The following is a 144,179-nucleotide window of genomic DNA, read 5'->3' as shown; positions in this document are numbered from 1 at the left end:
TCCATTCCGGTGAAGTACACACAACAGTTGATTCTTTACTTCTCTACTCTGGTGAAGTACACACAACAGTTGATTCTTTACTTCTCTACTCCGGTGAAGTACACACAACAGCTGATTCTTTACTTCTCCACTCCAGTTAACTACACACAACAGTTGATTCTTTACTTCTCTACTCCGGTGAAGTACTCACAACAGTTGCTTCTTTACTTCTCCACTCCAGTGAAGTACTCACAACAGTTGATTCTTTACTTCTCTACTCCGGTGAAGTACACACAACAGTTGATTCTTTACTTCTCCACTCCGGTGAAGTACACACAACAGTTGATTCTTTACTTCTCTACTCTGGTGAAGTACCCACAACACTTGATTATTTACTTCTTCTCTCCAGTCAAGTACACACAACAGTTGATTCTTTACTTCTCTACTCCGGTGAAGTACACACAACAGTTCTATCTTTACTTCTCTACTCCGGTGAAGTACACACAACAGTTGATTCTTTACTTCTCCACTCTGGTGAAGTACACACAACAGTTGATTCTTTACTTCTCCACTCCAGTGAAGTACACACAACAGTTGATTCTTTACTTCTCCACTCCAGTGAAGTACACACAACAGTTGATTCTTTATTTCTCTACTCTGGTGAAGTACACACAACAGTAGATTCTTTACTTCTCTACTCTGGTGAAGTACACAAAACAGTTGATTATTTACTTCTCTACTCTGGTGAAGTACACACAACAGTTGATTCTTTACTTCTCTACTCTGGTGAAGTACACAAAATAGTTGATTCTTTACTTATCCACTCAGGTGAAGTACACACAACAGTTGATTCTTTACTTCTCTACTCTGGTGAAGTACACACAACAGTTGATTCTTTACTCCTCGACTCTGGTGAAGTACACACAACAGTTGATTCTTTACTTCTCCACTCCAGTGAAATACACACAACAGTTGATTCTTTACTTCTCTACTCCGGTGAAGTACACACAACAGTTGATTCTTTACTTCTCCACTCCAGTGAAGTGCACACAACAGTTGATTCTTTACTTCTCTACTCTGGTGAAGTACACACAACACTTGATTCTTTACTTCTTCTCTCCAGTAAAGTCCACACAACAGTTTATTCTTTGCTTCTCAGCCCTGGTGAAGTACACACAACAGTTGTTTTTTTACTTATCCACTCGTGTGAAGTGCACACAACAGTTGATTCTTTATTTATCCACTCTGGTGAAGTACACACAACAGTTGATTCTTTACTTCTCTACTCTGGTGAAGTACACACAACAGTTGATTCTTTACTTCTCTACTCTGGTGAAGTACACACAACAGTTGATTCTTTACTCCTCTACTCTGGTGAAGTACACACAACAGTTGATTCTTTACTTCTCTATTCCGGTGAAGTACACACAACAGTTGATTCTTTACTTCTCAACTCTGGTGAAGTACACACAACAGTTGATTCTTTACTTCTCCACTCCAGTGAAATACACACAACAGTTGATTCTTTATTTATCCCCTCTGGTGAAGTACACACAATAGTTGATTCTTTACTTATCCACTATGGTGAAGTACACACAACAGTTTATTCTTTACTTCTCTACTCTGGTAAAGTACACACAACAGTCGATTCTTTACTTCTCTACTCCAGTGAAGTACACACAACACTTGATTCTTTACTTCTCTACTCTGGTGAAGTACACAAACAGTTGATTCTTTACTTCTCCACTCCAGTGAAGTACACACAACAGTTGATTCTTTATTTACCCTCTCTGGTGAAGTACATACAACAGTTGATTCTTTACTTCTCTACTCTGGAGAAGTACACACAACAGTTGATTCTTTACTTCTCCACTCCAGTCAAGTACACACAAAAGTTGATTCTTTACTTCTCCACTCTGGTGAAGTACACAAACAGTTGATTCTTTACTTCTCCACTCTGGTGAAGTACACACAACAGTTGATTCTTTACTTCTCCACTCCAGTGAAGTACACACAACAGCTGATTCTTTACTTCTCTACTCCGGTGAAGTACACACAACAGTTGATTCTTTACTTTTCCACTCTGGTGAAGTACACACAACAGTTGATTCTTTATTTATCCCCTCTGATGAAGTACACACAATAGTTGATTCTTTACTTATCCACTCTGGTGAAGTACACACAAGAGTTGATTCTTTACTTCTCTACTCTGGTAAAGTACACACAACAGTTGATTCTTTACTTCTCTACTCTGGTGAAGTACACACAATAGTTTATTCTTTACTTATCCACTCCGGTTAAGTACACACAACAGATGATTCTTTACTCCTCTACTCTGGTGAAGTACACACAACAGTTGATTCTTTACTCCTCTACTCTGGTGAAGTACACACAACAGTTGATTCTTTATTTATCCCCTCTGGTGAAGTACACACAACAGTTGATTCTTTACTTCTCTACTCTGGTGAAGTACACACAACAGTTGATTCTTTACTTCTCTACTCAAGTGAAGTACACACAGCACTTGATTCTTTACATCTCCACTCCAGTCAAGTACACACAACAGTTGATTCTTTACTTCTCCACTCCAGTTAAGTACACACAACAGTTGATTCTTTATTTACCCTCTCTGGTGAAGTACACACAACAGTTGATTATTTACTTCTCTACTCTGGAGAAGTACACACAACAGTTGATTCTTTACTTCTCCACTCCAGTCAAGTACACACAAAAGTTGATTCTTTACTTCTCCACTCTGGTGAAGTACACAAACAGTTGATTCTTTACTTCTCCACTCTGGTGAAGTACACACAACAATTGATTCTTTACTTCTCCACTCCAGTGAAGTACACACAACAGCTGATTCTTTACTTCTCTACTCCGGTGAAGTACACACAACAGTTGATTCTTTACTTATCCACTCTGGTGAAGTACACACAACAGTTGATTCTTTATTTATCCCCTCTGGTGAAGTACACACAATAGTTGATTCTTTACTTATCCACTCTGGTGAAGTACACACAAGAGTTGATTCTTTACTTCTCTACTCTGGTAAAGTACACACAACAGTTGATTCTTTACTTCTCTACTCTGGTGAAGTACACACAATAGTTTATTCTTTACTTATCCACTCCGGTTAAGTACACACAACAGATGATTCTTTACTCCTCTACTCTGGTGAAGTACACACAACAGTTGATTCTTTACTTATCCACTCTGGTGAAGTACACACAAGAGTTGATTCTTAATTCTCTACTCTGGTAAAGTACACACAACAGTTGATTCTTTACTTCTCTACTCTGGTGAAGTACACACAATAGTTTATTCTTTACTTATCCACTCCGGTTAAGTACACACAACAGTTGATTCTTTACTCCTCTACTCTGGTGAAGTACACACAACAGTTGATTCTTTACTCCTCTACTCTGGTGAAGTACACACAACAGTTGATTCTTTATTTATCCCCTCTGGTGAAGTACACACAACAGTTGATTCTTTACTTCTCTACTCTGGTGAAGTACACACAACAGTTGATTCTTTACTTCTCTACTCAAGTGAAGTACACACAGCACTTGATTCTTTACATCTCCACTCCAGTCAAGTACACACAACAGTTGATTCTTTACTTCTCCACTCCAGTTAAGTACACACAACAGTTGATTCTTTATTTACCCTCTCTGGTGAAGTACACACAACAGTTGATTATTTACTTCTCTACTCTGGAGAAGTACACACAACAGTTGATTCTTTACTTCTCCACTCCAGTCAAGTACACACAAAAGTTGATTCTTTACTTCTCCACTCTGGTGAAGTACACAAACAGTTGATTCTTTACTTCTCCACTCTGGTGAAGTACACACAACAATTGATTCTTTACTTCTCCACTCCAGTGAAGTACACACAACAGCTGATTCTTTACTTCTCTACTCCGGTGAAGTACACACAACAGTTGATTCTTTACTTATCCACTCTGGTGAAGTACACACAACAGTTGATTCTTTATTTATCCCCTCTGGTGAAGTACACACAATAGTTGATTCTTTACTTATCCACTCTGGTGAAGTACACACAAGAGTTGATTCTTTACTTCTCTACTCTGGTAAAGTACACACAACAGTTGATTCTTTACTTCTCTACTCTGGTGAAGTACACACAATAGTTTATTCTTTACTTATCCACTCCGGTTAAGTACACACAACAGATGATTCTTTACTCCTCTACTCTGGTGAAGTACACACAACAGTTGATTCTTTACTCCTCTACTCTGGTGAAGTACACACAACAGTTGATTCTTTATTCATCCCCTCTGGTGAAGTACACACAACAGTTGATTCTTTACTCCTCTACTCTGGTGAAGTACACACAACAGATGATTCTTTACTCCTCTACTCTGGTGAAGTACACACAACAGTTGATTCTTTACTCCTCTACTCTGGTGAAGTACACACAACAGTTGATTCTTTACTTCTCTACTCTGGTGAAGTACACACAACAGTTGATTCTTTACTTCTCTACTCCGGTGAAGTACACACAACAGTTGATTCTTTACTTATCCACTCTGGTGAAGTACACACAACAGTTGATTCTTTACTTCTCTACTCTGGTAAAGTACACACAACAGTTGATTCTTTACTTCTCTACTATGGTGAAGTACACACAATAGTTTATTCTTTACTTATCCACTCCGGTTAAGTACACACAACAGATGATTCTTTACTCCTCTACTCTGGTGAAGTACACACAACAGTTGATTCTTTACTCCTCTACTCTGGTGAAGTACACACAACAGTTGATTCTTTATTTATCCCCTCTGGTGAAGTACACACAACAGTTGATTCTTTACTTCTCTACTCTGGTGAAGTACACACAACAGTTGATTCTTTACTTCTCAACTCTGGTGAAGTACACACAACAGTTGATTCTTTACTTCTCTACTCTGGTGAAGTACACACAACAGTTGATTCTTTACTCCTCGACTCTGGTGAAGTACACACAACAGTTGATTCTTTACTTCTCCACTCCAGTGAAATACACACAACAGTTGATTCTTTACTTCTCTACTCCGGTGAAGTACACACAACAGTTGATTCTTTACTTCTCCACTCCAGTGAAGTGCACACAACAGTTGATTCTTTACTTCTCTACTCTGGTGAAGTACACACAACAGTTTATTCTTTACTTCTTCTCTCCAGTAAAGTCCACACAACAGTTGTTTTTTTACTTATCCACTCGTGTGAAGTGCACACAACAGTTGATTCTTTATTTATCCACTCTGGTGAAGTACACACAACAGTTGATTCTTTACTTCTCTACTCTGGTGATGTACACACAACAGTTGATTCTTTACTTCTCTACTCTGGTGAAGTACACACAACAGTTGATTCTTTACTCCTCTACTCTGGTGAAGTACACACAACAGTTGATTCTTTACTTCTCTATTCCGGTGAAGTACACACAACAGTTGATTCTTTACTTCTCAACTCTGGTGAAGTACACACAACAGTTGATTCTTTACTTCTCCACTCTGGTGAAGTACACAAACAGTTGATTCTTTACTTCTCCACTCTGGTGAAGTACACACAACAATTGATTCTTTACTTCTCCACTCCAGTGAAGTACACACAACAGCTGATTCTTTACTTCTCTACTCCGGTGAAGTACACACAACAGTTGATTCTTTACTTATCCACTCTGGTGAAGTACACACAACAGTTGATTCTTTATTTATCCCCTCTGGTGAAGTACACACAATAGTTGATTCTTTACTTATCCACTCTGGTGAAGTACACACAAGAGTTGATTCTTTACTTCTCTACTCTGGTAAAGTACACACAACAGTTGATTCTTTACTTCTCTACTCTGGTGAAGTACACACAATAGTTTATTCTTTACTTATCCACTCCGGTTAAGTACACACAACAGATGATTCTTTACTCCTCTACTCTGGTGAAGTACACACAACAGTTGATTCTTTACTCCTCTACTCTGGTGAAGTACACACAACAGTTGATTCTTTATTCATCCCCTCTGGTGAAGCACACACAACAGTTGATTCTTTACTTCTCTACTCTGGTGAAGTACACACAACAGTTGATTCTTTACTTCTCTACTCCGGTGAAGTACACACAACAGTTGATTCTTTACTTATCCACTCTGGTGAAGTACACACAACAGTTGATTCTTTACTTCTCTACTCTGGTAAAGTACACACAACAGTTGATTCTTTACTTCTCTACTATGGTGAAGTACACACAATAGTTTATTCTTTACTTATCCACTCCGGTTAAGTACACACAACAGATGATTCTTTACTCCTCTACTCTGGTGAAGTACACACAACAGTTGATTCTTTACTCCTCTACTCTGGTGAAGTACACACAACAGTTGATTCTTTATTTATCCCCTCTGGTGAAGTACACACAACAGTTGATTCTTTACTTCTCTACTCTGGTGAAGTACACACAACAGTTGATTCTTTACTTCTCAACTCTGGTGAAGTACACACAACAGTTGATTCTTTACTTCTCTACTCTGGTGAAGTACACACAACAGTTGATTCTTTACTCCTCGACTCTGGTGAAGTACACACAACAGTTGATTCTTTACTTCTCCACTCCAGTGAAATACACACAACAGTTGATTCTTTACTTCTCTACTCCGGTGAAGTACACACAACAGTTGATTCTTTACTTCTCCACTCCAGTGAAGTGCACACAACAGTTGATTCTTTACTTCTCTACTCTGGTGAAGTACACACAACACTTGATTCTTTACTTCTTCTCTCCAGTAAAGTCCACACAACAGTTTATTCTTTACTTCTTCTCTCCAGTAAAGTCCACACAACAGTTGTTTTTTTACTTATCCACTCGTGTGAAGTGCACACAACAGTTGATTCTTTATTTATACACTCTGGTGAAGTACACACAACAGTTGATTCTTTACTTCTCTACTCTGGTGAAGTACACACAACAGTTGATTCTTTACTTCTCTACTCTGGTGAAGTACACACAACAGTTGATTCTTTACTCCTCTACTCTGGTGAAGTACACACAACAGTTGATTCTTTACTTCTCTATTCCGGTGAAGTACACACAACAGTTGATTCTTTACTTCTCAACTCTGGTGAAGTACACACAACAGTTGATTCTTTACTTCTCCACTCCAGTGAAATACACACAACAGTTGATTTTTTATTTATCCCCTCTGGTGAAGTACACACAATAGTTGATTCTTTACTTATCCACTATGGTGAAGTACACACAACAGTTTATTCTTTACTTCTCTACTCTGGTAAAGTACACACAACAGTCGATTCTTTACTTCTCTACTCCAGTGAAGTACACACAACAGTTGATTCTTTACTTCTCTACTCTGGTGAAGTACACAAACAGTTGATTCTTTACTTCTCCACTCCAGTGAAGTACATACAACAGTTGATTCTTTACTTCTCTACTCAAGTGAAGTACACACAGCACTTGATTCTTTACTTCTCCACTCCAGTCAAGTACACACAACAGTTGATTCTTTACTTCTCCACTCCAGTTAAGTACACACAACAGTTGATTCTTTATTTACCCTCTCTGGTGAAGTACACACAACAGTTGATTCTTTACTTCTCTACTCTGGAGAAGTACACACAACAGTTGATTCTTTACTTCTCCACTCCAGTCAAGTACACACAAAAGTTGATTCTTTACTTCTCCACTCTGGTGAAGTACACAAACAGTTGATTCTTTACTTCTCCACTCTGGTGAAGTACACACAACAGTTGATTCTTTACTTCTCCACTCCAGTGAAGTACACACAACAGCTGATTCTTTACTTCTCTACTCCGGTGAAGTACACACAACAGTTGATTCTTTACTTATCCACTCTGGTGAAGTACACACAACAGTTGATTCTTTATTTATCCCCTCTGATGAAGTACACACAATAGTTGATTCTTTACTTATCCACTCTGGTGAAGTACACACAAGAGTTGATTCTTTACTTCTCTACTCTGGTAAAGTACACACAACAGTTGATTCTTTACTTCTCTACTCTGGTGAAGTACACACAACAGTTGATTCTTTACTCCTCGACTCTGGTGAAGTACACACAACAGTTGATTCTTTACTTCTCTACTCTGGTGAAGTACACACAACAGTTGATTCTTTACTTCTCTACTCCGGTGAAGTACACACAACAGTTGATTCTTTACTTATCCACTCTGGTGAAGTACACACAACAGTTGATTCTTTACTTCTCTACTCTGGTAAAGTACACACAACAGTTGATTCTTTACTTCTCTACTATGGTGAAGTACACACAATAGTTTATTCTTTACTTATCCACTCCGGTTAAGTACACACAACAGATGATTCTTTACTCCTCTACTCTGGTGAAGTACACACAACAGTTGATTCTTTACTCCTCTACTCTGGTGAAGTACACACAACAGTTGATTCTTTATTTATCCCCTCTGGTGAAGTACACACAACAGTTGATTCTTTACTTCTCTACTCTGGTGAAGTACACACAACAGTTGATTCTTTACTTCTCAACTCTGGTGAAGTACACACAACAGTTGATTCTTTACTTCTCTACTCTGGTGAAGTACACACAACAGTTGATTCTTTACTCCTCGACTCTGGTGAAGTACACACAACAGTTGATTCTTTACTTCTCCACTCCAGTGAAATACACACAACAGTTGATTCTTTACTTCTCTACTCCGGTGAAGTACACACAACAGTTGATTCTTTACTTCTCCACTCCAGTGAAGTGCACACAACAGTTGATTCTTTACTTCTCTACTCTGGTGAAGTACACACAACACTTGATTCTTTACTTCTTCTCTCCAGTAAAGTCCACACAACAGTTTATTCTTTACTTCTTCTCTCCAGTAAAGTCCACACAACAGTTGTTTTTTTACTTATCCACTCGTGTGAAGTGCACACAACAGTTGATTCTTTATTTATACACTCTGGTGAAGTACACACAACAGTTGATTCTTTACTTCTCTACTCTGGTGAAGTACACACAACAGTTGATTCTTTACTTCTCTACTCTGGTGAAGTACACACAACAGTTGATTCTTTACTCCTCTACTCTGGTGAAGTACACACAACAGTTGATTCTTTACTTCTCTATTCCGGTGAAGTACACACAACAGTTGATTCTTTACTTCTCAACTCTGGTGAAGTACACACAACAGTTGATTCTTTACTTCTCCACTCCAGTGAAATACACACAACAGTTGATTTTTTATTTATCCCCTCTGGTGAAGTACACACAATAGTTGATTCTTTACTTATCCACTATGGTGAAGTACACACAACAGTTTATTCTTTACTTCTCTACTCTGGTAAAGTACACACAACAGTCGATTCTTTACTTCTCTACTCCAGTGAAGTACACACAACAGTTGATTCTTTACTTCTCTACTCTGGTGAAGTACACAAACAGTTGATTCTTTACTTCTCCACTCCAGTGAAGTACATACAACAGTTGATTCTTTACTTCTCTACTCAAGTGAAGTACACACAGCACTTGATTCTTTACTTCTCCACTCCAGTCAAGTACACACAACAGTTGATTCTTTACTTCTCCACTCCAGTTAAGTACACACAACAGTTGATTCTTTATTTACCCTCTCTGGTGAAGTACACACAACAGTTGATTCTTTACTTCTCTACTCTGGAGAAGTACACACAACAGTTGATTCTTTACTTCTCCACTCCAGTCAAGTACACACAAAAGTTGATTCTTTACTTCTCCACTCTGGTGAAGTACACAAACAGTTGATTCTTTACTTCTCCACTCTGGTGAAGTACACACAACAGTTGATTCTTTACTTCTCCACTCCAGTGAAGTACACACAACAGCTGATTCTTTACTTCTCTACTCCGGTGAAGTACACACAACAGTTGATTCTTTACTTATCCACTCTGGTGAAGTACACACAACAGTTGATTCTTTATTTATCCCCTCTGATGAAGTACACACAATAGTTGATTCTTTACTTATCCACTCTGGTGAAGTACACACAAGAGTTGATTCTTTACTTCTCTACTCTGGTAAAGTACACACAACAGTTGATTCTTTACTTCTCTACTCTGGTGAAGTACACACAACAGTTGATTCTTTACTCCTCGACTCTGGTGAAGTACACACAACAGTTGATTCTTTACTTCTCCACTCCAGTGAAATACACACAACAGTTGATTCTTTACTTCTCTACTCCGGTGAAGTACACACAACAGTTGATTCTTTACTTCTCCACTCCAGTGAAGTGCACACAACAGTTGATTCTTTACTTCTCTACTCTGGTGAAGTACACACAACACTTGATTCTTTACTTCTTCTCTCCAGTAAAGTCCACACAACAGTTTATTCTTTACTTCTCAGCCCTGGTGAAGTACACACAACAGTTGTTTTTTTACTTATCCACTCGTGTGAAGTGCACACAACAGTTGATTCTTTATTTATCCACTCTGGTGAAGTACACACAACAGTTGATTCTTTACTTCTCTACTCTGGTAAAGTACACACAACAGTTGATTCTTTACTTCTCTACTCTGGTGAAGTACACACAACAGTTGATTCTTTACTCCTCGACTCTGGTGAAGTACACACAACAGTTGATTCTTTACTTCTCCACTCCAGTGAAGTGCACACAACAGTTGATTCTTTACTTCTCTACTCTGGTGAAGTACACACAACACTTGATTCTTTACTTCTTCTCTCCAGTAAAGTCCACACAACAGTTTATTCTTTACTTCTCAGCCCTGGTGAAGTACACACAACAGTTGTTTTTTTACTTATCCACTCGTGTGAAGTGCACACAACAGTTGATTCTTTATTTATCCACTCTGGTGAAGTACACACAACAGTTGATTCTTTACTTCTCTACTCTGGTGAAGTACACACAACAGTTGATTCTTTACTTCTCTACTCTGGTGAAGTACACACAACAGTTGATTCTTTACTCCTCTACTCTGGTGAAGTACACACAACAGTTGATTCTTTACTTCTCTATTCCGGTGAAGTACACACAACAGTTTATTCTTTACTTCTCAACTCTGGTGAAGTACACACAACAGTTGATTCTTTACTTCTCCACTCCAGTGAAATACACACAACAGTTGATTCTTTATTTATCCCCTCTGGTGAAGTGCACACAATAGTTGATTCTTTACTTATCCACTATGGTGAAGTACACACAACAGTTTATTCTTTACTTCTCTACTCTGGTAAAGTACACACATCAGTTGATTCTTTACTTCTCTACTCTGGTGAAGTACACACAACACTTGATTCTTTACTTCTTCTCTCCACTCAAGTACAAACAACAGTTGATTCTTTACTTCTCTACTCTGGTGAAGTACACACAATAGTTGATTCTTTACTTATCCATTCCGGTGAAGTACACACAACAGTTGATTCTTTACTTCTCTACTCTGGTGAAGTACACACAACAGTTGATTCTTTACTTCTCTACTCCGGTGAAGTACACACAACAGCTGATTCTTTACTTCTCCACTCCAGTTAACTACACACAACAGTTGATTCTTTACTTCTCTACTCCGGTGAAGTACTCACAACAGTTGCTTCTTTACTTCTCCACTCCAGTGAAGTACTCACAACAGTTGATTCTTTACTTCTCTACTCCGGTGAAGTACACACAACAGTTGATTCTTTACTTCTCCACTCCGGTGAAGTACACACAACAGTTGATTCTTTACTTCTCTACTCTGGTGAAGTACCCACAACACTTGATTATTTACTTCTTCTCTCCAGTCAAGTACACACAACAGTTGATTCTTTACTTCTCTACTCCGGTGAAGTACACACAACAGTTCATTCTTTACTTCTCTACTCCGGTGAAGTACACACAACAGTTGATTCTTTACTTCTCCACTCTGGTGAAGTACACACAACAGTTGATTCTTTACTTCTCCACTCCAGTGAAGTACACACAACAGTTGATTCTTTACTTCTCCACTCCAGTGAAGTACACACAACAGTTGATTCTTTATTTCTCTACTCTGGTGAAGTACACAAAACAGTTGATTATTTACCTCTCTACTCTGGTGAAGTACACACAACAGTTGATTCTTTACTTCTCTACTCTGGTGAAGTACACAAAATAGTTGATTCTTTACTTATCCACTCAGGTGAAGTACACACAACAGTTGATTCTTTACTTCTCTACTCTGGTGAAGTACACACAACAGTTGATTCTTTACTCCTCGACTCTGGTGAAGTACACACAACAGTTGATTCTTTACTTCTCCACTCCAGTGAAATACACACAACAGTTGATTCTTTACTTCTCTACTCCGGTGAAGTACACACAACAGTTGATTCTTTACTTCTCCACTCCAGTGAAGTGCACACAACAGTTGATTCTTTACTTCTCTACTCTGGTGAAGTACACACAACACTTGATTCTTTACTTCTTCTCTCCAGTAAAGTCCACACAACAGTTTATTCTTTGCTTCTCAGCCCTGGTGAAGTACACACAACAGTTGTTTTTTTACTTATCCACTCGTGTGAAGTGCACACAACAGTTGATTCTTTATTTATCCACTCTGGTGAAGTACACACAACAGTTGATTATTTACTTCTCTACTCTGGTGAAGTACACACAACAGTTGATTCTTTACTTCTCTACTCTGGTGAGGTACACACAACAGTTGATTCTTTACTCCTCTACTCTGGTGAAGTACACACAACAGTTGATTCTTTACTTCTCTATTCCGGTGAAGTACACACAACAGTTGATTCTTTACTTCTCAACTCTGGTGAAGTACACACAACAGTTGATTCTTTACTTCTCCACTCCAGTGAAATACACACAACAGTTGATTCTTTATTTATCCCCTCTGGTGAAGTACACACAATAGTTGATTCTTTACTTATCCACTATGGTGAAGTACACACAACAGTTTATTCTTTACTTCTCTACTCTGGTAAAGTACACACAACAGTCGATTCTTTACTTCTCTACTCCAGTGAAGTACACACAACACTTGATTCTTTACTTCTCTACTCTGGTGAAGTACACAAACAGTTGATTCTTTACTTCTCCACTCCAGTGAAGTACACACAACAGTTGATTCTTTATTTACCCTCTCTGGTGAAGTACATACAACAGTTGATTCTTTACTTCTCTACTCTGGAGAAGTACACACAACAGTTGATTCTTTACTTCTAAACTCCAGTCAAGTACACACAAAAGTTGATTCTTTACTTCTCCACTCTGGTGAAGTACACAAACAGTTGATTCTTTACTTCTCCACTCTGGTGAAGTACACACAACAGTTGATTCTTTACTTCTCCACTCCAGTGAAGTACACACAACAGCTGATTCTTTACTTCTCTACTCCGGTGAAGTACACACAACAGTTGATTCTTTACTTTTCCACTCTGGTGAAGTACACACAACAGTTGATTATTTATTTATCCCCTCTGATGAAGTACACACAATAGTTGATTCTTTACTTATCCACTCTGGTGAAGTACACACAAGAGTTGATTCTTTACTTCTCTACTATGGTGAAGTACACACAATAGTTTATTCTTTACTTATCCACTCCGGTTAAGTACACACAACAGATGATTCTTTACTCCTCTACTCTGGTGAAGTACACACAACAGTTGATTCTTTACTCCTCTACTCTGGTGAAGTACACACAACAGTTGATTCTTTATTTATCCCCTCTGGTGAAGTACACACAACAGTTGATTCTTTACTTCTCTACTCTGGTGAAGTACACACAACAGTTGATTCTTTACTTCTCAACTCTGGTGAAGTACACACAACAGTTGATTCTTTACTTCTCTACTCTGGTGAAGTACACACAACAGTTGATTCTTTACTCCTCGACTCTGGTGAAGTACACACAACAGTTGATTCTTTACTTCTCCACTCCAGTGAAATACACACAACAGTTGATTCTTTACTTCTCTACTCCGGTGAAGTACACACAACAGTTGATTCTTTACTTCTCCACTCCAGTGAAGTGCACACAACAGTTGATTCTTTACTTCTCTACTCTGGTGAAGTACACACAACACTTGATTCTTTACTTCTTCTCTCCAGTAAAGTCCACACAACAGTTTATTCTTTACTTCTTCTCTCCAGTAAAGTCCACACAACAGTTGTTTTTTTACTTATCCACTCGTGTGAAGTGCACACAACAGTTGATTCTTTATTTATACACTCTGGTGAAGTACACACAACAGTTGATTCTTTACTTCTCTACTCTGGTGAAGTACACACAACAGTTGATTCTTTACTTCTCTACTCTGGTGAAGTACACACAACAGTTGATTCTTTACTCCTCTACTCTGGTGAAGTACACACAACAGTTGATTCTTTACTTCTCTATTCCGGTGAAGTACACACAACAGTTGATTCTTTACTTCTCAACTCTGGTGAAGTACACACAACAGTTGATTCTTTACTTCTCCACTCCAGTGAAATACACACAACAGTTGATTTTTTATTTATCCCCTCTGGTGAAGTACACACAATAGTTGATTCTTTACTTATCCACTATGGTGAAGTACACACAACAGTTTATTCTTTACTTCTCTACTCTGGTAAAGTACACACAACAGTCGATTCTTTACTTCTCTACTCCAGTGAAGTACACACAACAGTTGATTCTTTACTTCTCTACTCTGGTGAAGTACACAAACAGTTGATTCTTTACTTCTCCACTCCAGTGAAGTACATACAACAGTTGATTCTTTACTTCTCTACTCAAGTGAAGTACACACAGCACTTGATTCTTTACTTCTCCACTCCAGTCAAGTACACACAACAGTTGATTCTTTACTTCTCCACTCCAGTTAAGTACACACAACAGTTGATTCTTTATTTACCCTCTCTGGTGAAGTACACACAACAGTTGATTCTTTACTTCTCTACTCTGGAGAAGTACACACAACAGTTGATTCTTTACTTCTCCACTCCAGTCAAGTACACACAAAAGTTGATTCTTTACTTCTCCACTCTGGTGAAGTACACAAACAGTTGATTCTTTACTTCTCCACTCTGGTGAAGTACACACAACAGTTGATTCTTTACTTCTCCACTCCAGTGAAGTACACACAACAGCTGATTCTTTACTTCTCTACTCCGGTGAAGTACACACAACAGTTGATTCTTTACTTATCCACTCTGGTGAAGTACACACAACAGTTGATTCTTTATTTATCCCCTCTGATGAAGTACACACAATAGTTGATTCTTTACTTATCCACTCTGGTGAAGTACACACAAGAGTTGATTCTTTACTTCTCTACTCTGGTAAAGTACACACAACAGTTGATTCTTTACTTCTCTACTCTGGTGAAGTACACACAACAGTTGATTCTTTACTCCTCGACTCTGGTGAAGTACACACAACAGTTGATTCTTTACTTCTCCACTCCAGTGAAATACACACAACAGTTGATTCTTTACTTCTCTACTCCGGTGAAGTACACACAACAGTTGATTCTTTACTTCTCCACTCCAGTGAAGTGCACACAACAGTTGATTCTTTACTTCTCTACTCTGGTGAAGTACACACAACACTTGATTCTTTACTTCTTCTCTCCAGTAAAGTCCACACAACAGTTTATTCTTTACTTCTCAGCCCTGGTGAAGTACACACAACAGTTGTTTTTTTACTTATCCACTCGTGTGAAGTGCACACAACAGTTGATTCTTTATTTATCCACTCTGGTGAAGTACACACAACAGTTGATTCTTTACTTCTCTACTCTGGTAAAGTACACACAACAGTTGATTCTTTACTTCTCTACTCTGGTGAAGTACACACAACAGTTGATTCTTTACTCCTCGACTCTGGTGAAGTACACACAACAGTTGATTCTTTACTTCTCCACTCCAGTGAAGTGCACACAACAGTTGATTCTTTACTTCTCTACTCTGGTGAAGTACACACAACACTTGATTCTTTACTTCTTCTCTCCAGTAAAGTCCACACAACAGTTTATTCTTTACTTCTCAGCCCTGGTGAAGTACACACAACAGTTGTTTTTTTACTTATCCACTCGTGTGAAGTGCACACAACAGTTGATTCTTTATTTATCCACTCTGGTGAAGTACACACAACAGTTGATTCTTTACTTCTCTACTCTGGTGAAGTACACACAACAGTTGATTCTTTACTTCTCTACTCTGGTGAAGTACACACAACAGTTGATTCTTTACTCCTCTACTCTGGTGAAGTACACACAACAGTTGATTCTTTACTTCTCTATTCCGGTGAAGTACACACAACAGTTTATTCTTTACTTCTCAACTCTGGTGAAGTACACACAACAGTTGATTCTTTACTTCTCCACTCCAGTGAAATACACACAACAGTTGATTCTTTATTTATCCCCTCTGGTGAAGTGCACACAATAGTTGATTCTTTACTTATCCACTATGGTGAAGTACACACAACAGTTTATTCTTTACTTCTCTACTCTGGTAAAGTACACACATCAGTTGATTCTTTACTTCTCTACTCTGGTGAAGTACACACAACACTTGATTCTTTACTTCTTCTCTCCACTCAAGTACAAACAACAGTTGATTCTTTACTTCTCTACTCTGGTGAAGTACACACAATAGTTGATTCTTTACTTATCCATTCCGGTGAAGTACACACAACAGTTGATTCTTTACTTCTCTACTCTGGTGAAGTACACACAACAGTTGATTCTTTACTTCTCTACTCCGGTGAAGTACACACAACAGCTGATTCTTTACTTCTCCACTCCAGTTAACTACACACAACAGTTGATTCTTTACTTCTCTACTCCGGTGAAGTACTCACAACAGTTGCTTCTTTACTTCTCCACTCCAGTGAAGTACTCACAACAGTTGATTCTTTACTTCTCTACTCCGGTGAAGTACACACAACAGTTGATTCTTTACTTCTCCACTCCGGTGAAGTACACACAACAGTTGATTCTTTACTTCTCTACTCTGGTGAAGTACCCACAACACTTGATTATTTACTTCTTCTCTCCAGTCAAGTACACACAACAGTTGATTCTTTACTTCTCTACTCCGGTGAAGTACACACAACAGTTCATTCTTTACTTCTCTACTCCGGTGAAGTACACACAACAGTTGATTCTTTACTTCTCCACTCTGGTGAAGTACACACAACAGTTGATTCTTTACTTCTCCACTCCAGTGAAGTACACACAACAGTTGATTCTTTACTTCTCCACTCCAGTGAAGTACACACAACAGTTGATTCTTTATTTCTCTACTCTGGTGAAGTACACAAAACAGTTGATTATTTACCTCTCTACTCTGGTGAAGTACACACAACAGTTGATTCTTTACTTCTCTGCTCTGGTGAAGTACACAAAATAGTTGATTCTTTACTTATCCACTCAGGTGAAGTACACACAACAGTTGATTCTTTACTTCTCTACTCTGGTGAAGTACACACAACAGTTGATTCTTTACTCCTCGACTCTGGTGAAGTACACACAACAGTTGATTCTTTACTTCTCCACTCCAGTGAAATACACACAACAGTTGATTCTTTACTTCTCTACTCCGGTGAAGTACACACAACAGTTGATTCTTTACTTCTCCACTCCAGTGAAGTGCACACAACAGTTGATTCTTTACTTCTCTACTCTGGTGAAGTACACACAACACTTGATTCTTTACTTCTTCTCTCCAGTAAAGTCCACACAACAGTTTATTCTTTGCTTCTCAGCCCTGGTGAAGTACACACAACAGTTGTTTTTTTACTTATCCACTCGTGTGAAGTGCACACAACAGTTGATTCTTTATTTATCCACTCTGGTGAAGTACACACAACAGTTGATTATTTACTTCTCTACTCTGGTGAAGTACACACAACAGTTGATTCTTTACTTCTCTACTCTGGTGAGGTACACACAACAGTTGATTCTTTACTCCTCTACTCTGGTGAAGTACACACAACAGTTGATTCTTTACTTCTCTATTCCGGTGAAGTACACACAACAGTTGATTCTTTACTTCTCAACTCTGGTGAAGTACACACAACAGTTGATTCTTTACTTCTCCACTCCAGTGAAATACACACAACAGTTGATTCTTTATTTATCCCCTCTGGTGAAGTACACACAATAGTTGATTCTTTACTTATCCACTATGGTGAAGTACACACAACAGTTTATTCTTTACTTCTCTACTCTGGTAAAGTACACACAACAGTCGATTCTTTACTTCTCTACTCCAGTGAAGTACACACAACACTTGATTCTTTACTTCTCTACTCTGGTGAAGTACACAAACAGTTGATTCTTTACTTCTCCACTCCAGTGAAGTACACACAACAGTTGATTCTTTATTTACCCTCTCTGGTGAAGTACATACAACAGTTGATTCTTTACTTCTCTACTCTGGAGAAGTACACACAACAGTTGATTCTTTACTTCTAAACTCCAGTCAAGTACACACAAAAGTTGATTCTTTACTTCTCCACTCTGGTGAAGTACACAAACAGTTGATTCTTTACTTCTCCACTCTGGTGAAGTACACACAACAGTTGATTCTTTACTTCTCCACTCCAGTGAAGTACACACAACAGCTGATTCTTTACTTCTCTACTCCGGTGAAGTACACACAACAGTTGATTCTTTACTTTTCCACTCTGGTGAAGTACACACAACAGTTGATTATTTATTTATCCCCTCTGATGAAGTACACACAATAGTTGATTCTTTACTTATCCACTCTGGTGAAGTACACACAAGAGTTGATTCTTTACTTCTCTACTCTGGTAAAGTACACACAACAGTTGATTCTTTACTTCTCTACTCTGGTGAAGTACACACAATAGTTTATTCTTTACTTATCCACTCCGGTTAAGTACACACAACAGATGATTCTTTACTCCTCTACTCTGGTGAAGTACACACAACAGTTGATTCTTTACTCCTCTACTCTGGTGAAGTACACACAACAGTTGATTCTTTATTTATCCCCTCTGGTGAAGTACACACAACAGTTGATTCTTTACTTCTCTACTCTGGTGAAGTACACACAACAGTTGATTCTTTACTTCTCTACTCAAGTGAAGTACACACAGCACTTGATTCTTTACATCTCCACTCCAGTCAAGTACACACAACAGTTGATTCTTTACTTCTCCACTCCAGTTAAGTACACACAACAGTTGATTCTTTATTTACCCTCTCTGGTGAAGTACACACAACAGTTGATTATTTACTTCTCTACTCTGGAGAAGTACACACAACAGTTGATTCATTACTTCTCCACTCCAGTCAAGTACACACAAAAGTTGATTCTTTACTTCTCCACTCTGGTGAAGTACACAAACAGTTGATTCTTTACTTCTCCACTCTGGTGAAGTACACACAACAATTGATTCTTTACTTCTCCACTCCGGTGAAGTACACACAACAGTTGATTCTTTACTTATCCACTCTGGTGAAGTACACACAACAGTTGATTCTTTATTTATCCCCTCTGGTGAAGTACACACAATAGTTGATTCTTTACTTATCCACTCTGGTGAAGTACACACAAGAGTTGATTCTTTACTTCTCTACTCTGGTAAAGTACACACAACAGTTGATTCTTTACTTCTCTACTCTGGTGAAGTACACACAATAGTTTATTCTTTACTTATCCACTCCGGTTAAGTACACACAACAGATGATTCTTTACTCCTCTACTCTGGTGAAGTACACACAACAGTTGATTCTTTACTCCTCTACTCTGGTGAAGTACACACAACAGTTGATTCTTTATTCATCCCCTCTGGTGAAGCACACACAACAGTTGATTCTTTACTTCTCTACTCTGGTGAAGTACACACAACAGTTGATTCTTTACTTCTCTACTCTGGTGAAGTACACACAACAGTTGATTCTTTACTCCTCTACTCTGGTGAAGTACACACAACAGTTGATTCTTTACTTCTCTATTCCGGTGAAGTACACACAACAGTTGATTCTTTACTTCTCAACTCTGGTGAAGTACACACAACAGTTGATTCTTTACTTCTCCACTCCAGTGAAATACACACAACAGTTGATTTTTTATTTATCCCCTCTGGTGAAGTACACACAATAGTTGATTCTTTACTTATCCACTATGGTGAAGTACACACAACAGTTTATTCTTTACTTCTCTACTCTGGTAAAGTACACACAACAGTCGATTCTTTACTTCTCTACTCCAGTGAAGTACACACAACACTTGATTCTTTACTTCTCTACTCTGGTGAAGTACACAAACAGTTGATTCTTTACTTCTCCACTCCAGTGAAGTACACACAACAGTTGATTCTTTACTTCTCTACTCAAGTGAAGTACACACAGCACTTGATTCTTTACTTCTCTACTCTGGTGAAGTACACACAACAGTTGATTCTTTACTTCTCCACTCCAGTTAAGTACACACAACAGTTGATTCTTTATTTACCCTCTCTGGTGAAGTACACAACAGTTGATTCTTTACTTCTCTACTCTGGAGAAGTACACACAACAGTTGATTCTTTACTTCTCCACTCCAGTCAAGTACACACAAAAGTTGATTCTTTACTTCTCCACTCTGGTGAAGTACACAAACAGTTGATTCTTTACTTCTCCACTCTGGTGAAGTACACACAACAGTTGATTCTTTACTTCTCCACTCCAGTGAAGTACACACAACAGCTGATTCTTTACTTCTCTACTCCGGTGAAGTACACACAACAGTTGATTCTTTACTTATCCACTCTGGTGAAGTACACACAACAGTTGATTCTTTACTTCTCTACTCCGGTGAAGTACACACAACAGCTGATTCTTTACTTCTCCACTCCAGTTAACTACACACAACAGTTGATTCTTTACTTCTCTACTCCGGTGAAGTACTCACAACAGTTGCTTCTTTACTTCTCCACTCCAGTGAAGTACTCACAACAGTTGATTCTTTACTTCTCTACTCCGGTGAAGTACACACAACAGTTGATTCTTTACTTCTCCACTCCGGTGAAGTACACACAACAGTTGATTCTTTACTTCTCTACTCTGGTGAAGTACCCACAACACTTGATTATTTACTTCTTCTCTCCAGTCAAGTACACACAACAGTTGATTCTTTACTTCTCTACTCCGGTGAAGTACACACAACAGTTCATTCTTTACTTCTCTACTCCGGTGAAGTACACACAACAGTTGATTCTTTACTTCTCCACTCTGGTGAAGTACACACAACAGTTGATTCTTTACTTCTCCACTCCAGTGAAGTACACACAACAGTTGATTCTTTACTTCTCCACTCCAGTGAAGTACACACAACAGTTGATTCTTTATTTCTCTACTCTGGTGAAGTACACACAACAGTAGATTCTTTACTTCTCTACTCTGGTGAAGTACACAAAACAGTTGATTATTTACTTCTCTACTCTGGTGAAGTACACACAACAGTTGATTCTTTACTTCTCTACTCTGGTGAAGTACACAAAATAGTTGATTCTTTACTTATCCACTCAGGTGAAGTACACACAACAGTTGATTCTTTACTTCTCTACTCTGGTGAAGTACACACAACAGTTGATTCTTTACTCCTCGACTCTGGTGAAGTACACACAACAGTTGATTCTTTACTTCTCCACTCCAGTGAAATACACACAACAGTTGATTCTTTACTTCTCTACTCCGGTGAAGTACACACAACAGTTGATTCTTTACTTCTCCACTCCAGTGAAGTGCACACAACAGTTGATTCTTTACTTCTCTACTCTGGTGAAGTACACACAACACTTGATTCTTTACTTCTTCTCTCCAGTAAAGTCCACACAACAGTTTATTCTTTGCTTCTCAGCCCTGGTGAAGTACACACAACAGTTGTTTTTTTACTTATCCACTCGTGTGAAGTGCACACAACAGTTGATTCTTTATTTATCCACTCTGGTGAAGTACACACAACAGTTGATTCTTTACTTCTCTACTCTGGTGAAGTACACACAACAGTTGATTCTTTACTTCTCTACTCTGGTGAAGTACACACAACAGTTGATTCTTTACTCCTCTACTCTGGTGAAGTACACACAACAGTTGATTCTTTACTTCTCTATTCCGGTGAAGTACACACAACAGTTGATTCTTTACTTCTCAACTCTGGTGAAGTACACACAACAGTTGATTCTTTACTTCTCCACTCCAGTGAAATACACACAACAGTTGATTCTTTATTTATCCCCTCTGGTGAAGTACACACAATAGTTGATTCTTTACTTATCCACTATGGTGAAGTACACACAACAGTTTATTCTTTACTTCTCTACTCTGGTAAAGTACACACAACAGTCGATTCTTTACTTCTCTACTCCAGTGAAGTACACACAACACTTGATTCTTTACTTCTCTACTCTGGTGAAGTACACAAACAGTTGATTCTTTACTTCTCCACTCCAGTGAAGTACACACAACAGTTGATTCTTTATTTACCCTCTCTGGTGAAGTACATACAACAGTTGATTCTTTACTTCTCTACTCTGGAGAAGTACACACAACAGTTGATTCTTTACTTCTCCACTCCAGTCAAGTACACACAAAAGTTGATTCTTTACTTCTCCACTCTGGTGAAGTACACAAACAGTTGATTCTTTACTTCTCCACTCTGGTGAAGTACACACAACAGTTGATTCTTTACTTCTCCACTCCAGTGAAGTACACACAACAGCTGATTCTTTACTTCTCTACTCCGGTGAAGTACACACAACAGTTGATTCTTTACTTTTCCACTCTGGTGAAGTACACACAACAGTTGATTCTTTATTTATCCCCTCTGATGAAGTACACACAATAGTTGATTCTTTACTTCTCTACTCTGGTAAAGTACACACAACAGTTGATTCTTTACTTCTCTACTCTGGTGAAGTACACACAATAGTTTATTCTTTACTTATCCACTCCGGTTAAGTACACACAACAGATGATTCTTTACTCCTCTACTCTGGTGAAGTACACACAACAGTTGATTCTTTACTCCTCTACTCTGGTGAAGTACACACAACAGTTGATTCTTTATTTATCCCCTCTGGTGAAGTACACACAACAGTTGATTCTTTACTTCTCTACTCTGGTGAAGTACACACAACAGTTGATTCTTTACTTCTCTACTCAAGTGAAGTACACACAGCACTTGATTCTTTACATCTCCACTCCAGTCAAGTACACACAACAGTTGATTCTTTACTTCTCCACTCCAGTTAAGTACACACAACAGTTGATTCTTTATTTACCCTCTCTGGTGAAGTACACACAACAGTTGATTATTTACTTCTCTACTCTGGAGAAGTACACACAACAGTTGATTCTTTACTTCTCCACTCCAGTCAAGTACACACAAAAGTTGATTCTTTACTTCTCCACTCTGGTGAAGTACACAAACAGTTGATTCTTTACTTCTCCACTCTGGTGAAGTACACACAACAATTGATTCTTTACTTCTCCACTCCAGTGAAGTACACACAACAGCTGATTCTTTACTTCTCTACTCCGGTGAAGTACACACAACAGTTGATTCTTTACTTATCCACTCTGGTGAAGTACACACAACAGTTGATTCTTTATTTATCCCCTCTGGTGAAGTACACACAATAGTTGATTCTTTACTTATCCACTCTGGTGAAGTACACACAAGAGTTGATTCTTTACTTCTCCACTCTGGTAAAGTACACACAACAGTTGATTCTTTACTTCTCTACTCTGGTGAAGTACACACAATAGTTTATTCTTTACTTATCCACTCCGGTTAAGTACACACAACAGATGATTCTTTACTCCTCTACTCTGGTGAAGTACACACAACAGTTGATTCTTTACTCCTCTACTCTGGTGAAGTACACACAACAGTTGATTCTTTATTCATCCCCTCTGGTGAAGCACACACAACAGTTGATTCTTTACTTCTCTACTCTGGTGAAGTACACACAACAGTTGATTCTTTACTTCTCTACTCTGGTGAAGTACACACAACAGTTGATTCTTTACTCCTCTACTCTGGTGAAGTACACACAACAGTTGATTCTTTACTTCTCTATTCCGGTGAAGTACACACAACAGTTGATTCTTTACTTCTCAACTCTGGTGAAGTACACACAACAGTTGATTCTTTACTTCTCCACTCCAGTGAAATACACACAACAGTTGATTTTTTATTTATCCCCTCTGGTGAAGTACACACAATAGTTGATTCTTTACTTATCCACTATGGTGAAGTACACACAACAGTTTATTCTTTACTTCTCTACTCTGGTAAAGTACACACAACAGTCGATTCTTTACTTCTCTACTCCAGTGAAGTACACACAACACTTGATTCTTTACTTCTCTACTCTGGTGAAGTACACAAACAGTTGATTCTTTACTTCTCCACTCCAGTGAAGTACACACAACAGTTGATTCTTTACTTCTCTACTCAAGTGAAGTACACACAGCACTTGATTCTTTACTTCTCCACTCCAGTCAAGTACACACAACAGTTGATTCTTTACTTCTCCACTCCAGTTAAGTACACACAACAGTTGATTCTTTATTTACCCTCTCTGGTGAAGTACACACAACAGTTGATTCTTTACTTCTCTACTCTGGAGAAGTACACACAACAGTTGATTCTTTACTTCTCCACTCCAGTCAAGTACACACAAAAGTTGATTCTTTACTTCTCCACTCTGGTGAAGTACACAAACAGTTGATTCTTTACTTCTCCACTCTGGTGAAGTACACACAACAGTTGATTCTTTACTTCTCCACTCCAGTGAAGTACACACAACAGCTGATTCTTTACTTCTCTACTCCGGTGAAGTACACACAACAGTTGATTCTTTACTTATCCACTCTGGTGAAGTACACACAACAGTTGATTCTTTATTTATCCCCTCTGATGAAGTACACACAATAGTTGATTCTTTACTTATCCACTCTGGTGAAGTACACACAAGAGTTGATTCTTTACTTCTCTACTCTGGTAAAGTACACACAACAGTTGATTCTTTACTTCTCTACTCTGGTGAAGTACACACAATATTTTATTCTTTACTTATCCACTCCGGTTAAGTACACACAACAGATGATTCTTTACTCCTCTACTCTGGTGAAGTACAAACAACAGTTGATTCTTTACTCCTCTACTCTGGTGAAGTACACACAACAGTTGATTCTTTATTTATCCCCTCTGGTTAAGTACACACAACAGTTGATTCTTTACTTCTCTACTCTGGTGAAGTACACACAACAGTTGATTCTTTACTTCTCTACTCAAGTGAAGTACACACAGCACTTGATTCTTTACTTCTCCACTCCAGTCAAGTACACACAACAGTTGATTCTTTACTTCTCCACTCCAGTTAAGTACACACAACAGTTGATTCTTTATTTACCCTCTCTGGTGAAGTACACACAACAGTTGATTCTTTACTTCTCTACTCTGGAGAAGTACACACAACAGTTGATTCTTTACTTCTCCACTCCAGTCAAGTACACACAAAAGTTGATTCTTTACTTCTCCACTCTGGTGAAGTACACAAACAGTTGATTCTTTACTTCTCCACTCTGGTGAAGTACACACAACAGTTGATTCTTTACTTCTCCAATCCAGTGAAGTACACACAACAGCTGATTCTTTACTTCTCTACTCCGGTGAAGTACACACAACAGTTGATTCTTTACTTATCCACTCTGGTGAAGTACACACAACAGTTGATTCTTTATTTATCCCCTCTGGTGAAGTACACACAATAGTTGATTCTTTACTCCTCTACTCTGGTGAAGTACACACAACAGTTGATTCTTTACTCCTCTACTCTGGTGAAGTACACACAACAGTTGATTCTTTATTTATCCCCTCTGGTGAAGCACACACAACAGTTGATTCTTTACTTCTCTACTCTGGTGAAGTACACACAACAGTTGATTCTTTACTTCTCTGCTCCGGTGAAGTACACAAAACAGTTGATTCTTTACTTATCCACTCTGGTGAAGTACACACAAGAGTTGATTCTTTACTTCTCTACTCTGGTAAAGTACACACAACAGTTGATTCTTTACTTCTCTACTATGGTGAAGTACACACAATAGTTTATTCTTTACTTATCCACTCCGGTTAAGTACACACAACAGATGATTCTTTACTCCTCTACTCTGGTGAAGTACACACAACAGTTGATTCTTTACTCCTCTACTCTGGTGAAGTACACACAACAGTTGATTCTTTATTTATCCCCTCTGGTGAAGTACACACAACAGTTGATTCTTTACTTCTCTACTCTGGTGAAGTACACACAACAGTTGATTATTTACTCCTCTACTCTGGTGAAGTACACACAACAGTTGATTCTTTACTTCTCTATTCCGGTGAAGTACACACAACAGTTGATTCTTTACTTCTCAACTCTGGTGAAGTACACACAACAGTTGATTCTTTACTTCTCCACTCCAGTGAAATACACACAACAGTTGATTCTTTATTTATCCCCTCTGGTGAAGTACACACAATAGTTGATTCTTTACTTATCCACTATGGTGAAGTACACACAACAGTTTATTCTTTACTTCTTTACTCTGGTGAAGCACACACAACAGTCGATTCTTTACTTCTCTACTCCAGTGAAGTACACACAACACTTGATTCTTTACTTCTCTACTCTGGTGAAGTACACAAACAGTTGATTCTTTACTTCTCAACTCTGGTGAAGTACACACAACAGTTGATTCTTTACTTCTCCACTCCAGTGAAATACACACAACAGTTGATTCTTTATTTATCCCCTCTGGTGAAGTGCACACAATAGCTGATTCTTTACTTATCCACTATGGTGAAGTACACACAACAGTTTATTCTTTACTTCTCTACTCTGGTAAAGTACACACAACAGTTGATTCTTTACTTCTCTACTCTGGTGAAGTACACACAACACTTGATTCTTTACTTCTTCTCTCCACTCAAGTACAAACAACAGTTGATTCTTTACTTCTCTACTCTGGTGAAGTACACACAATAGTTGATTCTTTACTTATCCACTCCGGTGAAGTACACACAACAGTTGATTCTTTACTTCTCTACTCTGGTGAAGTACACACAACAGTTGATTCTTTACTTCTCCACTCCAGTGAAGTACACACAACAGTTGATTCTTTACTTCTCCACTCCAGTTAAGTACACACAACAGTTGATTCTTTATTTACCCTCTCTGGTGAAGTACACACAACAGTTGATTCTTTACTTCTCTACTCTGGAGAAGTACACACAACAGTTGATTCTTTACTTCTCCACCCCAGTCAAGTACACACAAAAGTTGATTCTTTACTTCTCCACTCTGGTGAAGTACACAAACAGTTGATACTTTACTTCTCCACTCCAGTCAAGTACACACAACAGTTGATTCTTTACTTCTCCACTCCAGTGAAGTACACACAACAGCTGATTCTTTACTTCTCTACTCCGGTGAAGTACACACAACAGTTGATTCTTTACTTATCCACTCTGGTGAAGTACACACAACAGTTGATTCTTTATTTATCCCCTCTGGTGAAGTACACACAATAGTTGATTCTTTACTTATCCACTCTGGTGAAGTACACACAAGAGTTGATTCTTTACTTCTCTACTCTGGTAAAGTACACACAACAGTTGATTCTTTACTTCTCTACTCTGGTGAAGTACACACAACAGTTGATTCTTTACTTATCCACTCCGGTTAAGTACACACAACAGATGATTCTTTACTCCTCTACTCTGGTGAAGTACACACAACAGTTGATTCTTTACTCCTCTACTCTGTTGAAGTACACACAACAGTTGATTCTTTATTTATCCCCTCTGGTGAAGTACACACAACAGTTGATTCTTTACTTCTCTACTCTGGTGAAGTACACACAACAGTTGATTCTTTACTTCTCAACTCTGGTGAAGTACACACAACAGTTGATTCTTTACTTCTCCACTCCAGTGAAATACACACAACAGTTGATTCTTTATTTATCCCCTCTGGTGAAGTACACACAACAGTTGATTCTTTACTTCTCTACTCTGGTGAAGTACACACAACAGTTGATTCTTTGCTTCTCAACTCTGGTGAAGTACACACAACAGTTGATTCTTTACTTCTCCACTCCAGTGAAATACACACAACAGTTGATTCTTTATTTATCCCCTCTGGTGAAGTGCACACAATAGTTGATTCTTTACTTATCCACTATGGTGAAGTACACACAACAGTTTATTCTTTACTTCTCTACTCTGGTAAAGTACACACAACAGTTGATTCTTTAATTCTCTACTCTGGTGAAGTACACACAACACTTGATTCTTTACTTCTTCTATCCAGTCAAGTACAAACAACAGTTGATTCTTTACTTCTCTACTCTGGTGAAGTACACACAATAGTTGATTCTTTACTTATCCATTCCGGTGAAGTACACACAACAGTTGATTCTTTACTTCTCTACTCTGGTGAAGCACACACAACAGTTGATTCTTTACTTCTCTACTCCGGTGAAGTACACACAACAGTTGATTCTTTACTTCTCTACTCTGGTGAAGTACACACAACAGTTGATTCTTTACTTCTCTACTCAAGTGAAGTACACACAGCACTTGATTCTTTACTTCTCCACTCCAGTCAAGTACACACAACAGTTGATTCTTTACTTCTCCACTCCATTGAAGTACACACAACAGTTGATTCTTTACTTATCCTCTCTGGTGAAGTACACACAACAGTTGATTCTTTATTTATCCCCTCTGGTGAAGAACACACAACAGTTGATTCTTTACTTCTCCACTCCGGTGAAGTACACACAACAGTTGATTCTTTACTTCTCTACTCTGGTGAAGTACCCACAACACTTGATTATTTACTTCTTCTCTCCAGTCAAGTACACACAACAGTTGATTCTTTACTTCTCTACTCTGGTGAAGTACACACAACAGTTGATTCTTTACTTCTCTACTCTGGTGAAGTACACACAACAGTTGATTCTTTACTCCTCTACTCTGGTGAAGTACACACAACAGTTGATTATTTACTTCTCTACTATGGTGAAGTACACACAATAGTTTATTCTTTACTTATCCACTCCGGTTAAGTACACACAACAGATGATTCTTTACTCCTCTACTCTGGTGAAGTACACACAACAGTTGATTCTTTACTCCTCTACTCTGGTGAAGTACACACAACAGTTGATTCTTTATTTATCCCCTCTGGTGAAGTACACACAACAGTTGATTCTTTACTTCTCTACTCTGGTGAAGTACACACAACAGTTGATTATTTACTTCTCTACTATGGTGAAGTACACACAATAGTTTATTCTTTACTTATCCACTCCGGTTAAGTACACACAACAGATGATTCTTTACTCCTCTACTCTGGTGAAGTACTCACAACAGTTGATTCTTTACTTCTCCACTCCGGTGAAGTACACACAACAGTTGATTCTTTACTTCTCTACTCTGGTGAAGTACCCACAACACTTGATTATTTACTTCTTCTCTCCAGTCAAGTACACACAACAGTTGATTCTTTACTTCTCTACTCTGGTGAAGTACACACAACAGTTGATTCTTTACTTCTCTACTCTGGTGAAGTACACACAACAGTTGATTCTTTACTCCTCTACTCTGGTGAAGTACACACAACAGTTGATTATTTACTTCTCTACTATGGTGAAGTACACACAATAGTTTATTCTTTACTTATCCACTCCGGTTAAGTACACACAACAGATGATTCTTTACTCCTCTACTCTGGTGAAGTACACACAACAGTTGATTCTTTACTCCTCTACTTTGGTGAAGTACACACAACAGTTGATTCTTTATTTATCCCCTCTGGTGAAGTACACACAACAGTTGATTCTTTACTTCTCTACTCTGGTGAAGTACACACAACAGTTGATTCTTTACTTCTCAACTCTGGTGAAGTACACACAACAGTTGATTCTTTACTTCTCTACTCTGGTGAAGTACACACAACAGTTGATTCTTTACTCCTCGACTCTGGTGAAGTACACACAACAGTTGATTCTTTACTTCTTCACTCCAGTGAAATACACACAACAGTTGATTCTTTACTTCTCCACTCCAGTCAAGTACACACAAAAGTTGATTCTTTACTTCTCCACTCCAGTGAAATACACACAACAGTTGATTCTTTATTTATCCCCTCTGGTGAAGTACACACAATAGTTGATTCTTTACTTATCCACTATGGTGAAGTACACACAACAGTTTATTCTTTACTTCTCTACTCTGGTAAAGTACACACAACAGTCGATTCTTTACTTCTCTACTCCAGTGAAGTACACACAACACTTGATTCTTTACTTCTCTACTCTGGTGAAGTACACAAACAGTTGATTCTTTACTTCTCCACTCCAGTGAAGTACACACAACAGTTGATTCTTTACTTCTCTACTCAAGTGAAGTACACACAGCACTTGATTCTTTACTTCTCCACTCCAGTCAAGTACACACAACAGTTGATTCTTTACTTCTCCACTCCAGTTAAGTACACACAACAGTTGATTCTTTATTTACCCTCTCTGGTGAAGTACACACAACAGTTGATTCTTTACTTCTCTACTCTGGAGAAGTACACACAACAGTTGATTCTTTACTTCTCCACTCCAGTCAAGTACACACAAAAGTTGATTCTTTACTTCTCCACTCTGGTGAAGTACACAAACAGTTGATTCTTTACTTCTCCACTCCAGTGAAGTACACACAACAGTTGATTCTTTACTTCTCCACTCCAGTGAAGTACACACAACAGCTGATTCTTTACTTCTCTACTCCGGTGAAGTACACACAACAGTTGATTCTTTATTTATCCCCTCTGGTGAAGTACACACAATAGTTGATTCTTTACTTCTCTACTCTGGTAAAGTACACACAACCGTTGATTCTTTACTTCTCTACTATGGTGAAGTACACACAATAGTTTATTCTTTACTTATCCACTCCGGTTAAGTACACACAACAGATGATTCTTTACTCCTCTACTCTGGTGAAGTACACACAACAGTTGATTCTTTACTCCTCTACTCTGGTGAAGTACACACAACAGTTGATTCTTTATTTATCCCCTCTGGTGAAGTACACACAACAGTTGATTCTTTACTTCTCTACTCTGGTGAAGTACACACAACAGTTGATTCTTTACTTCTCAACTCTGGTGAAGTACACACAACAGTTGATTCTTTACTTCTCCACTCCAGTGAAGTACACACAACAGTTGATTCTTTATTTATCCCCTCTGGTGAAGTGCACACAATAGTTGATTCTTTACTTATCCACTATAGTGAAGTACACACAACAGTTTATTCTTTACTTCTCTACTCTGGTAAAGTACACACAACAGTTGATTCTTTACTTCTCTACTCTGGTGAAGTACACACAACACTTGATTCTTTACTTCTTCTCTCCACTCAAGTACAAACAACAGTTGATTCTTTACTTCTCTACTCTGGTGAAGTACACACAATAGTTGATTCTTTACTTATCCATTCCGGTGAAGTACACACAACAGTTGATTCTTTACTTCTCTACTCTGGTGAAGTACACACAACAGTTGATTCTTTACTTCTCTACTCCGGTGAAGTACACACAACAGTTGATTCTTTACTTCTCTACTCTGGTGAAGTACACACAACAGTTGATTCTTTACTTCTCCACTCCATTGAAGTACACACAACAGTTGATTCTTTACTTATCCTCTCTGGTGAAGTACACACAACAGTTGATTCTTTATTTATCCCCTCTGGCGAAGAACACACAACAGTTGATTATTTGCTTCTCTACTCTGGTGAAGTACACACAGCACTTGATTCTTTACTTCTCCACTCCAGTCAAGTACACACAACAGTTGATTCTTTACTTCTCCACTCCGGTGAAGTACTCACAACAGTTGCTTCTTTACTTCTCCACTCCAGTGAAGTACTCACAACAGTTGATTCTTTACTTCTCTACTCCGGTGAAGTACACACAACAGTTGATTCTTTACTTCTCCACTCCAGTGAAGTACACACAACAGTTGATTCTTTACTTCTCTACTCTGGTGAAGTACCCACAACACTTGATTATTTACTTCTTCTCTCCAGTCAAGTACACACAACAGTTGATTCTTTACTTCTCTACTCCGGTGAAGTACACACAACAATTGATTCTTTACTTCTCCACTCCAGTGAAGTACACACAACAATTGATTCTTTACTTCTCCACTCCAGTGAAGTACACACAACAGTTGATTCTTTATTTCTCAACTCTGGTGAAGTACACACAACAGTAGATTCTTTACTTCTCTACTCTGGTGAAGTACACAAAATAGTTGATTCTTTACTTATCCACTCAGGTGAAGTACACACAACAGTTGATTCTTTACTTCTCTACTCTGGTGAAGTACACACAACAGTTGACCCTTTACTCCTCGACTCTGGTGAAGTACACACAACAGTTGTTTTTTTACTTATCCACTCGTGTGAAGTGCACACAACAGTTGATTCTTTACTTATCCACTCTGGTGAAGTACACACAACAGTTGATTCTTTACTTCTCTACTCTGGTGAAGTACACACAACAGTTGATTCTTTACTTCTCTACTCTGGTGAAGTACACACAACAGTTGATTCTTTACTCCTCTACTCTGGGAAAGTACACACAACAGTTGATTCTTTACTTCTCTATTCCGGTGAAGTACACACAACAGTTGATTCTTTACTTCTCAACTCAGGTGAAGTACACACAACAGTTGATTCTTTACTTCTCCACTCCAGTGAAATACACACAACAGTTGATTCTTTATTTATCCCCTCTGTTGAAGTACACACAATAGTTGATTCTTTACTTATCCACTATGGTGAAGTACACACAACAGTTTATTCTTTACTTCTCTACTCTGGTAAAGTACACACAACAGTCGATTCTTTACTTCTCTACTCCAGTGAAGTACACACAACACTTGATTCTTTACTTCTCTACTCTGGTGAAGTACACAAACAGTTGATTCTTCACTTCTCCACTCCAGTGAAGTACATACAACAGTTGATTCTTTACTTCTCTACTCAAGTGAAGTACACAAAGCACTTGATTCTTTACTTCTCCACTCCAGTCAAGTACACACAACAGTTGATTCTTTACTTCTCCACTCCGGTTAAGTACACACAACAGTTGATTCTTTATTTACCCTCTCTGGTGAAGTACACACAACAGTTGATTCTTTACTTCTCTACTCTGGAGAAGTACACACAACAGTTGATTCTTTACTTCTCCACTCCAGTCAAGTACACACAAAAGTTGATTCTTTACTTCTCCACTCTGGTGAAGTACACAAACAGTTGATTCTTTACTTCTCCACTCTGGTGAAGTACACACAACAGTTGATTCTTTACTTCTCCACTCCAGTGAAGTACACACAACAGCTTATTCTTTGCTTCTCTACTCCGGTGAAGTACACACAACAGTTGATTCTTTACTTATCCACTCTGGTGAAGTACACACAACAGTTGATTCTTTATTTATCCCCTCTGGTGAAGTACACACAATAGTTGATTCTTTACTTATCCACTCTGGTGAAGTACACACAAGAGGTGATTCTTTACTTCTCTACTCTGGTAAAGTACACACAACAGTTGATTTTTTACTTCTCTACTCTGGTGAAGTACACACAATAGTTTATTCTTTACTTATCCACTCCGGTTAAGTACACACAACAGATGATTCTTTACTCCTCTACTCTGGTGAAGTACACACAACAGTTGATTCTTTACTCCTCTACTCTGGTGAAGTACACACAACAGTTGATTCTTTATTTATCCCCTCTGGTGAAGTACACACAACAGTTGATTCTTTACTTCTCTACTCTGGTGAAGTACACACAACAGTTCATTCTTTACTTCTCCACTCCAGTGAAATACACACAACAGTTGATTCTTTATTTATCCCCTCTGGTGAAGTGCACACAATAGTTGATTCTTTACTTATCCACTATGGTGAAGTACACACAACAGTTTATTCTTTACTTCTTCTCTCCACTCAAGTACAAACAACAGTTGATTCTTTACTTCTCTACTCTGGTGAAGTACACACAATAGTTGATTCTTTACTTCTCTACTCCGGTGAAGTACACACAACAGTTGATTCTTTACTTCTCTACTCTGGTGAAGTACACACAACAGTTGATTCTTTACTTCTCTACTCAAGTGAAGTACACACAGCACTTGATTCTTTACTTCTCCACTCCAGTCAAGTACACACAACAGTTGATTCTTTACTTCTCCACTCCAGTCAAGTACACACAACAGTTGATTCTTTACTTCTCAGCCCCGGTGAAGTACACACAACAGTTGATTCTTTACTTTTCCTCTCTGGTGAAGTACACACAACAGTTGATTCTTTATTTATCCCCTCTGGTGAAGAACACACAACAGTTGATTCTTTGCTTCTCTACTCTGGTAAAGTACACACAGCACTTGATTCTTTACTTCTCCACTCCAGTCAAGTACACACAACAGTTGATTCTTTACCTCTCCACTCCAGTTAAGTACACACAACAGTTGATTCTTTACTTCTCTACTCCAGTGAAGTACTCACAACAGTTGCTTCTTTACTTCTCCACTCCAGTGAAGTACTCACAACAGTTGATTCTTTACTTCTCCACTCCGGTGAAGTACACACAACAGTTGATTCTTTACTTCTCTACTCTGGTGAAGTACCCACAACACTTGATTATTTACTTCTTCTCTCCAGTCAAGTACACACAACAGTTGATTCTTTACTTCTCTACTCTGGTGAAGTACACACAACAGTTGATTCTTTACTTCTCTACTCTGGTGAAGTACACACAACAGTTGATTCTTTACTCCTCTACTCTGGTGAAGTACACACAACAGTTGATTATTTACTTCTCTACTATGGTGAAGTACACACAATAGTTTATTCTTTACTTATCCACTCCGGTTAAGTACACACAACAGATGATTCTTTACTCCTCTACTCTGGTGAAGTACACACAACAGTTGATTCTTTACTCCTCTACTCTGGTGAAGTACACACAACAGTTGATTCTTTATTTATCCCCTCTGGTGAAGTACACACAACAGTTGATTCTTTACTTCTCTACTCTGGTGAAGTACACACAACAGTTGATTCTTTACTTCTCAACTCTGGTGAAGTACACACAACAGTTGATTCTTTACTTCTCTACTCTGGTGAAGTACACACAACAGTTGATTCTTTACTCCTCGACTCTGGTGAAGTACACACAACAGTTGATTCTTTACTTCTTCACTCCAGTGAAATACACACAACAGTTGATTCTTTACTTCTCCACTCCAGTCAAGTACACACAAAAGTTGATTCTTTACTTCTCCACTCCAGTGAAATACACACAACAGTTGATTCTTTATTTATCCCCTCTGGTGAAGTACACACAATAGTTGATTCTTTACTTATCCACTATGGTGAAGTACACACAACAGTTTATTCTTTACTTCTCTACTCTGGTAAAGTACACACAACAGTCGATTCTTTACTTCTCTACTCCAGTGAAGTACACACAACACTTGATTCTTTACTTCTCTACTCTGGTGAAGTACACAAACAGTTGATTCTTTACTTCTCCACTCCAGTGAAGTACACACAACAGTTGATTCTTTACTTCTCTACTCAAGTGAAGTACACACAGCACTTGATTCTTTACTTCTCCACTCCAGTCAAGTACACACAACAGTTGATTCTTTACTTCTCCACTCCAGTTAAGTACACACAACAGTTGATTCTTTATTTACCCTCTCTGGTGAAGTACACACAACAGTTGATTCTTTACTTCTCTACTCTGGAGAAGTACACACAACAGTTGATTCTTTACTTCTCCACTCCAGTCAAGTACACACAAAAGTTGATTCTTTACTTCTCCACTCTGGTGAAGTACACAAACAGTTGATTCTTTACTTCTCCACTCCAGTGAAGTACACACAACAGTTGATTCTTTACTTCTCCACTCCAGTGAAGTACACACAACAGCTGATTCTTTACTTCTCTACTCCGGTGAAGTACACACAACAGTTGATTCTTTATTTATCCCCTCTGGTGAAGTACACACAATAGTTGATTCTTTACTTCTCTACTCTGGTAAAGTACACACAACCGTTGATTCTTTACTTCTCTACTATGGTGAAGTACACACAATAGTTTATTCTTTACTTATCCACTCCGGTTAAGTACACACAACAGATGATTCTTTACTCCTCTACTCTGGTGAAGTACACACAACAGTTTATTCTTTACTCCTCTACTCTGGTGAAGTACACACAACAGTTGATTCTTTATTTATCCCCTCTGGTGAAGTACACACAACAGTTGATTCTTTACTTCTCTACTCTGGTGAAGTACACACAACAGTTGATTCTTTACTTCTCAACTCTGGTGAAGTACACACAACAGTTGATTCTTTACTTCTCCACTCCAGTGAAGTACACACAACAGTTGATTCTTTATTTATCCCCTCTGGTGAAGTGCACACAATAGTTGATTCTTTACTTATCCACTATAGTGAAGTACACACAACAGTTTATTCTTTACTTCTCTACTCTGGTAAAGTACACACAACAGTTGATTCTTTACTTCTCTACTCTGGTGAAGTACACACAACACTTGATTCTTTACTTCTTCTCTCCACTCAAGTACAAACAACAGTTGATTCTTTACTTCTCTACTCTGGTGAAGTACACACAATAGTTGATTCTTTACTTATCCATTCCGGTGAAGTACACACAACAGTTGATTCTTTACTTCTCTACTCTGGTGAAGTACACACAACAGTTGATTCTTTACTTCTCTACTCCGGTGAAGTACACACAACAGTTGATTCTTTACTTCTCTACTCTGGTGAAGTACACACAACAGTTGATTCTTTACTTCTCCACTCCATTGAAGTACACACAACAGTTGATTCTTTACTTATCCTCTCTGGTGAAGTACACACAACAGTTGATTCTTTATTTATCCCCTCTGGCGAAGAACACACAACAGTTGATTATTTGCTTCTCTACTCTGGTGAAGTACACACAGCACTTGATTCTTTACTTCTCCACTCCAGTCAAGTACACACAACAGTTGATTCTTTACTTCTCCACTCCGGTGAAGTACTCACAACAGTTGCTTCTTTACTTCTCCACTCCAGTGAAGTACTCACAACAGTTGATTCTTTACTTCTCTACTCCGGTGAAGTACACACAACAGTTGATTCTTTACTTCTCCACTCCAGTGAAGTACACACAACAGTTGATTCTTTACTTCTCTACTCTGGTGAAGTACCCACAACACTTGATTATTTACTTCTTCTCTCCAGTCAAGTACACACAACAGTTGATTCTTTACTTCTCTACTCCGGTGAAGTACACACAACAATTGATTCTTTACTTCTCCACTCCAGTGAAGTACACACAACAATTGATTCTTTACTTCTCCACTCCAGTGAAGTACACACAACAGTTGATTCTTTATTTCTCTACTCTGGTGAAGTACACACAACAGTAGATTCTTTACTTCTCTACTCTGGTGAAGTACACAAAATAGTTGATTCTTTACTTATCCACTCAGGTGAAGTACACACAACAGTTGATTCTTTACTTCTCTACTCTGGTGAAGTACACACAACAGTTGACCCTTTACTCCTCGACTCTGGTGAAGTACACACAACAGTTGTTTTTTTACTTATCCACTCGTGTGAAGTGCACACAACAGTTGATTCTTTACTTATCCACTCTGGTGAAGTACACACAACAGTTGATTCTTTACTTCTCTACTCTGGTGAAGTACACACAACAGTTGATTCTTTACTTCTCTACTCTGGTGAAGTACACACAACAGTTGATTCTTTACTCCTCTACTCTGGGAAAGTACACACAACAGTTGATTCTTTACTTCTCTATTCCGGTGAAGTACACACAACAGTTGATTCTTTACTTCTCAACTCAGGTGAAGTACACACAACAGTTGATTCTTTACTTCTCCACTCCAGTGAAATACACACAACAGTTGATTCTTTATTTATCCCCTCTGTTGAAGTACACACAATAGTTGATTCTTTACTTATCCACTATGGTGAAGTACACACAACAGTTTATTCTTTACTTCTCTACTCTGGTAAAGTACACACAACAGTCGATTCTTTACTTCTCTACTCCAGTGAAGTACACACAACACTTGATTCTTTACTTCTCTACTCTGGTGAAGTACACAAACAGTTGATTCTTCACTTCTCCACTCCAGTGAAGTACATACAACAGTTGATTCTTTACTTCTCTACTCAAGTGAAGTACACAAAGCACTTGATTCTTTACTTCTCCACTCCAGTCAAGTACACACAACAGTTGATTCTTTACTTCTCCACTCCGGTTAAGTACACACAACAGTTGATTCTTTATTTACCCTCTCTGGTGAAGTACACACAACAGTTGATTCTTTACTTCTCTACTCTGGAGAAGTACACACAACAGTTGATTCTTTACTTCTCCACTCCAGTCAAGTACACACAAAAGTTGATTCTTTACTTCTCCACTCTGGTGAAGTACACAAACAGTTGATTCTTTACTTCTCCACTCTGGTGAAGTACACACAACAGTTGATTCTTTACTTCTCCACTCCAGTGAAGTACACACAACAGCTTATTCTTTGCTTCTCTACTCCGGTGAAGTACACACAACAGTTGATTCTTTACTTATCCACTCTGGTGAAGTACACACAACAGTTGATTCTTTATTTATCCCCTCTGGTGAAGTACACACAATAGTTGATTCTTTACTTATCCACTCTGGTGAAGTACACACAAGAGGTGATTCTTTACTTCTCTACTCTGGTAAAGTACACACAACAGTTGATTTTTTACTTCTCTACTCTGGTGAAGTACACACAATAGTTTATTCTTTACTTATCCACTCCGGTTAAGTACACACAACAGATGATTCTTTACTCCTCTACTCTGGTGAAGTACACACAACAGTTGATTCTTTACTCCTCTACTCTGGTGAAGTACACACAACAGTTGATTCTTTATTTATCCCCTCTGGTGAAGTACACACAACAGTTGATTCTTTACTTCTCTACTCTGGTGAAGTACACACAACAGTTCATTCTTTACTTCTCCACTCCAGTGAAATACACACAACAGTTGATTCTTTATTTATCCCCTCTGGTGAAGTGCACACAATAGTTGATTCTTTACTTATCCACTATGGTGAAGTACACACAACAGTTTATTCTTTACTTCTTCTCTCCACTCAAGTACAAACAACAGTTGATTCTTTACTTCTCTACTCTGGTGAAGTACACACAATAGTTGATTCTTTACTTCTCTACTCCGGTGAAGTACACACAACAGTTGATTCTTTACTTCTCTACTCTGGTGAAGTACACACAACAGTTGATTCTTTACTTCTCTACTCAAGTGAAGTACACACAGCACTTGATTCTTTACTTCTCCACTCCAGTCAAGTACACACAACAGTTGATTCTTTACTTCTCCACTCCAGTCAAGTACACACAACAGTTGATTCTTTACTTCTCAGCCCCGGTGAAGTACACACAACAGTTGATTCTTTACTTATCCTCTCTGGTGAAGTACACACAACAGTTGATTCTTTATTTATCCCCTCTGGTGAAGAACACACAACAGTTGATTCTTTGCTTCTCTACTCTGGTAAAGTACACACAGCACTTGATTCTTTACTTCTCCACTCCAGTCAAGTACACACAACAGTTGATTCTTTACCTCTCCACTCCAGTTAAGTACACACAACAGTTGATTCTTTACTTCTCTACTCCAGTGAAGTACTCACAACAGTTGCTTCTTTACTTCTCCACTCCAGTGAAGTACACACAACAGTTGATTCTTTACTTCTCTACTCTGGTGAAGTACACACAACACTTGATTATTTACTTCTGCTCTCCAGTCAAGTACACACGACAGTTGATTCTTTACTTCTCTACTCCGGTGAAGTACACACAACAGTTGATTCTTTACTTCTCTACTCCGGTGAAGTACACACAACAGTTGATTCTTTACTTCTCCACTCTGGTGAAGTACACACAACAGTTGATTCTTTACTTCTCCACTCCAGTGAAGTACACACAACAGTTGATTATTTACTTCTCCACTCCGGTGAAGTAAACAAAACAGTTGATTCTTTACTTCTCTACTCTGGTGAAGTACACACAACAGTTGATGCTTTTCTTCTCTACTCTGGTGAAGTACACACAACAGTTGATTCTTTACTTATCCACTCAGGTGAAGTAAACACAACAGTTGATTCTTTACTTATCTACTCTGGTGAAGTACACACAACACTTGATTCTTTACTTCTTCTCTCCACTCAAGTACAAACAACAGTTGATTCTTTACTTCTCTACTCTGGTGAAGTACACACAATAGTTGATTCTTTACTTATCCATTCCGGTGAAGTACACACAACAGTTGATTCTTTACTTCTCTACTCTGGTGAAGTACACACAACAGTTGATTCTTTACTTCTCTACTCCGGTGAAGTACACACAACAGTTGATTCTTTACTTCTCTACTCTGGTGAAGTACACACAACAGTTGATTCTTTACTTCTCCACTCCATTGAAGTACACACAACAGTTGATTCTTTACTTATCCTCTCTGGTGAAGTACACACAACAGTTGATTCTTTATTTATCCCCTCTGGCGAAGAACACACAACAGTTGATTCTTTGCTTCTCTACTCTGGTGAAGTACACACAGCACTTGATTCTTTACTTCTCCACTCCAGTCAAGTACACACAACAGTTGATTCTTTACTTCTCCACTCCGGTGAAGTACTCACAACAGTTGCTTCTTTACTTCTCCACTCCAGTGAAGTACTCACAACAGTTGATTCTTTACTTCTCTACTCCGGTGAAGTACACACAACAGTTGATTCTTTACTTCTCCACTCCAGTGAAGTACACACAACAGTTGATTCTTTACTTCTCTACTCTGGTGAAGTACCCACAACACTTGATTATTTACTTCTTCTCTCCAGTCAAGTACACACAACAGTTGATTCTTTACTTCTCTACTCCGGTGAAGTACACACAACAATTGATTCTTTACTTCTCCACTCCAGTGAAGTACACACAACAATTGATTCTTTACTTCTCCACTCCAGTGAAGTACACACAACAGTTGATTCTTTATTTCTCTACTCTGGTGAAGTACACACAACAGTAGATTCTTTACTTCTCTACTCTGGTGAAGTACACAAAATAGTTGATTCTTTACTTATCCACTCAGGTGAAGTACACACAACAGTTGATTCTTTACTTCTCTACTCTGGTGAAGTACACACAACAGTTGACCCTTTACTCCTCGACTCTGGTGAAGTACACACAACAGTTGTTTTTTTACTTATCCACTCGTGTGAAGTGCACACAACAGTTGATTCTTTACTTATCCACTCTGGTGAAGTACACACAACAGTTGATTCTTTACTTCTCTACTCTGGTGAAGTACACACAACAGTTGATTCTTTACTTCTCTACTCTGGTGAAGTACACACAACAGTTGATTCTTTACTCCTCTACTCTGGGAAAGTACACACAACAGTTGATTCTTTACTTCTCTATTCCGGTGAAGTACACACAACAGTTGATTCTTTACTTCTCAACTCAGGTGAAGTACACACAACAGTTGATTCTTTACTTCTCCACTCCAGTGAAATACACACAACAGTTGATTCTTTATTTATCCCCTCTGTTGAAGTACACACAATAGTTGATTCTTTACTTATCCACTATGGTGAAGTACACACAACAGTTTATTCTTTACTTCTCTACTCTGGTAAAGTACACACAACAGTCGATTCTTTACTTCTCTACTCCAGTGAAGTACACACAACACTTGATTCTTTACTTCTCTACTCTGGTGAAGTACACAAACAGTTGATTCTTCACTTCTCCACTCCAGTGAAGTACATACAACAGTTGATTCTTTACTTCTCTACTCAAGTGAAGTACACAAAGCACTTGATTCTTTACTTCTCCACTCCAGTCAAGTACACACAACAGTTGATTCTTTACTTCTCCACTCCGGTTAAGTACACACAACAGTTGATTCTTTATTTACCCTCTCTGGTGAAGTACACACAACAGTTGATTCTTTACTTCTCTACTCTGGAGAAGTACACACAACAGTTGATTCTTTACTTCTCCACTCCAGTCAAGTACACACAAAAGTTGATTCTTTACTTCTCCACTCTGGTGAAGTACACAAACAGTTGATTCTTTACTTCTCCACTCTGGTGAAGTACACACAACAGTTGATTCTTTACTTCTCCACTCCAGTGAAGTACACACAACAGCTTATTCTTTGCTTCTCTACTCCGGTGAAGTACACACAACAGTTGATTCTTTACTTATCCACTCTGGTGAAGTACACACAACAGTTGATTCTTTATTTATCCCCTCTGGTGAAGTACACACAATAGTTGATTCTTTACTTATCCACTCTGGTGAAGTACACACAAGAGTTGATTCTTTACTTCTCTACTCTGGTAAAGTACACACAACAGTTGATTTTTTACTTCTCTACTCTGGTGAAGTACACACAATAGTTTATTCTTTACTTATCCACTCCGGTTAAGTACACACAACAGATGATTCTTTACTCCTCTACTCTGGTGAAGTACACACAACAGTTGATTCTTTACTCCTCTACTCTGGTGAAGTACACACAACAGTTGATTCTTTATTTATCCCCTCTGGTGAAGTACACACAACAGTTGATTCTTTACTTCTCTACTCTGGTGAAGTACACACAACAGTTCATTCTTTACTTCTCCACTCCAGTGAAATACACACAACAGTTGATTCTTTATTTATCCCCTCTGGTGAAGTGCACACAATAGTTGATTCTTTACTTATCCACTATGGTGAAGTACACACAACAGTTTATTCTTTACTTCTTCTCTCCACTCAAGTACAAACAACAGTTGATTCTTTACTTCTCTACTCTGGTGAAGTACACACAATAGTTGATTCTTTACTTATCCATTCCGGTTAAGTACACACAACAGTTGATTCTTTACTTCTCTACTCTGGTGAAGTACACACAACAGTTGATTCTTTACTTCTCTACTCCGGTGAAGTACACACAACAGTTGATTCTTTACTTCTCTACTCTGGTGAAGTACACACAACAGTTGATTCTTTACTTCTCTACTCAAGTGAAGTACACACAGCACTTGATTCTTTACTTCTCCACTCCAGTCAAGTACACACAACAGTTGATTCTTTACTTCTCCACTCCAGTCAAGTACACACAACAGTTGATTCTTTACTTCTCAGCCCCGGTGAAGTACACACAACAGTTGATTCTTTACTTATCCTCTCTGGTGAAGTACACACAACAGTTGATTCTTTATTTATCCCCTCTGGTGAAGAACACACAACAGTTGATTCTTTGCTTCTCTACTCTGGTAAAGTACACACAGCACTTGATTCTTTACTTCTCCACTCCAGTCAAGTACACACAACAGTTGATTCTTTACCTCTCCACTCCAGTTAAGTACACACAACAGTTGATTCTTTACTTCTCTACTCCAGTGAAGTACTCACAACAGTTGCTTCTTTACTTCTCCACTCGAGTGAAGTACACACAACAGTTGATTCTTTACTTCTCTACTCTGGTGAAGTACACACAACACTTGATTATTTACTTCTGCTCTCCAGTCAAGTACACACGACAGTTGATTCTTTACTTCTCTACTCCGGTGAAGTACACACAACAGTTGATTCTTTACTTCTCTACTCCGGTGAAGTACACACAACAGTTGATTCTTTACTTCTCCACTCTGGTGAAGTACACACAACAGTTGATTCTTTACTTCTCCACTCCAGTGAAGTACACACAACAGTTGATTATTTACTTCTCCACTCCGGTGAAGTAAACAAAACAGTTGATTCTTTACTTCTCTACTCTGGTGAAGTACACACAACAGTTGATTCTTTTCTTCTCTACTCTGGTGAAGTACACACAACAGTTGATTCTTTACTTATCCACTCAGGTGAAGTAAACACAACAGTTGATTCTTTACTTATCTACTCTGGTGAAGTACACACAACAGTTGATTCTTTACTCCTCTACTCTGGTGAAGTACATACAACAGTTGATTCTTTACTTCTCTATTCCGGTGAAGTACACACAACAGTTGATTCTTTACTTCTCTACTCTGGTGAAGTACACACAACAGTTGATTCTTTACTTCTCAACTCTGGTGAAGTACACACAACAGTTGATTCTTTACTTCTCCACTCCAGTGAAATACACACAACAGTTGATTCTTTATTTATCCCCTCTGGTGAAGTACACACAATAGCTGATTCTTTACTTATCCACTATGGTGAAGTACACACAACAGTTGATTCTTTACTTCTCAGTCCCGGTGAAGTACACACAACAGTTGATTCTTTACTTATCCTCTCTGGTGAAGTACACACAACAGTTGAGTCTTTATTTATCCCCTCTGGTGAAGAACACACAACAGTTGATTCTTTGCTTCTCTACTCTGGTGAAGTACACACAGCAGTTGATTCTTTACTTCTCCACTCCAGTGAGGTACACACAACAGTTGATTCTTTACTTCTCCACTCCAGTGAAATACACACAACAGTTGATTCTTTACTTCTCTACTCCGGTGAAGTACACACAACAGTTGATTATTTACTTCTTCTCTCCAGTCAAGCACACAAAACAGTTGATTCTTTACTTCTCTACTCCGGTGAAGTACACACAACAGTTCATTCTTTACTTCTCTACTCCGGTGAAGTACACACAACAGTTGATTCTTTACTTCTCCACTCTGGTGAAGTACACACAACAGTTCATTCTTTACTTCTCCACTCCAGTGAAGTACACACAACAGTTGATTCTTTACTTCTCCACTCCAGTGAAGTACACACAACAGTTGATTCTTTATTTCTCTACTCTGGTGAAGTACACACAACAGTAGATTATTTACTTCTTTACTCTGGTGAAGTACACAAAACAGTTGATTCTTTACTTCTCTACTCTGGTGAAGTACACACAACAGTTGATTTTTTACTTCTCTACTCTGGTGAAGTACACAAAATAGTTGATTCTTTACTTATCCACTCAGGTGAAGTACACACAACAGTTGATTCTTTACTTCTCTACTCTGGTGAAGTACACACAACAGTTGATTCTTTACTTCTCTATTCCGGTGAAGTACACACAACAGTTGATTCTTTACTTCTCTACTCTGGTGAAGTACACACAACAGTTGATTCTTTACTTCTCAACTCTGGTGAAGTACACACAACAGTTGGTTCTTTACTTCTCCACTCCAGCGAAATACACACAACAGTTGATTCTTTATTTATCCCCTCTGGTGAAGTACACACAATAGCTGATTCTTTACTTAACCACTCTGGTGAAGTACACACAACAGTTTATTCTTTACTTCTCTACTCTGGTAAAGTACACACAACACTTGATTCTTCACTTCTCTACTCTGGTGAAGTACACACAACAGTTGATTCTTTACTTCTCCACTCCAGTGAAGTACACACAACAGTTGATTCTTTACTTCTCCACTCCAGTGAAGTACACACAACAGTTGATTCTTTATTTCTCTACTCTGGTGAAGTACACACAACAGTTGACTCTTTATTTCTCTACTCTGGTGAAGTACACACAACAGTTGATTCTTTACTTCTCTACTCTGGTGAAGTACACACAACAGTTGATTCTTTACTTCTCAACTCTGGGGAAGTACACACAACAGTTGATTCTTTACTTCTCCACTCCAGTGAAATACACACAACAGTTGATTCTTTATTTATCCCCTCTGGTGAAGTACACACAATAGCTGATTCTTTACTTAACCACTATGGTGAAGTACACACAACAGTTTATTCTTTACTTCTCTACTCTGGTAAAGTACACACAACAGTCGATTCTTTACCTCTCCACTCCAGTTAAGTACACACAACAGTTGATTCTTTACTTCTCTACTCCAGTGAAGTACTCACAACAGTTGCTTCTTTACTTCTCCACTCCAGTGAAGTACACACAACAGTTGATTCTTTACTTCTCTACTCTGGTGAAGTACACACAACACTTGATTATTTACTTCTGCTCTCCAGTCAAGTACACACGACAGTTGATTCTTTACTTCTCTACTCCGGTGAAGTACACACAACAGTTGATTCTTTACTTCTCTACTCCGGTGAAGTACACACAACAGTTGATTCTTTACTTCTCCACTCTGGTGAAGTACACACAACAGTTGATTCTTTACTTCTCCACTCCAGTGAAGTACACACAACAGTTGATTATTTACTTCTCCACTCCGGTGAAGTAAACAAAACAGTTGATTCTTTACTTCTCTACTCTGGTGAAGTACACACAACAGTTGATTCTTTTCTTCTCTACTCTGGTGAAGTACACACAACAGTTGATTCTTTACTTATCCACTCAGGTGAAGTAAACACAACAGTTGATTCTTTACTTATCTACTCTGGTGAAGTACACACAACAGTTGATTCTTTACTCCTCTACTCTGGTGAAGTACATACAACAGTTGATTCTTTACTTCTCTATTCCGGTGAAGTACACACAACAGTTGATTCTTTACTTCTCTACTCTGGTGAAGTACACACAACAGTTGATTCTTTACTTCTCAACTCTGGTGAAGTACACACAACAGTTGATTCTTTACTTCTCCACTCCAGTGAAATACACACAACAGTTGATTCTTTATTTATCCCCTCTGGTGAAGTACACACAATAGCTGATTCTTTACTTATCCACTATGGTGAAGTACACACAACAGTTGATTCTTTACTTCTCAGCCCCGGTGAAGTACACACAACAGTTGATTCTTTACTTATCCTCTCTGGTGAAGTACACACAACAGTTGAGTCTTTATTTATCCCCTCTGGTGAAGAACACACAACAGTTGAATCTTTGCTTCTCTACTCTGGTGAAGTACACACAGCAGTTGATTCTTTACTTCTCCACTCCAGTGAGGTACACACAACAGTTGATTCTTTACTTCTCCAATCCAGTGAAATACACACAACAGTTGATTCTTTACTTCTCTACTCCGGTGAAGTACACACAACAGTTGATTATTTACTTCTTCTCTCCAGTCAAGCACACAAAACAGTTGATTCTTTACTTCTCTACTCCGGTGAAGTACACACAACAGTTCATTCTTTACTTCTCTACTGCGGTGAAGTACACACAACAGTTGATTCTTTTCTTCTCTACTCTGGTGAAGTACACACAACAGTTGATTCTTTACTTATCCACTCAGGTGAAGTAAACACAACAGTTGATTCTTTACTTATCTACTCTGGTGAAGTACACACAACAGTTGATTCTTTACTCCTCTACTCTGGTGAAGTACATACAACAGTTGATTCTTTACTTCTCTATTCCGGTGAAGTACACACAACAGTTGATTCTTTACTTCTCTACTCTGGTGAAGTACACACAACAGTTGATTCTTTACTTCTCAACTCTGGTGAAGTACACACAACAGTTGATTCTTTACTTCTCCACTCCAGTGAAATACACACAACAGTTGATTCTTTATTTATCCCCTCTGGTGAAGTACACACAATAGCTGATTCTTTACTTATCCACTATGGTGAAGTACACACAACAGTTGATTCTTTACTTCTCAGTCCCGGTGAAGTACACACAACAGTTGATTCTTTACTTATCCTCTCTGGTGAAGTACACACAACAGTTGAGTCTTTATTTATCCCCTCTGGTGAAGAACACACAACAGTTGATTCTTTGCTTCTCTACTCTGGTGAAGTACACACAGCAGTTGATTCTTTACTTCTCCACTCCAGTGAGGTACACACAACAGTTGATTCTTTACTTCTCCACTCCAGTGAAATACACACAACAGTTGATTCTTTACTTCTCTACTCCGGTGAAGTACACACAACAGTTGATTATTTACTTCTTCTCTCCAGTCAAGCACACAAAACAGTTGATTCTTTACTTCTCTACTCCGGTGAAGTACACACAACAGTTCATTCTTTACTTCTCTACTCCGGTGAAGTACACACAACAGTTGATTCTTTACTTCTCCACTCTGGTGAAGTACACACAACAGTTCATTCTTTACTTCTCCACTCCAGTGAAGTACACACAACAGTTGATTCTTTACTTCTCCACTCCAGTGAAGTACACACAACAGTTGATTCTTTATTTCTCTACTCTGGTGAAGTACACACAACAGTAGATTATTTACTTCTCTACTCTGGTGAAGTACACAAAACAGTTGATTCTTTACTTCTCTACTCTGGTGAAGTACACACAACAGTTGATTTTTTACTTCTCTACTCTGGTGAAGTACACAAAATAGTTGATTCTTTACTTATCCACTCAGGTGAAGTACACACAACAGTTGATTCTTTACTTCTCTACTCTGGTGAAGTACACACAACAGTTGATTCTTTACTTCTCTATTCCGGTGAAGTACACACAACAGTTGATTCTTTACTTCTCTACTCTGGTGAAGTACACACAACAGTTGATTCTTTACTTCTCAACTCTGGTGAAGTACACACAACAGTTGATTCTTTACTTCTCCACTCCAGCGAAATACACACAACAGTTGATTCTTTATTTATCCCCTCTGGTGAAGTACACACAATAGCTGATTCTTTACTTAACCACTCTGGTGAAGTACACACAACAGTTTATTCTTTACTTCTCTACTCTGGTAAAGTACACACAACACTTGATTCTTCACTTCTCTACTCTGGTGAAGTACACACAACAGTTGATTCTTTACTTCTCCACTCCAGTGAAGTACACACAACAGTTGATTCTTTACTTCTCCACTCCAGTGAAGTACACACAACAGTTGATTCTTTATTTCTCTACTCTGGTGAAGTACACACAACAGTAGATTATTTACTTCTCTACTCTGGTGAAGTACACAAAACAGTTGATTCTTTACTTCTCTACTCTGGTGAAGTACACACAACAGTTGATTCTTTACTTCTCTACTCTGGTGAAGTACACAAAATAGTTGATTCTTTACTTATCCACCCAGGTGAAGTACACACAACAGTTGATTCTTTACTTCTCTACTCTGGTGAAGTACACACAACAGTTGATTCTTTACTTCTCTATTCCGGTGAAGTACACACAACAGTTGATTCTTTACTTCTCTACTCTGGTGAAGTACACACAACAGTTGATTCTTTACTTCTCAACTCTGGGGAAGTACACACAACAGTTGATTCTTTACTTCTCCACTCCAGTGAAATACACACAACAGTTGATTCTTTATTTATCCCCTCTGGTGAAGTACACACAATAGCTGATTCTTTACTTAACCACTATGGTGAAGTACACACAACAGTTTATTCTTTACTTCTCTACTCTGGTAAAGTACACACAACAGTCGATTCTTTACCTCTCCACTCCAGTTAAGTACACACAACAGTTGATTCTTTACTTCTCTACTCCAGTGAAGTACTCACAACAGTTGCTTCTTTACTTCTCCACTCCAGTGAAGTACACACAACAGTTGATTCTTTACTTCTCTACTCTGGTGAAGTACACACAACACTTGATTATTTACTTCTGCTCTCCAGTCAAGTACACACGACAGTTGATTCTTTACTTCTCTACTCCGGTGAACTACACACAACAGTTGATTCTTTACTTCTCTACTCCGGTGAAGTACACACAACAGTTGATTCTTTACTTCTCCACTCTGGTGAAGTACACACAACAGTTGATTCTTTACTTCTCCACTCCAGTGAAGTACACACAACAGTTGATTATTTACTTCTCCAATCCGGTGAAGTAAACAAAACAGTTGATTCTTTACTTCTCTACTCTGGTGAAGTACACACAACAGTTGATTCTTTTCTTCTCTACTCTGGTGAAGTACACACAACAGTTGATTCTTTACTTATCCACTCCAGTGAAATACACACAACAGTTGATTCTTTATTTATCCCCTCTGGTGAAGTACACACAATAGCTGATTCTTTACTTATCCACTATGGTGAAGTACACACAACAGTTGATTCTTTACTTCTCAGCCCCGGTGAAGTACACACAACAGTTGATTCTTTACTTATCCTCTCTGGTGAAGTACACACAACAGTTGAGTCTTTATTTATCCCCTCTGGTGAAGAACACACAACAGTTGAATCTTTGCTTCTCTACTCTGGTGAAGTACACACAGCAGTTGATTCTTTACTTCTCCACTCCAGTGAGGTACACACAACAGTTGATTCTTTACTTCTCTACTCCGGTGAAGTACACACAACAGTTCATTCTTTACTTCTCTACTGCGGTGAAGTACACACAACAGTTGATTCTTTACTTCTCCACTCTGGTGAAGTACACACAACAGTTCATTCTTTACTTCTCCACTCCAGTGAAGTACACAAAACAGTTGATTCTTTACTTCTCAGCCCCGGTGAAGTACACACAACAGTTGATTCTTTACTTATCCTCTCTGGTGAAGTACACACAACAGTTGAGTCTTTATTTATCCCCTCTGGTGAAGAACACACAACAGTTGATTCTTTGCTTCTCTACTCTGGTGAAGTACACACAGCAGTTGATTCTTTACTTCTCCACTCCAGTGAGGTAAACACAACAGTTGATTCTTTACTACTCCACTCCAGTGAAATACACACAACAGTTGATTCTTTACTTCTCTACTCCGGTGAAGTACACACAACAGTTGATTATTTACTGCTTTTCTCCAGTCAAGCACACAAAACAGTTGATTCTTTACTTCTCTACTCCGGTGAAGTACACACAACAGTTCATTCTTTACTTCTCTACTCCGGTGAAGTACACACAACAGTTGATTCTTTACTTCTCCACTCTGGTGAAGTACACACAACAGTTCATTCTTTACTTCTCCACTCCAGTGAAGTACACACAACAGTTGATTCTTTACTTCTCCACTCCAGTGAAGTACACACAACAGTTGATTCTTTATTTCTCTACTCTGGTGAAGTACACACAACAGTAGATTATTTACTTCTCTACTCTGGTGAAGTACACAAAACAGTTGATTCTTTACTTCTCTACTCTGGTGAAGTACACACAACAGTTGATTTTTTACTTCTCTACTCTGGTGAAGTACACAAAATAGTTGATTCTTTACTTATCCACTCAGGTGAAGTACACACAACAGTTGATTCTTTACTTCTCTACTCTGGTGAAGTACACACAACAGTTGATTCTTTACTTCTCAACTCTGGGGAAGTACACACAACAGTTGATTCTTTACTTCTCCACTCCAGTGAAATACACACAACAGTTGATTCTTTATTTATCCCCTCTGGTGAAGTATACACAATAGTTGATTCTTTACTTATCCACTATGGTGAAGTACACACAACAGTTTATTCTTTACTTCTCTACTCTGGTAAAGTACACACAACAGTCGATTCTTTACTTCTCTACTCCAGTGAAGTACACACAACACTTGATTCTTTACTTCTCTACTCTGGTGAAGTACACAAACAGTTGATTCTTCACTTCTCCACTCCAGTGAAGTACATACAACAGTTGATTCTTTACTTCTCTACTCAAGTGAAGTACACAAAGCACTTGATTCTTTACTTCTCCACTCCAGTCAAGTACACACAACAGTTGATTCTTTACTTCTCCACTCCGGTTAAGTACACACAACAGTTGATCCTTTATTTACCCTCTCTGGTGAAGTACACACAACAGTTGATTCTTTACTTCTCTACTCTGGAGAAGTACACACAACAGTTGATTCTTTACTTCTCCACTCCAGTCAAGTACACACAAAAGTTGATTCTTTACTTCTCCACTCTGGTGAAGTACACAAACAGTTGATTCTTTACTTCTCCACTCTGGTGAAGTACACACAACAGTTGATTCTTTACTTCTCCACTCCAGTGAAGTACACACAACAGCTGATTCTTTGCTTCTCTACTCCGGTGAAGTACACACAACAGTTGATTCTTTACTTATCCACTCAGGTGAAGTACACACAACAGTTGATTCTTTACTTCTCTACTCTGGTGAAGTACACACAACAGTTGATTCTTTACTTCTCTATTCCGGTGAAGTACACACAACAGCTTATTCTTTACTTCTCTACTCTGGTGAAGTACACACAACAGTTGATTCTTTACTTCTCAACTCTGGTGAAGTACACACAACAGTTGATTCTTTACTTCTCCACTCCAGCGAAATACACACAACAGTTGATTCTTTATTTATCCCCTCTGGTGAAGTACACACAATAGCTGATTCTTTACTTAACCACTCTGGTGAAGTACACACAACAGTTTATTCTTTACTTCTCTACTCTGGTAAAGTACACACAACACTTGATTCTTCACTTCTCTACTCTGGTGAAGTACACACAACAGTTGATTCTTTACTTCTCCACTCCAGTGAAGTAGACACAACAGTTGATTCTTTACTTCTCCACTCCAGTGAAGTACACACAACAGTTGATTCTTTATTTCTCTACTCTGGTGAAGTACACACACCAGTGGATTATTTACTTCTCTACTCTGGTGAAGTTCACAAAACAGTTGAATCTTTACTTCTCTACTCTGGTGAAGTACACACAACAGTTGATTCTTTACTTCTCTACTCTGGTGAAGTACACAAAATAGTTGATTCTTTACTTATCCACTCAGGTGAAGTACACACAACAGTTGATTCTTTACTTCTCTACTCTGGTGAAGTACACACAACAGTTGATTCTTTACTTCTCTATTCCGGTGAAGTACACACAACAGTTGATTCTTTACTTCTCTACTCTGGTGAAGTACACACAACAGTTGATTCTTTACTTCTCAACTCTGGGGAAGTACACACAACAGTTGATTCTTTACTTCTCCACTCCAGTGAAATACACACAACAGTTGATTCTTTATTTATCCCCTCTGGTGAAGTACACACAATAGCTGATTCCTTACTTAACCACTATGGTGAAGTACACACAACAGTTTATTCTTTACTTCTCTACTCTGGTAAAGTACACACAACAGTCGATTCTTTACCTCTCCACTCCAGTTAAGTACACACAACAGTTGATTCTTTACTTCTCTACTCCAGTGAAGTACTCACAACAGTTGCTTCTTTACTTCTCCACTCCAGTGAAGTACACACAACAGTTGATTCTTTACTTCTCTACTCTGGTGAAGTACACACAACACTTGATTATTTACTTCTGCTCTCCAGTCAAGTACACACGACAGTTGATTCTTTACTTCTCTACTCCGGTGAAGTACACACAACAGTTGATTCTTTACTTCTCTACTCCGGTGAAGTACACACAACAGTTGATTCTTTACTTCTCCACTCTGGTGAAGTACACACAACAGTTGCTTCTTTACTTCTCCACTCCAGTGAAGTACACACAACAGTTGATTATTTACTTCTCCACTCCGGTGAAGTAAACAAAACAGTTGATTCTTTACTTCTCTACTCCGGTGAAGTACACACAACAGTTGATTCTTTACTTCTCTACTCCGGTGAAGTACACACAACAGTTGATTCTTTACTTCTCCACTCTGGTGAAGTACACACAACAGTTGCTTCTTTACTTCTCCACTCCAGTGAAGTACACACAACAGTTGATTATTTACTTCTCTACTCCGGTGAAGTACACACAACAGTTGATTCTTTTCTTCTCTACTCTGGTGAAGTACACACAACAGTTGATTCTTTACTTATCCACTCAGGTGAAGTAAACACAACAGTTGATTCTTTACTTATCTACTCTGGTGAAGTACAGACAACAGTTGATTCTTTACTCCTCTACTCTGGTGAAGTACATACAACAGTTGATTCTTTACTTCTCTATTCCGGTGAAGTACACACAACAGTTGATTCTTTACTTCTCTACTCTGGTGAAGTACACACAACAGTTGATTCTTTACTTCTCAACTCTGGTGAAGTACACACAACAGTTGATTCTTTACTTCTCCACTCCAGTGAAATACACACAACAGTTGATTCTTTATTTATCCCCTCTGGTGAAGTACACACAATAGCTGATTCTTTACTTATCCACTATGGTGAAGTACACACAACAGTTGATTCTTTACTTCTCAGCCCCGGTGAAGTACACACAACAGTTGATTCTTTACTTATCCTCTCTGGTGAAGTACACACAACAGTTGAGTCTTTATTTATCCCCTCTGGTGAAGAACACACAACAGTTGAATCTTTGCTTCTCTACTCTGGTGAAGTACACACAGCAGTTGATTCTTTACTTCTCCACTCCAGTGAGGTACACACAACAGTTGATTCTTTACTTCTCCACTCCAGTGAAATACACACAACAGTTGATTCTTTACTTCTCTACTCCGGTGAAGTAAACACAACAGTTGATTATTTACTTCTCTACTCCGGTGAAGTACACACAACAGTTGATTCTTTACTTCTCCACTCTGGTGAAGTACACACAACAGTTCATTCTTTACTTCTCCACTCCAGTGAAGTACACACAACAGTTGATTCTTTACTTCTCAGCCCCGGTGAAGTACACACAACAGTTGATTCTTTACTTATCCTCTCTGGTGAAGTACACACAACAGTTGAGTCTTTATTTATCCCCTCTGGTGAAGAACACACAACAGTTGATTCTTTGCTTCTCTACTCTGGTGAAGTACACACAGCAGTTGATTCTTTACTTCTCCACTCCAGTGAGGTAAACACAACAGTTGATTCTTTACTACTCCACTCCAGTGAAATACACACAACAGTTGATTCTTTACTTCTCTACTCCGGTGAAGTACACACAACAGTTGATTCTTTACTTCTTCTCTCCAGTCAAGCACACAAAACAGTTGATTCTTTACTTCTCTACTCCGGTGAAGTACACACAACAGTTCATTCTTTACTTCTCTACTCCGGTGAAGTACACACAACAGTTGATTCTTTACTTCTCCACTCTGGTGAAGTACACACAACAGTTCATTCTTTACTTCTCCACTCCAGTGAAGTACACACAACAGTGGATTCTTTACTTCTCCACTCCAGTGAAGTACACACAACAGTTGATTCTTTATTTCTCTACTCTGGTGAAGTACACACAACAGTAGATTATTTACTTCTCTACTCTGGTGAAGTACACAAAACAGTTGATTCTTTACTTCTCTACTCTGGTGAAGTACACACAACAGTTGATTTTTTACTTCTCTACTCTGGTGAAGTACACAAAATAGTTGATTCTTTACTTATCCACTCAGGTGAAGTACACACAACAGTTGATTCTTTACTTCTCTACTCTGGTGAAGTACACACAACAGTTGATTCTTTACTTCTCTATTCCGGTGAAGTACACACAACAGTTGATTCTTTACTTCTCTACTCTGGTGAAGTACACACAACAGTTGATTCTTTACTTCTCAACTCTGGTGAAGTACACACAACAGTTGATTCTTTACTTCTCCACTCCAGCGAAATACACACAACAGTTGATTCTTTATTTATCCCCTCTGGTGAAGTACACACAATAGCTGATTCTTTACTTAACCACTCTGGTGAAGTACACACAACAGTTTATTCTTTACTTCTCTACTCTGGTAAAGTACACACAACACTTGATTCTTCACTTCTCTACTCTGGTGAAGTACACACAACAGTTGATTCTTTACTTCTCCACTCCAGTGAAGTACACACAACAGTTGATTCTTTACTTCTCCACTCCAGTGAAGTACACACAACAGTTGATTCTTTATTTCTCTACTCTGGTGAAGTACACACACCAGTAGATTATTTACTTCTCTACTCTGGTGAAGTACACAAAACAGTTGAATCTTTACTTCTCTACTCTGGTGAAGTACACACAACAGTTGATTCTTTACTTCTCTACTCTGGTGAAGTACACAAAATAGTTGATTCTTTACTTATCCACTCAGGTGAAGTACACACAACAGTTGATTCTTTACTTCTCTACTCTGGTGAAGTACACACAACAGTTGATTCTTTACTTCTCTATTCCGGTGAAGTACACACAACAGTTGATTCTTTACTTCTCTACTCTGGTGAAGTACACACAACAGTTGATTCTTTACTTCTCAACTCTGGGGAAGTACACACAACAGTTGATTCTTTACTTCTCCACTCCAGTGAAATACACACAACAGTTGATTCTTTATTTATCCCCTCTGGTGAAGTACACACAATAGCTGATTCCTTACTTAACCACTATGGTGAAGTACACACAACAGTTTATTCTTTACTTCTCTACTCTGGTAAAGTACACACAACAGTCGATTCTTTACCTCTCCACTCCAGTTAAGTACACACAACAGTTGATTCTTTACTTCTCTACTCCAGTGAAGTACTCACAACAGTTGCTTCTTTACTTCTCCACTCCAGTGAAGTACACACAACAGTTGATTCTTTACTTCTCTACTCTGGTGAAGTACACACAACACTTGATTATTTACTTCTGCTCTCCAGTCAAGTACACACGACAGTTGATTCTTTACTTCTCTACTCCGGTGAAGTACACACAACAGTTGATTCTTTACTTCTCTACTCCGGTGAAGTACACACAACAGTTGATTCTTTACTTCTCCACTCTGGTGAAGTACACACAACAGTTGATTCTTTACTTCTCCACTCCAGTGAAGTACACACAACAGTTGATTATTTACTTCTCCACTCCGGTGAAGTAAACAAAACAGTTGATTCTTTACTTCTCTACTCTGGTGAAGTACACACAACAGTTGATTCTTTTCTTCTCTACTCTGGTGAAGTACACACAACAGTTGATTCTTTACTTATCCACTCAGGTGAAGTAAACACAACAGTTGATTCTTTACTTAGCTACTCTGGTGAAGTACACACAACAGTTGATTCTTTACTCCTCTACTCTGGTGAAGTACATACAACAGTTGATTCTTTACTTCTCTATTCCGGTGAAGTACACACAACAGTTGATTCTTTACTTCTCTACTCTGGTGAAGTACACACAACAGTTGATTCTTTACTTCTCAACTCTGGTGAAGTACACACAACAGTTGATTCTTTACTTCTCCACTCCAGTGAAATACACACAACAGTTGATTCTTTATTTATCCCCTCTGGTGAAGTACACACAATAGCTGATTCTTTACTTATCCACTATGGTGAAGTACACACAACAGTTGATTCTTTACTTCTCAGCCCCGGTGAAGTACACACAACAGTTGATTCTTTACTTATCCTCTCTGGTGAAGTACACACAACAGTTGAGTCTTTATTTATCCCCTCTGGTGAAGAACACACAACAGTTGAATCTTTGCTTCTCTACTCTGGTGAAGTACACACAGCAGTTGATTCTTTACTTCTCCACTCCAGTGAGGTACACACAACAGTTGATTCTTTACTTCTCCACTCCAGTGAAATACACACAACAGTTGATTCTTTACTTCTCTACTCCGGTGAAATACACACAACAGTTGATTATTTACTTCTTCTCTCCAGTCAAGCACACAAAACAGTTGATTCTTTACTTCTCTACTCCGGTGAAGTACACACAACAGTTCATTCTTTACTTCTCTACTCCGGTGAAGTACACACAACAGTTGATTCTTTACTTCTCCACTCTGGTGAAGTACACACAACAGTTCATTCTTTACTTCTCCACTCCAGTGAAGTACACACAACAGTTGATTCTTTACTTCTCCACTCCAGTGAAGTACACACAACAGTTGATTCTTTATTTCTCTACTCTGGTGAAGTACACACAACAGTAGATTATTTACTTCTCTACTCTGGTGAAGTACACACAACAGTTGATTCTTTACTTCTCCACTCCAGTGAAATACACACAACAGTTGATTCTTTATTTATCCCCTCTGGTGAAGTACACACAATAGCTGATTCTTTACTTATCCACTATGGTGAAGTACACACAACAGTTGATTCTTTACTTCTCAGCCCCGGTGAAGTACACACAACAGTTGATTCTTTACTTATCCTCTCTGGTGAAGTACACACAACAGTTGAGTCTTTATTTATCCCCTTTGGTGAAGAACACACAACAGTTGAATCTTTGCTTCTCTACTCTGGTGAAGTACACACAGCAGTTGATTCTTTACTTCTCCACTCCAGTGAGGTACACACAACAGTTGATTCTTTACTTCTCCACTCCAGTGAAATACACACAACAGTTGATTCTTTACTTCTCTACTCCGGTGAAATACACACAACAGTTGATTATTTACTTCTTCTCTCCAGTCAAGCACACAAAACAGTTGATTCTTTACTTCTCTACTCCGGTGAAGTACACACAACAGTTCATTCTTTACTTCTCTACTCCGGTGAAGTACACACAACAGTTGATTCTTTACTTCTCCACTCTGGTGAAGTACACACAACAGTTCATTCTTTACTTCTCCACTCCAGTGAAGTACACACAACAGTTGATTCTTTACTTCTCCACTCCAGTGAAGTACACACAACAGTTGATTCTTTATTTCTCTACTCTGGTGAAGTACACACAACAGTAGATTATTTACTTCTCTACTCTGGTGAAGTACACAAAACAGTTGATTCTTTACTTCTCTACTCTGGTGAAGTACACACAACAGTTGATTTTTTACTTCTCTACTCTGGTGAAGTACACAAAATAGTTGATTCTTTACTTATCCACTCAGGTGAAGTACACACAACAGTTGATTCTTTACTTCTCTACTCTGGTGAAGTACACACAAAAGTTGATTCTTTACTTCTCTATTCCGGTGAAGTACACACAACAGTTGATTCTTTACTTCTCTACTCTGGTGAAGTACACACAACAGTTGATTCTTTACTTCTCAACTCTGGTGAAGTACACACAACAGTTGATTCTTTACTTCTCCACTCCAGCGAAATACACACAACAGTTGATTCTTTATTTATCCCCTCTGGTGAAGTACACACAATAGCTGATTCTTTACTTAACCACTATGGTGAAGTACACACAACAGTTTATTCTTTACTTCTCTACTCTGGTAAAGTACACACAACACTTGATTCTTCACTTCTCTACTCTGGTGAAGTACACACAACAGTTGATTCTTTACTTCTCCACTCCAGTGAAGTACACACAACAGTTGATTCTTTACTTCTCCACTCCAGTGAAGTACACACAACAGTTGATTCTTTATTTCTCTACTCTGGTGAAGTACACACAACAGTAGATTATTTACTTCTCTACTCTGGTGAAGCACACAAAACAGTTGATTCTTTACTTCTCTACTCTGGTGAAGTACACACAACAGTTGATTCTTTACTTCTCTACTCTGGTGAAGTACACAAAATAGTTGATTCTTTACTTATCCACTCAAGTGAAGTACACACAACAGTTGATTCTTTACTTCTCTACTCTGGTGAAGTACACACAACAGTTGATTCTTTACTTCTCTATTCCGGTGAAGTACACACAACAGTTGATTCTTTACTTCTCTACTCTGGTGAAGTACACACAACAGTTGATTCTTTACTTCTCAACTCTGGGGAAGTACACACAACAGTTGATTCTTTACTTCTCCACTCCAGTGAAATACACACAACAGTTGATTCTTTATTTATCCCCTCTGGTGAAGTACACACAATAGCTGATTCTTTACTTAACCACTATGGTGAAGTACACACAACAGTTTATTCTTTACTTCTCTACTCTGGTAAAGTACACACAACAGTCGATTCTTTACCTCTCCACTCCAGTTAAGTACACACAACAGTTGATTCTTTACTTCTCTACTCCAGTGAAGTACTCACACACAACAGTTGCTTCTTTACGTCTCCACTCCAGTTAAGTACACACAACAGTTGATTCTTTACTTCTCTACTCTGGTGAAGTACACACAACACTTGATTATTTACTTCTGCTCTCCAGTCAAGTACACACGACAGTTGATTCTTTACTTCTCTACTCCGGTGAAGTACACACAACAGTTGATTCTTTACTTCTCTACTCCGGTGAAGTACACACAACAGTTGATTCTTTGCTTCTCCACTCTGGTGAAGTACACACAACAGTTGATTCTTTACTTCTCCACTCCAGTGAAGTACACACAACAGTTGATTATTTACTTCTCCACTCCGGTGAAGTAAACAAAACAGTTGATTCTTTACTTCTTTACTCTGGTGAAGTACACACAACAGTTGATTCTTTTCTTCTCTACTCTGGTGAAGTACACACAACAGTTGATTCTTTACTTATCCACTCAGGTGAAGTAAACACAACAGTTGATTCTTTACTTATCTACTCTGGTGAAGTACACACAACAGTTGATTCTTTACTCCTCTACTCTGGTGAAGTACATACAACAGTTGATTCTTTACTTCTCTATTCCGGTGAAGTACACACAACAGTTGATTCTTTACTTCTCAACTCTGGTGAAGTACACACAACAGTTGATTCTTTACTTCTCCACTCCAGTGAAATACACACAACAGTTGATTCTTTATTTATCCCCTCTGGTGAAGTACACACAATAGCTGATTCTTTACTTATCCACTATGGTGAAGTACACACAACAGTTGAGTCTTTACTTATCCTCTCTGGTGAAGTACACACAACAGTTGAGTCTTTATTTATCCCCTCTGGTGAAGAACACACAACAGTTGATTCTTTGCTTCTCTACTCTGGTGAAGTACACACAGCAGTTGATTCTTTACTTCTCCACTCCAGTGAGGTACACACAACAGTTGATTCTTTACTTATCCACTCCAGTGAAATACACACAACAGTTGATTCTTTACTTCTCTACTCCGGTGAAGTACACACAACAGTTGATTATTTACTTCTTCTCTCCAGTCAAGCACACAAAACAGTTGATTCTTTACTTCTCTACTCCGGTGAAGTACACACAACAGTTCATTCTTTACTTCTCTACTCCGGTGAAGTACACACAACAGTTGATTCTTTACTTCTCCACTCTGGTGAAGTACACACAACAGTTCATTCTTTACTTCTCCACTCCAGTGAAGTACACACAACAGTTGATTCTTTACTTCTCCACTCCAGTGAAGTACACACAACAGTTGATTCTTTATTTCTCTACTCTGGTGAAGTACACACAACAGTAGATTATTTACTTCTCTACTCTGGTGAAGTACACAAAACAGTTGATTCTTTACTTCTCTACTCTGGTGAAGTACACACAACAGTTGATTTTTTACTTCTCTACTCTGGTGAAGTACACAAAATAGTTGATTCTTTACTTATCCACTCAGGTGAAGTACACACAACAGTTGATTCTTTACTTCTCTACTCTGGTAAAGTACACACAACAGTTGATTCTTTACTTCTCTATTCCGGTGAAGTACACACAACAGTTGATTCTTTACTTCTCTACTCTGGTGAAGTACACACAACAGTTGATTCTTTACTTCTCCACTCCAGCGAAATACACACAACAGTTGATTCTTTATTTATCCCCTCTGGTGAAGTACACACAATAGCTGATTCTTTACTTAACCACTATGGTGAAGTACACACAACAGTTTATTCTTTACTTCTCTACTCTGGTAAAGTACACACAACAGTCGATTCTTTACTTCTCTACTCCGGTGAAGTACACACAACACTTGATTCTTTACTTCTCTACTCTGGTGAAGTACACACAACAGTTGATTCTTTACTTCTCCACTCCAGTGAAGTACACACAACAGTTGATTCTTTACTTCTCCACTCCAGTGAAGTACACAAAATAGTTGATTCTTTACTTATCCACTCAGGTGAAGTACACACAACAGTTGATTCTTTACTTCTCTACTCTGGTGAAGTACACACAACAGTTAATTCTTTACTTCTCTATTCCGGTGAAGTACACACAACAGTTGATTCTTTACTTCTCTACTCTGGTGAAGTACACACAACAGTTGATTCTTTACTTCTCAACTCTGGGGAAGTACACACAACAGTTGATTCTTTACTTCTCCACTCCAGTGAAATACACACAACAGTTGATTCTTTATTTATCCCCTCTGGTGAAGTACACACAATAGCTGATTCTTTACTTAACCACTATGGTGAAGTACACACAACAGTTTATTCTTTACTTCTCTACTCTGGTAAAGTACACACAACAGTCGATTCTTTACTTCTCTACTCTGGTGAAGTACACAAAATAGTTGATTCTTTATTTCTCTACTCTGGTGAAGTACACACAACAGTTGATTCTTTACTTCTCAACTCTGGTGAAGTACACACAACAGTTGATTCTTTACTTCTCCACTCCAGTGAAATACACACAACAGTTGATTCTTTATTTATCCCCTCTGGTGAAGTACACACAATAGCTGATTCTTTACTTATCCACTATGGTGAAGTACACACAACAGTTGATTATTTATTTCTCTACTCTGGTGAAGTACACACAACAGTTGATTCTTTACTTCTCTACTCTGGTGAAGTACACAAAATAGTTGATTCTTTACTTATCCACTCAGGTGAAGTACACACAACAGTTGATTCTTTACTTCTCTACTCTGGTGAAGTACACACAACAGTTAATTCTTTACTTCTCTATTCCGGTGAAGTACACACAACAGTTGATTCTTTACTTCTCTACTCTGGTGAAGTACACACAACAGTTGATTCTTTACTTCTCAACTCTGGGGAAGTACACACAACAGTTGATTCTTTACTTCTCCACTCCAGTGAAATACACACAACAGTTGATTCTTTATTTATCCCCTCTGGTGAAGTACACACAATAGCTGATTCTTTACTTAACCACTATGGTGAAGTACACACAACAGTTTATTCTTTACTTCTCTACTCTGGTAAAGTACACACAACAGTCGATTCTTTACTTCTCTACTCCGGTGAAGTACACACAACACTGGATTCTTTACTTCTCTACTCTGGTGAAGTACACACAACAGTTGATTCTTTACTTCTCCACTCCAGTGAAGTACACACAACAGTTGATTCTTTACTTCTCCACTCCAGTGAAGTACACACAACAGTTGATTCTTTACTTCTCTACTCCGGTGAAGTACACACAACAGTTGATTCTTTACTTCTCTACTCCGGTGAAATACACACAACAGTTGATTCTTTACTTCTCTACTCCGGTGAAGTACACACAACAGTTGATTATTTACTTCTTCTCTCCAGTCAAGTACACAAAACAGTTGATTCTTTACTTCTCTACTCCGGTGAAGTACACACAACAGTTCATTCTTTACTTCTCTACTCCGGTGAAGTACACACAACAGTTGATTCTTTACTTCTCCACTCTGGTGAAGTACACACAACAGTTGATTCTTTACTTCTCCACTCCAGTGAAGTACACACAACAGCGGATTCTTTACTTCTCCACTCCAGTGAAGTACACACAACAGTTGATTCTTTATTTCTCTACTCTGGTGAAGTACACACAACAGTAGATTATTTACTTCTCTACTCTGGTGAAGTACACAAAACAGTTGATTCTTTACTTCTCTACTCTGGTGAAGTACACACAACAGTTGATTTTTTACTTCTCTACTCTGGTGAAGTACACAAAATAGTTGATTCTTTACTTATCCACTCAGGTGAAGTACACACAACAGTTGATTCTTTACTTCTCTACTCTGGTGAAGTACACACAACAGTTGATTATTTACTTCTCTATTCCGGTGAAGTACACACAACAGTTGATTCTTTACTTCTCTACTCTGGTGAAGTACACACAACAGTTGATTCTTTACTTCTCAACTCTGGTGAAGTACACACAACAGTTGATTCTTTACTTCTCCACTCCAGCGAAATACACACAACAGTTGATTCTTTATTTATCCCCTCTGGTGAAGTACACACAATAGCTGATTCTTTACTTAACCACTATGGTGAAGTACACACAACAGTTTATTCTTTACTTCTCTACTCTGGTAAAGTACACACAACAGTCGATTCTTTACTTCTCTACTCCGGTGAAGTACACACAACATTTGATTCTTCACTTCTCTACTCTGTAGAAGTACACACAACAGTTGATTCTTTACTTCTCCACTCCAGTGAAGTACACACAACAGTTGATTCTTTACTTCTCCACTCCAGTGAAGTACACACAACAGTTGATTCTTTATTTCTCTACTCCGGTGAAGTACACACAACAGTTGATTCTTTACTTCTCTATTCCGGTGAAGTACACACAACAGTTGATTCTTTACTTCTCTACTCTGGTGAAGTACACACAACAGTTGATTCTTTACTTCTCTACTCTGGTGAAGTACACAAAATAGTTGATTCTTTACTTATCCACTCAGGTGAAGTACACACAACAGTTGATTCTTTACTTCTCCACTCTGGTGAAGTACACACAACAGTTGATTCTTTACTCCTCGACTCTGGTGAAGTACACACAACAGTTGATTCTTTACTTCACTCCAGTGAAATACACACAACAGTTGATTCTTTATTTATCCCCTCTGGTGAAGTACACACAATAGCTGATTCTTTACTTAACCACTATGGTGAAGTACACACAACAGTTTATTCTTTACTTCTCTACTCTGGTAAAGTACACACAACAGTCGATTCTTTACTTCTCTACTCCGGTGAAGTACACACAACACTTGATTCTTTACTTCTCTACTCTGGTGAAGTACACACAACAGTTGATTCTTTACTTCTCCACTCCAGTGAAGTACACACAACAGTTGATTCTTTACTTCTCCACTCCAGTGAAGTACACACAACAGTTGATTCTTTACTTCTCTACTCCGGTGAAGTACACACAACAGTTGATTCTTTACTTCTCTACTCCGGTGAAGTACACACAACAGTTGATTCTTTACTTCTCCACTCTGGTGAAGTACACACAACAGTTGATTCTTTACTTCTCCACTCCAGTGAAGTACACACAACAGTTGATTCTTTACTTTTCCACTCCGGTGAAGTACACACAGCAGTTGATTCTTTACTTCTCCACTCCAGTGAGGTACACACAACAGTTGATTCTTTACTTCTCCACTCCAGTGAAATACACACAACAGTTGATTCTTTACTTCTCTACTCCGGTGAAGTACACACAACAGTTGATTATTTACTTCTTCTCTCCAGTCAAGTACACAAAACAGTTGATTCTTTACTTCTCTACTCCGGTGAAGTACACACAACAGTTCATTCTTTACTTCTCTACTCCGGTGAAGTACACACAACAGTTGATTCTTTACTTCTCCACTCTGGTGAAGTACACACAACAGTTGATTCTTTACTTCTCCACTCCAGTGAAGTACACACAACAGCGGATTCTTTACTTCTCCACTCCAGTGAAGTACACACAACAGTTGATTCTTTATTTCTCTACTCTGGTGAAGTACACACAACAGTAGATTATTTACTTCTCTACTCTGGTGAAGTACACAAAACAGTTGATTCTTTACTTCTCTACTCTGGTGAAGTACACACAACAGTTGATTTTTTACTTCTCTACTCTGGTGAAGTACACAAAATAGTTGATTCTTTACTTATCCACTCAGGTGAAGTACACACAACAGTTGATTCTTTACTTCTCTACTCTGGTGAAGTACACACAACAGTTGATTATTTACTTCTCTATTCCGGTGAAGTACACACAACAGTTGATTCTTTACTTCTCTACTCTGGTGAAGTACACACAACAGTTGATTCTTTACTTCTCAACTCTGGTGAAGTACACACAACAGTTGATTCTTTACTTCTCCACTCCAGCGAAATACACACAACAGTTGATTCTTTATTTATCCCCTCTGGTGAAGTACACACAATAGCTGATTCTTTACTTAACCACTATGGTGAAGTACACACAACAGTTTATTCTTTACTTCTCTACTCTGGTAAAGTACACACAACAGTCGATTCTTTACTTCTCTACTCCGGTGAAGTACACACAACATTTGATTCTTCACTTCTCTACTCTGTAGAAGTACACACAACAGTTGATTCTTTACTTCTCCACTCCAGTGAAGTACACACAACAGTTGATTCTTTACTTCTCCACTCCAGTGAAGTACACACAACAGTTGATTCTTTATTTCTCTACTCCGGTGAAGTACACACAACAGTTGATTCTTTACTTCTCTATTCCGGTGAAGTACACACAACAGTTGATTCTTTACTTCTCTACTCTGGTGAAGTACACACAACAGTTGATTCTTTACTTCTCTACTCTGGTGAAGTACACAAAATAGTTGATTCTTTACTTATCCACTCAGGTGAAGTACACACAACAGTTGATTCTTTACTTCTCCACTCTGGTGAAGTACACACAACAGTTGATTCTTTACTCCTCGACTCTGGTGAAGTACACACAACAGTTGATTCTTTACTTCACTCCAGTGAAATACACACAACAGTTGATTCTTTATTTATCCCCTCTGGTGAAGTACACACAATAGCTGATTCTTTACTTAACCACTATGGTGAAGTACACACAACAGTTTATTCTTTACTTCTCTACTCTGGTAAAGTACACACAACAGTCGATTCTTTACTTCTCTACTCCGGTGAAGTACACACAACACTTGATTCTTTACTTCTCTACTCTGGTGAAGTACACACAACAGTTGATTCTTTACTTCTCCACTCCAGTGAAGTACACACAACAGTTGATTCTTTACTTCTCCACTCCAGTGAAGTACACACAACAGTTGATTCTTTGCTTCTCTACTCCGGTGAAGTACACACAACAGTTGATTCTTTACTTCTCTACTCCGGTGAAGTACACACAACAGTTGATTCTTTACTTCTCCACTCTGGTGAAGTACACACAACAGTTGATTCTTTACTTCTCCACTCCAGTGAAGTACACACAACAGTTGATTCTTTACTTTTCCACTCCGGTGAAGTAAACAAAACAGTTGATTCTTTACTTCTCTACTCTGGTGAAGTACACACAACAGTTGATTCTTTACTTCTCTACTCCGGTGAAGTACACACAACAGTTGATTCTTTACTTCTCTACTCCGGTGAAGTACACACAACAGTTGATTCTTTACTTCTCCACTCTGGTGAAGTACACACAACAGTTGATTCTTTACTTCTCCACTCCAGTGAAGTACACACAACAGTTGATTCTTTACTTCTCCACTCCGGTGAAGTAAACAAAACAGTTGATTCTTTACTTCTCTACTCCGGTGAAGTACACACAACAGTTGATTCTTTACTTCTCAACTCTGGTGAAGTACACACAACAGTTGATTCTTTACTTCTCTACTCCGGTGAAGTACACACAACAGTTGATTCTTTACTTCTCTACTCCGGTGAAGTACACACAACAGTTGATTCTTTACTTCTCCACTCTGGTGAAGTACAAACAACAGTTGATTCTTTACTTCTCCACTCCAGTGAAGTACACACAACAGTTGATTCTTTACTTCTCCACTCCGGTGAAGTAAACAAAACAGTTGATTCTTTACTTCTCTACTCTGGTGAAGTACACACAACAGTTGATTCTTTACTTCTCCACTCCAGTGAAATACACACAACAGTTGATTCTTTATTTATCCCCTCTGGTGAAGTACACACAACAGTAGATTATTTACTTCTCTACTCTGGTGAAGTACACACAACAGTAGATTATTTACTTCTCTATTCCGGTGAAGTACACACAACAGTTGATTCTTTACTTCTCTACTCTGGTGAAGTACACACAACAGTTGATTCTTTACTTCTCAACTCTGGTGAAGTACACACAACAATTGATTCTTTACTTCTCTACTCCAGCGAAATACACACAACAGTTGATTCTTTATTTATCCCCTCTGGTGAAGTACACACAATAGCTGATTCTTTACTTAACCACTATGGTGAAGTACACACAACAGTTTATTCTTTACTTCTCTACTCTGGTAAAGTACACACAACAGTCGATTCTTTACTTCTCTACTCCGGTGAAGTACACACAACATTTGATTCTTCACTTCTCTACTCTGGTGAAGTACACACAACAGTTGATTCTTTACTTCTCCACTCCAGTGAAGTACACACAACAGTTGATTCTTTACTTCTCCACTCCAGTGAAGTACACACAACAGTTGATTCTTTATTTCTCTACTCTGGTGAAGTACACACAACAGTAGATTATTTACTTCTCTACTCTGGTGAAGTACACAAAACAGTTGATTCTTTACTTCTCTACTCTGGTGAAGTACACACAACAGTTGATTCTTTACTTCTCTACTCTGGTGAAGTACACAAAATAGTTTATTCTTTACTTATCCACTCAGGTGAAGTACACACAACAGTTGATTCTTTACTTCTCTACTCTGGTGAAGTACACACAACAGTTGATTCTTTACTTCTCTATTCCGGTGAAGTACACACAACAGTTGATTCTTTACTTCTCTACTCTGGTGAAGTACACACAACAGTTGATTCTTTACTTCTCTACTCTGGTGAAGTACACAAAATAGTTGATTCTTTACTTATCCACTCAGGTGAAGTACACACAACAGTTGATTCTTTACTTCTCCACTCTGGTGAAGTACACACAACAGTTGATTCTTTACTCCTCGACTCTGGTGAAGTACACACAACAGTTGATTCTTTACTTCACTCCAGTGAAATACACACAACAGTTGATTCTTTATTTATCCCCTCTGGTGAAGTACACACAATAGCTGATTCTTTACTTAACCACTATGGTGAAGTACACAACAGTTTATTCTTTACTTCTCTACTCTGGTAAAGTACACACAACAGTCGATTCTTTACTCCTCGACTCTGGTGAAGTACACACAACAGTTGATTCTTTACTTCACTCCAGTGAAATACACACAACAGTTGATTCTTTATTTATCCCCTCTGGTGAAGTACACACAATAGCTGATTCTTTACTTATCCACTATGGTGAAGTACACACAACAGTTGATTTTTACTTCTCAGCCCCGGTGAAGTACACACAACAGTTGATTCTTTACTTATCCTCTCTGGTGAAGTACACACAACAGTTGAGTCTTTATTTATCCCCTCTGGTGAAGAACACACAACAGTTGATTCTTTACTTCTCCAATCCAGTGAGGTACACACAACAGTTGATTCTTTACTTCTCCACTCCAGTGAAATACACACAACAGTTGATTCTTTACTTCTCTACTCCGGTGAAGTACACACAACAGTTGATTATTTACTTCTTCTCTCCAGTCAAGTACACAAAACAGTTGATTCTTTACTTCTCCACTCTGGTGAAGTACACACAACAGTTGATTCTTTACTCCTCGACTCTGGTGAAGTACACACAACAGTTGATTCTTTACTTCACTCCAGTGAAATACACACAACAGTTGATTCTTTATTTATCCCCTCTGGTGAAGTACACACAATAGCTGATTCTTTACTTAACCACTATGGTGAAGTACACACAACAGTTTATTCTTTACTTCTCTACTCTGGTAAAGTACACACAACAGTCGATTCTTTACTTCTCTACTCCGGTGAAGTACACACAACACTTGATTCTTTACTTCTCTACTCTGGTGAAGTACACACAACAGTTGATTCTTTACTTCTCCACTCCAGTGAAGTACACACAACAGTTGATTCTTTACTTCTCCACTCCAGTGAAGTACACACAACAGTTGATTCTTTACTTCTCTACTCCGGTGAAGTACACACAACAGTTGATTCTTTACTTCTCTACTCCGGTGAAGTACACACAACAGTTGATTCTTTACTTCTCCACTCTGGTGAAGTACACACAACAGTTGATTCTTTACTTCTCCACTCCAGTGAAGTACACACAACAGTTGATTCTTTACTTCTCCACTCCGGTGAAGTAAACAAAACAGTTGATTCTTTACTTCTCTACTCTGGTGAAGTACACGCAACAGTTGATTCTTTACTTCTCAACTCTGGTGAAGTACACACAACAGTTGATTCTTTACTTCTCTACTCCGGTGAAGTACACACAACAGTTGATTCTTTACTTCTCTACTCCGGTGAAGTACACACAACAGTTGATTCTTTACTTCTCCACTCTGGTGAAGTACACACAACAGTTGATTCTTTACTTCTCCACTCCAGTGAAGTACACACAACAGTTGATTCTTTACTTCTCCACTCCGGTGAAGTAAACAAAACAGTTGATTCTTTACTTCTCTACTCTGGTGAAGTACACACAACAGTTGATTCTTTACTTCTCAACTCTGGTGAAGTACACACAACAGTTGATTCTTTACTTCTCCACTCCAGTGAAATACACACAACAGTTGATTCTTTATTTATCCCCTCTGGTGAAGTACACAAAACAGTAGATTATTTACTTCTCTACTCTGGTGAAGTACACACAACAGTAGATTATTTACTTCTCTATTCCGGTGAAGTACACACAACAGTTGATTCTTTACTTCTCTACTCTGGTGAAGTACACACAACAGTTGATTCTTTACTTCTCAACTCTGGTGAAGTACACACAACAATTGATTCTTTACTTCTCTACTCCAGCGAAATACACACAACAGTTGATTCTTTATTTATCCCCTCTGGTGAAGTACACACAATAGCTGATTCTTTACTTAACCACTATGGTGAAGTACACACAACAGTTTATTCTTTACTTCTCTACTCTGGTAAAGTACACACAACAGTCGATTCTTTACTTCTCTACTCCGGTGAAGTACACACAACATTTGATTCTTCACTTCTCTACTCTGGTGAAGTACACACAACAGTTGATTCTTTACTTCTCCACTCCAGTGAAGTACACACAACAGTTGATTCTTTACTTCTCCACTCCAGTGAAGTACACACAACAGTTGATTCTTTATTTCTCTACTCTGGTGAAGTACACACAACAGTAGATTATTTACTTCTCTACTCTGGTGAAGTACACAAAACAGTTGATTCTTTACTTCTCTACTCTGGTGAAGTACACACAACAGTTGATTCTTTACTTCTCTACTCTGGTGAAGTACACAAAATAGTTGATTCTTTACTTATCCACTCAGGTGAAGTACACACAACAGTTGATTCTTTACTTCTCTACTCTGGTGAAGTACACACAACAGTTGATTCTTTACTTCTCTATTCCGGTGAAGTACACACAACAGTTGATTCTTTACTTCTCTACTCTGGTGAAGTACACACAACAGTTGATTCTTTACTTCTCTACTCTGGTGAAGTACACAAAATAGTTGATTCTTTACTTATCCACTCAGGTGAAGTACACACAACAGTTGATTCTTTACTTCTCCACTCTGGTGAAGTACACACAACAGTTGATTCTTTACTCCTCGACTCTGGTGAAGTACACACAACAGTTGTTTCTTTACTTCACTCCAGTGAAATACACACAACAGTTGATTCTTTATTTATCCCCTCTGGTGAAGTACACACAATAGCTGATTCTTTACTTAACCACTATGGTGAAGTACACACAACAGTTTACTCTTTACTTCTCTACTCTGGTAAAGTACACACAACAGTCGATTCTTTACTTCTCTACTCCGGTGAAGTACACACAACACTTGATTCTTTACTTCTCTACTCTGGTGAAGTACACACAACAGTTGATTCTTTACTTCTCCACTCCAGTGAAGTACACACAACAGTTGATTCTTTACTTCTCCACTCCAGTGAAGTACACACAACAGTTGATTCTTTACTTCTCTACTCCGGTGAAGTACACACAACAGTTGATTCTTTACTTCTCTACTCCGGTGAAGTACACACAACAGTTGATTCTTTACTTCTCCACTCTGGTGAAGTACACACAACAGTTGATTCTTTACTTCTCCACTCCAGTGAAGTACACACAACAGTTGATTCTTTACTTCTCCACTCCGGTGAAGTAAACAAAACAGTTGATTCTTTACTTCTCTACTCTGGTGAAGTACACACAACAGTTGATTCTTTACTTCTCAACTCTGGTGAAGTACACACAACAGTTGATTCTTTACTTCTCCACTCCAGTGAAATACACACAACAGTTGATTCTTTATTTATCCCCTCTGGTGAAGTACACACAATAGCTGATTCTTTACTTATCCACTATGGTGAAGTACACACAACAGTTGATTTTTACTTCTCAGCCCCGGTGAAGTACACACAACAGTTGATTCTTTACTTATCCTCTCTGGTGAAGTACACACAACAGTTGAGTCTTTATTTATCCCCTCTGGTGAAGAACACACAACAGTTGATTCTTTACTTCTCCACTCCAGTGAGGTACACACAACAGTTGATTCTTTACTTCTCCACTCCAGTGAAATACACACAACAGTTGATTCTTTACTTCTCTACTCCGGTGAAGTACACACAACAGTTGATTATTTACTTCTTCTCTCCAGTCAAGTACACAAAACAGTTGATTCTTTACTTCTCTACTCCGGTGAAGTACACACAACAGTTCATTCTTTACTTCTCTACTCCAGCGAAATACACACAACAGTTGATTCTTTATTTATCCCCTCTGGTGAAGTACACACAATAGCTGATTCTTTACTTAACCACTATGGTGAAGTACACACAACAGTTTATTCTTTACTTCTCTACTCTGGCAAAGTACACACAACAGTCGATTCTTTACTTCTCTACTCCGGTGAAGTACACACAACATTTGATTCTTCACTTCTCTACTCTGGTGAAGTACACACAACAGTTGATTCTTTACTTCTCCACTCCAGTGAAGTACACACAACAGTTGATTCTTTACTTCTCCACTCCAGTGAAGTACACACAACAGTTGATTCTTTATTTCTCTACTCTGGTGAAGTACACACAACAGTAGATTATTTACTTCTCTACTCTGGTGAAGTACACAAAACAGTTGATTCTTTACTTCTCTACTCTGGTGAAGTACACACAAAAGTTGATTCTTTACTTCTCTACTCTGGTGAAGTACACAAAATAGTTGATTCTTTACTTATCCACTCAGGTGAAGTACACACAACAGTTGATTCTTTACTTCTCTACTCTGGTGAAGTACACACAACAGTTGATTCTTTACTTCTCTATTCCAGTGAAGTACACACAACAGTTGATTCTTTACTTCTCTACTCTGGTGAAGTACACACAACAGTTGATTCTTTACTTCTCTACTCTGGTGAAGTACACAAAATAGTTGATTCTTTACTTATCCACTCAGGTGAAGTACACACAACAGTTGATTCTTTACTTCTCCACTCTGGTGAAGTACACTCAACAGTTGATTCTTTACTCCTCGACTCTGGTGAAGTACACACAACAGTTGTTTCTTTACTTCACTCCAGTGAAATACACACAACAGTTGATTCTTTATTTATCCCCTCTGGTGAAGTACACACAATAGCTGATTCTTTACTTAACCACTATGGTGAAGTACACACAACAGTTTATTCTTTACTTCTCTACTCTGGTAAAGTACACACAACAGTCGATTCTTTACTTCTCTACTCCGGTGAAGTACACACAACACTTGATTCTTTACTTCTCTACTCTGGTGAAGTACACACAACAGTTGATTCTTTACTTCTCCACTCCAGTGAAGTACACACAACAGTTGATTCTTTACTTCTCCACTCCAGTGAAGTACACACAACAGTTGATTCTTTACTTCTCTACTCCGGTGAAGTACACACAACAGTTGATTCTTTACTTCTCTACTCCGGTGAAGTACACACAACAGTTGATTATTTACTTCTCCACTCTGGTGAAGTACACACAACAGTTGATTCTTTACTTCTCCACTCCAGTGAAGTACACACAACAGTTGATTCTTTACTTCTCCACTCCGGTGAAGTAAACAAAACAGTTGATTCTTTACTTCTCTACTCTGGTGAAGTACACACAACAGTTGATTCTTTACTTCTCAACTCTGGTGAAGTACACACAACAGTTGATTCTTTACTTCTCCACTCCAGTGAAATACACACAACAGTTGATTCTTTATTTATCCCCTCTGGTGAAGTACACACAATAGCTGATTCTTTACTTATCCACTATGGTGAAGTACACACAACAGTTGATTTTTACTTCTCAGCCCCGGTGAAGTACACACAACAGTTGATTCTTTACTTATCCTCTCTGGTGAAGTACACACAACAGTTGAGTCTTTATTTATCCCCTCTGGTGAAGAACACATAACAGTTGATTCTTTACTTCTCCACTCCAGTGAAATACACACAACAGTTGATTCTTTACTTCTCTACTCCGGTGAAGTACACACAACAGTTGATTATTTACTTCTTCTCTCCAGTCAAGTACACAAAACAGTTGATTCTTTACTTCTCTACTCCGGTAAAGTACACACAACAGTTCATTCTTTACTTCTCTACTCCGGTGAAGTACACACAACAGTTGATTCTTTACTTCTCCACTCTGGTGACGTACACACAACAGTTGATTCTTTACTTCTCCACTCCAGTGAAGTACACACAACAGTTGATTCTTTACTTCTCCACTCCAGTGAAGTACACACAACAGTTGATTCTTTATTTCTCTACTCTGGTGAAGTACACACAACAGTAGATTATTTACTTCTCTACTCTGGTGAAGTACACAAAACAGTTGATTCTTTACTTCTCTACTCTGGTGAAGTACACACAACAGTTGATTTTTTACTTCTCTACTCTGGTGAAGTACACAAAATTGTTGATTCTTTACTTATCCACTCAGGTGAAGTACACACAACAGTTGATTCTTTACTTCTCTACTCTGGTGAAGTACACACAACAGTTGATTCTTTACTTCTCTATTCCGGTGAAGTACACACAACAGTTGATTCTTTACTTCTCTACTCTGGTGAAGTACACACAACAGTTGATTCTTTACTTCTCTACTCTGGTGAAGCACACAAAATAGTTGATTCTTTACTTATCCACTCAGGTGAAGTACACACAACAGTTGATTCTTTACTTCTCCACTCTGGTGAAGTACACACAACAGTTGATTCTTTACTCCTCGACTCTGGTGAAGTACACACAACAGTTGATTCTTTACTTCACTCCAGTGAAATACACACAACAGTTGATTCTTTACTTCTCTACTCCGGTGAAGTACACACAACAGTTGATTCTTTACTTCTCCACTCCAGTCAAGTACACACAACAGTTGATTCTTTACTTCTCAGCCCTGGTGAAGTACACACAACAGTTGTTTTTTTACTTATCCACTCGTGTGAAGTGCACACAACAGTTGATTCTTTACTTCTCCACTCCAGTGAAGTACACACAACAGTTGATTCTTTACTTCTCTACCCTGGTGAAGTACCCACAACACTTGATTATTTACTTCTTCTCTCCAGTCAAGTACACACAACAGTTGATTCTTTACTTCTCTACTCCGGTGAAGTACACACAACAGTTGATTCTTTACTTCTCCACTCCAGTGAAGTACACACAACAGTTGATTCTTTACTTCTCCACTCCAGTGAAGTACACACAACAGTTGATTCTTTACTTCTCCACTCTGGTGAAGTACACACAACAGTTGAATCTTTACTTCTCTACTCTGGTGAAGTACACAAAACAGTAGATTCTTTACTTCTCTACTCTGGTGAAGTACACAAAACAGTTGATTCTTTACTTCTCTACTCTGGTGAAGTACACACAACAGTTGTTTTTTTACTTCTCTACTCTGGTGAAGTACACAAAATAGTTGATTCTTTACTTATCCACTCAGGTGAAGTACACACAACAGTTGATTCTTTACTTCTCCACTCTGGTGAAGTACACACAACAGTTGATTCTTTACTTCTCCACTCCAGTGAAGTACACACAACAGTTGATTCTTTACTTCTCCACTCTGGTGAAGTACACACAACAGTTGATTCTTTACTTCGCTACTCCGGTGAAGTACACACAACAGTTGATTCTTTACTTCTCCACTCCAGTGAAGTGCACACAACAGTTGATTCTTTACTTCTCTACTCTGGTGAAGTACACACAACACTTGATTCTTTACTTCTTCTCTCCAGTAAAGTCCACACAACAGTTGATTCTTTACTTCTCAGCCCTGGTGAAGTACACACAACAGTTGTTTTTTTACTTATCCACTCGTGTGAAGTGCACACAACAGTTGATTCTTTACTTATCCACTCTGGTAAAGTACACACAACAGTTGATTCTTTACTTCTCTACTCTGGTGAAGTACACACAACAGTTGATTCTTTACTTCTCTATTCCGGTGAAGTACACACAACAGTTGATTCTTTACTTCTCAACTCTGGTGAAGTACACACAACAGTTGATTCTTTACTTCTCCACTCCAGTGAAATACACACAACAGTTGATTCTTTATTTATCCCCTCTGGTGAAGTACACACAATAGTTGATTCTGTACTTATCCACTATGGTGAAGTACACACAACAGTTTATTCTTTACTTCTCTACTCTGGTGAAGTACACACAACACTTGATTCTTTACTTCTTCTCTCCAGTAAAGTCCACACAACAGTTGATTCTTTACTTCTCAGCCCTGGTGAAGTACACACAACAGTTGATTCTTTACTTCTCCACTCCAGTTAAGTACACACAACAGTTGATTCTTTACTTCTCAGCCCCGGTGAAGAACACACTACAGTTGATTCTTTGCTTCTCTACTCTGCTGAAGTACACACAGCAGTTGATTCTTTATTTATCCCCTCTGGTGAAGTACACACAATAGTTGATTCTGTACTTATCCACTATGGTGAAGTACACACAACAGTTTATTCTTTACTTCTCTACTCTGGTGAAGAACACACAACACTTGATTCTTTACTTCTTCTCTCCAGTAAAGTCCACACAACAGTTGATTCTTTACTTCTCAGCCCTGGTGAAGTACACACAACAGTTGTTTTTTTACTTATCCACTCGTGTGAAGTGCACACAACAGTTGATTCTTTACTTATCCACTCTGGTAAAGTACACACAACAGTTGATTCTTTACTTCTCTACTCTGGTGAAGTACACACAACAGTTGATTCTTTACTTCTCTACTCTGGTGAAGTACACACAACAGTTGATTCTTTACTCCTCTACTCTGGTGAAGTACACACAACAGTTGATTCTTTACTTCTCTATTCCGGTGAAGTACACACAACAGTTGATTCTTTACTTCTCAACTCTGGTGAAGTACACACAACAGTTGATTCTTTACTTCTCCACTCCAGTGAAATACACACAACAGTTGATTCTTTATTTATCCCCTCTGGTGAAGTACACACAATAGTTAATTCTCTACTTATCCACTATGGTGAAGTACACACAACAGTTTATTCTTTACTTCTCTACTCTGGTAAAGTACACACAACAGTCGATTCTTTACTTCTCTACTCCGGTGAAGTACACACAACACTAGATTGTTTACTTCTCTACTCTGGTGAAGTACACAAACAGTTGATTCTTTACTTCTCCACTCCAGTGAAGTACACACAACAGTTGATTCTTTACTTCTCTACTCAAGTCAAGTACACACAGCACTTGATTCTTTACTTCTCCACTCCAGTCAAGTACACACAACAGTTGATTCTTTACTTCTCCACTCCAGTTAAGTACACACAACAGTTGATTCTTTACTTCTCAGCCCCGGTGAAGAACACACAACAGTTGATTCTTTGCTTCTCTACTCTGGTGAAGTACACACAGCAGTTGATTCTTTACTTCTCCACTCCAGTGAGGTACACACAACAGTTGATTCTTTACTTCTCTACTCAAGTCAAGTACACACAGCACTTGATTCTTTACTTCTCCACTCCAGTCAAGTACACACAACAGTTGATTCTTTACTTCTCCACTCCAGTGAAATACACACAACAGTTGATTCTTTACTTCTCTACTCCGGTGAAGTACACACAACAGTTGATTCTTTACTTCTCTACTCTGGTGAAGTACACAAAATAGTTGATTCTTTACTTATCCACTCAGGTGAAGTACACACAACAGTTGATTCTTTACTTCTCTACTCTGGTGAAGTACACACAACAGTTGATTCTTTACTTCTCTATTCCGGTGAAGTACACACAACAGTTGATTCTTTACTTCTCTACTCTGGTGAAGTACACACAACAGTTGATTCTTTACTTCTCTACTCTGGTGAAGTACACAAAATAGTTGATTCTTTACTTATCCACTCAGGTGAAGTACACACAACAGTTGATTCTTTACTTCTCCACTCCAGTGAAATACACACAACAGTTGATTCTTTATTTATCCCCTCTGGTGAAGTACACACAACAGTAGATTATTTACTTCTCTACTCTGGTGAAGTACACACAACAGTAGATTATTTACTTCTCTATTCCGGTGAAGTACACACAACAGTTGATTCTTTACTTCTCTACTCTGGTGAAGTACACACAACGGTTGATTCTTTACTTCTCAACTCTGGTGAAGTACACACAACAATTGATTCTTTACTTCTCTACTCCAGCGAAATACACACAACAGTTGATTCTTTATTTATCCCCTCTGGTGAAGTACACACAATAGCTGATTCTTTACTTAACCACTATGGTGAAGTACACACAACAGTTTATTCTTTACTTCTCTACTCTGGTAAAGTACACAAAACAGTCGATTCTTTACTTCTCTACTCCGGTGAAGTACACACAACATTTGATTCTTCACTTCTCTACTCTGGTGAAGTACACACAACAGTTGATTCTTTACTTCTCCACTCCAGTGAAGTACACACAACAGTTGATTCTTTACTTCTCCACTCCAGTGAAGTACACACAACAGTTGATTCTTTATTTCTCTACTCTGGTGAAGTACACACAACAGTAGATTATTTACTTCTCTACTCTGGTGAAGTACACAAAACAGCTGATTCTTTACTTCTCTACTCTGGTGAAGTACACACAACAGTTGATTCTTTACTTCTCTACTCTGGTGAAGTACACAAAATAGTTGATTCTTTACTTATCCACTCAGGTGAAGTACACACAACAGTTGATTCTTTACTTCTCTACTCTGGTGAAGTACACACAACAGTTGATTCTTTACTTCTCTATTCCGGTGAAGTACACACAACAGTTGATTCTTTACTTCTCTACTCTGGTGAAGTACACACAACAGTTGATTCTTTACTTCTCTACTCTGGTGAAGTACACAAAATAGTTGATTCTTTACTTATCCACTCAGGTGAAGTACACACAACAGTTGATTCTTTACTTCTCCACTCTGGTGAAGTACACACAACAGTTGATTCTTTACTCCTCGACTCTGGTGAAGTACACACAACAGTTGATTCTTTACTTCACTCCAGTGAAATACACACAACAGTTGATTCTTTATTTATCCCCTCTGGTGAAGTACACACAATAGCTGATTCTTTACTTAACCACTCTGGTGAAGTACACACAACAGTTGATTCTTTACTTCTCCACTCCAGTGAAGTACACACAACAGTTGATTCTTTACTTCTCCACTCCGGTGAAGTAAACAAAACAGTTGATTCTTTACTTCTCTACTCTGGTGAAGTACACACAACAGTTGATTCTTTACTTCTCCACTCCAGTGAAATACACACAACAGTTGATTCTTTATTTATCCCCTCTGGTGAAGTACACACAATAGCTGATTCTTTACTTATCCACTATGGTGAAGTACACACAACAGTTGATTTTTACTTCTCAGCCCCGGTGAAGTACACACAACAGTTGATTCTTTACTTATCCTCTCTGGTGAAGTACACACAACAGTTGAGTCTTTATTTATCCCCTCTGGTGAAGAACACACAACAGTTGATTCTTTACTTCTCCACTCCAGTGAGGTACACACAACAGTTGATTCTTTACTTCTCCACTCCAGTGAAATACACACAACAGTTGATTCTTTACTTCTCTACTCCGGTGAAGTACACACAACAGTTGATTATTTACTTCTTCTCTCCAGTCAAGTACACAAAACAGTTGATTCTTTACTTCTCTACTCCGGTGAAGTACACACAACAGTTCATTCTTTACTTCTCTACTCCGGTGAAGTACACACAACAGTTGATTCTTTACTTCTCCACTCTGGTGACGTACACACAACAGTTGATTCTTTACTTCTCCACTCCAGTGAAGTACACACAACAGTTGATTCTTTACTTCTCCACTCCAGTGAAGTACACACAACAGTTGATTCTTTATTTCTCTACTCTGGTGAAGTACACACAACAGTAGATTATTTACTTCTCTACTCTGGTGAAGTACACAAAACAGTTGATTCTTTACTTCTCTACTCTGGTGAAGTACACACAACAGTTGATTTTTTACTTCTCTACTCTGGTGAAGTACACAAAATTGTTGATTCTTTACTTATCCACTCAGGTGAAGTACACACAACAGTTGATTCTTTACTTCTCTACTCTGGTGAAGTACACACAACAGTTGATTCTTTACTTCTCTATTCCGGTGAAGTACACACAACAGTTGATTCTTTACTTCTCTACTCTGGTGAAGTACACACAACAGTTGATTCTTTACTTCTCTACTCTGGTGAAGTACACAAAATAGTTGATTCTTTACTTATCCACTCAGGTGAAGTACACACAACAGTTGATTCTTTACTTCTCCACTCTGGTGAAGTACACACAACAGTTGATTCTTTACTCCTCGACTCTGGTGAAGTACACACAACAGTTGATTCTTTACTTCACTCCAGTGAAATACACACAACAGTTGATTCTTTACTTCTCTACTCCGGTGAAGTACACACAACAGTTGATTCTTTACTTCTCCACTCCAGTCAAGTACACACAACAGTTGATTCTTTACTTCTCAGCCCTGGTGAAGTACACACAACAGTTGTTTTTTTACTTATCCACTCGTGTGAAGTGCACACAACAGTTGATTCTTTACTTCTCCACTCCAGTGAAGTACACACAACAGTTGATTCTTTACTTCTCTACTCTGGTGAAGTACCCACAACACTTGATTATTTACTTCTTCTCTCCAGTCAAGTACACACAACAGTTGATTCTTTACTTCTCTACTCCGGTGAAGTACACACAACAGTTGATTCTTTACTTCTCCACTCTGGTGAAGTACACACAACAGTTGATTCTTTACTTCTCCACTCCAGTGAAGTACACACAACAGTTGATTCTTTACTTCTCCACTCTGGTGAAGTACACACAACAGTTGAATCTTTACTTCTCTACTCTGGTGAAGTACACAAAACAGTAGATTCTTTACTTCTCTACTCTGGTGAAGTACACAAAACAGTTGATTCTTTACTTCTCTACTCTGGTGAAGTACACACAACAGTTGTTTTTTTACTTCTCTACTCTGGTGAAGTACACAAAATAGTTGATTCTTTACTTATCCACTCAGGTGAAGTACACACAACAGTTGATTCTTTACTTCTCCACTCTGGTGAAGTACACACAACAGTTGATTCTTTACTTCTCCACTCCAGTGAAGTACACACAACAGTTGATTCTTTACTTCTCCACTCTGGTGAAGTACACACAACAGTTGATTCTTTACTTCGCTACTCCGGTGAAGTACACACAACAGTTGATTCTTTACTTCTCCACTCCAGTGAAGTGCACACAACAGTTGATTCTTTACTTCTCTACTCTGGTGAAGTACACACAACACTTGATTCTTTACTTCTTCTCTCCAGTAAAGTCCACACAACAGTTGATTCTTTACTTCTCAGCCCTGGTGAAGTACACACAACAGTTGTTTTTTTACTTATCCACTCGTGTGAAGTGCACACAACAGTTGATTCTTTACTTATCCACTCTGGTAAAGTACACACAACAGTTGATTCTTTACTTCTCTACTCTGGTGAAGTACACACAACAGTTGATTCTTTACTTCTCTATTCCGGTGAAGTACACACAACAGTTGATTCTTTACTTCTCAACTCTGGTGAAGTACACACAACAGTTGATTCTTTACTTCTCCACTCCAGTGAAATACACACAACAGTTGATTCTTTATTTATCCCCTCTGGTGAAGTACACACAATAGTTGATTCTGTACTTATCCACTATGGTGAAGTAAACACAACAGCTTATTCTTTACTTCTCTACTCTGGTGAAGTACACACAACACTTGATTCTTTACTTCTTCTCTCCAGTAAAGTCCACACAACAGTTGATTCTTTACTTCTCAGCCCTGGTGAAGTACACACAACAGTTGTTTTTTTACTTATCCACTCGTGTGAAGTGCACACAACAGTTGATTCTTTACTTATCCACTCTGGTAAAGTACACACAACAGTTGATTCTTTACTTCTCTACTCTGGTGAAGTACACACAACAGTTGATTCTTTACTTCTCTACTCTGGTGAAGTACACACAACAGTTGATTCTTTACTCCTCTACTCTGGTGAAGTACACACAACAGTTGATTCTTTACTTCTCTATTCCGGTGAAGTACACACAACAGTTGATTCTTTACTTCTCAACTCTGGTGGAGTACACACAACAGTTGATTCTTTACTTCTCCACTCCAGTGAAATACACACAACAGTTGATTCTTTATTTATCCCCTCTGGTGAAGTACACACAATAGTTGATTCTCTACTTATCCACTATGGTGAAGTACACACAACAGTTTATTCTTTACTTCTCTACTCTGGTAAAGTACACACAACAGTCGATTCTTTACTTCTCTACTCCGGTGAAGTACACACAACACTAGATTGTTTACTTCTCTACTCTGGTGAAGTACACAAACAGTTGATTCTTTACTTCTCCACTCCAGTGAAGTACACACAACAGTTGATTCTTTACTTCTCTACTCAAGTCAAGTACACACAGCACTTGATTCTTTACTTCTCCACTCCAGTCAAGTACACACAACAGTTGATTCTTTACTTCTCCACTCCAGTTAAGTACACACAACAGTTGATTCTTTACTTCTCAGCCCCGGTGAAGAACACACAACAGTTGATTCTTTGCTTCTCTACTCTGGTGAAGTACACACAGCAGTTGATTCTTTATTTATCCCCTCTGGTGAAGTACACACAATAGTTGATTCTGTACTTATCCACTATGGTGAAGTACACACAACAGTTTATTCTTTACTTCTCTACTCTGGTGAAGTACACACAACACTTGATTCTTTACTTCTTCTCTCCAGTAAAGTCCACACAACAGTTGATTCTTTACTTCTCAGCCCTGGTGAAGTACACACAACAGTTGTTTTTTTACTTATCCACTCGTGTGAAGTGCACACAACAGTTGATTCTTTACTTATCCACTCTGGTAAAGTACACACAACAGTTGATTCTTTACTTCTCTACTCTGGTGAAGTACACACAACAGTTGATTCTTTACTTCTCTACTCTGGTGAAGTACACACAACAGTTGATTCTTTACTCCTCTACTCTGGTGAAGTACACACAACAGTTGATTCTTTACTTCTCTATTCCGGTGAAGTACACACAACAGTTGATTCTTTACTTCTCAACTCTGGTGAAGTACACACAACAGTTGATTCTTTACTTCTCCACTCCAGTGAAATACACACAACAGTTGATTCTTTATTTATCCCCTCTGGTGAAGTACACACAATAGTTAATTCTCTACTTATCCACTATGGTGAAGTACACACAACAGTTTATTCTTTACTTCTCTACTCTGGTAAAGTACACACAACAGTCGATTCTTTACTTCTCTACTCCGGTGAAGTACACACAACACTAGATTGTTTACTTCTCTACTCTGGTGAAGTACACAAACAGTTGATTCTTTACTTCTCCACTCCAGTGAAGTACACACAACAGTTGATTCTTTACTTCTCTACTCAAGTCAAGTACACACAGCACTTGATTCTTTACTTCTCCACTCTAGTCAAGTACACACAACAGTTGATTCTTTACTTCTCCACTCCAGTTAAGTACACACAACAGTTGATTCTTTACTTCTCAGCCCCGGTGAAGAACACACAACAGTTGATTCTTTGCTTCTCTACTCTGGTGAAGTACACACAGCAGTTGATTCTTTACTTCTCCACTCCAGTGAGGTACACACAACAGTTGATTCTTTACTTCTCCACTCCAGTGAAGTACACACAACAGTTGATTCTTTACTTCTCTACTCTGGTGAAGTACCCACAACACTTGATTATTTACTTCTTCTCTCCAGTCAAGTACACACAACAGTTGATTCTTTACTTCTCTACTCCGGTGAAGTACACACAACAGTTGATTCTTTACTTCTCCACTCTGGTGAAGTACACACAACAGTTGATTCTTTACTTCTCCACTCCAGTGAAGTACACACAACAGTTGATTCTTTACTTCTCCACTCTGGTGAAGTACACACAACAGTTGAATCTTTACTTCTCTACTCTGGTGAAGTACACAAAACAGTAGATTCTTTACTTCTCTACTCTGGTGAAGTACACAAAACAGTTGATTCTTTACTTCTCTACTCTGGTGAAGTACACACAACAGTTGTTTTTTTACTTCTCTACTCTGGTGAAGTACACAAAATAGTTGATTCTTTACTTATCCACTCAGGTGAAGTACACACAACAGTTGATTCTTTACTTCTCCACTCTGGTGAAGTACACACAACAGTTGATTCTTTACTTCTCCACTCCAGTGAAGTACACACAACAGTTGATTCTTTACTTCTCCACTCTGGTGAAGTACACACAACAGTTGATTCTTTACTTCGCTACTCCGGTGAAGTACACACAACAGTTGATTCTTTACTTCTCCACTCCAGTGAAGTGCACACAACAGTTGATTCTTTACTTCTCTACTCTGGTGAAGTACACACAACACTTGATTCTTTACTTCTTCTCTCCAGTAAAGTCCACACAACAGTTGGTTCTTTACTTCTCAGCCCTGGTGAAGTACACACAACAGTTGTTTTTTTACTTATCCACTCGTGTGAAGTGCACACAACAGTTGATTCTTTACTTATCCACTCTGGTAAAGTACACACAACAGTTGATTCTTTACTTCTCTACTCTGGTGAAGTACACACAACAGTTGATTCTTTACTTCTCTATTCCGGTGAAGTACACACAACAGTTGATTCTTTACTTCTCAACTCTGGTGAAGTACACACAACAGTTGATTCTTTACTTCTCCACTCCAGTGAAATACACACAACAGTTGATTCTTTATTTATCCCCTCTGGTGAAGTACACACAATAGTTGATTCTGTACTTATCCACTATGGTGAAGTACACACAACAGTTTATTCTTTACTTCTCTACTCTGGTGAAGTACACACAACACTTGATTCTTTACTTCTTCTCTCCAGTAAAGTCCACACAACAGTTGATTCTTTACTTCTCAGCCCTGGTGAAGTACACACAACAGTTGTTTTTTTACTTATCCACTCGTGTGAAGTGCACACAACAGTTGATTCTTTACTTATCCACTCTGGTAAAGTACACACAACAGTTGATTCTTTACTTCTCTACTCTGGTGAAGTACACACAACAGTTGATTCTTTACTTCTCTACTCTGGTGAAGTACACACAACAGTTGATTCTTTACTCCTCTACTCTGGTGAAGTACACACAACAGTTGATTCTTTACTTCTCTATTCCGGTGAAGTACACACAACAGTTGATTCTTTACTTCTCAACTCTGGTGAAGTACACACAACAGTTGATTCTTTACTTCTCCACTCCAGTGAAATACACACAACAGTTGATTCTTTATTTATCCCCTCTGGTGAAGTACACACAATAGTTGATTCTCTACTTATCCACTATGGTGAAGTACACACAACAGTTTATTCTTTACTTCTCTACTCTGGTAAAGTACACACAACAGTCGATTCTTTACTTCTCTACTCCGGTGAAGTACACACAACACTAGATTGTTTACTTCTCTACTCTGGTGAAGTACACAAACAGTTGATTCTTTACTTCTCCACTCCAGTGAAGTACACACAACAGTTGATTCTTTACTTCTCTACTCAAGTCAAGTACACACAGCACTTGATTCTTTACTTCTCCACTCCAGTCAAGTACACACAACAGTTGATTCTTTACTTCTCCACTCCAGTTAAGTACACACAACAGTTGATTCTTTACTTCTCAGCCCCGGTGAAGAACACACAACAGTTGATTCTTTGCTTCTCTACTCTGGTGAAGTACACACAGCAGTTGATTCTTTATTTATCCCCTCTGGTGAAGTACACACAATAGTTGATTCTGTACTTATCCACTATGGTGAAGTACACACAACAGTTTATTCTTTACTTCTCTACTCTGGTGAAGTACACACAACACTTGATTCTTTACTTCTTCTCTCCAGTAAAGTCCACACAACAGTTGATTCTTTACTTCTCAGCCCTGGTGAAGTACACACAACAGTTGTTTTTTTACTTATCCACTCGTGTGAAGTGCACACAACAGTTGATTCTTTACTTATCCACTCTGGTAAAGTACACACAACAGTTGATTCTTTACTTCTCTACTCTGGTGAAGTACACACAACAGTTGATTCTTTACTTCTCTACTCTGGTGAAGTACACACAACAGTTGATTCTTTACTCCTCTACTCTGGTGAAGTACACACAACAGTTGATTCTTTACTTCTCTATTCCGGTGAAGTACACACAACAGTTGATTCTTTACTTCTCAACTCTGGTGAAGTACACACAACAGTTGATTCTTTACTTCTCCACTCCAGTGAAATACACACAACAGTTGATTCTTTATTTATCCCCTCTGGTGAAGTACACACAATAGTTAATTCTCTACTTATCCACTATGGTGAAGTACACACAACAGTTTATTCTTTACTTCTCTACTCTGGTAAAGTACACACAACAGTCGATTCTTTACTTCTCTACTCCGGTGAAGTACACACAACACTAGATTGTTTACTTCTCTACTCTGGTGAAGTACACAAACAGTTGATTCTTTACTTCTCCACTCCAGTGAAGTACACACAACAGTTGATTCTTTACTTCTCTACTCAAGTCAAGTACACACAGCACTTGATTCTTTACTTCTCCACTCTAGTCAAGTACACACAACAGTTGATTCTTTACTTCTCCACTCCAGTTAAGTACACACAACAGTTGATTCTTTACTTCTCAGCCCCGGTGAAGAACACACAACAGTTGATTCTTTGCTTCTCTACTCTGGTGAAGTACACACAACAGTTGATTCTTTACTTCTCCACTCCAGTGAAATACACACAACAGTTGATTCTTTACTTCTCTACTCCGGTGAAGTACACACAACAGTTGATTCTTTACTTATCCACTTCAGTGAAGTACACACAACAGTTGATTCTTTACTTCTCTACTCTGGTGAAGTACCCACAACACTTGATTATTTACGTCTTCTCTCCAGTCAAGTACACAAGACAGTTGATTCTTTACTTCTCTACTCCGGTGAAGTACACACAACAGTTGATTCTTTACTTCTCCACTCTGGTGAAGTACACACAACAGTTGATTCTTTACTTCTCCACTCCAGTGAAGTACACACAACAGTTGATTCTTTACTTCTCCACTCCAGTGAAGTACACACAACAGTTGATTCTTTATTTCTCTACTCTGGTGAAGTACACACAACAGTTGATTCTTTACTTCTCTACTCTGGTGAAGTACACAAAATAGTTGATTCTTTACTTATCCACTCAGGTGAAGTACACACAACAGTTGATTCTTTACTTCTCTACTCTGGTGAAGTACACACAACAGTTGATTCTTTACTCCTCGACTCTGGTGAAGTACACACAACAGTTGATTCTTTACTTCTCCACTCCGGTGAAGTACACACAACAGTTGATTCTTTACTTCTCTACTCTGGTGAAGTACACACAACACTTGATTCTTTACTTCTTATCTCCAGTAAAGTCCACACAACAGTTGATTCTTTACTTCTCAGCCTTGGTGAAGTACACACAACAGTTGTTTTTTTACTTATCCACTCGTGTGAAGTGCACACAACAGTTGATTCTTTACTTATCCACTCAGGTGAAGTACACACAACAGTTGATTCTTTACTTCTCCACTCCAGTGAAATACACACAACAGTTGATTCTTTATTTATCCCCTCTGGTGAAGTACACACAATAGTTGATTCTGTACTTATCCACTATGGTGAAGTACACACAACAGTTTATTCTTTACTTCTCTACTCTGGTAAAGTACACACAACAGTCGATTCTTTACTTCTTCTCTCCAGTAAAGTCCACACAACAGTTGATTCTTTACTTCTCAGCCCTGGTGAAGTACACACAACAGTTGTTTTTTTACTTATCCACTCGTGTGAAGTGCACACAACAGTTGATTCTTTACTTATCCACTCTGGTAAAGTACACACAACAGTTGATTCTTTACTTCTCTACTCTGGTGAAGTACACACAACAGTTGATTCTTTACTTCTCTACTCTGGTGAAGTACACACAACAGTTGATTCTTTACTCCTCTACTCTGGTGAAGTACACACAACAGTTGATTCTTTACTTCTCTATTCCGGTGAAGTACACACAACAGTTGATTCTTTACTTCTCAACTCTGGTGAAGTACACACAACAGTTGATTCTTTACTTCTCTACTCTGGTGAAGTACACACAACAGTTGATTCTTTACTTCTCTACTCTGGTGAAGTACACAAAATAGTTGATTCTTTACTTATCCACTCAGGTGAAGTACACACAACAGTTGATTCTTTACTTCTCCACTCTGGTGAAGTACACACAACAGTTGATTCTTTACTCCTCGACTCTGGTGAAGTACACACAACAGTTGATTCTTTACTTCACTCCAGTGAAATACACACAACAGTTGATTCTTTACTTCTCTACTCCGGTGAAGTACACACAACAGTTGATTCTTTACTTCTCCACTCCAGTCAAGTACACACAACAGTTGATTCTTTACTTCTCTACTCCGGTGAAGTACACACAACAGTTGATTCTTTACTTCTCTACTCTGGTGAAGTACCCACAACACTTGATTATTTACTTCTTCTCTCCAGTCAAGTACACACAACAGTTGATTCTTTACTTCTCTACTCCGGTGAAGTACACACAACAGTTGATTCTTTACTTCTCCACTCTGGTGAAGTACACACAACAGTTGATTCTTTACTTCTCCACTCCAGTGAAGTACACACAACAGTTGATTCTTTACTTCTCCACTCTGGTGAAGTACACACAACAGTTGAATCTTTACTTCTCTACTCTGGTGAAGTACACAAAACAGTAGATTCTTTACTTCTCTACTCTGGTGAAGTACACAAAACAGTTGATTCTTTACTTCTGTACTCTGGTGAAGTACACACAACAGTTGTTTTTTTACTTCTCTACTCTGGTGAAGTACACAAAATAGTTGATTCTTTACTTATCCACTCAGGTGAAGTACACACAACAGTTGATTCTTTACTTCTCCACTCTGGTGAAGTACACACAACAGTTGATTCTTTACTTCTCCACTCCAGTGAAGTACACACAACAGTTGATTCTTTACTTCTCCACTCTGGTGAAGTACACACAACAGTTGATTCTTTACTTCGCTACTCCGGTGAAGTACACACAACAGTTGATTCTTTACTTCTCCACTCCAGTGAAGTGCACACAACAGTTGATTCTTTACTTCTCTACTCTGGTGAAGTACACACAACACTTGATTCTTTACTTCTTCTCTCCAGTAAAGTCCACACAACAGTTGATTCTTTACTTCTCAGCCCTGGTGAAGTACACACAACAGTTGTTTTTTTACTTATCCACTCGTGTGAAGTGCACACAACAGTTGATTCTTTACTTATCCACTCTGGTAAAGTACACACAACAGTTGATTTTTTACTTCTCTACTCTGGTGAAGTACACACAACAGTTGATTCTTTACTTCTCTATTCCGGTGAAGTACACACAACAGTTGATTCTTTACTTCTCAACTCTGGTGAAGTACACACAACAGTTGATTCTTTACTTCTCCACTCCAGTGAAATACACACAACAGTTGATTCTTTATTTATCCCCTCTGGTGAAGTACACACAATAGTTGATTCTGTACTTATCCACTATGGTGAAGTACACACAACAGTTTATTCTTTACTTCTCTACTCTGGTGAAGTACACACAACACTTGATTCTTTACTTCTTCTCTCCAGTAAAGTCCACACAACAGTTGATTCTTTACTTCTCAGCCCTGGTGAAGTACACACAACAGTTGTTTTTTTACTTATCCACTCGTGTGAAGTGCACACAACAGTTGATTCTTTACTTATCCACTCTGGTAAAGTACACACAACAGTTGATTCTTTACTTCTCTACTCTGGTGAAGTACACACAACAGTTGATTCTTTACTTCTCTACTCTGGTGAAGTACACACAACAGTTGATTCTTTACTCCTCTACTCTGGTGAAGTACACACAACAGTTGATTCTTTACTTCTCTATTCCGGTGAAGTACACACAACAGTTGATTGTTTACTTCTCAACTCTGGTGAAGTACACACAACAGTTGATTCTTTACTTCTCCACTCCAGTGAAATACACACAACAGTTGATTCTTTATTTATCCCCTCTGGTGAAGTACACACAATAGTTGATTCTCTACTTATCCACTATGGTGAAGTACACACAACAGTTTATTCTTTACTTCTCTACTCTGGTAAAGTACACACAACAGTCGATTCTTTACTTCTCTACTCCGGTGAAGTACACACAACACTAGATTGTTTACTTCTCTACTCTGGTGAAGTACACAAACAGTTGATTCTTTACTTCTCCACTCCAGTGAAGTACACACAACAGTTGATTCTTTACTTCTCTACTCAAGTCAAGTACACACAGCACTTGATTCTTTACTTCTCCACTCCAGTCAAGTACACACAACAGTTGATTCTTTACTTCTCCACTCCAGTTAAGTACACACAACAGTTGATTCTTTACTTCTCAGCCCCGGTGAAGAACACACAACAGTTGATTCTTTGCTTCTCTACTCTGGTGAAGTACACACAGCAGTTGATTCTTTATTTATCCCCTCTGGTGAAGTACACACAATAGTTGATTCTGTACTTATCCACTATGGTGAAGTACACACAACAGTTTATTCTTTACTTCTCTACTCTGGTGAAGTACACACAACACTTGATTCTTTACTTCTTCTCTCCAGTAAAGTCCACACAACAGTTGATTCTTTACTTCTCAGCCCTGGTGAAGTACACACAACAGTTGTTTTTTTACTTATCCACTCGTGTGAAGTGCACACAACAGTTGATTCTTTACTTATCCACTCTGGTAAAGTACACACAACAGTTGATTCTTTACTTCTCTACTCTGGTGAAGTACACAACAGTTGATTCTTTACTTCTCTACTCTGGTGAAGTACACACAACAGTTGATTCTTTACTCCTCTACTCTGGTGAAGTACACACAACAGTTGATTCTTTACTTCTCTATTCCGGTGAAGTACACACAACAGTTGATTCTTTACTTCTCAACTCTGGTGAAGTACACACAACAGTTGATTCTTTACTTCTCCACTCCAGTGAAATACACACAACAGTTGATTCTTTATTTATCCCCTCTGGTGAAGTACACACAATAGTTAATTCTCTACTTATCCACTATGGTGAAGTACACACAACAGTTTATTCTTTACTTCTCTACTCTGGTAAAGTACACACAACAGTCGATTCTTTACTTCTCTACTCCGGTGAAGTACACACAACACTAGATTGTTTACTTCTCTACTCTGGTGAAGTACACAAACAGTTGATTCTTTACTTCTCCACTCCAGTGAAGTACACACAACAGTTGATTCTTTACTTCTCTACTCAAGTCAAGTACACACAGCACTTGATTCTTTACTTCTCCACTCCAGTCAAGTACACACAACAGTTGATTCTTTACTTCTCCACTCCAGTTAAGTACACACAACAGTTGATTCTTTACTTCTCTACTCTGGTAAAGTACACACAACACTTGATTCTTTACATCTCTACTCAAGTCAAGTACACACAGCACTTGATTCTTTACTTCTCCACTCCAGTCAAGTACACACAACAGTTGATTCTTTACTTCTCCACTCCAGTTAAGTACACACAACAGTTGATTCTTTACTTCTCTACTCTGGTGAAGTACACACAACACTTGATTCTTTACATCTTCTCTCCAGTAAAGTCCACACAACAGTTGATTCTTTACTTCTCAGCCCTGGTGAAGTACACACAACAGTTTTTTTTTACTTATCCACTCGTGTGAAGTGCACACAACAGTTGATTCTTTACTTATCCACTCTGGTAAAGTACACACAACAGTTGATTCTTTACTTCTCTACTCTGGTGAAGTACACACAACAGTTGATTCTTTACTTCTCTACTCTGGTGAAGTACACACAACAGTTGATTCTTTACTCCTCTACTCTGGTGAAGTACACACAACAGTTGATTCTTTACTTCTCTATTCCGGTGAAGTACACACAACAGTTGATTCTTTACTTCTCAACTCTGGTGAAGTACACACAACAGTTGATTCTTTACTTCTCCACTCCAGTGAAATACACACAACAGTTGATTCTTTATTTATCCCCTCTGGTGAAGTACACACAATAGTTGATTCTCTACTTATCCACTATGGTGAAGTACACAAACAGTTGATTCTTTACTTCTCCACTCCAGTGAAGTACACACAACAGTTGATTCTTTACTTCTCTACTCAAGTCAAGTACACACAGCACTTGATTCTTTACTTCTCCACTCCAGTCAAGTACACACAACAGTTGATTCTTTACTTCTCCACTCCAGTTAAGTACACACAACAGTTGATTCTTTACTTCTCAGCCCCGGTGAAGAACACACAACAGTTGATTCTTTGCTTTTCTACTCTGGTGAAGTACACACAGCAGTTGATTCTTTGTTTATCCCCTCTGGTGAAGTACACACAATAGTTGATTCTGTACTTATCCACTATGGTGAAGTACACACAACAGTTTATTCTTTACTTCTCTACTCTGGTGAAGTACACACAACACTTGATTCTTTACTTCTTCTCTCCAGTAAAGTCCACACAACAGTTGATTCTTTACTTCTCAGCCCTGGTGAAGTACACACAACAGTTGTTTTTTTACTTATCCACTCGTGTGAAGTGCACACAACAGTTGATTCTTTACTTATCCACTCTGGTAAAGTACACACAACAGTTGATTCTTTACTTCTCTACTCTGGTGAAGTACACACAACAGTTGATTCTTTACTTCTCTACTCTGGTGAAGTACACACAACAGTTGATTCTTTACTTCTCTACTCTGGTGAAGTACACACAACAGTTGATTCTTTACTTCTCTATTCCGGTGAAGTACACACAACAGTTGATTCTTTACTTCTCAACTCTGGTGAAGTACACACAACAGTTGATTCTTTACTTCTCCACTCCAGTGAAATACACACAACAGTTGATTCTTTATTTATCCCCTCTGGTGAAGTACACACAATAGTTAATTCTCTACTTATCCACTATGGTGAAGTACACACAACAGTTTATTCTTTACTTCTCTACTCTGGTAAAGTACACACAACAGTCGATTCTTTACTTCTCTACTCCGTTGAAGTACACACAACACTAGATTGTTTACTTCTCTACTCTGGTGAAGTACACAAACAGTTGATTCTTTACTTCTCCACTCCAGTGAAGTACACACAACAGTTGATTCTTTACTTCTCTACTCAAGTCAAGTACACACAGCACTTGATTCTTTACTTCTCCACTCCAGTCAGGTACACACAACAGTTGATTCTTTACTTCTCCACTCCAGTTAAGTACACACAACAGTTGATTCTTTACTTCTCAGCCCCGGTGAAGAACACACAACAGTTGATTCTTTGCTTCTCTACTCTGGTGAAGTACACACAGCAGTTGATTCTTTACTTCTCCACTCCAGTGAGGTACACACAACAGTTGATTCTTTACTTCTCTACTCCAGTGAAATACACACAACAGTTGATTCTTTACTTCTCTACTCCGGTGAAGTACACACAACAGTTGATTCTTTACTTATCCACTTCAGTGAAGTACACACAACAGTTGATTCTTTACTTCTCTACTCTGGTGAAGTACCCACAACACTTGATTATTTACTTCTTCTCTCCAGTCAAGTACACAAGACAGTTGATTCTTTACTTCTCTACTCCGGTGAAGTACACACAACAGTTGATTCTTTACTTCTCCACTCTGGTGAAGTACACACAACAGTTGATTCTTTACTTCTCCACTCCAGTGAAGTACACACAACAGTTGATTCTTTACTTCTCCACTCCAGTGAAGTACACACAACAGTTGATTCTTTATTTCTCTACTCTGGTGAAGTACACACAACAGTTGATTCTTTACTTCTCTACTCTGGTGAAGTACACAAAATAGTTGATTCTTTACTTATCCACTCAGGTGAAGTACACACAACAGTTGATTCTTTACTTCTCTACTCTGGTGAAGTACACACAACAGTTGATTCTTTACTCCTCGACTCTGGTGAAGTACACACAACAGTTGATTCTTTACTTCTCCACTCCGGTGAAGTACACACAACAGTTGATTCTTTACTTCTCTACTCTGGTGAAGTACACACAACACTTGATTCTTTACTTCTTATCTCCAGTAAAGTCCACACAACAGTTGATTCTTTACTTCTCAGCCTTAGTGAAGTACACACAACAGTTGTTTTTTTACTTATCCACTCGTGTGAAGTGCACACAACAGTTGATTCTTTACTTATCCACTCAGGTGAAGTACACACAACAGTTGATTCTTTACTTCTCCACTCCAGTGAAATACACACAACAGTTGATTCTTTATTTATCCCCTCTGGTGAAGTACACACAATAGTTGATTCTGTACTTATCCACTATGGTGAAGTACACACAACAGTTTATTCTTTACTTCTCTACTCTGGTGAAGTACACACAACACTTGATTCTTTACTTCTTCTCTCCAGTAAAGTCCACACAACAGTTGATTCTTTACTTCTCAGCCCTGGTGAAGTACACACAACAGTTGTTTTTTTACTTATCCACTCGTGTGAAGTGCACACAACAGTTGATTCTTTACTTATCCACTCTGGTAAAGTACACACAACAGTTGATTCTTTACTTCTCTACTCTGGTGAAGTACACACAACAGTTGATTCTTTACTTCTCTACTCTGGTGAAGTACACACAACAGTTGATTCTTTACTCCTCTACTCTGGTGAAGTACACACAACAGTTGATTCTTTACTTCTCTATTCCGGTGAAGTACACACAACAGTTGATTCTTTACTTCTCAACTCTGGTGAAGTACACACAACAGTTGATTCTTTACTTCTCCACTCCAGTGAAATACACACAACAGTTGATTCTTTATTTATCCCCTCTGGTGAAGTACACACAATAGTTGATTCTCTACTTATCCACTATGGTGAAGTACACACAACAGTTTATTCTTTACTTCTCTACTCTGGTAAAGTACACACAACAGTCGATTCTTTACTTCTCTACTCCGGTGAAGTACACACAACACTAGATTGTTTACTTCTCTACTCTGGTGAAGTACACAAACAGTTGATTCTTTACTTCTCCACTCCAGTGAAGTACACACAACAGTTGATTCTTTACTTCTCTACTCAAGTCAAGTACACACAGCACTTGATTCTTTACTTCTCCACTCCAGTCAAGTACACACAACAGTTGATTCTTTACTTCTCCACTCCAGTTAAGTACACACAACAGTTGATTCTTTACTTCTCAGCCCCGGTGAAGAACACACAACAGTTGATTCTTTGCTTCTCTACTCTGGTGAAGTACACACAGCAGTTGATTCTTTACTTCTCCACTCCAGTGAGGTACACACAACAGTTGATTCTTTACTTCTCCACTCTAGTGAAATACACACAACAGTTGATTCTTTACTTCTCTACTCCGGTGAAGTACACACAACAGTTGATTCTTTACTTATCCACTTCAGTGAAGTACACACAACAGTTGATTCTTTACTTCTCTACTCTGGTGAAGTACCCACAACACTTGATTATTTACTTCTTCTCTCCAGTCAAGTACACAAGACAGTTGATTCTTTACTTCTCTACTCCGGTGAAGTACACACAACAGTTGATTCTTTACTTCTCTACTCTGGTGAAGTACACAAAATAGTTGATTCTTTACTTATCCACTCAGGTGAAGTACACACAACAGTTGATTCTTTACTTCTCTACTCTGGTGAAGTACACACAACAGTTGATTCTTTACTCCTCGACTCTGGTGAAGTACACACAACAGTTGATTCTTTACTTCTCCACTCCGGTGAAGTACACACAACAGTTGATTCTTTACTTCTCTACTCTGGTGAAGTACACACAACACTTGATTCTTTACTTCTTATCTCCAGTAAAGTCCACACAACAGTTGATTCTTTACTTCTCAGCCTTGGTGAAGTACACACAACAGTTGTTTTTTTACTTATCCACTCGTGTGAAGTGCACACAACAGTTGATTCTTTACTTATCCACTCTGGTGAAGTACACACAACAGTTGATTCTTTACTTCTCTACTCTGGTGAAGTACACACAACAGTTGATTCTTTACTTCTCTACTCTGGTGAAGTACACACAACAGTTGATTCTTTACTCCTCTACTCTGGTGAAGTACACACAACAGTTGATTCTTTACTTCTCTATTCCGGTGAAGTACACACAACAGTTGATTCTTTACTTATCCACTCCGGTGAAGTACACACAACAGTTGATTCTTTACTTCTCTACTCTGGTGAAGTACACACAACAGTTGATTCTTTACTCCTCTACTCTGGTGAATTACACACAACAGTTGATTCTTTACTCCTCTACTCTGGTGAAGTACACACAACAGTTGATTCTTTACTTCTCTACTCCGGTGAAGTACACACAACAGTTAATTCTTTACTTCTCTACTCAGGTGAAGTACACACAGCACTTGATTCTTTACTTCTCCACTCCAGTCAAGTCCACACAACAGTTGATTCTTTACTTATCCTCTCTGGTGAAGTACACACAACAGTTGATTCTTTATTTATCCCCTCTGGTGAAGTACACACAACAGTTGATTCTTTATTTCTCTACTCTGGTGAAGTACACACAACAGTTGATTCTTTACTTCTCTACTCTGGTGAAGTACACACAACAGTTGATTCTTTACTCCTCTACTCTGGTGAAGTACACACAACAGTTGATTCTTTACTTCTCTATTCCGGTGAAGTACACACAACAGTTGATTCTTTACTTCTCAACTCTGGTGAAGTACACACAACAGTTGATTCTTTACTTCTCCACTCCAGTGAAATACACACAACAGTTGATTCTTTATTTATCCCCTCTGGTGAAGTACACACAATAGTTGATTCTCTACTTATCCACTATGGTGAAGAACACACAACAGTTTATTCTTTACTTCTCTACTCTGGTAAAGTACACACAACAGTCGATTCTTTACTTCTCTACTCCGTTGAAGTACACACAACACTAGATTGTTTACTTCTCTACTCTGCTGAAGTACACAAACAGTTGATTCTTTACTTCTCCACTCCAGTGAAGTACACACAACAGTTGATTCTTTACTTCTCTACTCAAGTCAAGTACACACAGCACTTGATTCTTTACTTCTCCACTCCAGTCAAGTACACACAACAGTTGATTCTTTACTTCTCCACTCCAGTTAAGTACACACAACAGTTGATTCTTTACTTCTCAGCCCCGGTGAAGAACACACAACAGTTGATTCTTTGCTTCTCTACTCTGGTGAAGTACACACAGCAGTTGATTCTTTACTTCTCCACTCCAGTGAGGTACACACAACAGTTGATTCTTTACTTCTCCACTCCAGTGAAATACACACAACAGTTGATTCTTTACTTCTCTACTCCGGTGAAGTACACACAACAGTTGATTCTTTACTTATCCACTTCAGTGAAGTACACACAACAGTTGATTCTTTACTTCTCTACTCTGGTGAAGTACCCACAACACTTGATTATTTACTTCTTCTCTCCAGTCAAGTACACAAGACAGTTGATTCTTTACTTCTCTACTCCGGTGAAGTACACACAACAGTTGATTCTTTACTTCTCCACTCTGGTGAAGTACACACAACAGTTGATTCTTTACTTCTCCACTCCAGTGAAGTACACACAACAGTTGATTCTTTACTTCTCCACTCCAGTGAAGTACACACAACAGTTGATTCTTTACTTCTCTACTCTGGTGAAGTACACACAACAGTTTATTCTTTACTTATCTACTCTGGTGAAGTACACACAACAGTTGATTCTTTACTTCTTCTCTCCAGTAAAGTCCACACAACAGTTGATTCTTTACTTCTCAGCCCTGGTGAAGTACACACAACAGTTGTTTTTTTACTTATCCACTCGTGTGAAGTGCACACAACAGTTGATTCTTTACTTATCCACTCTGGTAAAGTACACACAACAGTTGATTCTTTACTTCTCTACTCTGGTGAAGTACACACAACAGTTGATTCTTTACTTCTCTACTCTGGTGAAGTACACACAACAGTTGATTCTTTACTCCTCTACTCTGGTGAAGTACACACAACAGTTGATTCTTTACTTCTCTATTCCGGTGAAGTACACACAACAGTTGATTCTTTACTTCTCAACTCTGGTGAAGTACACACAACAGTTGATTCTTTACTTCTCCACTCCAGTGAAATACACACAACAGTTGATTCTTTATTTATCCCCTCTGGTGAAGTACACACAATAGTTGATTCTCTACTTATCCACTATGGTGAAGTACACACAACAGTTTATTCTTTACTTCTCTACTCTGGTAAAGTACACACAACAGTCGATTCTTTACTTCTCTACTCCAGTGAAGTACACACAACAGTTGATTGTTTACTTCCCTACTCAAGTCAAGTACACACAGCACTTGATTCTTTACTTCTCCACTCCAGTCAAGTACACACAACAGTTGATTCTTTACTTCTCCACTCCAGTTAAGTACACACAACAGTTGATTCTTTACTTCTCAGTCCCGGTGAAGAACACACAACAGTTGATTCTTTGCTTCTCTACTCTGGTGAAGTACACACAGCAGTTGATTCTTTACTTCTCCACTCCAGTGAGGTACACACAACAGTTGATTCTTTACTTCTCCACTCCAGTGAAATACACACAACAGTTGATTCTTTACTTCTCTACTCCGGTGAAGTACACACAACAGTTGATTATTTACTTATCCACTTCAGTGAAGTACACACAATAGTTGATTCTTTACTTCTCTACTCTGGTGAAGTACCCACAACACTTGATTATTTACTTCTTCTCTCCAGTCAAGTACACAAGACAGTTGATTCTTTACTTCTCTACTCCGGTGAAGTACACACAACAGTTGATTCTTTACTTCTCCACTCTGGTGAAGTACACACAACAGTTGATTCTTTACTTCTCCACTCCAGTCAAGTACACACAACAGTTGATTCTTTACTTCTCCACTCCAGTGAAGTACACACAACAGTTGATTCTTTATTTCTCTACTCTGGTGAAGTACACACAACAGTTGATTCTTTACTTCTCTACTCTGGTGAAGTACACAAAATAGTTGATTCTTTACTTATCCACTCAGGTGAAGTACACACAACAGTTGATTCTTTACTTCTCTACTCTGGTGAAGTACACACAACAGTTGATTCTTTACTCCTCGACTCTGGTGAAGTACACACAACAGTTGATTCTTTACTTCTCCACTCCGGTGAAGTACACACAACAGTTGATTCTTTACTTCTCTACTCTGGTGAAGTACACACAACACTTGATTCTTTACTTCTTATCTCCAGTAAAGTCCACACAACAGTTGATTCTTTACTTCTCAGCCTTAGTGAAGTACACACAACAGTTGTTTTTTTACTTATCCACTCGTGTGAAGTGCACACAACAGTTGATTCTTTACTTATCCACTCAGGTGAAGTACACACAACAGTTGATTCTTTACTTCTCCACTCCAGTGAAATACACACAACAGTTGATTCTTTATTTATCCCCTCTGGTGAAGTACACACAATAGTTGATTCTGTACTTATCCACTATGGTGAAGTACACACAACAGTTTATTCTTTACTTCTCTACTCTGGTGAAGTACACACAACACTTGATTCTTTACTTCTTCTCTCCAGTAAAGTCCACACAACAGTTGATTCTTTACTTCTCAGCCCTGGTGAAGTACACACAACAGTTGTTTTTTTACTTATCCACTCGTGTGAAGTGCACACAACAGTTGATTCTTTACTTATCCACTCTGGTAAAGTACACACAACAGTTGATTCTTTACTTCTCTACTCTGGTGAAGTACACACAACAGTTGATTCTTTACTTCTCTACTCTGGTGAAGTACACACAACAGTTGATTCTTTACTCCTCTACTCTGGTGAAGTACACACAACAGTTGATTCTTTACTTCTCTATTCCGGTGAAGTACACACAACAGTTGATTCTTTACTTCTCAACTCTGGTGAAGTACACACAACAGTTGATTCTTTACTTCTCCACTCCAGTGAAATACACACAACAGTTGATTCTTTATTTATCCCCTCTGGTGAAGTACACACAATAGTTGATTCTCTACTTATCCACTATGGTGAAGTACACACAACAGTTTATTCTTTACTTCTCTACTCTGGTAAAGTACACACAACAGTCGATTCTTTACTTCTCTACTCCGGTGAAGTACACACAACACTAGATTGTTTACTTCTCTACTCTGGTGAAGTACACAAACAGTTGATTCTTTACTTCTCCACTCCAGTGAAGTACACACAACAGTTGATTCTTTACTTCTCTACTCAAGTCAAGTACACACAGCACTTGATTCTTTACTTCTCCACTCCAGTCAAGTACACACAACAGTTGATTCTTTACTTCTCCACTCCAGTTAAGTACACACAACAGTTGATTCTTTACTTCTCAGCCCCGGTGAAGAACACACAACAGTTGATTCTTTGCTTCTCTACTCTGGTGAAGTACACACAGCAGTTGATTCTTTACTTCTCCACTCCAGTGAGGTACACACAACAGTTGATTCTTTACTTCTCCACTCTAGTGAAATACACACAACAGTTGATTCTTTACTTCTCTACTCCGGTGAAGTACACACAACAGTTGATTCTTTACTTATCCACTTCAGTGAAGTACACACAACAGTTGATTCTTTACTTCTCTACTCTGGTGAAGTACCCACAACACTTGATTATTTACTTCTTCTCTCCAGTCAAGTACACAAGACAGTTGATTCTTTACTTCTCTACTCCGGTGAAGTACACACAACAGTTGAATCTTTACTTCTCTACTCTGGTGAAGTACACAAAATAGTTGATTCTTTACTTATCCACTCAGGTGAAGTACACACAACAGTTGATTCTTTACTTCTCTACTCTGGTGAAGTACACACAACAGTTGATTCTTTACTCCTCGACTCTGGTGAAGTACACACAACAGTTGATTCTTTACTTCTCCACTCCGGTGAAGTACACACAACAGTTGATTCTTTACTTCTCTACTCTGGTGAAGTACACACAACACTTGATTCTTTACTTCTTATCTCCAGTAAAGTCCACACAACAGTTGATTCTTTACTTCTCAGCCTTGGTGAAGTACACACAACAGTTGTTTTTTTACTTATCCACTCGTGTGAAGTGCACACAACAGTTGATTCTTTACTTATCCACTCTGGTGAAGTACACACAACAGTTGATTCTTTACTTCTCTACTCTGGTGAAGTACACACAACAGTTGATTCTTTACTTCTCTACTCTGGTGAAGTACACACAACAGTTGATTCTTTACTCCTCTACTCTGGTGAAGTACACACAACAGTTGATTCTTTACTTCTCTATTCCGGTGAAGTACACACAACAGTTGATTCTTTACTTATCCACTCCGGTGAAGTACACACAACAGTTGATTCTTTACTTCTCTACTCTGGTGAAGTACACACAACAGTTGATTCTTTACTCCTCTACTCTGGTGAATTACACACAACAGTTGATTCTTTACTCCTCTACTCTGGTGAAGTACACACAACAGTTGATTCTTTACTTCTCTACTCCGGTGAAGTACACACAACAGTTAATTCTTTACTTCTCTACTCAGGTGAAGTACACACAGCACTTGATTCTTTACTTCTCCACTCCAGTCAAGTCCACACAACAGTTGATTCTTTACTTATCCTCTCTGGTGAAGTACACACAACAGTTGATTCTTTATTTATCCCCTCTGGTGAAGTACACACAACAGTTGATTCTTTATTTCTCTACTCTGGTGAAGTACACACAACAGTTGATTCTTTACTTCTCTACTCTGGTGAAGTACACACAACAGTTGATTCTTTACTCCTCTACTCTGGTGAAGTACACACAACAGTTGATTCTTTACTTCTCTATTCCGGTGAAGTACACACAACAGTTGATTCTTTACTTCTCAACTCTGGTGAAGTACACACAACAGTTGATTCTTTACTTCTCCACTCCAGTGAAATACACACAACAGTTGATTCTTTATTTATCCCCTCTGGTGAAGTACACACAATAGTTGATTCTCTACTTATCCACTATGGTGAAGAACACACAACAGTTTATTCTTTACTTCTCTACTCTGGTAAAGTACACACAACAGTCGATTCTTTACTTCTCTACTCCGTTGAAGTACACACAACACTAGATTGTTTACTTCTCTACTCTGCTGAAGTACACAAACAGTTGATTCTTTACTTCTCCACTCCAGTGAAGTACACACAACAGTTGATTCTTTACTTCTCTACTCAAGTCAAGTACACACAGCACTTGATTCTTTACTTCTCCACTCCAGTCAAGTACACACAACAGTTGATTCTTTACTTCTCCACTCCAGTTAAGTACACACAACAGTTGATTCTTTACTTCTCAGCCCCGGTGAAGAACACACAACAGTTGATTCTTTGCTTCTCTACTCTGGTGAAGTACACACAGCAGTTGATTCTTTACTTCTCCACTCCAGTGAGGTACACACAACAGTTGATTCTTTACTTCTCCACTCCAGTGAAATACACACAACAGTTGATTCTTTACTTCTCTACTCCGGTGAAGTACACACAACAGTTGATTCTTTACTTATCCACTTCAGTGAAGTACACACAACAGTTGATTCTTTACTTCTCTACTCTGGTGAAGTACCCACAACACTTGATTATTTACTTCTTCTCTCCAGTCAAGTACACAAGACAGTTGATTCTTTACTTCTCTACTCCGGTGAAGTACACACAACAGTTGATTCTTTACTTCTCCACTCTGGTGAAGTACACACAACAGTTGATTCTTTACTTCTCCACTCCAGTGAAGTACACACAACAGTTGATTCTTTACTTCTCCACTCCAGTGAAGTACACACAACAGTTGATTCTTTACTTCTCTACTCTGGTGAAGTACACACAACAGTTTATTCTTTACTTATCTACTCTGGTGAAGTACACACAACAGTTGATTCTTTACTTCTTCTCTCCAGTAAAGTCCACACAACAGTTGATTCTTTACTTCTCAGCCCTGGTGAAGTACACACAACAGTTGTTTTTTTACTTATCCACTCGTGTGAAGTGCACACAACAGTTGATTCTTTACTTATCCACTCTGGTAAAGTACACACAACAGTTGATTCTTTACTTCTCTACTCTGGTGAAGTACACACAACAGTTGATTCTTTACTTCTCTACTCTGGTGAAGTACACACAACAGTTGATTCTTTACTCCTCTACTCTGGTGAAGTACACACAACAGTTGATTCTTTACTTCTCTATTCCGGTGAAGTACACACAACAGTTGATTCTTTACTTCTCAACTCTGGTGAAGTACACACAACAGTTGATTCTTTACTTCTCCACTCCAGTGAAATACACACAACAGTTGATTCTTTATTTATCCCCTCTGGTGAAGTACACACAATAGTTGATTCTCTACTTATCCACTATGGTGAAGTACACACAACAGTTTATTCTTTACTTCTCTACTCTGGTAAAGTACACACAACAGTCGATTCTTTACTTCTCTACTCCAGTGAAGTACACACAACAGTTGATTGTTTACTTCCCTACTCAAGTCAAGTACACACAGCACTTGATTCTTTACTTCTCCACTCCAGTCAAGTACACACAACAGTTGATTCTTTACTTCTCCACTCCAGTTAAGTACACACAACAGTTGATTCTTTACTTCTCAGTCCCGGTGAAGAACACACAACAGTTGATTCTTTGCTTCTCTACTCTGGTGAAGTACACACAGCAGTTGATTCTTTACTTCTCCACTCCAGTGAGGTACACACAACAGTTGATTCTTTACTTCTCCACTCCAGTGAAATACACACAACAGTTGATTCTTTACTTCTCTACTCCGGTGAAGTACACACAACAGTTGATTCTTTACTTATCCACTTCAGTGAAGTACACACAATAGTTGATTCTTTACTTCTCTACTCTGGTGAAGTACCCACAACACTTGATTATTTACTTCTTCTCTCCAGTCAAGTACACAAGACAGTTGATTCTTTACTTCTCTACTCCGGTGAAGTACACACAACAGTTGATTCTTTACTTCTCCACTCTGGTGAAGTACACACAACAGTTGATTCTTTACTTCTCCACTCCAGTCAAGTACACACAACAGTTGATTCTTTACTTCTCCACTCCAGTGAAGTACACACAACAGTTGATTCTTTATTTCTCTACTCTGGTGAAGTACACACAACAGTTGATTCTTTACTTCTCTACTCTGGTGAAGTACACAAAATAGTTGATTCTTTACTTATCCACTCAGGTGAAGTACACACAACAGTTGATTCTTTACTTCTCTACTCTGGTGAAGTACACACAACAGTTGATTCTTTACTCCTCGACTCTGGTGAAGTACACACAACAGTTGATTCTTTACTTCTCCACTCCGGTGAAGTACACACAACAGTTGATTCTTTACTTCTCTACTCTGGTGAAGTACACACAACACTTGATTCTTTACTTCTTATCTCCAGTAAAGTCCACACAACAGTTGATTCTTTACTTCTCAGCCTTGGTGAAGTACACACAACAGTTGTTTTTTTACTTATCCACTCGTGTGAAGTGCACACAACAGTTGATTCTTTACTTATCCACTCTGGTGAAGTACACACAACAGTTGATTCTTTACTTCTCTACTCTGGTGAAGTACACACAACAGTTGATTCTTTACTTCTCTACTCTGGTGAAGTACACACAACAGTTGATTCTTTACTCCTCTACTCTGGTGAAGTACACACAACAGTTGATTCTTTACTTCTCTATTCCGGTGAAGTACACACAACAGTTGATTCTTTACTTCTCAACTCTGGTGAAGTACACACAACAGTTGATTCTTTACTTCTCCACTCCAGTGAAATACACACAACAGTTGATTCTTTATTTATCCCCTCTGGTGAAGTACACACAATAGTTGATTCTTCACTTATCCACTATGGTGAAGTACACACAACAGTTTATTCTTTACTTCTCTACTCTGGTAAAGTACACACAACAGTCGATTCTTTACTTCTCTACTCCAGTGAAGTACAAACAACACTTGATTCTTTACTTCTCTACTCCGGTGAAGTACACAAACAGTTGATTCTTTACTTCTCCACTCCAGTGAAGTACACACAACAGTTGATTCTTTACTTCTCTACTCAAGTGAAGTACACACAACAGTTGATTCTTTACTTCTCTACTCTTGTGAAGTACACACAATAGTCGATTCTTTACTTATCCACTCCGGTGAAGTACACACAACAGTTGATTCTTTACTTCTCTACTCTGGGGAAGTACACACAACAGTTGATTCTTTACTTCTCTTCTCTGGTGAAGTACACACAACAGTTGATTCTTTACTTATCCACTCCGGTGAAGTACACACAACAGTTTATTCTTTACTTCTCTACTCTGGTGAAGTACACACAACAGTTGATTCTTTACTCCTCTACTCTGGTGAATTACACACAACAATTGATTCTTTACTCCTCTACTCTGGTGAAGTACACACAACAGTTGATTCTTTACTTCTCTACTCCGGTGAAGTACACACAACAGTTAATTCTTTACTTCTCTACTCAGGTGAAGTACACACAGCACTTGATTCTTTACTTCTCCACTCCAGTCAAGTCCACACAACAGTTGATTCTTTACTTCTCAGCCCCGGTGAAGTACACACAACAGTTGTTTCTTTACTTATCCTCTCTGGTGAAGTACACACAACAGTTGATTCTTTATTTATCCCCTCTGGTGAAGTACACACAACAGTTGATTCTTTACTTCTCTACTCTGGTGAAGTACACACAACAGTTGATCCTTTACTTCTCGACTCTGGTGAAGTACACACAACAGTTGATTCTTTACCTCTCCACTCCAGTGAAATACACACAACAGTTGATTCTTTATTTATCCCCTCTGGTGAAGTACACACAATAGTTGATTCTTTACTTATCCACTCAAGTGAAGTACACACAACAGTTGATTCTTTACTTCTCTACTCTGGTGAAGTACACACAATAGTCGATTCTTTACTTATCCACTCCGGTGAAGTACACACAACAGTTGATTCTTTACTTCTCTACTCTGGGGAAGTACACACAACAGTTGATTCTTTACTTCTCTACTCTGGTGAAGTACACACAACAGTTGATTCTTTACTTATCCACTCCGGTGAAGTACACACAACAGTTTATTCTTTACTTCTCTACTCTGGTGAAGTACACACAACAGTTGATTCTTTACTCCTCTACTCTGGTGAATTACACACAACAGTTGATTCTTTACTCCTCTACTCTGGTGAAGTACACACAACAGTTGATTCTTTACTTCTCTACTCCGGTGAAGTACACACAACAGTTAATTCTTTACTTCTCTACTCAGGTGAAGTACACACAGCACTTGATTCTTTACTTCTCCACTCCAGTCAAGTCCACACAACAGTTGATTCTTTACTTCTCAGCCCCGGTGAAGTACACACAACAGTTGTTTCTTTACTTATCCTCTCTGGTGAAGTACACACAACAGTTGATTCTTTATTTATCCCCTCTGGTGAAGTACACACAACAGTTGATTCTTTACTTCTCTACTCTGGTGAAGTACACACAACAGTTGATCCTTTACTTCTCGACTCTGGTGAAGTACACACAACAGTTGATTCTTTACCTCTCCACTCCAGTGAAATACACACAACAGTTGATTCTTTATTTATCCCCTCTGGTGAAGTACACACAATAGTTGATTCTTTACTTATCCACTCTGGTGAAGTACACACAACAGTTGATTCTTTACTTCTCTACTCTGGTGAAGTACACACAATAGTCGATTCTTTACTTATCCACTCCGGTGAAGTACACACAACAGTTGATTCTTTACTTCTCTACTCTGGGGAAGTACACACAACAGTTGATTCTTTACTTCTCTACTCTGGTGAAGTACACACAACAGTTGATTCTTTACTTATCCACTCCGGTGAAGTACACACAACAGTTGATTCTTTACTTCTCTACTCTGGTGAAGTACACACAACAGTTGATTCTTTACTTCTCTACTCCGGTGAAGTACACACAACAGTTAATTCTTTACTTCTCTACTCAGGTGAAGTACACACAGCACTTGATTCTTTACTTCTCCACTCCAGTCAAGTCCACACAACAGTTGATTCTTTACTTATCCTCTCTGGTGAAGTACACACAACAGTTGATTCTTTATTTATCCCCTCTGGTGAAGTACACACAACAGTTGATTCTTTATTTCTCTACTCTGGTGAAGTACACACAACAGTTGATTCTTTACTTCTCGACTGCAGTGAAGTACACACAACAGTTGATTCTTTACTTCTCTACTCAAGTGAAGTACACACAGCACTTTATTCTTTACTTCTCCACTCCAGTCAAGTACACACAACAGTTGATTCTTTACTTCTCCACTCCAGTGAAGTACACACAACAGTTGATTCTTTACTTCTCAGCCCCGGTGAAGTACACACAACAGTAGATTCTTTTCTTATCCTCTCTGGTGATTACACACAACAGTTTATTCTTTACTTCTCCACTCTGGTGAAGTACACACAACAGTTGATTCTTTACCTCTCCACTCCAGTGAAATACACACAACAGTTGATTCTTTATTCATCCCCTCTGGTTAAGAACACACAACAGTTGATTCTTTGCTTCTCTACTCTGGGGAAGAACACACAATAGTTGATTCTTATCTTCTCCACTCCAGTGAAATACACACAACAGTTGATTCTTTACTTCTCTACTCCGGTGAAGTACACACAACAGTTGATTCTTTACTTCTCTAATCCAGTGACGTACACACAACAGTTGATTCTTTACTTCTCTACTCTGGTGAAGTACACACAACAGTTGATTCTTTACTTATCCACTCTGGTGAAGTACACGCAACAGTTGATTCTTTATTTATCCCCTCTGGTGAAGTACACACAGCAGTTGATTCTTCACTTCTCTACTCTGGTGAAGTACACACAACAGTTGATTCTTTACTTCTCTACTCTGGTGAAGTACACACAACAGTTGATTCTTTACTTATCCACTCCGGTGAAGTACACACAACAGTTGATTCTTTACTTATCCACTCCGGTGAAGTACACACAACAGTTGATTCTTTACTTCTCTACTCCGGTGAAGTACACACAACAGTTGATTCTTTACTTCTCTACTCCGGTGAAGTACACACAAGACAGTTGATTCTTTACTTCTCCACTCCAGTGAAGTACACACAACAGTTGATTCTTTACTTCTCTACTCAAGTGAAGTACACACAACAGTTGATTCTTTACTTCTCTACTCTGTTGAAGTACACACAATAGTCGATTCTTTACTTATCCACTCCGGTGAAGTACACACAACAGTTGATTCTTTACTTCTCTACTCTGGTGAAGTACACACAATAGTCGATTCTTTACTTATCCACTCCGGTGAAGTACACACAACAGTTGATTATTTACTTCTCTACTCTGGGGAAGTACACACAACAGTTGATTCTTTACTTCTCTACTCTGGTGAAGTACACACAACAGTTGATTCTTTACTTATCCACTCCGGTGAAGTACACACAACAGTTGATTCTTTACTTCTCTACTCTGGTGAAGTACACACAACAGTTGATTCTTTACTTCTCTACTCCGGTGAAGTACACACAACAGTTAATTCTTTACTTCTCTACTCAGGTGAAGTACACACAGCACTTGATTCTTTACTTCTCCACTCCAGTCAAGTCCACACAACAGTTGATTCTTTACTTATCCTCTCTGGTGAAGTACACACAACAGTTGATTCTTTATTTATCCCCTCTGGTGAAGTACACACAACAGTTGATTCTTTATTTCTCTACTCTGGTGAAGTACACACAACAGTTGATTCTTTACTTCTCGACTGCAGTGAAGTACACACAACAGTTGATTCTTTACTTCTCTACTCAAGTGAAGTACACACAGCACTTTATTCTTTACTTCTCCACTCCAGTCAAGTACACACAACAGTTGATTCTTTACTTCTCCACTCCAGTGAAGTACACACAACAGTTGATTCTTTACTTCTCAGCCCCGGTGAAGTACACACAACAGTAGATTCTTTTCTTATCCTCTCTGGTGATTACACACAACAGTTTATTCTTTACTTCTCCACTCTGGTGAAGTACACACAACAGTTGATTCTTTACCTCTCCACTCCAGTGAAATACACACAACAGTTGATTCTTTATTCATCCCCTCTGGTTAAGAACACACAACAGTTGATTCTTTGCTTCTCTACTCTGGGGAAGAACACACAACAGTTGATTCTTATCTTCTCCACTCCAGTGAAATACACACAACAGTTGATTCTTTACTTCTCTACTCCGGTGAAGTACACACAACAGTTGATTCTTTACTTCTCTAATCCAGTGACGTACACACAACAGTTGATTCTTTACTTCTCTACTCTGGTGAAGTACACACAACAGTTGATTCTTTACTTATCCACTCTGGTGAAGTACACGCAACAGTTGATTCTTTATTTATCCCCTCTGGTGAAGTACACACAGCAGTTGATTCTTCACTTCTCTACTCTGGTGAAGTACACACAACAGTTGATTCTTTACTTCTCTACTCTGGTGAAGTACACACAACAGTTGATTCTTTACTTATCCACTCCGGTGAAGTACACACAACAGTTGATTCTTTACTTATCCACTCCGGTGAAGTACACACAACAGTTGATTCTTTACTTCTCTACTCCGGTGAAGTACACACAACAGTTGATTCTTTACTTCTCTACTCCGGTGAAGTACACACAACAGTTGATTCTTTACTTCTCCACTCCAGTGAAGTACACACAACAGTTGATTCTTTACTTCTCTACTCAAGTGAAGTACACACAACAGTTGATTCTTTACTTCTCTACTCTGGTGAAGTACACACAATAGTCGATTCTTTACTTATCCACTCCGGTGAAGTACACACAACAGTTGATTCTTTACTTCTCCACTCCAGTGAAATACACACAACAGTTGATTCTTTATTTATCCCCTCTGGTGAAGTACACACAATAGTTGATTCTTTACTTATCCACTCTGGTGAAGTACACACAACAGTTGATTCTTTACTTCTCTACTCTGGTGAAGTACACACAATAGTCGATTCTTTACTTATCCACTCCGGTGAAGTACACACAACAGTTGATTCTTTACTTCTCTACTCTGGGGAAGTACACACAACAGTTGATTCTTTACTTCTCTACTCTGGTGAAGTACACACAACAGTTGATTCTTTACTTATCCACTCCGGTGAAGTACACACAACAGTTGATTCTTTACTTCTCTACTCTGGTGAAGTACACACAACAGTTGATTCTTTACTTCTCTACTCCGGTGAAGTACACACAACAGTTAATTCTTTACTTCTCTACTCAGGTGAAGTACACACAGCACTTGATTCTTTACTTCTCCACTCCAGTCAAGTCCACACAACAGTTGATTCTTTACTTATCCTCTCTGGTGAAGTACACACAACAGTTGATTCTTTATTTATCCCCTCTGGTGAAGTACACACAACAGTTGATTCTTTATTTCTCTACTCTGGTGAAGTACACACAACAGTTGATTCTTTACTTCTCGACTGCAGTGAAGTACACACAACAGTTGATTCTTTACTTCTCTACTCAAGTGAAGTACACACAGCACTTTATTCTTTACTTCTCCACTCCAGTCAAGTACACACAACAGTTGATTCTTTACTTCTCCACTCCAGTGAAGTACACACAACAGTTGATTCTTTACTTCTCAGCCCCGGTGAAGTACACACAACAGTAGATTCTTTTCTTATCCTCTCTGGTGATTACACACAACAGTTTATTCTTTACTTCTCCACTCTGGTGAAGTACACACAACAGTTGATTCTTTACCTCTCCACTCCAGTGAAATACACACAACAGTTGATTCTTTATTCATCCCCTCTGGTTAAGAACACACAACAGTTGATTCTTATCTTCTCCACTCCAGTGAAATACACACAACAGTTGATTCTTTACTTCTCTACTCCGGTGAAGTACACACAACAGTTGATTCTTTACTTCTCTAATCCAGTGACGTACACACAACAGTTGATTCTTTACATCTCTACTCTGGTGAAGTACACACAACAGTTGATTCTTTACTTATCCACTCTGGTGAAGTACACGCAACAGTTGATTCTTTATTTATCCCCTCTGGTGAAGTACACACAGCAGTTGATTCTTCACTTCTCTACTCTGGTGAAGTACACACAACAGTTGATTCTTTACTTCTCTACTCTGGTGAAGTACACACAACAGTTGATTCTTTACTTATCCACTCCGGTGAAGTACACACAACAGTTGATTCTTTACTTATCCACTCCGGTGAAGTACACACAACAGTTGATTCTTTACTTCTCTACTCCGGTGAAGTACACACAACAGTTGATTCTTTACTTCTCTACTCCGGTGAAGTACACACAACAGTTGATTCTTTACTTCTCCACTCCAGTGAAGTACACACAACAGTTGATTCTTTACTTCTCTACTCAAGTGAAGTACACACAAAGGTTGATTCTTTACTTCTCTACTCTGGTGAAGTACACACAATAGTCGATTCTTTACTTATCCACTCCGGTGAAGTACACACAACAGTTGATTCTTTACTTCTCTACTCTGGGGAAGTACACACAACAGTTGATTCTTTACTTCTCTACTCTGGTGAAGTACACACAACAGTTGATTCTTTACTTATCCACTCCGGTGAAGTCCACACAACAGTTGATTCTTTACTTCTCTACTCTGGTGAAGTACACACAACAGTTGATTCTTTACTTATCCACTCCGGTGAAGTACACACAACAGTTGATTCTTTACTTATCCACTCCGGTGAAGTACACACAACAGTTGATTCTTTACTTCTCTACTCCGGTGAAGTACACACAACAGTTGATTCTTTACTTCTCTACTCCGGTGAAGTACACACAACAGTTGATTCTTTACTTCTCCACTCCAGTGAAGTACACACAACAGTTGATTCTTTACTTCTCTACTCAAGTGAAGTACACACAACAGTTGATTCTTTACTTCTCTACTCTGGTGAAGTACACACAATAGTCGATTCTTTACTTATCCACTCCGGTGAAGTACACACAACAGTTGATTCTTTACTTCTCTACTCTGGGGAAGTACACACAACAGTTGATTCTTTACTTCTCTACTCTGGTGAAGTACACACAACAGTTGATTCTTTACTTATCCACTCCGGTGAAGTACACACAACAGTTTATTCTTTACTTCTCTACTCTGGTGAAGTACACACAACAGTTGATTCTTTACTCCTCTACTCTGGTGAATTACACACAACAGTTGATTCTTTACTCCTCTACTCTGGTGAAGTACACACAACAGTTGATTCTTTACTTCTCTACTCCGGTGAAGTACACACAACAGTTAATTCTTTACTTCTCTACTCAGGTGAAGTACACACAGCACTTGATTCTTTACTTCTCCACTCCAGTCAAGTCCACACAACAGTTGATTCTTTACTTCTCAGCCCCGGTGAAGTACACACAACAGTTGTTTCTTTACTTATCCTCTCTGGTGAAGTACACACAACAGTTGATTCTTTATTTATCCCCTCTGGTGAAGTACACACAACAGTTGATTCTTTACTTCTCTACTCTGGTGAAGTACACACAACAGTTGATCCTTTACTTCTCGACTCTGGTGAAGTACACACAACAGTTGATTCTTTATTTATCCCCTCTGGTGAAGTACACACAATAGTTGATTCTTTACTTATCCACTCTGGTGAAGTACACACAACAGTTGATTCTTTACTTCTCTACTCTGGTGAAGTACACACAATAGTCGATTCTTTACTTATCCACTCCGGTGAAGTACACACAACAGTTGATTCTTTACTTCTCTACTCTGGGGAAGTACACACAACAGTTGATTCTTTACTTCTCTACTCTGGTGAAGTACACACAACAGTTGATCCTTTACTTCTCGACTCTGGTGAAGTACACACAACAGTTGATTCTTTACCTCTCCACTCCAGTGAAATACACACAACAGTTGATTCTTTATTTATCCCCTCTGGTGAAGTACACACAATAGTTGATTCTTTACTTATCCACTCTGGTGAAGTACACACAACAGTTGATTCTTTACTTCTCTACTCTGGTGAAGTACACACAATAGTCGATTCTTTACTTATCCACTCCGGTGAAGTACACACAACAGTTGATTCTTTACTTCTCTACTCTGGGGAAGTACACACAACAGTTGATTCTTTACTTCTCTACTCTGGTGAAGTACACACAACAGTTGATTCTTTACTTATCCACTCCGGTGAAGTACACACAACAGTTGATTCTTTACTTCTCTACTCTGGTGAAGTACACACAACAGTTGATTCTTTACTCCTCTACTCTGGTGAATTACACACAACAGTTGATTCTTTACTCCTCTACTCTGGTGAAGTACACACAACAGTTGATTCTTTACTTCTCTACTCCGGTGAAGTACACACAACAGTTAATTCTTTACTTCTCTACTCAGGTGAAGTACACACAGCACTTGATTCTTTACTTCTCCACTCCAGTCAAGTCCACACAACAGTTGATTCTTTACTTATCCTCTCTGGTGAAGTACACACAACAGTTGATTCTTTATTTATCCCCTCTGGTGAAGTACACACAACAGTTGATTCTTTATTTCTCTACTCTGGTGAAGTACACACAACAGTTGATTCTTTACTTCTCTACTCTGGTGAAGTACACACAACAGTTGATTCTTTACTCCTCTACTCTGGTGAAGTACACACAACAGTTGATTCTTTACTTCTCTATTCCGGTGAAGTACACACAACAGTTGATTCTTTACTTCTCAACTCTGGTGAAGTACACACAACAGTTGATTCTTTACTTCTCCACTCCAGTGAAATACACACAACAGTTGATTCTTTATTTATCCCCTCTGGTGAAGTACACACAATAGTTGATTCTCTACTTATCCACTATGGTGAAGTACACACAACAGTTTATTCTTTACTTCTCTACTCTGGTAAAGTACACACAACAGTCGATTCTTTACTTCTCTACTCCGGTGAAGTACACACAACACTAGATTGTTTACTTCTCTACTCTGGTGAAATACACAAACAGTTGATTCTTTACTTCTCCACTCCAGTGAAGTACACACAACAGTTGATTCTTTACTTCTCTACTCAAGTCAAGTACACACAGCACTTGATTCTTTACTTCTCCACTCCAGTCAAGTACACACAACAGTTGATTCTTTACTTCTCCACTCCAGTTAAGTACACACAACAGTTGATTCTTTACTTCTCAGCCCCGGTGAAGAACACACAGCAGTTGATTCTTTACTTCTCCACTCCAGTGAGGTACACACAACAGTTGATTCTTTACTTCTCCACTCCAGTGAAATACACACAACAGTTGATTCTTTACTTCTCTACTCCGGTGAAGTACACACAACAGTTGATTCTTTACTTATCCACTTCAGTGAAGTACACACAACAGTTGATTCTTTACTTCTCTACTCTGGTGAAGTACCCACAACACTTGATTATTTACTTCTTCTCTCCAGTCAAGTACACAAGACAGTTGATTCTTTACTTCTCTACTCCGGTGAAGTACACACAACAGTTGATTCTTTACTTCTCCACTCTGGTGAAGTACACACAACAGTTGATTCTTTACTTCTCCACTCCAGTGAAGTACACACAACAGTTGATTCTTTACTTCTCCACTCCAGTGAAGTACACACAACAGTTGATTCTTTACTTCTCTACTCCGGTGAAGTACACACAACAGTTAATTCTTTACTTCTCTACTCAGGTGAAGTACACACAGCACTTGATTCTTTACTTCTCCACTCCAGTCAAGTCCACACAACAGTTGATTCTTTACTTCTCAGCCCCGGTGAAGTACACACAACAGTTGTTTCTTTACTTATCCTCTCTGGTGAAGTACACACAACAGTTGATTCTTTATTTATCCCCTCTGGTGAAGTACACACAACAGTTGATTCTTTACTTCTCTACTCTGGTGAAGTACACACAACAGTTGATCCTTTACTTCTCGACTCTGGTGAAGTACACACAACAGTTGATTCTTTATTTATCCCCTCTGGTGAAGTACACACAATAGTTGATTCTTTACTTATCCACTCTGGTGAAGTACACACAACAGTTGATTCTTTACTTCTCTACTCTGGTGAAGTACACACAATAGTCGATTCTTTACTTATCCACTCCGGTGAAGTACACACAACAGTTGATTCTTTACTTCTCTACTCTGGGGAAGTACACACAACAGTTGATTCTTTACTTCTCTACTCTGGTGAAGTACACACAACAGTTGATCCTTTACTTCTCGACTCTGGTGAAGTACACACAACAGTTGATTCTTTACCTCTCCACTCCAGTGAAATACACACAACAGTTGATTCTTTATTTATCCCCTCTGGTGAAGTACACACAATAGTTGATTCTTTACTTATCCACTCTGGTGAAGTACACACAACAGTTGATTCTTTACTTCTCTACTCTGGTGAAGTACACACAATAGTCGATTCTTTACTTATCCACTCCGGTGAAGTACACACAACAGTTGATTCTTTACTTCTCTACTCTGGGGAAGTACACACAACAGTTGATTCTTTACTTCTCTACTCTGGTGAAGTACACACAACAGTTGATTCTTTACTTATCCACTCCGGTGAAGTACACACAACAGTTGATTCTTTACTTCTCTACTCTGGTGAAGTACACACAACAGTTGATTCTTTACTCCTCTACTCTGGTGAATTACACACAACAGTTGATTCTTTACTCCTCTACTCTGGTGAAGTACACACAACAGTTGATTCTTTACTTCTCTACTCCGGTCAAGTACACACAACAGTTAATTCTTTACTTCTCTACTCAGGTGAAGTACACACAGCACTTGATTCTTTACTTCTCCACTCCAGTCAAGTCCACACAACAGTTGATTCTTTACTTATCCTCTCTGGTGAAGTACACACAACAGTTGATTCTTTATTTATCCCCTCTGGTGAAGTACACACAACAGTTGATTCTTTATTTCTCTACTCTGGTGAAGTACACACAACAGTTGATTCTTTACTTCTCTACTCTGGTGAAGTACACACAACAGTTGATTCTTTACTCCTCTACTCTGGTGAAGTACACACAACAGTTGATTCTTTACTTCTCTATTCCGGTGAAGTACACACAACAGTTGATTCTTTACTTCTCAACTCTGGTGAAGTACACACAACAGTTGATTCTTTACTTCTCCACTCCAGTGAAATACACACAACAGTTGATTCTTTACTTCTCCACTCCAGTGAAATACACACAACAGTTGATTCTTTACTTCTCTACTCCGGTGAAGTACACACAACAGTTGATTCTTTACTTATCCACTTCAGTGAAGTACACACAACAGTTGATTCTTTACTTCTCTACTCTGGTGAAGTACCCACAACACTTGATTATTTACTTCTTCTCTCCAGTCAAGTACACAAGACAGTTGATTCTTTACTTCTCTACTCCGGTGAAGTACACACAACAGTTGATTCTTTACTTCTCCACTCTGGTGAAGTACACACAACAGTTGATTCTTTACTTCTCCACTCCAGTGAAGTACACACAACAGTTGATTCTTTACTTCTCCACTCCAGTGAAGTACACACAACAGTTGATTCTTTACTTCTCTACTCCGGTGAAGTACACACAACAGTTAATTCTTTACTTCTCTACTCAGGTGAAGTACACACAGCACTTGATTCTTTACTTCTCCACTCCAGTCAAGTCCACACAACAGTTGATTCTTTACTTCTCAGCCCCGGTGAAGTACACACAACAGTTGTTTCTTTACTTATCCTCTCTGGTGAAGTACACACAACAGTTGATTCTTTATTTATCCCCTCTGGTGAAGTACACACAACAGTTGATTCTTTACTTCTCTACTCTGGTGAAGTACACACAACAGTTGATCCTTTACTTCTCGACTCTGGTGAAGTACACACAACAGTTGATTCTTTATTTATCCCCTCTGGTGAAGTACACACAATAGTTGATTCTTTACTTATCCACTCTGGTGAAGTACACACAACAGTTGATTCTTTACTTCTCTACTCTGGTGAAGTACACACAATAGTCGATTCTTTACTTATCCACTCCGGTGAAGTACACACAACAGTTGATTCTTTACTTCTCTACTCTGGGGAAGTACACACAACAGTTGATTCTTTACTTCTCTACTCTGGTGAAGTACACACAACAGTTGATCCTTTACTTCTCGACTCTGGTGAAGTACACACAACAGTTGATTCTTTACCTCTCCACTCCAGTGAAATACACACAACAGTTGATTCTTTATTTATCCCCTCTGGTGAAGTACACACAATAGTTGATTCTTTACTTATCCACTCTGGTGAAGTACACACAACAGTTGATTCTTTACTTCTCTACTCTGGTGAAGTACACACAATAGTCGATTCTTTACTTATCCACTCCGGTGAAGTACACACAACAGTTGATTCTTTACTTCTCTACTCTGGGGAAGTACACACAACAGTTGATTCTTTACTTCTCTACTCTGGTGAAGTACACACAACAGTTGATTCTTTACTTATCCACTCCGGTGAAGTACACACAACAGTTGATTCTTTACTTCTCTACTCTGGTGAAGTACACACAACAGTTGATTCTTTACTCCTCTACTCTGGTGAATTACACACAACAGTTGATTCTTTACTCCTCTACTCTGGTGAAGTACACACAACAGTTGATTCTTTACTTCTCTACTCCGGTCAAGTACACACAACAGTTAATTCTTTACTTCTCTACTCAGGTGAAGTACACACAGCACTTGATTCTTTACTTCTCCACTCCAGTCAAGTCCACACAACAGTTGATTCTTTACTTATCCTCTCTGGTGAAGTACACACAACAGTTGATTCTTTATTTATCCCCTCTGGTGAAGTACACACAACAGTTGATTCTTTATTTCTCTACTCTGGTGAAGTACACACAACAGTTGATTCTTTACTTCTCTACTCTGGTGAAGTACACACAACAGTTGATTCTTTACTCCTCTACTCTGGTGAAGTACACACAACAGTTGATTCTTTACTTCTCTATTCCGGTGAAGTACACACAACAGTTGATTCTTTACTTCTCAACTCTGGTGAAGTACACACAACAGTTGATTCTTTACTTCTCCACTCCAGTGAAATACACACAACAGTTGATTCTTTATTTATCCCCTCTGGTGAAGTACACACAATAGTTGATTCTCTACTTATCCACTATGGTGAAGTACACACAACAGTTTATTCTTTACTTCTCTACTCTGGTAAAGTACACACAACAGTCGATTCTTTACTTCTCTACTCCGGTGAAGTACACACAACACTAGATTGTTTACTTCTCTACTCTGGTGAAATACACAAACAGTTGATTCTTTACTTCTCCACTCCAGTGAAGTACACACAACAGTTGATTCTTTACTTCTCTACTCAAGTCAAGTACACACAGCACTTGATTCTTTACTTCTCCACTCCAGTCAAGTACACACAACAGTTGATTCTTTACTTCTCCACTCCAGTTAAGTACACACAACAGTTGATTCTTTACTTCTCAGCCCCGGTGAAGAACACACAACAGTTGATTCTTTGCTTCTCTACTCTGGTGAAGTACACACAGCAGTTGATTCTTTACTTCTCCACTCCAGTGAGGTACACACAACAGTTGATTCTTTACTTCTCCACTCCAGTGAAATACACACAACAGTTGATTCTTTACTTCTCTACTCCGGTGAAGTACACACAACAGTTGATTCTTTACTTATCCACTTCAGTGAAGTACACACAACAGTTGATTCTTTACTTCTCTACTCTGGTGAAGTACCCACAACACTTGATTATTTACTTCTTCTCTCCAGTCAAGTACACAAGACAGTTGATTCTTTACTTCTCTACTCCGGTGAAGTACACACAACAGTTGATTCTTTACTTCTCCACTCTGGTGAAGTACACACAACAGTTGATTCTTTACTTCTCCACTCCAGTGAAGTACACACAACAGTTGATTCTTTACTTCTCCACTCCAGTGAAGTACACACAACAGTTGATTCTTTACTTCTCTACTCTGGTGAAGTACACACAACAGTTTATTCTTTACTTCTCTACTCTGGTGAAGTACACACAACACTTGATTCTTTACTTCTTCTCTCCAGTAAAGTCCACACAACAGTTGATTCTTTACTTCTCAGCCCTGGTGAAGTACACACAACAGTTGTTTTTTTACTTATCCACTCGTGTGAAGTGCACACAACAGTTGATTCTTTACTTATCCACTCTGGTAAAGTACACACAACAGTTGATTCTTTACTTCTCTACTCTGGTGAAGTACACACAACAGTTGATTCTTTACTTCTCTACTCTGGTGAAGTACACACAACAGTTGATTCTTTACTTCTCTACTCTGGTGAAGTACACACAACAGTTGATTCTTTACTCCTCTACTCTGGTGAAGTACACACAACAGTTGATTCTTTACTTCTCTATTCCGGTGAAGTACACACAACAGTTGATTCTTTACTTCTCAACTCTGGTGAAGTACACACAACAGTTGATTCTTTACTTCTCCACTCCAGTGAAATACACACAACAGTTGATTCTTTATTTATCCCCTCTGGTGAAGTACACACAATAGTTGATTCTCTACTTATCCACTATGGTGAAGTACACACAACAGTTTATTCTTTACTTCTCTACTCTGGTAAAGTACACACAACAGTCGATTCTTTACTTCTCTACTCCGGTGAAGTACACACAACACTAGATTGTTTACTTCTCTACTCTGGTGAAGTACACAAACAGTTGATTCTTTACTTCTCCACTCCAGTGAAGTACACACAACAGTTGATTCTTTACTTCTCTACTCAAGTCAAGTACACACAGCACTTGATTCTTTACTTCTCCACTCCAGTCAAGTACACACAACAGTTGATTCTTTACTTCTCCACTCCAGTTAAGTACACACAACAGTTGATTCTTTACTTCTCAGCCCCGGTGAAGAACACACAACAGTTGATTCTTTGCTTCTCTACTCTGGTGAAGTACAAACAGCAGTTGATTCTTTACTTCTCCACTCCAGTGAGGTACACACAACAGTTGATTCTTTACTTCTCCACTCCAGTGAAATACACACAACAGTTGATTCTTTACTTCTCTACTCCGGTGAAGTACACACAACAGTTGATTCTTTACTTATCCACTTCAGTGAAGTACACACAACAGTTGATTCTTTACTTCTCTACTCTGGTGAAGTACCCACAACACTTGATTATTTACTTCTTCTCTCCAGTCAAGTACACAAGACAGTTGATTCTTTACTTCTCTACTCCGGTGAAGTACACACAACAGTTGATTCTTTACTTCTCCACTCTGGTGAAGTACACACAACAGTTGATTCTTTACTTCTCCACTCCAGTGAAGTACACACAACAGTTGATTCTTTACTTCTCCACTCCAGTGAAGTACACACAACAGTTGATTCTTTATTTCTCTACTCTGGTGAAGTACACACAACAGTTGATTCTTTACTTCTCTACTCTGGTGAAGTACACAAAATAGTTGATTCTTTACTTATCCACTCAGGTGAAGTACACACAACAGTTGATTCTTTACTTCTCTACTCTGGTGAAGTACACACAACAGTTGATTCTTTACTCCTCGACTCTGGTGAAGTACACACAACAGTTGATTCTTTACTTCTCCACTCCGGTGAAGTACACACAACAGTTGATTCTTTACTTCTCTACTCTGGTGAAGTACACACAACACTTGATTCTTTACTTCTTATCTCCAGTAAAGTCCACACAACAGTTGATTCTTTACTTCTCAGCCTTGGTGAAGTACACACAACAGTTGTTTTTTTACTTATCCACTCGTGTGAAGTGCACACAACAGTTGATTCTTTACTTATCCACTCTGGTGAAGTACACACAACAGTTGATTCTTTACTTCTCTACTCTGGTGAAGTACACACAACAGTTGATTCTTTACTCCTCTACTCTGGTGAAGTACACACAACAGTTGATTCTTTACTTCTCTATTCCGGTGAAGTACATACAACAGTTGATTCTTTACTTCTCAACTCTGGTGAAGTACACACAACAGTTGATTCTTTACTTCTCCACTCCAGTGAAATACACACAACAGTTGATTCTTTATTTATCCCCTCTGGTGAAGTACACACAATAGTTGATTCTTTACTTATCCACTATGGTGAAGTACACACAACAGTTTATTCTTTACTTCTCTACTCTGGTAAAGTACACACAACAGTCGATTCTTTACTTCTCTACTCCAGTGAAGTACAAACAACACTTGATTCTTTACTTCTCTACTCCGGTGAAGTACACAAACAGTTGATTCTTTACTTCTCCACTCCAGTGAAGTACACACAACAGTTGATTCTTTACTTCTCTACTCAAGTGAAGTACACACAACAGTTGATTCTTTACTTCTCTACTCTGGTGAAGTACACACAATAGTCGATTCTTTACTTATCCACTCCGGTGAAGTACACACAACAGTTGATTCTTTACTTCTCTACTCTGGGGAAGTACACACAACAGTTGATTCTTTACTTCTCTACTCTGGTGAAGTACACACAACAGTTGATTCTTTACCTATCCACTCCGGTGAAGTACACACAACAGTTTATTCTTTACTTCTCTACTCTGGTGAAGTACACACAACAGTTGATTCTTTACTCCTCTACTCTGGTGAATTACACACAACAGTTGATTCTTTACTCCTCTACTCTGGTGAAGTCCACACAACAGTTGATTCTTTACTTCTCTACTCCGGTGAAGTACACACAACAGTTAATTCTTTACTTCTCTACTCAGGTGAAGTACACACAGCACTTGATTCTTTACTTCTCCACTCCAGTCAAGTCCACACAACAGTTGATTCTTTACTTCTCTACTCTGGTGAAGTACACACAATAGTCGATTCTTTACTTATCCACTCCGGTGAAGTACACACAACAGTTGATTATTTACTTCTCTACTCTGGGGAAGTACACACAACAGTTGATTCTTTACTTCTCTACTCTGGTGAAGTACACACAACAGTTGATCCTTTACTTCTCGACTCTGGTGAAGTACACACAACAGTTGATTCTTTACCTCTCCACTCCAGTGAAATACACACAACAGTTGATTCTTTATTTATCCCCTCTGGTGAAGTACACACAATAGTTGATTCTTTACTTATCCACTCTGGTGAAGTACACACAACAGTTGATTCTTTACTTCTCTACTCTGGTGAAGTACACACAATAGTCGATTCTTTACTTATCCACTCCGGTGAAGTACACACAACAGTTGATTCTTTACTTCTCTACTCTGGGGAAGTACACACAACAGTTGATTTTTTACTTCTCTACTCTGGTGAAGTACACACAACAGTTGATTCTTTACTCCTCTACTCTGGTGAAGTACACACAACAGTTGATTCTTTACTTCTCTATTCCGGTGAAGTACATACAACAGTTGATTCTTTACTTCTCAACTCTGGTGAAGTACACACAACAGTTGTTTCTTTACTTCTCCACTCCAGTGAAATACACACAACAGTTGATTCTTTATTTATCCCCTCTGGTGAAGTACACACAATAGTTGATTCTTTACTTATCCACTATGGTGAAGTACACACAACAGTTTATTCTTTACTTCTCTACTCTGGTAAAGTACACACAACAGTCGATTCTTTACTTCTCTACTCCAGTGAAGTACAAACAACACTTGATTCTTTACTTCTCTACTCCGGTGAAGTACACAAACAGTTGATTCTTTACTTCTCCACTCCAGTGAAGTACACACAACAGTTGATTCTTTACTTCTCTACTCAAGTGAAGTACACACAACAGTTGATTCTTTACTTCTCTACTCTGGTGAAGTACACACAATAGTCGATTCTTTACTTATCCACTCCGGTGAAGTACACACAACAGTTGATTCTTTACTTCTCCACTCCAGTCAAGTACACACAACAGTTGATTCTTTACTTCTCTACTCTGGTGAAGTACACACAACAGTTGATTCTTTACTTATCCACTCCGGTGAAGTACACACAACAGTTTATTCTTTACTTCTCTACTCTGGGGAAGTACACACAACAGTTGATTCTTTACTTCTCTACTCTGGTGAAGTACACACAACAGTTGATCCTTTACTTCTCGACTCTGGTGAAGTACACACAACAGTTGATTCTTTACCTCTCCACTCCAGTGAAATACACACAACAGTTGATTCTTTATTTATCCCCTCTGGTGAAGTACACACAATAGTTGATTCTTTACTTATCCACTCTGGTGAAGTACACACAACAGTTGATTCTTTACTTCTCTACTCTGGTGAAGTACACACAATAGTCGATTCTTTACTTATCCACTCCGGTGAAGTACACACAACAGTTGATTCTTTACTTCTCTACTCTGGGGAAGTACACACAACAGTTGATTCTTTACTTCTCTACTCTGGTGAAGTACACACAACAGTTGATTCTTTACTTATCCACTCCGGTGAAGTACACACAACAGTTGATTCTTTACTTCTCTACTCTGGTGAAGTACACACAACAGTTGATTCTTTACTCCTCTACTCTGGTGAATTACACACAACAGTTGATTCTTTACTCCTCTACTCTGGTGAAGTACACACAACAGTTAATTCTTTACTTCTCTACTCAGGTGAAGTACACACAGCACTTGATTCTTTACTTCTCCACTCCAGTCAAGTCCACACAACAGTTGATTCTTTACTTATCCTCTCTGGTGAAGTACACACAACAGTTGATTCTTTATTTATCCCCTCTGGTGAAGTACACACAACAGTTGATTCTTTATTTCTCTACTCTGGTGAAGTACACACAACAGTTGATTCTTTACTTCTCTACTCTGGTGAAGTACACACAACAGTTGATTCTTTACTCCTCTACTCTGGTGAAGTACACACAACAGTTGATTCTTTACTTCTCTATTCCGGTGAAGTACACACAACAGTTGATTCTTTACTTCTCAACTCTGGTGAAGTACACACAACAGTTGATTCTTTACTTCTCCACTCCAGTGAAATACACACAACAGTTGATTCTTTATTTATCCCCTCTGGTGAAGTACACACAATAGTTGATTCTCTACTTATCCACTATGGTGAAGTACACACAACAGTTTATTCTTTACTTCTCTACTCTGGTAAAGTACACACAACAGTCGATTCTTTACTTCTCTACTCCGGTGAAGTACACACAACACTAGATTGTTTACTTCTCTACTCTGGTGAAGTACACAAACAGTTGATTCTTTACTTCTCCACTCCAGTGAAGTACACACAACAGTTGATTCTTTACTTCTCTACTCAAGTCAAGTACACACAGCACTTGATTCTTTACTTCTCCACTCCAGTCAAGTACACACAACAGTTGATTCTTTACTTCTCCACTCCAGTCAAGTACACACAACAGTTGATTCTTTACTTCTCCACTCCAGTTAAGTACACACAACAGTTGATTCTTTGCTTCTCTACTCTGGTGAAGTACACACAGCAGTTGATTCTTTACTTCTCCACTCCAGTGAGGTACACACAACAGTTGATTCTTTACTTCTCCACTCCAGTGAAATACACACAACAGTTGATTCTTTACTTCTCTACTCCGGTGAAGTACACACAACAGTTGATTCTTTACTTATCCACTTCAGTGAAGTACACACAACAGTTGATTCTTTACTTCTCTACTCTGGTGAAGTACCCACAACACTTGATTATTTACTTCTTCTCTCCAGTCAAGTACACAAGACAGTTGATTCTTTACTTCTCTACTCCGGTGAAGTACACACAACAGTTGATTCTTTACTTCTCCACTCTGGTGAAGTACACACAACAGTTGATTCTTTACTTCTCCACTTCAGTGAAGTACACACAACAGTTGATTCTTTACTTCTCCACTCCAGTGAAGTACACACAACAGTTGATTCTTTACTTCTCTACTCTGGTGAAGTACACACAACAGTTTATTCTTTACTTCTCTACTCTGGTGAAGTACACACAACACTTGATTCTTTACTTCTTCTCTCCAGTAAAGTCCACACAACAGTTGATTCTTTACTTCTCAGCCCTGGTGAAGTACACACAACAGTTGTTTTTTTACTTATCCACTCGTGTGAAGTGCACACAACAGTTGATTCTTTACTTATCCACTCTGGTAAAGTACACACAACAGTTGATTCTTTACTTCTTTACTCTGGTGAAGTACACACAACAGTTGATTCTTTACTTCTCTACTCTGGTGAAGTACACACAACAGTTGATTCTTTACTTCTCTACTCTGGTGAAGTACACACAACAGTTGATTCTTTACTCCTCTACTCTGGTGAAGTACACACAACAGTTGATTCTTTACTTCTCTATTCCGGTGAAGTACACACAACAGTTGATTCTTTACTTCTCAACCCTGGTGAAGTACACACAACAGTTGATTCTTTACTTCTCCACTCCAGTGAAATACACACAACAGTTGATTCTTTATTTATCCCCTCTGGTGAAGTACACACAATAGTTGATTCTCTACTTATCCACTATGGTGAAGTACACACAACAGTTTACTCTTTACTTCTCTACTCTGGTAAAGTACACACAACAGTCGATTCTTTACTTCTCTACTCCGGTGAAGTACACACAACACTAGATTGTTTACTTCTCTACTCTGGTGAAGTACACAAACAGTTGATTCTTTACTTCTCCACTCCAGTGAAGTACACACAACAGTTGATTCTTTACTTCTCTACTCAAGTCAAGTACACACAGCACTTGATTCTTTACTTCTCCACTCCAGTCAAGTACACACAACAGTTGATTCTTTACTTCTCCACTCCAGTTAAGTACACACAACAGTTGATTCTTTACTTCTCAGCCCCGGTGAAGAACACACAACAGTTGATTCTTTGCTTCTCTACTCTGGTGAAGTACACACAGCAGTTGATTCTTTACTTCTCCACTCCAGTGAGGTACACACAACAGTTGATTCTTTACTTCTCCACTCCAGTGAAATACACACAACAGTTGATTCTTTACTTCTCTACTCCGGTGAAGTACACACAACAGTTGATTCTTTACTTATCCACTTCAGTGAAGTACACAAGACAGTTGATTCTTTACTTCTCTACTCCGGTGAAGTACACACAACAGTTGATTCTTTACTTCTCTACTCCGGTGAAGTACACACAACACTTGATTATTTACTTCTTCTCTCCAGTCAAGTACACAAGACAGTTGATTCTTTACTTCTCTACTCCGGTGAAGTACACACAACAGTTGATTCTTTACTTCTCCACTCTGGTGAAGTACACACAACAGTTGATTCTTTACTTCTCCACTCCAGTGAAGTACACACAACAGTTGATTCTTTACTTCTCCACTCCAGTGAAGTACACACAACAGTTGATTCTTTATTTCTCTACTCTGGTGAAGTACACACAACAGTTGATTCTTTACTTCTCTACTCTGGTGAAGTACACAAAATAGTTGATTCTTTACTTATCCACTCAGGTGAAGTACACACAACAGTTGATTCTTTACTTCTCTACTCTGGTGAAGTACACACAACAGTTGATTCTTTACTTCTCTACTCTGGTGAAGTACACACAACACTTGATTCTTTACTTCTTATCTCCAGTAAAGTCCACACAACAGTTGATTCTTTACTTCTCAGCCTTGGTGAAGTACACACAACAGTTGTTTTTTTACTTATCCACTCGTGTGAAGTGCACACAACAGTTGATTCTTTACTTATCCACTCTGGTGAAGTACACACAACAGTTGATTCTTTACTTCTCTACTCTGGTGAAGTACACACAACAGTTGATTCTTTACTCCTCTACTCTGGTGAAGTACACACAACAGTTGATTCTTTACTTCTCTATTCCGGTGAAGTACACACAACAGTTGATTCTTTACTTCTCAACTCTGGTGAAGTACACACAACAGTTGATTCTTTACTTCTCCACTCCAGTGAAATACACACAACAGTTGATTCTTTATTTATCCCCTCTGGTGAAGTACACACAATAGTTGATTCTTTACTTATCCACTATGGTGAAGTACACACAACAGTTTATTCTTTACTTCTCTACTCTGGTAAAGTACACACAACAGTCGATTCTTTACTTCTCTACTCCAGTGAAGTACAAACAACACTTGATTCTTTACTTCTCTACTCCGGTGAAGTACACAAACAGTTGATTCTTTACTTCTCCACTCCAGTGAAGTACACACAACAGTTGATTCTTTACTTCTCTACTCAAGTGAAGTACACACAACAGTTGATTCTTTACTTCTCTACTCTGGTGAAGTACACACAATAGTCGATTCTTTACTTATCCACTCCGGTGAAGTACACACAACAGTTGATTCTTTACTTCTCTACTCTGGGGAAGTACACACAACAGTTGATTCTTTACTTCTCTACTCTGGTGAAGTACACACAACAGTTGATTCTTTACTTATCCACTCCGGTGAAGTACACACAACAGTTGATTCTTTACTTCTCTACTCTGGTGAAGTACACACAACAGTTGATTCTTTACTCCTCTACTCTGGTGAATTACACACAACAGTTGATTCTTTACTCCTCTACTCTGGTGAAGTACACACAACAGTTGATTCTTTACTTCTCTACTCCGGTGAAGTACACACAACAGTTAATTCTTTACTTCTCTACTCAGGTGAAGTACACACAGCACTTGATTCTTTACTTCTCCACTCCAGTCAAGTCCACACAACAGTTGATTCTTTACTTCTCAGCCCCGGTGAAGTACACACAACAGTTGTTTCTTTACTTATCCTCTCTGGTGAAGTACACACAACAGTTGATTCTTTATTTATCCCCTCTGGTGAAGTACACACAACAGTTGATTCTTTACTTCTCTACTCTGGTGAAGTACACACAACACTTGATCCTTTACTTCTCGACTCTGGTGAAGTACACACAACAGTTGATTCTTTACCTCTCCACTCCAGTGAAATACACACAACAGTTGATTCTTTATTTATCCCCTCTGGTGAAGTACACACAATAGTTGATTCTTTACTTATCCACTCTGGTGAAGTACACACAACAGTTGATTCTTTACTTCTCTACTCTGGTGAAGTACACACAATAGTCGATTCTTTACTTATCCACTCCGGTGAAGTACACACAACAGTTGATTCTTTACTTCTCTACTCTGGGGAAGTACACACAACAGTTGATTCTTTACTTCTCTACTCTGGTGAAGTACACACAACAGTCTATTCTTTACTTATCCACTCCGGTGAAGTACACACAACAGTTGATTCTTTACTTCTCTACTCTGGTGAAGTACACACAACAGTTGATTCTTTACTCCTCTACTCTGGTGAATTACACACAACAGTTGATTCTTTACTCCTCTACTCTGGTGAAGTACACACAACAGTTGATTCTTTACTTCTCTACTCCGGTGAAGTACACACAACAGTTAATTCTTTACTTCTCTACTCAGGTGAAGTACACACAGCACTTGATTCTTTACTTCTCCACTCCAGTCAAGTCCACACAACAGTTGATTCTTTATTTATCCCCTCTGGTGAAGTACACACAACAGTTGATTCTTTATTTCTCTACTCTGGTGAAGTACACACAACAGTTGATTCTTTACTTCTCGACTGCAGTGAAGTACACACAACAGTTGATTCTTTACTTCTCTACTCAAGTGAAGTACACACAGCACTTGATTCTTTACTTCTCCACTCCAGTCAAGTACACACAACAGTTGATTCTTTACTTCTCCACTCCAGTGAAGTACACACAACAGTTGATTCTTTACTTCTCAGCCCCGGTGAAGTACACACAACAGTAGATTCTTTTCTTATCCTCTCTGGTGATTACACACAACAGTTGATTCTTTGCTTCTCTACTCTGGTGAAGAACACACAACAGTTGATTCTTATCTTCTCCACTCCAGTGAAATACACACAACAGTTGATTCTTTACTTCTCTACTCCGGTGAAGTACACACAACAGTTGATTCTTTACTTATCCACTTCAGTGAAGTACACACAACAGTTGATTCTTTACTTCTCTACTCTGGTGAAGTACACACAACAGTTGATTCTTTATTTATCCCCTCTGGTGAAGTACACACAGCAGTTGATTCTTCACTTCTCTACTCTGGTGAAGTACACACAACAGTTGATTCTTTACTTCTCCACTCCAGTGAAATACACACAACAGTTGATTCTTTACTTCTCTACTCCGGTGAAGTACACACAACAGTTGATTCTTTACTTATCCACTTCAGTGAAGTACACACAACAGTTGATTCTTTACTTCTCTACTCTGGTGAAGTACCCACAACACTTGATTATTTACTTCTTCTCTCCAGTCAAGTACACAAGACAGTTGATTCTTTACTTCTCTACTCCGGTGAAGTACACACAACAGTTGATTCTTTACTTCTCTAATCCAGTGACGTACACACAACAGTTGATTCTTTACTTCTCTACTCTGGTGAAGTACACACAACAGTTGATTCTTTACTTATCCACTCTGGTGAAGTACACGCAACAGTTGATTCTTTATTTATCCCCTCTGGTGAAGTACACACAGCAGTTGATTCTTCACTTCTCTACTCTGGTGAAGTACACACAACAGTTGATTCTTTACTTATCCACTCAGGTGAAGTACACACAACAGTTGATTCTTTACTTCTCTACTCTGGTGAAGTACACACAACAGTTGATTCTTTACTCCTCGACTCTGGTGAAGTACACACAACAGTTGATTCTTTACTTCTCCACTCCGGTGAAGTACACACAACAGTTGATTCTTTACTTCTCTACTCTGGTGAAGTACACACAACACTTGATTCTTTACTTCTTATCTCCAGTAAAGTCCACACAACAGTTGATTCTTTACTTCTCAGCCTTGGTGAAGTACACACAACAGTTGTTTTTTTACTTATCCACTCGTGTGAAGTGCACACAACAGTTGATTCTTTACTTATCCACTCTGGTGAAGTACACACAACAGTTGATTCTTTACTTCTCTACTCTGGTGAAGTACACACAACAGTTGATTCTTTACTTCTCTACTCTGGTGAAGTACACACAACAGTTGATTCTTTACTCCTCTACTCTGGTGAAGTACACACAACAGTTGATTCTTTACTTCTCTATTCCGGTGAAGTACACACAACAGTTGATTCTTTACTTCTCAACTCTGGTGAAGTACACACAACAGTTGATTCTTTACTTCTCCACTCCAGTGAAATACACACAACAGTTGATTCTTTATTTATCCCCTCTGGTGAAGTACACACAATAGTTGATTCTTTACTTATCCACTATGGTGAAGTACACACAACAGTTTATTCTTTACTTCTCTACTCTGGTAAAGTACACACAACAGTCGATTCTTTACTTCTCTACTCCAGTGAAGTACAAACAACACTTGATTCTTTACTTCTCTACTCCGGTGAAGTACACAAACAGTTGATTCTTTACTTCTCCACTCCAGTGAAGTACACACAACAGTTGATTCTTTACTTCTCTACTCAAGTGAAGTACACACAACAGTTGATTCTTTACTTCTCTACTCTGGTGAAGTACACACAATAGTCGATTCTTTACTTATCCACTCCGGTGAAGTACACACAACAGTTGATTCTTTACTTCTCTACTCTGGGGAAGTACACACAACAGTTGATTCTTTACTTCTCTACTCTGGTGAAGTACACACAACAGTTGATTCTTTACTTATCCACTCCGGTGAAGTACACACAACAGTTTTTTCTTTACTTCTCTACTCTGGTGAAGTACACACAACAGTTGATTCTTTACTCCTCTACTCTGGTGAATTACACACAACAGTTGATTCTTTACTCCTCTACTCTGGTGAAGTACACACAACAGTTGATTCTTTACTTCTCTACTCCGGTGAAGTACACACAACAGTTAATTCTTTACTTCTCTACTCAGGTGAAGTACACACAGCACTTGATTCTTTACTTCTCCACTCCAGTCAAGTCCACACAACAGTTGATTCTTTACTTCTCAGCCCCGGTGAAGTACACACAACAGTTGTTTCTTTACTTATCCTCTCTGGTGAAGTACACACAACAGTTGATTCTTTATTTATCCCCTCTGGTGAAGTACACACAACAGTTGATTCTTTACTTCTCCACTCCAGTGAAATACACACAACAGTTGATTCTTTATTCATCCCCTCTGGTTAAGAACACACAACAGTTGATTCTTTGCTTCTCTACTCTGGTGAAGAACACACAACAGTTGATTCTTATCTTCTCCACTCCAGTGAAATACACACAACAGTTGATTCTTTACTTCTCTACTCCGGTGAAGTACACACAACAGTTGATTCTTTACTTCTCTAATCCAGTGACGTACACACAACAGTTGATTCTTTACTTCTCTACTCTGGTGAAGTACACACAACAGTTGATTCTTTACTTATCCACTCTGGTGAAGTACACGCAACAGTTGATTCTTTATTTATCCCCTCTGGTGAAGTACACACAGCAGTTGATTCTTCACTTCTCTACTCTGGTGAAGTACACACAACAGTTGATTCTTTACTTCTCTACTCTGGTGAAGTACACACAACAGTTGATTCTTTACTTATCCACTCCGGTGAAGTACACACAACAGTTGATTCTTTACTTATCCACTCCGGTGAAGTACACACAACAGTTGATTCTTTACTTCTCTACTCCGGTGAAGTACACACAACAGTTAATTCTTTACTTCTCTACTCAGGTGAAGTACACACAGCACTTGATTCTTTACTTCTCCACTCCAGTCAAGTCCACACAACAGTTGATTCTTTACTTATCCTCTCTGGTGAAGTACACACAACAGTTGATTCTTTATTTATCCCCTCTGGTGAAGTACACACAACAGTTGATTCTTTATTTATCCCCTCTGGTGAAGTACACACAACAGTTGATTCTTTATTTCTCTACTCTGGTGAAGTACACACAACAGTTGATTCTTTACTTCTCGACTGCAGTGAAGTACACACAACAGTTGATTCTTTACTTCTCTACTCAAGTGAAGTACACACAGCACTTGATTCTTTACTTCTCCACTCCAGTCAAGTACACACAACAGTTGATTCTTTACTTCTCTACTCTGGTGAAGTACACACAACAGTTGATTCTTTATTTATCCCCTCTGGTGAAGTACACACAACAGTTGATTCTTTATTTCTCTACTCTGGTGAAGTACACACAACAGTTGATTCTTTACTTCTCGACTGCAGTGAAGTACACACAACAGTTGATTCTTTACTTCTCTACTCAAGTGAAGTACACACAGCACTTGATTCTTTACTTCTCCACTCCAGTCAAGTACACACAACAGTTGATTCTTTACTTCTCCACTCCAGTGAAGTACACACAACAGTTGAATCTTTACTTCTCAGCCCCGGTGAAGTACACACAACAGTAGATTCTTTTCTTATCCTCTCTGGTGATTACACACAACAGTTTATTCTTTACTTCTCCACTCTGGTGAAGTACATACAACAGTTGATTCTTTACCTCTCCACTCCAGTGAAATACACACAACAGTTGATTCTTTATTCATCCCCTCTGGTTAAGAACACACAACAGTTGATTCTTTGCTTCTCTACTCTGGTGAAGAACACACAACAGTTGATTCTTATCTTCTCCACTCCAGTGAAATACACACAACAGTTGATTCTTTACTTCTCTACTCCGGTGAAGTACACACAACAGTTGATTCTTTACTTCTCTAATCCAGTGACGTACACACAACAGTTGATTCTTTACTTCTCTACTCTGGTGAAGTACACACAACAGTTGATTCTTTACTTATCCACTCTGGTGAAGTACACGCAACAGTTGATTCTTTATTTATCCCCTCTGGTGAAGTACACACAGCAGTTGATTCTTCACTTCTCTACTCTGGTGAAGTACACACAACAGTTGATTCTTTACTTCTCTACTCTGGTGAAGTACACACAACAGTTGATTCTTTACTTATCCACTCCGGTGAAGTACACACAACAGTTGATTCTTTACTTATCCACTCCGGTGAAGTACACACAACAGTTGATTCTTTACTTCTCTACTCCGGTGAAGTACACACAACAGTTGATTCTTTACTTCTCTACTCCGGTGAAGTACACACAACAGTTGATTCTTTACTTCTCCACTCCAGTGAAGTACACACAACAGTTGATTCTTTACTTCTCTACTCAAGTGAAGTACACACAACAGTTGATTCTTTACTTCTCTACTCTGGTGAAGTACACACAATAGTCGATTCTTTACTTATCCACTCCGGTGAAGTACACACAACAGTTGATTCTTTACTTCTCTACTCTGGGGAAGTACACACAACAGTTGATTCTTTACTTCTCTACTCTGGTGAAGTACACACAACAGTTGATTCTTTACTTATCCACTCCGGTGAAGTACACACAACAGTTTATTCTTTACTTCTCTACTCTGGTGAAGTACACACAACAGTTGATTCTTTACTCCTCTACTCTGGTGAATTACACACAACAGTTGATTCTTTACTCCTCTACTCTGGTGAAGTACACACAACAGTTGATTCTTTACTTCTCTACTCCGGTGAAGTACACACAACAGTTAATTCTTTACTTCTCTACTCAGGTGAAGTACACACAGCACTTGATTCTTTACTTCTCCACTCCAGTCAAGTCCACACAACAGTTGATTCTTTACTTCTCAGCCCCGGTGAAGTACACACAACAGTTGTTTCTTTACTTATCCTCTCTGGTGAAGTACACACAACAGTTGATTCTTTATTTATCCCCTCTGGTGAAGTACACACAACAGTTGATTCTTTACTTCTCTACTCTGGTGAAGTACACACAACAGTTGATCCTTTACTTCTCGACTCTGGTGAAGTACACACAACAGTTGATTCTTTACCTCTCCACTCCAGTGAAATACACACAACAGTTGATTCTTTATTTATCCCCTCTGGTGAAGTACACACAATAGTCGATTCTTTACTTATCCACTCCGGTGAAGTACACACAACAGTTGATTCTTTACTTCTCTACTCTGGGGAAGTACACACAACAGTTGATTCTTTACTTCTCTACTCTGGTGAAGTACACACAACAGTTGATTCTTTACTTATCCACTCCGGTGAAGTACACACAACAGTTGATTCTTTACTTCTCTACTCTGGTGAAGTACACACAACAGTTGATTCTTTACTCCTCTACTCTGGTGAATTACACACAACAGTTGATTCTTTACTCCTCTACTCTGGTGAAGTACACACAACAGTTGATTCTTTACTTCTCTACTCCGGTGAAGTACACACAACAGTTAATTCTTTACTTCTCTACTCAGGTGAAGTACACACAGCACTTGATTCTTTACTTCTCCACTCCAGTCAAGTCCACACAACAGTTGATTCTTTACTTATCCTCTCTGGTGAAGTACACACAACAGTTGATTCTTTATTTATCCCCTCTGGTGAAGTACACACAACAGTTGATTCTTTATTTCTCTACTCTGGTGACGTACACACAACAGTTGATTCTTTACTTCTCGACTGCAGTGAAGTACACACAACAGTTGATTCTTTACTTCTCTACTCAAGTGAAGTACACACAGCACTTGATTCTTTACTTCTCCACTCCAGTCAAGTACACACAACAGTTGATTCTTTACTTCTCCACTCCAGTGAAGTACACACAACAGTTGATTCTTTACTTCTCAGCCCCGGTGAAGTACACACAACAGTAGATTCTTTTCTTATCCTCTCTGGTGATTACACACAACAGTTTATTCTTTACTTCTCCACTCTGGTGAAGTACACACAACAGTTGATTCTTTACCTCTCCACTCCAGTGAAATACACACAACAGTTGATTCTTTATTTATCCCCTCTGGTGAAGAACACACAACAGTTGATTCTTTGCTTCTCTACTCTGGTGAAGAACACACAACAGTTGATTCTTATCTTCTCCACTCCAGTGAAATACACACAACAGTTGATTCTTTACTTCTCTACTCCGGTGACGTACACACAACAGTTGATTCTTTACTTCTCTAATCCAGTGACGTACACACAACAGTTGATTCTTTACTTCTCTACTCTGGTGAAGTACACACAACAGTTGATTCTTTACTTATCCACTCTGGTGAAGTACACACAACAGTTAATTCTTTATTTATCCCCTCTGGTGAAATACACACAGCAGTTGATTCTTCACTTCTCTACTCTGGTGAAGTACACACAACAGTTGATTCTTTACTTCTCTACTCTGGTGAAGTACACACAACAGTTGATTCTTTACTTATCCACTCCGGTGAAGTACACACAACAGTTGATTCTTTACTTATCCACTCCGGTGAAGTACACACAACAGTTGATTCTTTACTTCTCTACTCCGGTGAAGTACACACAACAGTTGATTCTTTACTTCTCTACTCCGGTGAAGTACACACAACAGTTGATTCTTTACTTCTCTACTACGGTGAAGTACACACAACTGTTGATTCTTTACTTCTCTACTCTGGTGAAGTACACACAACAGTTAATTCTTTACTTCTCTATTCAGGTGAAGTACACACAGCACTTGATTCTTTACTTCTCCACTCCAGTCAAGTCCACATAACAGTTGATTCTTTACTTCTTTACTCCAGTGAAGTACACACAACAGTTGATTCTTTACTTCTCAGCCCCGGTGAAGTTCACACAACAGTTGTTTCTTTACTTATCCTCTCTGGTAAATTACACACAACAGTTGATTCTTTATTTATCCCCTCTGGTGAAGTACACACAACAGTTGATTCTTTACTTCCCTACTCTGCTGAAGTACACACAACAGTTGATTCTTTACTTCTCGACTCTGGTGAAGTACACACAATAGTTGATTCTTTACTTCTCCACTCCATTGAAATACACACATCAGTTGATTCTTTACTTCTCTACTCCGGTGAAGTACACACAACAGTTGATTCTTTACTTCTCCACTCCAGTGAAGTACACACAACAGTTGATTCTTTACTTCTCTACTCTGGTGAAGTACACACAACACCTGATTCTTTACTTCTTCTCTCCAGTCAAGTACACACAACAGTTGATTCTTTACTTCTCAGCCCTGGTGAAGTATAAACAACAGTTGATTCTTTACTTATCCACTCGTGTGAAGTGCACACAACAGTTGATTCTTTACTTATCCACTCTGGTGAAATACACACAACAGTTGATTCTTTACTTCTCTACTCTGGTGAAGTACACACAACAGTTGACTCACTTGTGAAGTGGGTCAGGTACGGTACCAGAATAACATTTTAATAAGCAGTACTATGGGTAGAATTCATATTATTTCCTGTAAGTCTTGCACAGTTCATGACACACTCTAGCAGGTTTTGATGTGGTATGTATTGATGACATAAAATTGTGTCGTTTGTTTTAGATAATCTACTGTCAACCATATTCTAATTTTTTCAATCCATTTTTTTAATATCTCTTTCTGATCATCGCCTTGCTTTGAGAATGACTTTCACAGACAGAGGGCCACTGTCTCTCTGTCCTCCTAGCATACCACAACCTATTTAATCTGAACCATTGATTACTATTGATTACTATTGATTATCTGGAGGAGAGAATAGGCTTTATTGCATGACCTCTAAGAGGGGTGCTAAATGTCAGATGTCAAATTATAAGATTAAAACAGAATCCCTAATGTATTAAAAAAAAGCAACTTGGTAGGTCCGGGTAGCATGGCGGTCTATTCTGTTGCCTACCAACATCGCCGGTTCAAATCCCCGTATTACCTCTGGCTTGGTCGGGCGTCCCTACAGACACAATTGGTCGTGTCTGCGGGTGGGAAGCCGGATGTGGGCATGTTCCCTGGTCACTGCACTAGCGCCTCCTCTGGTCGCTGGGGGCGCCTGTTCAGGGGGGAGGGGGAACTGGGGGGAATAGCGTGATCCTCCCATGCACTATGCCCCGCTGGCAAAACTCCTCACTGTCAGGTGAAAAGAAGTGGTTGGCGAATCCACATGTATCGGAGTAGGCATGGGGTAATCTGCAGCCCTCCCTGGAATGGCAGAGGGGTGGAGCAGTGACCGGGATGGCTCCAAAGAGTGGAGTAATTGGCCAAGTACAATTTGGAAGAAAAAGGGGGAACCCCCCCCCCCAAAAAGCAACTTAATAGCCAACACTAATATTTTGACAAAATCACAAGTCATGTCAAGTCAGTATTATTTTTATAGCCCATTATCACAAATTACAGATTTGGCCCAGTGGGCTTTATAGCAAGACAACATCCTGTCCTTAGACCCTCTCATTAGATAAGGAACAACTCCCTAAAAACCCATTTAATGGAGAGAAAAATAGGAAGAAACCTCAGGGAGAGCCACAGAGGAGGATCTCTCTCCCAAGATGGACAACGTGCAATGGATGTTGTGTTTACACAATTTACACAATACAGCATTGAAAGAGGATAACACAATTATAATGGAATTAGAAGATTAATGAAGAATATGATGAGGAAGATGACAAGCAGTATCCAGATGCCACCAGAACAGCCGTATTATCTGAGCCATGTGCCCACCATCACTATGTAGACCTGACAGGAGGACAGACTACACATGCACACAGGAGAGACTCACATCACACCATCCACATACACAGGAGAAGAGGCAGGAGAAGACATCATTCAGAGAGAGAGAAAAGACATGTGAGAGAAGAGAACAGTTGCAATAGTCAATAATCTATACTCTATAATCTTGTCGGCAGAACTGTGGTTGGTAAATTCATTAAGACAGAAAATCAACCCACCATGCAGTACAGAATGTGAAGTATTCAATTTAAAGGCAACTAATTATAGGCTAAGGAAAAAGATGAATTTTAACTTTGGATTTAAAGACGTTACAGATTCTGATTGTCTGATGGCAGCAGGAAAGTTATTCCACAAGAATGGGGCCTGATAGGAAAAGGCCCTGCCACCAGCTAACTTCTTTTAACTTTGGGTACACACAGGAGCGCTTTCTTTTGAGAGCAGAGAGCTCGAGACGGAGTGTATGGTTTATGGAGATCAGACAGGTAAGATGGGGCAAGCCCATTTAGGATTTTATAAGTCAGCAGAAGCACCTTGTATTCTGATCTAACATGGATAGGAAGCCAATGAAGGGAGGCAAGAATTGGTGTAATATGGTCAAATTTTCTAGTTTTAGTTAGGCTCCTAGCTGCAGCATTCTGAACAATGTGAAGACTTTTAGTACTAGCATGTCGCAGACCTGAAAACAGAACATTACAGTAATCAGGTCTGGATGAAACAAATGTATGTATTAGTCTCTGCATCAGCCATGGACAGGAAAGACCAAAATTAACTGTGTTACATAAGTGAAAAAAGGGCAGTTTGGGTGATTCCTGTAAGGAAAGGAAAGGCTGGGACCAAACGTCACACCAAGAGTTTTGCCTGCCACAGTTTGTCAAAACACAGAGTTGTCAGTTGTTATTGTTACTTGATCAAATTGGTTTCTGTGTTTGGCAGGGCAACTGAGCAGCAGCTCGGTTTTATCCAAATTCAAAAGCAGGAATTTTAGTGACATCCAATTTTTCTAAGCAGCCAAGCAGGCCTCCAAATTAGTCTTTTGAGTACGATCACCAGCCTTTATACGCACATACAGCTGAGCATCATCTGCAAAGCAATGGGAATTTATTCCATGACTGCATATAATTTGGCCTAGAGATGAAATATGTAGAGAAAACAGTGGAGGGCTAAGGACGGAGCCCTGAGGTACACCATATTTAACATCAGAGAATTTCAATGCAGACAAACTTTGTTTTTTCAGATAAGCAGGACTTAATTCAAGAGGCAGCTAAGCTAGAGACACCAAAATTACAATTTATTCTGTCTAAAAGTACACAGTGATCAGTGGTGTCAAAGGCTGCACTGAGGTCCACTCAAAGTACAGAGGTAGAATCAGAGTCCATAGCAAGCAGAAGATCATTCACCACTCTGGTCAGACCAGTTTCAGTGGAGTTACAGGCCCTCAAAGCCAATTGAAAAGGTTAATATAGATAGTTTTCTCCTACATGGGTTGAACATTGTTGATACAAAATTCTCTCTAGTACTTCAGAAAAGAGAGGAAGATTAGAAACTGGTCAACAGCTATTAAGATACACTAGATCGAGGTGTGGTTTCATTAGAGGTTTGACCAAAGCGTTCTTAAAACTGCTGGGAATAGTTCTACTAACAACTGATAAATTCACATTGTCTAGCATTGTAGGTCTTAGGAATTGCCAGAGGTCTTTAAAAAGTTTTGCTGGTAAAGGGTCAAGTAGGCAAGTAATTGGTTTAGAAGCTAACACGAGTTTAGTGAAATAAGAGATAGTCTCAAAAGCTGCAATAACAGAGACTACTGGTGACTCATTAATTTGCTGCGATGGGATCTACAGGAGTAGCTGGAGTTGAAGAACTAATTTTGTTTATGATCTCATCAAACTTATTGCAGAAAAAGTCTAGAAACGCATGGGCTGTGAATGGTGAACAGCTGATAGATGGCTACTTTTTATTCGAGTGTCAGAGTGAAATCTGGGATTATGATTATTAATATTATTAATATTGATTAAACAAGAGATAACCCAGCCGCTGAGGATGCACAAGCCAGTGCATTCTTACTGCTGCTCCCAACCCCGGATAAATGGGAAGGGTTGCACCAGGAAGGGCATCCGGTGTAAAACTTTTGCCAAATCAGACATGTGAATCATAAATCAGATACCAGATAAATTGAGGTCCGGGTTACCAATGGCCACCACCAGCACTGTTGGCCAGCAGGGTGCCGGTGGATACTATACTACTGTTGGGCGAAGGAGGGGCAGCACGGTAGTGCAGTGGTTAGCGTGGTTGCCTCACAGAAAGAAGGTCCTGGGTTCGAACCCTGGGGTAGTCCATCCTTGGGGGTCGTCCTGGGTGGTCCTCTGTGTGGAGTTTGAATGTTCTTCCTGTCTCTGCTTGGGTTTCGTCTGGGTGCTCCGGTTTCCTCACATAGTCCAAAAACATACAGTTAAGGTGAATCGGCTGTATTAAACAGTAGGGTGAATGCCCTCCGCTTTCAGTAGGTAAGGGTGGCCCCAGAAAAAAGGCCAGTTATCAACAAAACCGAATCCCTGCTCATTACAGTAACGATTCAGCCAGTGGTTCATTGAGGTGAGCCTACTGTACAGAATACTGTACTGAATAGTACACATGGCCATCGAAACGCTAGTTAATGGTCATACCCATATTTGCACATGAAACTGGTCATTGGTTTGGTCGTTATACATCTGTCGCGATCTTACAATGCTGAGATTGCAGCATCCCCTAATCCTCTGTGAATAGTACACATGGCCTTTGAAACGCTAGCTAGTGGTCACACCCACATCTGCATATGAAACTGGTCGATGGTTTCAGTCTTTAGGCAACTGTATTGTACTGTTGTTTATAATGGTGGGGATGCCTGCAGTCAGTTTAGACTGAAGATGTCACTTACTTGAGAGATGAAACTTATCTGTCAATAAACATGGTATCCAGATGAACTGATTCAACCTTCTTTGATGTACATCTCATCATCACCCCTCGCGGGTAAGGGACCAGAGACAATTAATCGATGCTGACACATCTTTCTGGCAAACTCAAGCATTCTGACTAGGCTGGCTTTTGTGATCTCTGATTGCTTCATCCTAACATTATTGGTGCCGACATGAATAACAATGTTCCTGAAAGTAGTGGTGCTGCGCGCCTGGGTTCCCTGATTCTCCCTCTGTGATGCCAGCACCCTAAGATTATCCTCTATGTCGGAGACTCTGGCCCCAGGTAAACAGTGAACAAAGGCTGGTGAAGCTAATCCGCTATTGCGGGTAATGGGGTCTCCTATCACTAGCGTGTGTTGCTTTACTCTGTCGACAGGAGTGGGAGAGGCACACCTGCCAGTAGGACTACCAACAGGGCTGGTGAGTGGCGAAAACCGGTTTGCAGTCGGGAGAGGTGACTGCAAACTAGGCCATACGACCGGGGGCTTGCTCTTGCGAGCCTTCCCACACTGGTAAACAGAGACAAATTCCGCTGCATCTGCCGATGAGGCTGAGCTAGTGCTAACAATATTAGGTCTGCTGTCAGGCCAGGGGCTAAGGCAATTCAGGGGTGAGCAATCTTATCCAGAAAGGGCCGATGTGGGTTAAGGTTTTTGTTCCAACCAAGCAGTTACACACCTGTTCCCACTAATCAACCAGTAGAGTCTTTGCTGAGGAACTTGATTAGGAGACACGAGCATGTAATTGCTTGACTGGAACAAAGACCTGCACCCACAACGGCCCTTTCTGGATAAGATTGCCCACCCCTGGATCTGGAGTGCCCTTCACGTCTAACCTAATCCCAGCTGAAAGAAGCTGCTTTAACTCACGGACACTTCTCTCTAGTAGAGACAACCTATCTGTAACTGCGAAGCAGTCACCACAAACCATCGTTTTAATGAGGCTGCTTTGGCTGCAAGTGCAACAGAGCTAACTGCTTTGCTAGAAGCTAGTAAACACAGCAGCATTCTGTGGGGTTTCAGTCAGGGCCTTCAGTAATGACCTGCAACCCCCCTACACACACACACACACACACACATTTCTCATATGGGTGCCGATACAACCAACACAGCCACATAAGAAATACAGTATCACGCACTATATGCACTACTGGATCAACACCAACAAGACAGCTGACCTTCAACAACCACAACACACACCACAGTGCACTATATGCACTACTGGATCAACACCAACAAGACAGCTGACCTTCAACAACCACAACACACACCACAGTGCACTATATGCACTACTGGATCAACACCAACAAGACAGCTGACCTTCAACAACCACAACACACACCACAGTGCACTATAGCAGCTACTGCAGCATCACCATCAGCTCTTCCTTTATGTCACTCAGCAACCACACGGCACAAACACAAAGACAACAAGAAGAGTGTAGCTCTTCACCAGGTTTGTCACTCCTTTCCCGGTGCTCCAAAACATACGCACAGCTTGAATATTCACGTGAAGGAAGTTCTTAACTTCCTGTCCTTTCACTGGAAGGGCATGGACTGTAGTTTATCAACATGACTTACTGTGGGACACCTTTTACATTTCTGAGTTCTGAACAAAGTTTCACTTTTTTGCCTCTTGGCCACCATCATGGCGCTCATCCTGTCTGTGTGAGCACACTGAGCTAGTTCGCCTGTCTAGCGTTCAGCCCCTGAGCGATGAGGGGGCAGGGACAGAGACAGAGACGGTGTCATGGTGACAGGACAGCCATGACACAGGGAAAGCAACTATAATCCCAGTGACGTAGGACACGGGCTATGATTATCTCCCCTCCACTCACCCCCTTCTTGTCCCCAAACCTCCGCTTGAGCACTAGCGGCTGTGATTACAGACGGCTTCAGGTGTGTGTGTGTGTGTGTGTGTGTGTGTGTGTGTGTGTGTGTGTGTGTGTGTGTGTGTGTGTGTGCGTGTGTGTGTGTGTGAGATTTCTTTTGGGTGGGGGGGTGGTATGACTGTTCATAGTGTTCAGTGAGGGGCATGTTGGGCTGGTTCTGGTCTGCAGAGCCTGTTTGATGGACACATGCGACCCCTCTGGCAGGCTCAAGCAGATTGAATCTGTCAGGCTGTGTTAAGCACTGATGAGGTGGGGCCACCTCTGGTCGCACCTGATAGTGTTTTGCTGGTGCGGGGGGCAGATTCAATATGTGTTCAATCAATGAGATTAATTTTTTGTTTGTTTTAAGTCGCATGCGTGGGCTTGGCCGGAAGTAAGAAAACATAAGGGGGACAAACCACGGCCTTAACCTCTGCTGCGTGCATGATGCATTATGGAGTCCAAGGAAGAGAACCCCTCTGAACCGAGTTCGACTAATGGAAGACGCCCCCCCCCTCCCTGAGTGCGGTGGTACACTTGATAGTTATTTCACAGGTGAACATGTTTGTATTGAAAAGCTGCATTAACAAATGGGTTGTCCGTGGCATCGCCCGGGATGCAGCTGAGGCCAGCGGGGAGCGTTTCAGGTGCAGACGAGTCCGCTTTTAGACCGGAATATTCTTTTAACTTATTTTTACCCTCAAAATAGGGTCAAATGATTCTATTCATCAAAGGGAAAATCCCCCAGGTGAGTGAGCAGACAGATTGTTAGCTAGCAGGCCTCTGAATAAAATGTGTGTGTGTGTTTATGTGTGTGTGTGTGTGTGTGTGTGTGTGTGTGTGTGTGTGTGTGTGTGTGTGTGTGTCAGTAGCTTTGCAGCGGGGGGGGGGGGGCTATCAGCAGTATGGTGTGTGGCCAGCAGTGACTTATGCAAGTTCAAGGACTTTATTGATCTGCACGCTGGTCTTAATCAGAGTTTGTCTGCCCACCACTCCTGGTGATTAAACGAGTCGGGCAGGGCTGACACACACACACACACACACACACACACACACACACACAGTTTTTGACTTTCCGTCGCTTTTCAGTCTCAAATTCTTCACTCAGCATCTTCTGGTCCGCCTTCGTTCCGGCAAAACACAAAAGAAGTGGATAACAAAGAGTTACATTTCTTTAAGAAATGCAGCTGATCAATCAGATGAAACTGACATTGCTTCAATTTTGGGAAGCAGATACATATTATCTGACCTGTTGTTTCATTATTGTGTGATTACT

Source organism: Lampris incognitus, chromosome 1 (genome assembly GCF_029633865.1).
Source record: "Lampris incognitus isolate fLamInc1 chromosome 1, fLamInc1.hap2, whole genome shotgun sequence".
Lineage (NCBI taxonomy): Eukaryota > Metazoa > Chordata > Actinopteri > Lampriformes > Lampridae > Lampris > Lampris incognitus.
The sequence above is the reverse complement of the archived record's forward strand: the minus strand, read 5'-3'. Positions refer to the sequence as shown.